General features: G+C 40.4%; 3 protein-coding genes across 7 annotated transcripts; 2 read left to right on the top strand and 1 right to left on the bottom strand.

Annotated features, from left to right (window-relative positions):
• The first annotated feature begins 11,523 nt into the window (after positions 1-11,523).
• Positions 11,524-24,294, top strand: lhfpl2a (LHFPL tetraspan subfamily member 2a). The gene is made up of 2 exons (XM_085169278.1): positions 11,524-11,941; positions 17,743-24,294. The coding sequence occupies exons 1-2, from the start codon at positions 11,524-11,526 to the stop codon at positions 17,997-17,999; spliced, it is 675 nt and encodes a 224-aa protein (XP_085025404.1). The 3' UTR covers positions 18,000-24,294.
• LOC146513949 (secretory carrier-associated membrane protein 1-like) lies at positions 23,884-35,832 on the bottom strand. 3 transcript variants are annotated; one of them, XM_085169275.1, is made up of 9 exons: positions 35,593-35,831; positions 32,171-32,248; positions 30,284-30,391; positions 29,557-29,668; positions 29,132-29,260; positions 27,634-27,793; positions 27,430-27,531; positions 26,601-26,718; positions 23,884-26,500 (listed from the first exon to the last, which is right to left on the bottom strand). In XM_085169275.1, exons 1-9 carry the CDS (start codon positions 35,647-35,649, stop codon positions 26,351-26,353), a joined length of 1,014 nt encoding a protein of 337 aa, XP_085025401.1. In that variant the 5' UTR covers positions 35,650-35,831; the 3' UTR covers positions 23,884-26,350. The 3 variants fall into 3 exon arrangements, with proteins under 3 accessions (XP_085025401.1, XP_085025402.1, XP_085025403.1); XM_085169276.1 differs by lacking the exon at positions 35,593-35,831 and adding an exon at positions 32,788-33,130; XM_085169277.1 differs by lacking the exon at positions 32,171-32,248 and having other exon boundaries at positions 35,593-35,832.
• A 554-nt stretch (positions 35,833-36,386) lies between these two features.
• On the top strand, positions 36,387-96,807 carry ap3b1a (adaptor related protein complex 3 subunit beta 1a). 3 transcript variants are annotated; one of them, XM_085169267.1, is made up of 27 exons: positions 36,387-36,711; positions 45,563-45,638; positions 45,749-45,823; positions 49,483-49,578; positions 49,731-49,891; positions 51,252-51,318; positions 56,624-56,806; positions 59,827-59,976; positions 61,638-61,735; positions 61,843-61,897; positions 61,980-62,051; positions 62,233-62,295; positions 62,392-62,524; positions 62,634-62,743; positions 62,855-63,031; positions 63,871-64,057; positions 64,738-64,868; positions 66,076-66,220; positions 66,946-67,120; positions 69,255-69,405; positions 70,872-70,920; positions 72,671-72,774; positions 82,581-82,809; positions 85,317-85,401; positions 86,070-86,167; positions 87,552-87,690; positions 95,903-96,807. In XM_085169267.1, the coding sequence occupies exons 1-27, from the start codon at positions 36,584-36,586 to the stop codon at positions 96,054-96,056; spliced, it is 3,291 nt and encodes a 1,096-aa protein (XP_085025393.1). In that variant the 5' UTR covers positions 36,387-36,583; the 3' UTR covers positions 96,057-96,807. The 3 variants fall into 3 exon arrangements, with proteins under 3 accessions (XP_085025393.1, XP_085025392.1, XP_085025391.1); XM_085169266.1 differs by lacking the exon at positions 36,387-36,711 and adding an exon at positions 39,025-42,401 and having other exon boundaries at positions 66,076-66,214; XM_085169265.1 differs by lacking the exon at positions 36,387-36,711 and adding an exon at positions 39,025-42,401.
• The last annotated feature ends 25,089 nt before the right edge of the window (positions 96,808-121,896 follow it).

Raw genomic sequence — 121,896 nt, 5'->3', positions numbered from 1 at the left:
TGGGGGACATGTTATAGCGCCACACCTCTCACAGGTGTGCCCCCTGCTGACCACTAGCTGTGGCTTCTGTAAACCGTACCACCATTATTCCTTTTCCCTCCTTGTTTCTTTCCCACACTCCCATCTTACTTCCTCTCGAGCTCAGTGTTGTGATTTCCTCACCTCCAACACACATGTGTGTTTTTGCTCCAGCGGTACTCCCGAGAAAGTTGATAAAATAGCAAATATGCTGCAGAGATAACACTCCCACGCTAAGATGCGGGGAAGTAAAAGCACCGCTGACTAGAGCGGAATGGATAAAAACGAGTGGTGTGATCTCGGTGGGGAGATTTATCTGTCTCCTGACCTCAGCTGTCGCATTAGATAAATGGATCGCTGTCAAATGTGTGAACAAGACGCTGAGGTTGTGAGTGACGATGAGCCAGTGTCAGTGAAAACACACTCCTTTCATTGCTTCCGTCATGTTTGGCATAGCGTAGCATGAAATGAGATGGCACAGGCTACACATACCCAAATATTGTGATCAAAGTGTATCTATAGCATAGAATAAAGTAGCACTAAGATCTTAATTTTTTTTTAAAATTGAGACGAACTCAGTCAGTGTGCTGCTTGATATTTGCTGACCTGTTAATAAAGTTAATGCCTGCTTGTTTTTTTAGCTAAAGAATCAGTATTCTTCAGCTGACACCATACAGCCCTGCCCAGAATGTTATTTCAGTAGATGTGGACCTCGTCCCCTGTGTGTGCGTGTCGAACATCTGTCTCCATGTGCCTGCTGATGGGCCTCAAGCAGCCGTGGCCTTGAAGTGGCAGATGGTCATAGCGGCTCCCTCTGTGGGATTCAAACTCAGCTCAGGCTTCTCCGATTGCGCAGAAGCAAATGTTCATCACTGCAGTCTCCATACATACATTTGTCACCCCTGAGCTGCTTTTAGAGTGCACTGATGATCCTGAGGTGCTTTTTTTTGGATAACTAAGGAAGGTTATAAAAACAAGGATAACATTTTCTTCCATGTGCTACCATCATGTGCAAGATGCTCTGTTTTGTCTGGGTGTTTGTTTAGTGCTCTAGAGATTTTTGTCTAGCAAACTGCATCTGATTTCAGCACTCAATAAGCTGTTTTTCCCCCCCAAGTGGAAACTCCATAGGCTCTCATCAGAGCCAAATATTCCATCTGTCCATCCGTTACCTCCAACTCTTTCCATATTTCTCTCCTAATGCCATCTCTTTCCACCGCAGTTCTTAAAAGCGAACTCGGGGCAGCCTCTTAAGGGTGGCTGGACGCTGGAGTGACATAACATGTGCAGGCAGAGCTCAGATTGAAAACATGTGGAGATAAAGCCTCAATGAGATATCTGTGGCATGTCTGGGAAGCATGCATTGACACGAGCCCAAATAAAGCATTTGGTTTCTCTACTATGAAATCAGTTCCTTCCTGACTCAAACTGGGGCTTGGGCACACCTGAGTATTCAGGTCACAAGTGCATGCACAGTCATGTTAATAAGTTGTTTGTTTGTTTTTTATCATTATTAATGTAAGTGCATAAAATCAGAACATGCTTCGGGTGGATAAACAATAGAGTTCTCCATAAGTACACCCGGCACCTTTACAGTGGCGCCTGCCATAGTAGCTCTTTCAGGGACCACATTTTGCCATGACTCGCAAGATAGAAGAAACACCATTCAATCTGTCACAGTCAGCTGGGATATATAAAGCACTCCCAAACTTGGTTTCAAATCCAAAAGCTTGCAGATTTTTACACATTTATTTTGTTTATTGGGCTACTTGGGGTCAGCAGAAGAAGCACTGACACGTTATAACACTACACAGCTGCTTCATGTTCAGTGTTGTGTTTCTGTCACTGAATGGATGTAAGAAGAGTGTATATTTCTTTTTGCTCTTTGTTCACTTTCCACCGGCTCTAGAATGAAACATGTGGCTCTAAATGCTTCATTAGCTACTATTATTCACTTTGTGAGTCCAAGCAGACAGAACACATTTGGATTTGAGACTTTTCTCATAGTGAGTGTGAGTTAAAACTGTAAAGTGATGAGATGTCCCGGCCCATCAGATTTTACTTATTTTCTTATCTTATCTTATCTTTCTTATCTTCCATGTTTCAGAGTTAGTTTTTTTGTCTTTTGGTTACTTTGTTACTTTGGAGTTCACTTTTCCCATGTACCTTGTGATTTTCCCTGTTTGCTTGTTTCCTCCTGTGTCACATTTGCTCCCATGTCTAATTGCCAGTCATCTGTGGATGTATTCCTGTCTCATTATTAACTCACTGAACTTTACATTGCCTAGATGAGCCTAACAAAGACTTGACATTTGCTGTTCCGTCCTGCATTGATATTCCAGTTGGAGAACCAAAACAATAACCTGCAAGCCTGAAAAAGGCTGTCGACCTCATTTTAAAAAGAATAAGGGCTCAGGTGATAGCTTTTTGTGGATGTGTAACTATATACATCATGAATCCATATATATGTAAATGTTTTTATGAGTATATGAAGAATTAGGGCTGTTTAGACACATTCATTTCTAATTTTAATGATTATTACAATTTAAATATATGTCATTTTTTTCTTTTGATCAAAACAAATGTATTTAAATACTTTTTATATTTATTGTGGGAGGCTAATGAGAGCATTTTTTGTAACTGGGGGGAAAAAAATCTTGTTTAGGTTTTCCCCAAAAAACAGACAATCTTGCTGCACTGTCCGTTGGATTTCTTTTATCTTTTTATTCTCTTCCTTTAAGTCTTCATGATTCCACAGACAAAAGTCTGTCAAGGAAAGATGAATGACTAGCGGCTCAAAGCAAGACACCTTATGTTCTGTTTGGATCTGTATGAATGATGTTTTAGCCTGGCAGGCGTCTGGTGTGTACATGTAGATGGTTACTCCCTGCTGATCCACTGGTCTTTGATGTGAGCATCTGTGCTTTGTCTGAGTTCCTGAGGCTGCCAGGAGAAATCTCTCGGAGATGTTGGTAGCTTTATCTTTGTCTGTGAGAATCAATTGAAGTCTCTGGGTGTTCTGAGTTTGTATCTCTACATAACAAATATCATATCTGAGAACTAGGCCCACTCACAGTCAGGATAATGAGTAAAAATATTAACTGAAAGTGGAACTGATTGGTGTCTTTTCGGGGGACTTTTCGCCCCAACACAGCGATTATCTGGATAAAAGCTTAAGCAACAGCCAGTGTGCAGTGACGTTTTTCTCTGTGTGCAGTACACGGAGGTCTGATAACAAAACCAAACTACAGGAGAATATTTTTCTGATGTAAACCGCCAACCTAAGTGTATCCAGCTACTTCTACTACATTAGTATTCGAAAGAGTAAATGGCAAGAAGCACATAACCAATTAATATTAGTTAAAATAATTAAAGATTATAAAAATAATATAATAATAATAAATAGCACATATAATGATTATTATTATTAAGTAATTTCTGCTTAAGATTCTTGAACCATCTATATTGTGATTACACTGCCCCTTAAGTTTGTTTTTCATTCATGTACCTGTGCATATTTTGTGACATAAAACACCTAAGTATTGAGTAAAATGAGGAGTACCATAGTATCTGACCTTTGACCTGGGGGTGGAGCAATCCTTTCTAGTGCCAAATCTGGATGTGGCACAGTGCTAGCTGCTGCTAAGACTACTAACATTTTTATGTATGTTTGAGTTGAAATGAGTACATTTAAGAAAATATGTGCATGTGCAAGAATATCTGAAGAATTACTTTCAGTTGATTAGAGACAGACTCTGATTTATGAATCAGAATCTGTTTTATTTTTTTAGGGGTTTCTCCACTCCAAAACACCTGGTTCAAATGATCAGTCAGGCAGTTGCAGCCCAGCAGGACATTTGAAGGAGGTATGTTGGAGCAGGGATTGAGATCACTTTTTGAGAGCATTGATTGATGGGATGTGTAAGCAATCAAATCATGCACTAAAATAATAATGTACAAAGCTGCAGGAAATGAGCACAAGCAGCTTTCATAGGAGGATAAAATTTGATTGGACAGTTAGGGTCATAAGTACACTCCCTCGGTGAGGACAGCGAACTGGATGAGAGTGACAGCAAGTACAAGAGGGTCCCAGAATCAGGTCTGAGGTACAGTTAGGAGATCAGGGGTCATATTGATTTAAAAAAAAATGCACGCTGTGTAGTTTTCTTTTCTTCATTGTTGTAGTTTTTTGTATTATTTTTATTCATTTATAGATTCTAACAATTACTGCTTACTATAGTAGCAGCTAGTAGTTAGTTAGCTAGTTGTTACAGTGTTACATTTAATTTTAGTCTTGTCTTTACTTTTGTCTTGTAATTCTAAAAATAAAGAAAACTGTAAATTACTTTTTAATATAAAGAATAATGAAAGCTTATATTAAACAAACAAGGTTAACCTGTTAATTAGCTAGCTACAGCTTTTCACTTCTGCTGGATGCTGCGATCACACTGTTGGACACATATGAGTGCTCTGGTTTCTAAAATCATTTGACATAAAACTCCACTGTATCAAGAAATAATAAGAATTTTGAATTGTATCCCTGCTATTACAGAAAACTTTATGTTCACAGTATAAAAAAATAAAAAGCCTGGAGCCTTCGTAGCTGTTTTGTTGAGTGTTACTGGGTTGAATTAAAATGGCTCATTTAACTTCTTCCCATACAACTCTACCGTACGAGGAGGATGAGTCACCAGGGTTTATTAGAAAATAGGTTAAAGTTGAAGTTTTATTAGGTCTAGCATGTATACATCTGCATTCACAGGCTGCGTTTTTGAACTGTTCTGGCCTGACTTTAATTGAAAGTGATAAGAAAGGCCTCTTCCTCATGCTTTGCAGGTTGCATTCAAGTGTCTAACTGACCTATTGGCTTCTCTTCCTGTTTGCCTCCTGCCCCCCCCCCCCCCCCCATTTTATTATTTTTTTGTCTTCATATGGATCTCATTTGCGAGTGAACACAAAAGTCAGAGAAACACTGTGGCTGAGTGCACTGTTGGCTGAATGCACACAGTGCTGCTGTAAGCAATCCCAGGGCACTTTTCTCCCATCAGCCAGAAAGGTTAATCCATTAGTCAGACATCAAACCATCTGCTCAATCAGTCAGTTAACAAGCATCGAGGCAGCTATCTTTTACAGCAGTCTGATGTAACAGGATCTGTGTGTGTCATCGTTCATGGAGCCCTTTTTAATAGAAACAAGCCTGATTACAAATGTAGAGTTTTACAAACTAAATAGCAAAACCTATTTATATTCAGTGTGCCATTTTATAAATTAGTGAACAAATCCTGCACTTCAAAGGTTACGTATATATAAGCTATATAAGTAATTGTTTTCTTTAGGTATACTTGCATACATACTTATTCCTTCCCTCTCACCCGGATACTGAAACATTCCGAAATCAGCCAATAGATGTAATCTGGATGTAATCTTCTCAGCTGGATGTACCCCAAGCACCTCACCTGTGACAGACACCCAAACCATTCCAGCTGTGCTCCCACCAAATAATCAAGCTCCATATCTATACGACTGAGCTCAGCTGTCAGTTCCTTGCTCCGTTCATCCTCGACTCATACATAATGAGCTTCTCCACCTGAGGCAGCCACTCGTCCCCACACAGGAGCAGGCAATCCACCCTTTTCCTGCTGAGAACCATCATTTCAGACTTGGAGATGCTTATTTGCATCCCAGCTGCTTTGCACTTTGTGGCAAGTGGTCAATCAGGTCAGCATGACCACCCACATTCAGTCCCAAGCTCAGCGAGCTTGGCACTGCAGCTAACTCCACCTAGAATTTCTATCCATAAATGTTCCCAACACATCCAGTAAAAATGGATGCAACCAAAATATGTAATTTACAAACAAAATTATAGAAATGCCATATTGTAGTTTATTATTAACATGGATAAATAAGTGTTAAACCAGTCTATTTTGAAGTGATGCTCACACAGCTGTATGTTAACCAAATGCTTAAAATGATATATTTCAGATTTAAGAAAGTGAAAATGCAAATCTTATTGAAGCTGATAGTGAAATGTTGGGCTTGGATGATTGAGAAGGTGCAGTGAGCCATGAAAACAGAGCGAGTAGGTGAGAGAAACTGAAACCAAGAGAGAAAGAGGAGAGAAACCCTGGGCAGCTCCAGATCTTGTTATTTTAACCCAGATTCAGCACTGAAATATGGCCACCATGTGGACCCTTTCAGAAAGTTTGGACCTGCTGTCAGTCTAGCCAATCAGAGCAGATGCATTGGTCCAAGAGGAGGGACGGTGGGAGGAGTCTCGAGCGTGAGGGAGGTTATTAAAGTGTGTGAGCAGAGGAGAGCAGGGGCACAGAGGCCGCATTTACAGGAGAGCTGGACTATCCACAAGCCAATGGAGACAGGTTGGACTATTGTCTCATTTCTCTTAATTTTCCTGATTTCATTTCCTGTTTAAACAACTGTGTTGACTCCTGGGGTAAACTAAATCTAAAGAACTGCCTTGCTGATGCAGTAAAATAGGATACCTTGTATTTGGTCTTAATCACAGACTATTTATAGTGTTTCGGAGCTCCGGGATTCTGAGCAGATGTGCAGAAGTGATGAGAAACAAACTCCTTTGTTAGTGACAGAAACTGTAATTTTCCTTAAATAAACAAAGGAAAGTCTTGAAATACAAAGAAAGACAGGTGCTGTGCTTTCATTGCAACTTATTTACAGAGTTGACGTTGACCCAAATATTATATTTGTATTGTCTCGCTTGTCATCTTTTCACCATGTGGTTTATCTTGAATGGTTATTAGTTATTTAAGACCAATCACAGCCTGCATCCCCCCTCCATAGCTGCAGGGGCTTCTCATTCAAACAGATCCTCACAGATAATAAGCACACGAGAGGTGTGGCTAGGAATGCAGGGAACCCAAAAAATAAACAGGATTTGTGATTTGTCACTATGGTGGTATTACCAGAATGACACCAGAGGGTTAGAAGTGCTTTGTATTAATTGTATCTGATCTTTTTGGCTCTTTCTTAATGAATAAACTCTTTTAAATTTCTTTAGGCAGGTTGAAGCAGTGGTGGGATGGGATTTTAGTTGCAACAAGTCCATATAGTAGATATGTAGATTGCTTCCTGTCAGGGGCAGTGTGGAAAGGCGTTTCCTTCTGTTTTGCTGTTGTGATAAGGGAAAAGCTGAATGGATGCTCTCACCAGGGGCCATAGTGTTAAGCTTTTCAGGCCTATAAACAGCTTAGTTTTTTGGTTTACAATGAATGTCTCAACAACTACTGGGTAGATAGAGTTGTTTTCAGAGCCATTCATGACCCCATGACTTAGGTGAACATCTAAGTGAACAAGTCCCATTATGAGTGGAATTATAATCTTGTCATGAAATTGGTGTCCACGAAATCCAGAGGATAAAGGTACTCCACAGAGTCAGCTAAATGTAATTGTAGTGGGAGACTGTTTCAAAGGGTTGGAAAGGAAGCCACACTGCTAAAGCTCAGTCCACCCCTAGTCTTCAGGCTTGTACGTAGAATGACCAGCAGATTCTGAGATTCTCATAGAAGACTATGAGTAGCAGTGTGTTTGATATAAAGATGGACTAAATAGTTTAGTTCTTTGTAATGTGAACGTATTAATAGTCTGGCCGCAGCTTTCTGTGTCGTTTGGATGCATGAAAGAGATCAATTGTTCAAGTTAGTAATCTTAATTGTGATGACAAATGTATGAATATGTTCCTCTAGTTCCACCAAAGATCAATTTAGAAATGTTCCTTAAATGAGAAAAACAGGAACAAGAAAGGTTTTTACATGAGAGTCAAACCCAGAGAGGAATCAGATATTTCTCCAAGTTTTCAAACAAAGGATTTACTGGTTAAACAAAATGAAGTTTTGTTGGTGTCTAAAACGAAGTAATTGATAGAGAGCCAATCATTAATCCTGGGTAAACGCTGGACTAGGGTGGACAACATATCCAACTGGTGAGGCGTAAAAGACATACACAGCTGAATGTCATCAGCATAGAAATGATAAGAAAAGACTTAATGATGCGAGCTGAAGGGAAGAAATGTAGAAATAAAATAGTATTGGTATTAATGGTTTCAAGAGGATGATGCTCAGTGACTTAAACAATCCATTAACCTTTTCTTCTAGCTACACCATGAGTTTTTTTTGTGTTTTTTAGTGAAGTGTCTCCATAGCTTGCTATGGAATTTAGTAGAGATAATCGAGTTAAAATTTGGTTTGCGTCCAAGTGTAGTTTGGTCTAAATGTCATATGTAAGTATGCTGATGTGATTGTGTGTAGATTTGAAGGGTATTGGCATCGGCATCAGGAGCATTTTAGCATTAGCTTAGGAGTGTACCCTGAGCTAATGCAGCTGAGGCGTGTTCCTCTTTATTTGTTAATTTGTTTCAACAAGCACAATATTTAATGGCTGCAGGAGAACTGAGATGCAACTCTGGAGAAGTTCCTTTTCTTTCTAACAGCTGGTTACTTGCTCACACTTTATGGGAGTATGTGTCAGATGCAGGGAGTCTTGTAGATGGGGATTAGTGTTGGGTGTCACTATCGTGGCGGGTGCAGTCTGAGGGCTGTTAACTCTTTTGTGTATGTAAACTGATCCTCAAATAATTCTCTATCTCCTGCCTGGTTACTCTGGGAGCATAAAAGACATCATAAATCCACCTCAAGCCTCACATTTATGGACTACCATGCTCCACTCTAGCTTGGGAAACCTGCGTTCTTCATACCTGCTCAAATCTGTCTGTCTGGGAACAGGAAGCAGACGTCTGGGTATATATTGTCACAAATACCAGGTGCATTAATTGAACCAGACTTGTTTAAGTACCCAAATTCAAAGAAACTTCACAGACATAGAAACCTGCTAGTTGCCTTTGTGCAACTGAGAGGCATGTGGTGCAGACACACTATGGCTGAGCAAGGTCAAAGTTTAAGGCTCAAGGTCTTCAAATACTTTCCAGCTGGTTTACATTTATTTATTTTTTGGCTCCAGTGTGTTTTCAACAATATTTCTGTCAGGGAAGAAATAGTCTTTGCAACTAGCTAGGAAATGTTTGACTAAATACTTTAGAGTCAAACATTAAATCTTAAATCTTTATGTCAGACATTACTCAAAACACCCCTGAGACATCATCAGTTTAAGGCCTGGGAAGAGTTCTCCAAAAAAGTGAACTGTATGAGTGTGCATATGTTCTCGCAATTGTTCACGGTGAAGCAACGAAAATGCTTGTGATTCATAAAACTAACTCTGGTCCAACTCCACTGAAGCAGCTCTCTGTGCCTGTTCTTATGATCTCATCTGCTTTACACAGTCCAAACATATTGTACGTCAGCTCACACACATACACAAGGACCACATATCTGGCTCATTTTCTCCACTGGAAAAGACAGGGGGGTGGAGGAAGGCGAACCACTGTTGATATCTCAACAGGGTGACAAAGATCAAAGTTTGTGATGTGCTCTTACACACACACACACACACACACACACACACACACACACTGCGTGTTACACAACGGGATGTAACCACAAGGGGACGAACGTCTGTCCCGACCCTCTCTGTAAGGGCACTCCAAGGGCTGGGCAATGGAAACCTCACAGTGCGGGCGGCACACGTGTCAACAGTGGCCCCCGGCTCCCTTTGCTGCTCTGCCAAACATTGGTTGGAGAATGACTAACAGACTCCCCAGAGGCAGCAGGGAAACCATGGCACAAAAAACCCTCAAAGAAAAGAAACAACTCTCAGCTTTAACCTAGAGCTGTATTTAGAACATGAGCACAAATACTTAAAAGCTCCTATATAAGCTCCTTTTAATCTTTTCTGGCATTCCTGCTTACATTTGTTAGACAAAAACTCTCTGTAGGTTATCTACAGGTTGACATTTTATCCATCTAGTCTTGAGACAGCCTCGGGTAGGGAAACCATTTTTTCTGTGTAGTAAAATGAATGATATCTCTCACCCGAAAAGGGTTTTATTGCAGTGTAATTATGATATGTAAAAGGTTTGCAATAAAATAAAACTTGGCGATAGCAGGAAGGAAGAACTTCTTTTTAACAGGAAGAAAGTTTACAGCTCATCTAAAAACGCTTTCGGAAATTGATAAATGGAGAATTCAATAGGAAAGTTCAACTAGTGGAAGAACAATCAGATTAATCCACTTAGTAGTAAGACCACATCATAAAGAATGACTATGAGTCTTGAATTCAAAATTATGAAGTGTATATAAGTTTTTTCAAGAGAACATATGCCATTTATAATAATCTATTAAGGTGCATTAAACTTTAGGCTTTTATGTGCCAATTAGTTATAGCTTGTGATAAAGTATAGAGGATTTCAAATGGAAACACCCATGCATGAGGTTTGGAGCTTGAGTAGCAGCGTATATTTCATCCGTGTGCTGTGCCAGATGTGCATTTGGGACCACCTGCTGCTTCCTGTTTGTATCATCTTTAAATCCGCAGAATTGCTGCCACTGAGGTTATCAGTGGTTGTGTGACAGCCGGACGGCCGTTACGCTATCAGCCGTTGACTGACCCCAGGTCAGCTGTGTGGGCTGCTTGATGAGAGGCCTCGGGCTTGTTTTTCTCTTCGTCTGCATCCGCTCCTCGTTCCTCTTTTTTCCAAGTCTATTTTAACCTTTCCCCTCTTCCCCCACAGCACACACACACATATGCACAAACGAGCACAGGCATAGATAGAAATGTTCTGTTTTTCAACACTTTAAAATTTTACTGCCTCAATCACAAAGCTTTACAGGGAGTGCAGAGCCTGATCTGCGGCCTGATCACAAATCATTCAACATAAACACAGCGAATGAGGCCCACTTCAAACGAGCATGTCTCTTCACAACTCATTAGACCCCCCTCTTAAAGATCTACTCCAGGAGCCTCCCTGCCTCTTTTCTCTGTTCCTTCTGCACACTCTTTTCATCCTCCACACTCCTGCTTTTGTAAAATATGATGGGAAACCGGGAGGCGTAACTCTGACCTGCACTTCCTCAAGCACAGCAGAAATGACTGATCATCTTCGAGCCTTTATATGTGCAATTAAAGCACTAACCCTGTTCTTGTCCCTCCCTGTTTTATCTTTTAGGTGTGTTTGATGTGACGCCAGCGGGCTGGCTCAGGGAACACAACTTCAATACAATGTAGACACCAAAAACCAAGCACAATAAGAGTCTGAAGACCGCACCGACAGGAGGGTGAGCTCAAGGAGGAGGAACCTGCTGTACTGAGACAACACCAGGTTAAGATAAGGAGTGAGAGAAGTGGAGAGAAAAACAGAGAAGGAGCAGGCTGTGAATCATTGACGTGAACCTTTTGTGTACAGCGGTGTCACCTTCTTCTTCCTCTGAAGGGTTTTCACTCGCTCTCACGTCTTCGTTGCAGAAGGATCACAACCTTTGCTCTCTGTCTTTTGAGGACTTTCTATCCACAATCCAGCTTTTCATCTCTCAGCAAGTAAAGGTCTTAAATTGCAACAGAGGGAGCCATCCAGCCACCGTCAGCATGTGCCATGTTATTGTCACCTGTCGCTCCATGCTGTGGACTCTGCTGAGTATTGTTGCCGCGTTCGGAGAGCTCATCGCCTTCATGAGCACCGACTGGCTCGTTGGATTCCCCCGTGCATCCGATGCAGTTTTCGGCCCCCATGGGGCCACCACAGCCGGAGAGGCTTACAGGCCCACTTTAGGCATCTATGGTCGCTGTATAAAACTGCCTCAACTGCGGGGAATACTGTGCGGACCGTACGCAGTCCACTTTGGAGAGATTGCCAGCGGGTTCTGGCAGGCTACTTCTATCTTCCTGGCTGCAGGGATCCTGTTGCTGTGTGCCGTGGCATTCATTTCCGTCTTCACCATGTGCTTTCAAAGCATCATGAAGAAGAGCATCTTTAATGTGTGCGGACTGCTGCAGGGAATTGCAGGTGAGATTCTCACACAATTTATATAAAACAGTTTTGATATTTAACACTGCTTTGAAAGGTTTGGAGCCCATACTGGTTTATGGTCAGATGCTCAAATTTGTCTGATGGATGGAGAGCTTTAGAAAAGCACACGCCTTTATGGGCAGTAGCTTTCCGAAAGCAACAATCTGACATCCACACTTTGGCAATGATTGACCAGATCTGGAGGTGAGAAAGTAAACGAGGTCTTAAACTGCCTTACTTTTCACATCAGTGATACAAAGAACATATAAGCCGGATTTAACAAATATTTGTCTGCTTTCTGTAATGCCTGGCTTTCAGTTTACCTTCAAAACACTGTGATTGAACGACTTTAATCTTCCTCGTGCTTGTTTTTCTCGTACATAATGAGGAGTCAGTTTAGACTGAGGACATGGAGTTGAGAAATACGTGTTCAAGTTTTGTAATCTGAAAGAAAGTTTGTTCATCTGAACCGTATTGTTTCTGTTCGTTCCTGCGGCGTCCACCGTTCATCAAGGTAAATGAAACGCTGTGCTCTCAGTTAAACACATTCATTATGAGCACCACAACTCCCACTGCTGGAATTATGTGTTTTATTCTTGTGGAGCCCTCAGTGAGCCTTAACCCAAGCAGAAGTTTAAAGGGCATGGTAACTCTTTGTCATCAACTGGAGCAACTACCGCCCAAATATTTATTCTTCACGCAGTCAGCTGGAGCTTTCTGACACTCCTCTGGTCTCCAAAGGGGTCGAGTACGCATGCGTATCTCTCTTTATGTGTGACGGCCGTGCATTCTGTGTCTGTGCCTGTGCACATGAGGTCAGATCCCGGGCCACTTTGACTCGCTGTGGTGAATTATGGAAGGGAGGAGGCCATGAGATCATGCTCGCTGAACCTCATCTTTTTTTCACAGAGTGTAGCCTTCAGCTCTCCGGTGATTATGGCTGTCCTCCCCCACAGTTGTTTATTTGTGGGAGGCCCAAACAGAAACGGTGGGTGTGTAGACAAGGATAAGCCAAGCTGTACCCTCAGATCTATGCAGGCCTGCTGACCTGAGAGAGGAAAATCCATTCAACCAGTGGGTGGCTCCTTTGAATGCATTTCTTTTCATTAAGATTAAGTTGCTCAATGTTTATTTAGGACAAAACATTAATTTACCAATGCCTCTATTCAGCGGCATAACCTTCACCCATGATCAGTGAGTTAATGTATAGGAGACAGATGACTCTTTGTCAGCTATCTTAAATTTATTATGCTGCTGATACTGAGGAACTAAACATTGATTTCTCTGGCTATTATAGGCCATATTGAACAAGCAGAAATCCTTCAAAATACTATTTGTATTGCCAGTCATTCTTTCTATAGCTTTCTACATATGAGGAGGTGGCGGTGTGGCAGAACTACTTGATTTTATAATATACATAAAAGTCAGTCCTATACTATTTTCAGCTTGAAAATAAATGAACATTTCGAAGTCATCTTGAAAGCCTACAGAAATTAAAAAACAAAACAGAACTCCCTACTCCCAAGTACCTATTTGACCCATCACTAAGTCCTACAGTGACTTGATCAGTTTAAATGAGTTTACCAATAAAATTTGTTGCAATTTGAAGTGATCAGGTGACAAGTAAGTTTGCTTCCCATTTTGGTAAAACAGCATTTGCTAGCAGGATTCAGGATTTAGCATTAAATATTGTTTCCTGAGATCCTTGCATGTTGCTTTCCAGCTGATGTTCAGTTCAAACAGTTTTCAGTAACAGATTGAGGTTAGAGTAAATGCAAAATGAATGTCTGTTTCCATCTGCTGCCATTATGAGAAAGCCACATGTGTTTATAACTAGACTAGTTGTTGCAAGGAAACTCCAACTAAAGAGCCACTTTGGAAGTCTACAAGGAAGTGGTAATTAATAGACTCAAAAGAATTTTGGTGGGGTACACATTTAAGTAAGCAGTTGAACATTTGCTAAGCCGTACAGCGTCTCAGACTTCTTCTTTGGACATGTTCATATACACTTCAGAATAAGTTGGTCATATATCATTCGAAGTTAGTTGCAATTTTTTTTAAAGTAGATACTTCATTTTGCACAGAGGTAAATAAATGTTTCCTAACAGATGCCTCAATCACACAGGACTAGAGATCAACTAGTTTCGTGCAAATTACTGTCAACTGTGGCAGCCTAATAGCCACCAAAGTAATGACAAGAGGTTTTTGGGTGCAGCGCTGTAAACCTGTTTGTGGCCAATTTCACGCTAGCAACTGCCAGGAAACACTCGCCAGCTTATCAGGGCATACACATTTTTACCTAGGGAATGCTAGTTACCAGGGAGTCGCTCAATTTGTTCCCCATAACACACATTACTGACTAGCATGATAAACTACAGTTTACACTGAGAAGTATATTAATGATTGGATTGAATCCATTCATTTTACCTCTGTTTATGTTCCAAAGAGTGATGAAAAACAAACCAACCTCCACACTGAGCCCAGATTGACGGTCATATGTCAGGTGAGCTATAAAAGTGGATTCATGGCCCCACAAAGCACAGTGTTACATAACCGTAAAGTCCTCTATTTACATATTAAGACATTGGATTGCGGGAGACATGGTTGAGATAAAGAAAAAGGGAGAAATGCACCCCTGAGTTTCCTCTTTGTTGAGAGGATGAGGATGTGAAAGAGGAAAGCATCAAACAGTTGAGGAGGCGGGAGAGTTTATTTTGTGCTTCCAAAGCACTGTTTTTAGCCACAGGATGAGAAAGGAGATGGTCAACTGCATCGATATCTTAACAGTGTCACTACTTCCTACATTAGTCAGCCATTGTGCTCTACAGCCTTCTACTCCACTTTTCACGAGGCCAGTGAATGATATCACAATCACTTGATATCCATCACCAAGGCTACCACACCGACTTTTCTACTATCATTATTTCCACAATGCGTGCCGACCCTCCGGTAATGAGAAAACTGGAGCCAGACGGCAGATGTTTGGGGAAATGATTGACCTCAGATAGGAAGACTGCGACTCTCTTGCCAGAGACTGTCACGTCATTTCACTGGAGTGACTCCCAAACCTATTAACCTCGTCTTCACATTCGTTGATGTCACTTGGACTTTGTACTTCAGCCTCTGCAGTCTTTTTTTATACGACGCCTTTCTGATGGCTGCAGTGTCCCAGATGCAATTTAAACTGACAAATAGTTTAAGCTCAGATGGTTTTGAGATTTCAGGAGAAGTTCAAGTCATTCCTTTCACCTTATGCAATCAGATAGCTAAAACAGACAGACTTCTGTTGAAGGTCAGCCAGGTTAAACTTTGCATCCTGCAGGCGCACACTTTAGGGGCCCTAAAGACTTGTTATACCCCAGTTAAACTTGCTGTACATTTACTAAAGTGACTTACTCACTCATCGTCACTCAAGCTGAAAGGGATTACAGATAGAGCGGCAAACAAACAGGGCCATAAAACTGTCTCAGATTCTTGCACGTTCTGTGTCAAATACTTTTATTACCTTCCATAAACTTAAACAGGTTTAATCGGTGACTGTGACTAAGCTCCAGGCTGGAGGAGAAACAAAATAAAGCAGCGTCTTGCGGGAATTTAAGCTGTGCTGTTGAGTAATGATGACTCTCACACAAGATATCACGTTACATAAAAGAAGGAAGCAGACTTGTCAGCTCTGAATGATAAGAGATGCGATTCCCATGCACTGATTCGCTTTTCCTGTGGTTACAGCGGAGGTGTGGATGTTTCATAATGACGGTAAACAACTTTTAAAACCAAACTAACAACCTCTCTTACTGAAGACAGAACTGACAGTTTGGAAGTGAACAGAGACGCAAGCCAGTGCAGAGAGAGTAGGGTGGAGCACACTGGGATATTAGGTTAGAAGGTCCAGCTTGAAGGTGGAATGGGAATGAGCATGTGTGTGTGTGGAGTGGGGGTCTTTGGAGGGGTGGGGTTGTGAATTAAAACCATGCCTTCAATCCATCAGCAGAGCCGGTCTGGCCGTTAGGGCAAGGCAGCAACATGTGGAAAGAATTTATGACCTAGTTTTCATTTCCCTGTTTAATACGATATTGGGTGCTTTAGCGAATGGGAGGAGGAAGAAAGAGGAAGAGAGATTAGAAGAGAAAAGGCATGTTCTCCTCCAGACTTGAAGCAGGCTACACGTGAGGTTTTTATGGAGCAAAGCTAACAGGACCTGCTTGTTGAAAGAGAGCTAAATCCTCGTTCCCTGTCTGGCTGTTTTATTGTCAGTAATTGTATTACTGTAAATGCTTCCTCCTGAGCTTTGATTGAAGGCAGACTCCTCGTCCGACCATCTGACCTCGTCCGCTGTCATGGCAGAGCAGAGCAGAAGAAACAACGCAAACGCATCTAGAACGAAGGTTGCCTTTCCATCTATGAGACAAGCCGTGCGTGCCGAGGGGCTGAAGCCAAGCTGAAGAGGCAGAGTGGTAGAAGTGGGTCATGGTAACACAGGAAGCGACCCCCCTCCTTCTACAAAGACTCAGGACGCCGGAGGGTCGGCCAGTGACCGGGCCAGGCGGGAAAGTCCATCGGCTACTTTTATCCTGTTGATCTAGTCTCTGCTTTGTGCACAGGATTGAGAGGTCTTTCTGTCATACATCAGACAGGAAATCATTTCTGCCAGTTTAAACGTTTTCTTCTTCTTTGTGTCCCGATAGGATGCTTGAACTGCCAGCACGCCGCTGCGGCCGGAAATGTTTTTTATTTTCAAAAAAAAAATCGGCCCGAGTCTCTTGCAACAGTGACACTTTCACCCTCACCTACTTAGCACCTATGTGGCAAGCACTACTTAATACATGTTTAGAACACAGGAGGCCTTCTCGATGCACTGGTGAATCCACATTCAGTTTATGGAGTCACTGCTTTATCATGTCCTCTTTGATGGATTTTCTTGATGCCGTCCCCTAGATTTCATTTAAAAAGTCTTGACAAGAATGTGTCCAAACCTGCAGACGTCCCTCCTATCGTTGAAGCAACCCTGGCCGCTGCATAAACAGACGCAGTAAAACAAAGCTGCAATCATATTTAACCATATGTGATTAGAATCACGGGCAAATACTGACAATGTGTTTATATATGTGCACGGATTTATAAACATGCAGACGAGATGACGTGGCGCTCCTCGGTTAATTGTTCACATTGAAAACAACGTTTCACTCAAAAGCCACTCGGTAGATTTTCCATGTGCGTTCAGCTGCTTCTCGTGGATGAAGTTCAGCTGGCACAGAAATATTTCTGATGCTTTTTTCCTCTTTATTTATGTGTGTAGACATTTTTAAGATTGCAGCTGTTCTATATTGTAAAAGTCATCTGAGCAAGAGGCCTGAATGTTGGCCAAGATAAGGAGCTGTGCTGACGCTGTGTTTTGGGTAATAAAAGCAGCCTTTCTTTGTAAAGAAAACTCATCTTTCTTGACACCGCTGTCACAGAGTGTTGTGCAGGCTAACTGCTATTCCTTCTCCTTGATACAAGCATGCCGTGAAAGCTAGTCTGTCTCTGAAATGAATCCACTCCTAAACTGTTGATATGATGTGTTCGCTTACTGACGTACATCATGACGTTACTGCTTGCTTAGGAAATTTGGGATTTCCATCTGTAGCATGCAGGATTAAAATTAAAAAGCTGGTGAAAGCCTGCTTTGAGTTAAAAGCTCTTCTGCTGTTGAAGCGCACCGTATTTCAAGGTGTAATAAGCACAGGGCTGCTACGTATGCTGGATTTAATTACAAACACTTGAGTTATGATGTCTTTTATTTGTTTCCCTTCTTGCAGGTCTGTTCCTGATCCTAGGTCTGATGCTGTACCCTGCTGGCTGGGGTTCAGACAAGGTCCAGCTGTACTGCGGACCAGACGCGGCGCCGTACCGCGCTGGTCTCTGCTCCATGGGCTGGGCCTTTTACACCGCCATGGGTGGCACTGTGCTCACCTTTGTCTGCGCTGTTTTCTCTGCTCAGGCTGAGATTGCCACCTCCAGCGATAAGGTCCAGGAGGAGATCGAGGAGGGCAAGAGCCTGATCTGCCTCCTGTGAAGCTCAGATAACACTTATTGTGCAGGTGGGGGGAGAGAAGAAGGATGAGTCAGAGATGTGCCACTTATGATCTGGCCCTCTTCTGCCTATTCAAAAAGAAAAAAGCTGGCCTGTGAAATTGAGGGCCCATTCATTGTTTACCACTAATACTGACTCTTATTTTGTCTCAGTTTTCTGTTTGAAGTGGGAGAAACTTATAAGTGCCAAGTTTGTTTGTTTTATTTCTAAGTTTCTGTCTTTGTCTTTCTGCCACTAGAGGTGCTGTGTCTGTTATTGTATTCATTTTAAGCATGTGGATGCCCTGCGAGGCATTGTCTGTTACCACATGTTCTGTAAATAAGCGTGATTATATATATTTTGTACATAGTTATGATCGCAGAATGATGGTCAGCTGGATCCAGGCTGGGCTGATGATGTCACTCTTGCCTTAAAAAAAAAAACTATGAAAAAAAACTTTAAAAAAATAAACCTGGATCTGTTAACTGTCAACAAGGGAACCACTAGTCAGTCAGAATAAACTGCTCATAAAAATAAATGGCCTTTAGCTCAGAGTGGATGTTCTTTAGAGCTTACAGAATGTACTATTTGATTAATTAATGTGTTTGTAGACGCTTGAAATGTATCGGTGGAAACGATTCTTCACATGGACTGCACAAGGACGAGCAAAGGAGGCTCTTCGGTGCATTTTGTTTGTCAAATCCTAACATGAAGTGAGCTTAATCCTAACCAGTTGGCCTGTGAAGTGTCTGGTCCTCCTCAGCAGACATCCTGTAATCTGTGCACATGGACTGAATGATGAGGACACATAAATAAATGAAGTATTGCTGTTGTTAAGTAACGTCTGGTTCAGGGAGTGTGTCGAGTCATACAGAGTGTCCTATCTATTCCCATTTGTTTCTGCCAAACAAATAAAAAGAAGGAGGGGGAAAAAATAAGTTTGGTTTCAGTTCTTATCCAGGGAGAGCCTTGCTGTGGGGAAGGGGGGGGGAGAAGGAGGCCCAGCAAGTGGAGCAGCCAGCTTGAGACCTCGGTTTGGCCCTTGAGGTGGGGGTGGGTGCATTTTCCAGCCAGTGGGTGATCAGTTTTTCCACTGATGCAGAACTCGGCTCTCCATGTGTGTACCTCATTTTCAGTGGTGTAATGTAACTAAGTATATTTAGCGAAGTATAGCTTTGAAATACATGTTCTTTAGAACTCTGAGCTACTGAACTGCAGAAGAAAACAATATATTTTATACAGTTAAATAATAAACCAGTTTGATTTGTGTCTAGCTAGGATTCATTATCATGTACAGATCTATCATCTAAATTAATATTGTTGTGGTAATATATGGTATATTGGGTATTTTGTTGACAACTTGATTTTGTAAAACTATAGACTATATGTAAAGGATGAATGTTGCCACCTTTGCATTACTTAGCCTTTTGTGAGCTCCAGTTTGGAAGCCTTTAAATTAAGCATCTCCAGAAGTGGATATATTAGGTCAAGAGAGCAGATAATGAAATTAAAAGCTAATATTAGCCACCTTGTTTATCAACAAGATTTCTTGAACAAGTTCTTAGCGCAAACTAATGCACAGTAAGCCATATTATTTGTGAGACGAGTGCATTAAAATGCTCCTAAAGGTAAAACACACAATAAAACATGTTCAAAAGGCCCAATTCAATGACTGGATTTAGCAAAAGTGACTACTAGCATTCAGTTAGCGACCTAGTCTGTACTTACCGTGTGCTTAATGCAAAAACCTTCAACCTTAATACAATTTAACTGTTTTCAAATTTCGAAAAGAACTGTTCAAGAGGCCTGAACTGTTCCTATAATGTGACACTTACACAGGAAACAGTTTAAGTAAAATAATTGTACATTAGCAAAACTAGCTCTACTTTAAGCATCTTCAGTCGCAGAATGCTAAGTATCCAGTCCAACAAGCTAAGAAGTTGTTATACTTGGAGTCAGTAAAGTAAACTACATTTTCATAATTATTTTATCTATTTTTTTGCTTTTATACTCGTTTAGCACTTCATTTTTTCATTTAAATAAAAGGATTTCACTGCCTAAATGGACAACAACACATTTCTCACCTCTAGTGTCTGTTTGGCCCTTTTCCTCCCCCAGCACTCAATGCCAATACTTGCACTCAACCTGAGTGTATTTGGAGTTCCTTCCACAGATGTCCCGGCCTCCATGTGGACTACAGAGAAGCTTCTAGCTCAACCCTGTGGCTCCCTTCCTCCACTTCAGACTTAGCTCAAACTAAACACAGTGCTTGATGACTTCCAGATTAGGCACGTGACAAATAGTGCAATCTGAAGAGCGCAGCTGAAAGTCAGGCCTGCTTTGCTGACACAGGCTTTTACTTTTTGCTTCTCATTTTCCTTTCGAGTCAGGAAAAAAAAAAAACTTAAAGAAAAGAGCCAGAACTTGTGAGCTTTGTTTCCTTTCAAACCAGGAAGAGGAAAATTTCAGTCTCACATGTTGATAAGTCATGTTAGAGAGGGACTTACACATGATTGTATGAGAATCTGGTTCAAATTTAAAACTGAAAAAGCCTGGACTGATGTCAGATTCTACCTTAACACACATAAAAAACTGTTTTTATTGTTCCTGTCCCTATATGTAATGTTAACAAGGGTGGTTTGTAATGAGAAACCTCCCTCACTGCTGCTTTACTCAGCTCCAAGAAGCTAATTAGTGACGTTCTGCTCATTGTTTTAATTTTTTGGAAATAATAACGCAACTGTAATCATCCAGGGGCAGCTGACAGTCAGAGGAAGCCCATGTGACAGCATGGACAGAGCAGCCAACAGCACATTGGGTTTTCACACACTCCTAGAAAATGTTTCAAATGCATTAAAGAATGGCTGTTATTTCTCCTCTGTGCCCCTTCCTGTTGGCAGTGAGTCTGGTCTGCTAAAAGTTTCCTCCTTTGCAAGAGTGTCATCCTGCTTTATTTCACACAGATCTGTTTCAGACTCAGCAACTTGTCGCTGATGTTGGAGGACATCTTCAGCTTCATAAAAGCGTTCAAGGGACTGGCTGGAGATGATTTCAGCTAGTTTTTCTTTGAAAATTGTTGTTTAAAATCATCATCTATAAGACTTACAGGTGGGTATATTTTTTAATTAAAGTGGTCAGCAACAATATTCAGGTAGGCTGTGGTTTACAGCAGGTCATCTTAACCAGGTCTAAATGCCTATATGCACTGAGTTGTTGCCATGTGGTCTAATGAAGTGGCCACTTGAGCAGCTAGCTGTCAGTCAGACCTATGTCAGTGCGAATTAGCATCTCAGTCTTTAGCGAAGCTGAAGCAGAGGCGCAAATGTTACTTACATTTTTACACGTAGCAAAGGGACTTATTTTGTAAATCACATAACAATGAACTGGTTTCCAGCAAACATTTAAAGACTCACAGATGAGCTATGTACACACAAAACCCAATTATTCTGAATCACTTTCTGTTGGGTCCAATTCTTTTATAAAGGTCAGAATTGTTTCAAATCTCTTTGTTCAGGAGACATATTTCTGCCCGTCTTTCAGTATATGTCGTTCATTCTAGTAAACATTTGACATGATTTGTCATGCATTTAAAGCATTTAAAAAGTTGAAACTCTGATCTCTATCCGAAATGTTTCATTAATCCTAAATTGTTAAACAAAGTAAAACATTGTTCCTTTAGCCCACAGGTGTCAAACTCCAGGCCTCGAGGGCCGGTGTCCTGCAGGTTTTAGACGTGTCCTTGATCCAACACAGCTGATTTAAATGGCTAAATTGCCTCCTCAACATATCTTGCAGTTCTCCAGAGGTCTGGTAATAAACTATTCATTTGATTCAGTTGTTTTGACCCAGGGTGAGATCTAAAACCTGCAGGACACCGGCCCTCGAGGCCTGGAGTTCGACACCCCTGCTTTAGCCTCTTCATATTTAGTACTACACTGAGTGTTGTTATTTTATTGATAATCTTACAGTCTTTCTCAGATGTGGCCCCTTTCTTCTGCCTACCTACAGTTTGAACCTCTTAAATGAACTCAGATTAATCTTCTTGTAAAACAAAATCTGATGCTGTTGGCTGGAAGTCACTCTAGCCATATTTACTCTGAGGTGACTCTGATCTTTACATCCTTTGATAAATACTGACCTCATCTGGTTTTGGACAGATAGTGCAAGCTCATTTTCCCCCCTGCTTTTTCCCCAGCTTCAAGTCTTATTCTTGGACTCTGCTGAATAGTTTTGCTTGACTGAGGGTTAAAAATATCTAAACTTATTACGGGTTTTTGTGCAACTTTAATGCAATGTTGTTGTTGTTTTTTAATCCAAAAAACATTTAAAGCTGTTGTTAGCTGGAGTGGATTTCAGTGGGGATGAATCCATCACTTGTCTTTTTGTGAGATAGATTTTTTTTTTTTTGTGAAATTCACAAACAGCTGACAAAAACAGGAAAAATTTTGAATTTTTGGAAGGCTTGTAATGCACAATCTGCGTACTTGTGGTTCGCCATAAGCAGCAAGGTGGTGAAATGTTAACCTGCAGTAACAAAAGGTTTGTGGGTGGGTGGGGATTCTGTACTCATAGCCAGTGCTCATGCTGTGCTTGAGTTGACCATGTACTTAATGACATCATGCTAAGTTTTTAAGGAAGTTTGGTACTTTTGGCTCACAGCTAATACTTTTAGCCAGTAGTTAATACACATTATTTGAAAATTTGGTCATGCTTAATATATTAAGACATACTCTTCTTAGATGAGACCACATTTTTAGCACCTATGAAATTTGAAGTTTTTCATAATTTTTCCCAAGTGCTTTTTTAACAGCGCAAAGGATTTTCAACATAGCTTTTCTAAATTCGTTTTCATTACAGACTACGAGAATTAAATTACTAGGGTCGATATTATTAGCCTCCTGAGAAACGGCCCTTTTATTGAGCCACAGCACAAACCACTGCTGTGCAGTGATGAATTTTAACTTTGCTCAAAGCTGGTAAAACCAAGTTAAAACTGAGGGTTATCTTCCAATTTACACACAGTATAAAAACTTCAGCGAGGGTGTGAGCTGTCACTTGTCATCATGCCAAAAACAAAAGAAATGACTTTAGACTTCAGTTTAGAGAAAAAGATTCGTTGATGCTCACAAAGCAAGAGATGGATGTACAAAGCTATCACAGCATTTCAAAGTGTCAAGAACTGAAGGGAGAAGTTTCATCAAGAATCAAGAAAGAGTCGTACAGCACAGAACAAGTCTCGCAGAAGTAGGAAGCCAAAGATTTGAAAGACTTGGGAAAGAAAACACATGAGAGATGAGTCTAAAGACCCCAGAACAACTGCTAAGACACGAGCGAATGACTTAGCCAAGTTGGGAATTACAGCCTCAAAAAAGATAGTCACTTAAACCCTGCACAGTAATGAGCTGTGAGCTTACAGACCAAGAAACACTCCACTTCTGAAGAAGAAACAATGGAGAGGTGTAGAACCCAAAGTCACCATCATCATAGGGGTGAGAGTGTCATGCTGTCAGGAAGGACTCATGAAGAAATAAAAGCCATGTGAAGACCTAAAACATACGTTGGCCCTTGTGAGGAACTACCTCCAGAAGACCATTAAATCTGGAGAAGCTTGAGAGATTTACCAAAGAATGGACTGGGATTGACAAGACAATATAAGAAGGCAATAAAAAAAAATCCAAAATAAATTTAGGATGTTTGGAAAGGCTGTTTAAAAAAAAAAAAAAAAAAATTCCTTGCTCTGTTTAACAGCATGGAAATACTTACATTTTCATCTATATGCCTGTGTGTGACACAGAAGATAAGTATAATAGGTACCTTTTAACGTTTTTCTCTACAATGCAAATATGAGCATAATTTCATACAAAGAGAAGCCATAAAACACATATAGAAGAAGAATTTTATTCAGTGTTAATACAATAAATATACAAAACTCAAACTACTGGTCATGCGATTGTAGGTGAAACCTTAAAATTGCACAAACATTTAGAGCAGATAGTCTACCATTTGTAAACCATACAAAACATACACACATCCCTTCATATTTCATCTCAAAAACATATATTAATATATATAAAATTTAAGAGATGCGGATCAGCATTTTAATTTTCATTGTTTCTCTACCACAATTCATGACTCTAAAGCACAGCTCGAAGCCACAGTCGGTCTACAGTACAACGCACAGTTCACATTGCATTGCAGCTTCATGTTTATATTAAAACTAACAGCAAAAACTGGAAGTGTAATTCAGCCTGATGCTCCTTAACTGTACTGGACCAAATTAAGCCAGTGTGTAGGGAGAGGCAAGAAGGAACCCACAGCCAGACTGTCCTGCACACACATTAAAATTTAAAGACCCAACTCCCTCCATCTACTCAGCACGCACGCACGCACGCACGCACACGCACACACGCACACACACAGCAAAATCAAGGAAAGTGCTTTGCAGTTTGAATAACACATAGAAAGACAGATTCAAAGACATTTTAGCAGGTGGAATTGTATTGTTAAATCTGATCACAAAAACGAGAGAGTAAAAGAACAGATGTGGTTGTAGTTTTACTGGACTTCCATAAAATTAAGAATACGCAAGTGTCACAACACAACATCAACGTACTGGCCCCTTTTGTCAAATTTAAGTCACTTTTATTGTGATTACAACATACCGATACTGATTTACAAGACATACTTAAAACCAGAGGCCTGTCAAATTTTGTACAATCTTGTATAATATTTAACCTCGTCATGCAAGCGGAGAGCATCCTGAGTAAAGCTGAGGTAAATCTCCAGCACTGAAGGGAAGCTAGAGACGAATTACACTTTCCTTGCTGATAAATCGTGCAGCTGTATGTATGGAGTAGTGGCTCTCTTTAGGAAAGGACACAAAATGGTAGGCTTCAGGTGAAAATCAAGCTGACTCAGCTAATGCAATAAAAAAAAGCAAGTTAAGCATCTAGACTACTGAGCAGGAAGGCCTGAGGGCACTGTTAGAAGTATCTGTACCGACTGCCAACGTCAGAGAAAGAACCCCAAGTCCAGATTTAAAATGCGACTTGCTGAGATATGCAGATCAATAGAAGCAGATTTCAGTCAAATAAATACTTGACAATTACCTTTAAAGTGATACTCAAATATCAGACACTGTTTGTGGATTGTAGCTTTTGCAGAATGACAACTGTTGTCTGCTTAGATGGCAAAACAGTGCCATCAATCTGTGAGCACAATCTACTTCTGTCCATCCCTGTACTAACGACGCAGACTATAAACGATGGCGTAGCCACTGTGATGTTGCCCACTGCTTTGTGAACTCTGAGTTTTGAAACTTGATTGTTAGCACTTCCACAGCGCCAAAGCTGGATTTGGAGCCAGAAGTCACCATATTTGGATGAAAGGGTGGACTGGCTGATGTTAGCGAGCAAGTAAAGTTGTCGAGGCTCAACCCGTTTCTTGTTTAAAGCTACAAACACGTTAATCTAATGGCTACACTTGGAGATTTTACATTGGGAATCTATGGGGGCTGACTCGCGTTTGGAGCGTTTTTGGCACTTCGGTTTGCCTAAAATTGAAGGGTTAATTTTTTTTTTTTATTATTTCTTGCTTCATTCTAATTGTAATATTTCATTAATGACAGAAATATCTTCCTTCTGTTATTCTACAGTCTCCACCGGTGAGTGTTGATACTTGGGTAGGTAAGATTTCAGATGAGATATCATGGAGCGGAGTAGAATGCACAGCATTCATCTTCAGCAGTATACAGTTACTCCATTGGGGGTCAGCAGTGTTAAGCCATGCACTCATGAAAGAAGAAAGCACCGAAACAGATCAAATAATGCTGCTTTAACTCAAAGATAACTTCTGTTTGCCAGATAAATAAATAAATTCAGAAACAGAAAGTGGTGATTAGGTTGATAAACACACAGAAAGCAAGCATCTGTTCATGGTGAGAAATGCCCAGGTAACTTCAGACAGTCGGTTCAGCTACATTAGAATCTGCCTGAAGACGAGCAGGCCTCGAGGACAGCAACAACATTTAAAAAAGGCACACAAACCTTCATTTAATTGGCCATACATCCACACAAACCCTGAAATCCACACAGAGACAATAAAGTTGAGCACTCTGGTTAAAGGACTCCTAGAGTGCACGATGTTGCAGGAGCAGGTAGACTGGGACAAGAGAGCCTGTTTGAAGGTTGAGAGGCTACAGATTGTAGATGAGTGGATGTTCAGCTGTAGCACCCCCACAAAAACCCCTTCAGTAGTGTCAGAAAGATGGGGAGGGGGGCTGTAACTTGTTCAAACAAGGCAGGTATAAGTGGAAGCTGGATACAGAGGAGGGTCAGATGAGCGAGCTCTCTGCTTCAGACTTGCTCCTTGAAGGCTCCTTGTGCAGCCCTGGAAGCAGCATTAGCAGTGGCCGTTTGTACCGTTTTGTTAGACATGACGCCCGTGGCAAATTCCTGCTGTGCCTTCTCAAAACTGGCACCGGTGGTACGGTACATCCCATGGACCTGAGGGGAGAAGGAAAGGGGGACAAGAGGGCAAAATTAGGGCCTGAAGAGTCTGTAACAGACATTACTCAGATATCTTATAGGCTGACTGTACATTTACCTTTTTGAACATGATGAGAGACAGGACAGCCAGAGCGGTAAAGAGAGCAGCAACGAGGATCATTATAATGCCCACTGGAATGCTTTTATTCAGGCCAGTCAAAGCTGAGATCCACCCGCTAGGTATAAGAAAATCATTAACACACAACAACAACGTGACAACTAACCAGTCTCACTACCATCTCAATCCTCTGAGAGAACTACTTGTTTAAAATGCTGTAGTTTACTTGGGTGAAGTCAAACACCCGGAGCACTCAAACTACAGGGGGTAAAGCAAAGACCCGGCCTCCACACTACCTAGACCTAAAGGATGTGCCACCATAGACACTTACAGTGGCACAACAGGGACCTAGACAGTATTATCCATGTGGCATGCTGTAGCTGTTCACTGTAAATACTCACTAGACTAAATGTGTATTCAAATAAATTCTTTTTAAAATGGTTCTTAACTAATGCAGGATTTCCTCCTGCTTTCCTCCTAAAAGCAAAACAAAAACTGCACTGCAAGAAAAAAAAGAAAAAAAAAAAAAAGAAAAAGATCTGTTCACTTTATTTAAAAAAAAAAAAAAGACAAGAAGTTCAATATTAATTAACACAAATATAGAAATATTTTAGACTTGGTCTTAATCATCGCATTAACTGATCAGTTCATGAGCTCTACGATATAGAGTACAGATATTTTTCTCAGTATAAGACCAAAATCTAGACTAAATGCAAAGCCAACCACCTCACTAAGTAACCCCAGATGTGTCTTTGTAACATCCATCTTACCTAAAAATGTCATAAAAATACAGTGCTATGGAAATTTATTTTAAGTCGTGTTATCTTACCTGGCTCCCCAGCCAGCAATGCCAATAGACTGGATGACATAGATGCCAATCTGACAGACGTAAATGAAGAAGAAAATAAAGAACCTGAATGAGCTGTCGATCCTGTAGAAAGATGAAAATGGAGGATATGAAGATCACAGTGGGCACTGGAGGGTCATCGTGATTGTTGTACTTGTGAACACAATTTTGGATCATGTCGTTTACCTGAATGCAGCATAAAGCGGTCTGTACCAACAGACAAAAGAACACGGTGTGAAAAGCAGAAGCCAGAGGATTGACAAGCCAAAGTCCACACCTCGGTTTCCATCCACGGCAAACCAGGACAGGCAGGCGATCAGGTTTGCAAGCAGAGTCCCAGTGTGCACTGAAAGGTCAAGAGAGAGGAAAAAAAATACAGTAAATATGTGGAGGGAGACTTTGGCTTAAGTGTGACAGTGTGCCAGCCCTGCTGTTTAAGTGTACATGCCAAAACATGGAAAATAGGCTGAAGGAGAAGTGTCCAATCGAGTCCTACCAAATCAAGCCTTGGATGGAAGAGGAGGAAACACTGAAACTTAATATTTAAACATGTAACACAGTGCAGGACTGGAAACAACATATGCACACACACACGCACGCACACAGTTAATAATTCATTACCATTTGCTCTCGAGGGTCTAACAGTGTCTGCAAAGTTAAAGGTATTACACATTCACTGAGTCAGTTTGACTGCAGGGATTTTACAGCACAGTGTGAAATATGACAATAGCCCACTAGCTGACATACCAGTGGTACCGAGACCCTTCGCCTGAGCTTGAAAAAGATACAGCCTGTTGATTTAAAAATCAAAGTCTTTGTACTTATTAGTAAAAACGACTGAATTCTGTAAACCAGCCTTATAGCAAATCATATGTCCAAGCTGCTTCATCAGGTCGCAAGACTGCGGCACGTGCATTTGTCATGTGGCTACTGAATTCTACTTGAAGTCTTGATTCCACCCCCACATACACCAACAGACAGTATTTTTCACCATCAGGAGCTGTGAAGTTTTGACTCGGGGAGTTGGTGGATTAAACTACTTAGGACGGCTTTAAAGGAGTCATCTGAAACAGCAGATTATCAGCTCATTAACAATTGCATTATTTCAGCAGATGTGGTTCTAGGTGTTTGCACGTATGAACGTAGTTTAGAATGCAGTTTGCTAAAAAAGCTTGCTAGTACTAGCTGATAATTTAGCACAAATGTTTAATGCAAACATGGCCACTTCATTGGCAAGTGCAGAATCAATGGGTGATCTCACAGTGGCTATGTCCATCTTTTAGATACAGTCTGTGGGGAACATGCATAAAACTATGTATGCAAGCAGGAATAAAAATGCAGATGCTATCTTTTTATCAGATACGTATGTTTAGAGTCATTTCGACTCCTTTCTTTAGTTGTAAATGGATATACACACCCTCTCTTGTCATTTTGCACAAAAAAAAAAAAAAAAAAAAAAAAAAAAAAAAAAAAAAAAGGAACTAAAGAGCATGAGTAATCTGAGCTGCAGTGGCCGTCCCTGTAAGTACAAGTAGGCCACAGATGATGCACTACTTATAGCCTAGCTCTGAAATCCAGAGGATGAAAAACTCCAGACTTGGTATAAGACAGCAAATTTCTTCTGTCAATTTTAAGCCAGACACCTTAAACTGAAGGAGTCAACATAAAGAAAAAGTTTACTTACACATCCAGAGGTAGTACATGATTTTGACTGTCTTCTGAAACTCTACGGGAATGTCTACAGTAATATCGTGGTAGAAACACGGAGCCACAGGAAACCTCTCTGGGAGAGGAGGCCAGTTGTTTTTCCTGCCTACAATAGCAGAAAAAAAAATCAAAGTCAAGCTTGTGAGTTACTTCAACATCTTTTTGAAAGTGTCGCTCAGGTTTTACGTGCTGCTCTTCTGTCAGATGACAGTTAGCAGTTACTGAGTGCAAATACTGATTCCCGCTTATTTTTTGTGTGCATGACAATTAACATTTAAATTAACGTGTAGTCATTGCTTGGAATATAATGAGCCATTGTGTGCATTTACAAGCGTCATCATTATCTGTAATGCTTTGCTATGACAGCACTGATCTGTGGCTGTGTTGTGATGACATACTAACCCCCAGATACGTTGATTGACTGCATCTCTCGCTCCCGGCGGTCCAGCTCTGCAGCCTTATTTTCCAGCTCTTCCTGTCTCCTTAGCAGCTCAGCAGCTGCCTGCGACTGCTCCTGCAAACACACACAAACAAATGTCAACACATTGGAAAAAGTACACAAACTTTTTGGCCAATTACTTTCCCCCTCCCTGCTCACTAGAAATGCTCTATTTCTACTTTTGGAATAAGTCCAATTCTCTGCAGAGACAGCACCAGCAGGAGAACAGACATCATAACAACACATTCCCCAGAGTCTGCTTCACAAACGAGATGCTCAATCTCAAGTTATTTCCTCCACCAACCATGATTTCCCTCTGACTCTGTGTCTACTTCTGCTACAAAGGCCAATCACAGATAGAGGCGGTCTCCCGCAGAGCCACTTTTCTGTTCACAAACTCAGTGTGAAATCAGCCGTGGTGTTAATACATTTTCTCTCAGTCTCTGCTGGTGTTGCTGGACTAAAACAATAGATGCACCACAGTCTGCTTACTCATGGTGACACGTAACGCTCTCACCTCAGTTCCAATAGCTTTGGTAACTCAATCAGCATTTCTTTGTGTAAAAATAAGAATGCCTTTGTATAATCTGAAAAGAAAGTGGCAGAAACTACAGCAGCAGCTGTAACCATAGCCAAAAGTTCTACTGAAATAACTGCTGTTATTTGGCTGTATACCATCAACACATATACCTGTGGTTGAGCTTGTGAGTAGGCTGGGGGCTCCTCTGTGGGTTTCATGATGGCTGGCTGAGTGCTGACAGCAGGGCCCGTAGTCTTGGGGGCCGTACTTGCAGGTGTCTATAAAGTACACATGGTTAGAGCAAAACTACATGATTCCGATAACTGCTAATGATGTGACCTCACAGTTAATCAGAGGTTTGTATTGCAATACTCAAAACACAAGCCAAAGAAAATGTCATATATGGTACAACTAAATCTCATATTTTATTAGAGCATTAATAAAGATGCACAGCAAAAAACAAAAAATAAATAAATGAAAGCAACAAATGGTGAAGAGCACATGTATGAAAAAAAAAGTACAATACAAATTTGTGAAATTGATGAGGTTGTACTGTAGAGAGAGAGAAGCCTGTGTAAGCTCTAAGAGAAACAAATGTTTGAGCCAAGCTACGCAGTGATACAATATCCATGCTCAAAGATCTAGTGCCCAACCTTTTGCAGCCCTATAACAACATCTTTTCAAGGCCATTTCTTCTCAAAGCTTCAAAAAGCTAAACTGACCACAATACTCTAGTCTCTTGGCTTCCAAACTTTTTATTGAAACAGTCTTCTTACAGCCCTTTGTCACTGATAAAGTTGCTTCTCAGATGGATTCAGTCAAATAACATTTAGATGGCTGAAAATGATTACACTGACGCAGTCACATATCTTGCGACTGCTGAAAGCAATCTTGAATTCCAAGGTGGGAACCGCTGCTCAATGTTAGGATTTAGTCTTATGTAACTGCATCTGTGTATGTGCTAAGATATGTGCAGTTAGAAGGCACAAAACAACGATGGCTCCTCCTGTAGGCAGTGAAGCTATCGAAGAATGGCTGAGCCTGTTGGGCTGCACGGGTAAAGGCTTAATAATTGGGGTCTTGCCAATGGACCCTAACCCAAGGTCTGAAGGATTCCTAGTATTCCTCTCCTGGGGAAGATAACAGAGGTCCCAACTTTCTTACCCATCACCATCTTTTGAATACTTTGCTACTGGAGACCCTACCAGGGGCAAGTCAAAACTCCACCTCAATAAGGTGGCAATTCTTAGAGTGGAAGCTTTCAGGACACATGTCTTGGTGGCTTTAGGTGCTGAGCATGTGAACCATGTGATCACTTTATGTTCTAGCAGTTGCCTATATATACAGACGGTGGGCAGCGACTCATAACAAGACTACAGCTACAGACAAGAAAAAAAACAAAAAACAAAAAACTTATTACGAAGGATTTCTGGACTCATCGCTAGAGACGGGGTGAGATTAGTCATTTGGAAGAGGCTCAGAGTCGAACCAATACTGGGATGGATATTTCTCAGCATTTAGATAAGGTGTTCTGGCCATGTCTAGCTGAAACAACAGGGCAGTGACATCAGCAACAAAGAGAGGTCCGGTTTGCCCGGTCTATACCCACGACCAATAACATAGCTAAGTGCATAGAATACATGTCTGAACTATACAAAACTGTAATTGTATATTCCATTATTAGCTTGGGATCCATTAAAATGATGAAATATTTTATTTAACCCCCCCCCCAAAAAACAAAAAACAAAACAAAAACTAAAGCATAAACTGAGACTGAATAATCATCAGCTGCTCTTCTCTGACTGAAGAGTGTGGCATTTTACAGATAAATCACAACTCTTTGTTGTCACACTTGTCTGCCTTGGCGGACAGATGTGGGATTTATTGGTCTTTTATTCTGCTGAATATAATTTTAAAGGAATGTGATTTTCACATGATGTATTACAAAGCTGGAAAAATAAGTAAAACTTTAGGCTCAAATACCTACTGAGTAATTCTGGTGGACCTACCTGATCTTTAACCTCACTGCTACTAAATGCAAATATCCAAGTACTCACTGATTTGCCATCTGCAAAAGGATTGTACTCCTCTAACCCTGGAGGAGACATCTGTCTCACTTGTGTCACTGATGGATCCTAAAAAAAAAAAGGAAGAAAAAAGGATTCAAAGGGAATGCTTTACATGAGATAAATGTAATTGAGTAATACTATTTTGTTTGATGTGTCTTGTCTTTGTGTTTCAACCAGGGATAGCAGTAGAAATCCCTACAGAGTAAAACCCTCCATTATTCTGCTGAGATCCAGGCCAAAGCTCTCTGTATTCAAAATGCAACAGGCCTATAATTCAATACTGGCAAAGACAAGATGATTCCAATAATTTTCACGAGAACGTCGTTATAAATAGCCAAGACCACGAGTTTCTTGAGCTGCTCTGGCAGCCAAAGACCGAAATAAAAAGACATACTTTGGTTATGCTTTGTGCTCCTAAACTGCTAAAGCACTCCATGCTTCTTTTAACTACAGTCCTAATTTGCCAGACTGACATATCAAAACTACTTTCAAAATAAAGCAAGCCACTACTTTATATTCTACCTCCATTTGCATGCAAAACTCCTTTTTCCTGTTGGTGTCAGCTAAGTTACATTGTCATACATCACTTTTGATAATAAGCTCACCATCAGCTGCCGTCAGTAACGCACGAATTTCAAATTGTTGCTCAAGATTAACATCTAATCCGTATAGTCCGAAGTGCTGTCCTTATCCCGTCTCAGTGCAGTCCTCTCCGTCTCTCTGACTCTTAAATTTCTACGAAATTTCTACTGCGCCAACACACACACACGCGCACACACACACCTTGTCACCAGACCAGGAGCATAAATATTTCAGGGCCTGTCGTGTTTAAAATTTAACGCTGCACTAGTGCATGGCTGGAGAAACACATATTGCAGATTCACCGAAGTCTTCATTTTGAAACCTCCAGCTCTGGAGTTCCTGCTCCAGAACCTTTAAAAAACCAACAAAAAAACCAACACCCCCCCCCCCCCCCCCCAAAAAAAAAACCACAAGGAGAATCAGCAAACGTGTGTTCACCATGATCTTGATTAAAGTGCAGGATTCAAAAAAGGTGCACAGTTCAACCACCTGACGACACCATATCTAAGACTTCAACTCTCTGTGGTTTCTACTCATTTCACATTTGATTAAGCTACAAACCTTACAAAGTGAGCTCTTAGCTGCCTTACAAAGTTTTTTTATTCGCTAACATAGAACCTAATGTCTGAGCCCACATCCAGAGAAATAGGCCAAAACAGCCTCAACAATCTGATGCATGACTGCGAGTGATGAAGCTTAGTAGGAAAGGAGCCAACGAGTACCCTGGAACCACATGTCACCATATGATTTCATGAACTATTGAACATAGCTCAGAGAAGGGAAAAAGCTCCCATTATCCTGAGGCAAGGCAGCCAGAGCCAACGCATGACAGAGAAGTGGGAGGACAGCAGGGCTTCAGCACTCGTGTTAGTATGTTAATGAACCCAATTAATTATTCACTCTCCTTGTGTCTGTGTGGTCAGCCTGTACCATCTTCCCATCAACGCTGGGTTCTTTTAAGTCTGTGCAATGAATCAAATCAACTAAAATAGATTTTTTTTAATGTGGTATTCTCTGACAAAAACAAACAAAAAACACACATGCTTTCCTTGTACTGTGTAGAACCGAGCAGGCACAGATATATCACAATTAACAAATGCATTGTCTGAGGTTAAAGAACCACAGGTCTAATTATGGATTAGTCTGATTCTGACTCAGAAAATTAGATCTGTTATTTATGACAAAAGGCTGATCTATTTAGTTCAGCTGTATGCTCTGTTTTATACTGCTAAATATCAGCAGCAGTGTACTGGTGGCTACCGAGAGGAAGTTAACAGCAAACTACCAACAAATGAGATGACTCGTATAAAAAACTGTGGCTTTGGCTTCTCTTTTTGTTGTTATAACACTTGCAGGGAAGTATTTATTACATTTACAGTAGAACAAGGTGTTGTCATCTATCAATTACTGCTATTTTACTTCCTGCTTCTTACCAGCAACATAACACACGTTGTGTGTATGTGGATGTGCACAATATTGACTCTTAGACTGAGCTTAAATTAAGCTTACTGTAAATAAATTACAGGATTACTACAAATACGTGGGTTCAACCACTAGTTTAACATCAAACAGAAGACACCATAATGTGCATTTCGTAAATTATCCTCATTTAAAGAACATAATTTATAATGTTCTTTGAATGAGCAATGATATTTGAGGGCTTCTAGTTTCCAAATATGAAGATTTGCTCATGTTATTTGTTGTGTATGACAAAAAAAGTTGATTTTAAGCTTTTGATAGACATAACAAGCACACTGAAGATGTTACTGCTGATTCCAAGAAACTCAAAATGACGTCCAGATGAACAGAATCAACTTTTGGAGATCTAAATGACAGTCCATTTATTTATCTTTTAAGCATTTCATAGAAAATACTAAAACAGCATTAAATGTTTAGATTCTCAATCAGCTGCTAAAGAAATAAACCCAGTTTGGCTGGTTGATGTTAAACAAACAAACACTTCTTTAGCTTATTCTTGGCATGCTCCAATCAAACAATCAATGTTAAAACAATCAATGTGGTTTTAATGAAACTGAGGGAAGCACCTCGTGATTATTTTAATTAATAAATAGTCTTATGTTTTTGGTCCATTAATGTTAGAAATTTCAGAAAATAGCAAAACTTGATTGTTTTGTTGAGTACACCTGATATGAGCGGAGGAGGATAGGCCTGGAAATACCAAGGAGCACATGATCACATGAATGCTTTCATTATGACACAACACTGTGTGAGCGTAAACACAAGACGTCTTCAGTCAGACGCCTAAATAAAGACAACAGCACAATAAAAGCAAGGGAAAGGATGTTTGTCTCTGTTTTTACGTTCCTACACAGCATTACATGATCAGGTGACCAGTTTTTAACATTATCGTCTCCAGGTTGGCAAGTTAAGTCAATCACTCTAACGTAATGTCAAACATAAAAGAAACAATACCCAACATCTGAGCATAAGTTGTTTAACCAGGTCGTAAATGTGAGGAAAAATGTCGAACAGGTGGGAATTTAAAGGGATGGGGGATAATTATAACAGAACCCAGCGACCCAACCTGCTTCAGTTTGAATCAGAGCCAACACCTGGAAGCCTAGCCTCATATCTTTTAATGTTATGTCACTTCTGCCAGTCAGAGTGCCGCAACGTTAAGTGACAGTTCAACTGAAACCGAGCAGCAGGAGGACGAGAGGGTTTTGGCAGCAGCTAATTTAAAGTCTCCTTATCAGAGCAGGTTTATTCAAACCAACCCCATGCCAGTCTTTCCTAGCCACGCAGTCTTAATGTAAAATGATACGGCAGCTAAAGTTAAAGTGGCTAACGTAGGCTGTTAAGGTTACCTGAAACGGGTTGCTGAAGTCCGGGTCCGCGAAAGGGTTGCTGTCGAAATCTGACATTGTCCAAATAGGACGACTTATTCCGCTAAATGTGTCTTAAGGCTAATATTTATAGCCAAAGTCGGCGCAGACAGTTAAAAAAAGACCAACTGTTTCGAACAAATTGTAATAGAAAAGACAAGGGCTGAAGTCAAACGTCAGACTGTCCAGGTGGGGGATTGGTCACCAGCAGCGGAACACACGTGACATAACGAGACGTCAGGCGGAAGTAGGGAAACGTAAAAAAAAAACCAAAAAAAAAACCCCCCAAAAAGTATTTTTTTTTAAAAATAATGTTTTATTTAGAAATAATTTAACGCTTTACTCACACTCATTTTTACATTTTGTCATAGAATTGTGACATTTTATCTCAGATTAAATGTCAGGTCGTACATCGACTTATCTACGTAAAATGAAAGAATTAAAAATATCCCAAAGTTATTTAAAAAAATAATATTATTACTTGGAAAATATTTTATTTTTCTTTTTTTATACCCGCACTCATTTAGACTTTTTGTCGTAAAGTTGTCATACTTTATTACACTTAAAGTGTAAAAATAAAGTACGACAACAATAGCACAAACTTCAGGAAAACCCACTTTTCTTGAAAATATCCTGGTCTTGACAAAAATGTTGCTGTTTTGACCTTGTGGACTTTATCGTGATGCTTTGGCTATTCAACGTTGTGGCTACATCTATTTTTTGGCCGGGTCTCTTCTAGTTGCGATAGATCTATGAGCTCTCTGCCTCTGAATCCCTGTCATGTGACGCTCACTTGTCCAACTCACACTTCCGCTACTGCGTGTAAAAAGTTGGGTGATACATTAAATAAGTTTTTGCAGGAACTTTAGCGTCAACATTAAGTTAACATTATCACCAACTTTATGAACATTTCATAGCTCGTAAGAAAAGGCGAGTAAGTTTTCTTTGTCGGCCGTTTGTCTTAAAGCTCAGCATGTCGACAGGAGTCTCATACAACGACCAAGGAGGAGCGGAGGCTGCGGTGGAAGCGGGTCAAGAGAGCACCCCGACCTCCTCGAGCACCGGAGCTGCCTTCGGACTGTTCAGCGCCGACTTTAAAAAGTAAGCTAGCTCAGCATGTGTTCCGTTTCTCGTCACGGTGGTTGTTTTTTGGCACAGTTGGGTTGTTTTTGTTGAACTTCATATGGCTAACTTCCAGTGTCGTAGTCTTGAAAAGAGGCCAGTAGCATCCACAGGCAGGGCAATGGTGGCAAATGACAGCCCCCCTGTCCCTTCTGCAGTAAGCAAAGTTGAGCGATAAAATGGCAAGACGTGGCTTGGACGTGTTTTGTATTTGTGATCACTGAGTTTTCCTTTTTCTGGTTGGTTTTTCGAGTTGCTTTGCACCTTTCTGTGTGCTCAGGGTGTACTTGTATTGCCTGTTTTTTTGCTGTTGGTTTTTTTTCCATCTCGTGGTTGTTTTTCATATTGTAGTGTACACTTTTTGTCACGTTTTGTCATTTTTGCGATCATTTTTTTGTACTATCTCCACCTGATTACTTTGTATTTTACTGTGATTATGAATTTTGGTGGCTCTTTTGTGTATTCATCTCTGTCCGCTTTGTGATTGTTTGGGTTAGTTAGTTCAGTAAGGCTCCAGTCATTGCAATCACTGCACAGGGAGAGCTTGATAAAATATCAACTGCAGTGGCTTCATCACAGAATCTTCAGATACCGGTATTTATTGTGAAACAGCAGATAGTGCTTGCATGTTTTTAAGCGGATGCTACACACTTCACTGTTAAAAGGGACGCAATCCTCCCCACTGTCGCAAAGTGGGGGGTTATAGTGGAACACCTGATAGTTGGAGTTCTCTTCCAAATCTTTCAAAAGTTTTTACCAGTTTAAAGCACTTTAAGATGAGAGCTGCTGTGAATTTGCTGGCTATAAATGAGCAAGCGCTGGGACACACGTGTAGTCCTGTTCCTGCAGGTGGATTGCGCTGACCCTATTACACAGTGGTCAAAAGGCTTAAAGAAAATGTCGAAAACTTCATTTTTTTTAATGCTCATTAAAGCTGCTGTTATCCAGCTCTAAGCAAGTAGAATCATTGGAAAGATAAGTTTGCTGTATTTCTTGTCTGTACTTTATTCACCTCTTTCTGTCTCAACCGGTTTTCCAAATGTCATACTGGGCCTATTGACTTGTCAACAAGTAAGATGGTCTTTTACTTATATCATTGATCTTTTTTGGATCAGATTTGTGCTGCATAACGCTTAGTTTATACTTCTGCTGTAAATCTATCTAGAGCCTATGATGTAGCCCACATAAGTGCCACATACATTTGCAAGCATTTATACCTGTGCTGAGAGTAAATGATCAAATATTGAATGATGATAAAATGAAAAGTTTCCAAATGTATTTTTATCATGAGAATTTTTTTTGTTTTCTTGGCAGAAAAAAGCACAATAACTAGCAAAACGTAATATACCACCAAAAAAAGGAAATAAATACTGGACCCAGAATTTGACAGTCAGTACATTTCTTTCTAAGACCAGCAAATGGAGATATGCTAATAAGTTGCCTTCATAAGCTTGTGTTGCTCATGTATTTTAAGTTCCATGTCTGCATTCTACCACTAGAGGGCAGCCAATAACCAGTTTAATCATCTTTTGACTTTGGAAATTTCTTGCAAATTCTGTGACTATGCATCTCAGTTGTTCTAGTGTAACAATCTGTGTTTGAAGGTACATACACAGGGTACCAGATTCTCTGGTCTAGACTTGACTGCAGTACTTAAAATCTGAAGAGCTCTAACTTGATTTAGACTTATGCGTTAAGCCTATGTCCCTGCGACGTAACCGGAAACCCCTCTTAACCATACACTGCATCTACTGTGCTTTAGTAAATTTCCTACTAAAGCATAATTCAGGCCTCAGTCTGTTAGTAAGTTTTATACATTCATAAAAGTTTTGGGTCACAGTTCAGCTTCTGATTTGATTTTAAGCTTTTCCTGCAGGAACCGTCCTCATGTATCCTTTTGCTTTTCATCACTGATGTAATCTTAATAAGAAACATTTCCGAAATGTTTCTTATTAAGTTGAAATAAACCTTAACACTGTCTCACATGATCATCTACCCAGTTGGGGGAGGTTTGGTCATGTGTTTGGCCACCTCAGGGCCAAGCTGAGGGACCAGAAGAATATGCAAGGGCTTGAATGATCCTTCTGTTTGTATGTCTGTCAGACACAATTCACAATGACCAAGTCTGTGAATCCAAAATGCATTTCGTGCTAGTGCCAATATCTGTGTCTCATATTAGTGCTGCACGCAAGGCTTGTCAACTTCACCATGTCCATGCTTGGAGAATACATTGCATATTTGTTCATTAATGTTTTAATAGCTGAGGATATATTTAGAGTCAGTTCTCAGTCAGTTAAAATTGCTGAATGTGTGTTGCACGTGATGAGAGATGCAACTTTGCTCTAATATGTTCTAGTGTTTAAAGGGCGCTTGTTTCTGTTTGAGAGCTCTGTGCTAGGGTTCAACAAATCATAGAAACATAAGGCTAATTTATTATCTGAGACCAAAGAGATGTCTCACTGTGGCCGAGCGGTTTGGTTGTATAGACTTTTTGTATTTCTCTGTGTTGAAAGCAGTCACAAAAAAATAAAAGGAATGATGGATTTAAATGGAATTATACTATTTTCACTTCCCTAAGCTTGGGAAGTGCTGGAAGATTGAATTTTGTATTTGAGGCTGGTTGTGCATGTTAAATGGTTATTTGGTATTTCCAGACTACTGGCATTAGTCAGGAGTCATGCAAATTTAGGCTTGCTACTCTTTTTTTTTTTTTGTATTGTTGCTGCCAGTTTATCCCTGAATCAGCTGATAATTCCCACTTGCAAAATAATTTTTTTACAGTTCTTCTTTTATTACTGCTGTTCCAGTATTGTAGACTAGTCTTGCTTTTCCCAACCTGTGGATCATAATATTTTAACAACCTTGCATCGTACATTTAACTTCAGGGTGATTCCACGTAAAATAACCAAATGTGAAAAAAGTTCACATCTGATCTCCTCAGGGTCAGCTGTTTATTCTTCCCAGTAACTTCAGCTCACAGTAGAAAACGGTACCATCATATTATGAATATTTTCCGAGTTGCCGGCGCTTAAAGGACATAGAGGTGCAATGAAATTTAGTGCTTTTAAATTTTGCCAGCATTTTTCAGCCCCTTTGACATAAACTATGTTATGTCACATGATATTGATGCTAAAGTTTAGCAAAAACAAAACAAAATCATGATTTTGCTTTTAGATTGGGACCATTGGTGTGGGTGTGTAATTAAACTGGTTACAACTGCTGACGACAGATTAAATGTGCTTTACAGGTTTGAAAATTTCACCGGAAGAACTCCTGTTCTTACGAAGTTATTATGGCTCAAAAATGCTGCAAATGCTGCAAAATTTGGCACCCATTTAGTAACCACCTTTTTTTTTTTAGATCTGGCACTTCAGACTCTTTTCCGTGTTAGTTTAAATTGATGATGATTGAGTGCCAAGAAATATTTTCCCCATGAAAATATTTTATTTTCTAATTTTATACAAGTTATTTTCTATACACATCATAAGGTCTGTGATCAGATTTCTGCAAAAAGGCGAGACTACATAATAAAATGTGTTTGCGTTCACATATTACAACACAGCATTAAATGAGATGGATACACATGTGGCCTGTTTGTGATAAATATTCATTAGGAGACTGCCATGGGTGTATTATATTCTAATCAATCTCACCAGTGATGGGGAAAAAAGATTTGAAAAGCTAATAATCAGCCACACGTGATGCAGCTCTTCCTCTTTCTTTTTTTAACCTATTTGAGTTGTTTAGGTTTTCAGTGTAAACAGAAAAAAATTGGATGCTATCGTTTTTTTTGTTTGTTTTTTTAAAAAAGGAAAGAAAATTTGATATTTCTGTCGCTACCAAACACAGATTTGTTCCGCTCATGTGCAAATATGTGCTCACTGAAGCCTGGATTATACTCTGTTGTGGACACATACAGCTGGTGACCCGACAGCCAAGTAGTGATTGCTGTTTTATACTTTTCATGTTCACGGGTCCACTTGGGTCCCTGTGTTGTGAATTTCGTCCACAGAGAATTTATATTACAATGCATCAACCAAGCATGTGCCCAGGCGGCGGATTACAAAGAACTATAAAGGGAATAACTTTTTGGCCGTTAGGTCTCCTGCTGTCTGTGTTCTGCAACAGAGTATATTTAAATGATTACTATAGATGGTGTAAAGGATCAATTTAGCTTAAAGTGTAGCAAGCACACACTTTAATTGTGCATTCTTTTTGTGACCATCGTGTGGTCGCGATACCTGTGTTTCCAAAAAGATGTCTGGTCCCATAAAAGTGTAGGAAGGTTGACTTTGTAAACATTTGTCGATGGGCTCAGTTACTCATTGTAGTTTCTACTAAATTCAGCAGTAAGTTGACTGTGGAAATTATCCACATTATGCTCACTGGCTAACAACCTGTCAATCAGAAGTACCTAGCCAATGAGAGCGTGATTTCAGTCAGATTCATCCATGGCTTGTTTCAAAACACAGAAGATGGCAACAGTGAAAATGCTCACCTTGAGACTTTAGAACAGGACCTCAACATGGTAGCTATGTCCTTGTCCTTTTTACTTTCTATCATGTTACTCAAGAAAATCTTTTGGAGGAGGGAACTTTGGATATACCTGCCAAAATAATCCTCTGTCATATTGCGTGTGATGAATGTGATACTGTGTAGAGCAAAAACTTTTCCCAATTTGCGCCAATGTTGCTTACAAAACATTTCAAAATCGAGTCATTACTCAGTCAGGCCCTCATGTTACTCATCTACTCCGGAATAAAGTCCACATTTATCCCTCTTCAAAACCCTTTTGTACTATTCACATCTTCAGGAGTATTTCCTGACATTCAGCTCGGTGCTGTTATCTTTGATGTCGGCCTGTCCTGTTGGCATTGTCAGTAAAACTTGGCAGACGCATGTGCTCTAAGTGGTGCCAATTTAAAGTAGATTATTGTGCAGTGGTGGTGATGAAAAGTAGCTCAGTGTTTACCCACCAGAGATAAGGCCCTCCTTTTTCCTCTAGAGGGAAGTGACCATAGTCACACAGAGGCAGAGTCACATACACAACCAGGAGCCAGGTGAGACAGCTTTCCATATGAAAGTCAGCATTTTTCAGAATAGAGGAGTAACAGTTTAATATAGTAATGGCTAATTAGCCAAGTAAGCGGTCATTACTCTCAGGCATAAGGATGACTTGCCATTAGTGAGCTGACGGGGCATCTTGTGACTTTTTTTTTCCCCCTTTGCCCAACAGAAGAGGAAGGGAGTACCGGTGAATGACAGTGACAAAGCAGTGGAGCCTGTGCTGTTTTTCCACAGTTCCTAGCTTTGACAGTTATGAACTGGACAAGAAGACAGCTGTAAATAAAGCCAAGAGAACTTGGGAGTACACCCTGAAGGAAAGTAATTACCACAGCTCTCTTTGGTCCGTGGAAATTCAGTCAGCCGTGGTTTTGTGGACTCTGTTCTTTAGACAGCTAACACACACACACGCACAGACACCACTGAATGGACTGCAGCGGTATGGACGCTGGTTTCTCTTCTTTGCGCTCGGAGGCAGCAGGAGCCATGAGGACAGTGTTGGTGTCTGCTGAGAACTTACAGCTTACTCTGAAGCCTGAGCTCAGTCAGGAAGAACAGTCACTCACACACACCAACAGTAGCCCTAAGGACTCACACAAAGCCGGGTACTGTAGTAAGACAACACAGGTTATTGTTTTCTTGTAACATCTGACAGCGAAATATATGCGTTTTCCTTTAAATAACACTGAAATCTTTAGATGTAACTAATAGAGGTAACAAATTTTTAGAATGATGTCTATTTGTGGATGGAAACTGAATTTTCAGATTACCATTACAAATTATTCCTTTAGAATTAAAATTATCATATGAAAAAAAGTATGAACAACAGTCATTGACTTGAGTGCAGTCTTTTTAACTTGGGAATGTTTAAAGTGGATTTAAATAAAATATTGAAAAGCTATAATGAATTAAAAGTAAAGCTGTTTTCACTCCTGAATGCTAAAAAACGTCACAGGATCAGGTCTAGTTGTGACCAAAGTTGTAGAAGTGTAGATGCTGTTTTCTTTCCCGTCACCTCTGAACTAGGCCGATGGCTTCCCCTCCCTGAGCTTGGTGCTGTCAGAGGTTTCTTTCTGTTAAAAGGGAGTTCTTCCTTTCCAAAGTTGCACATTCTCACCTTTGGAAAGACTGCTAGGCGTTGGTGAGTTTGATGCCTGGGTGTTACACAGACGAGTTCAGCATCTCATGGACTTTGTACAAGGGAGCAGTTAAAGACAGATTAAAGTTTGATCTAAATGTTTGGACAAGTTCACATATCATGGTAGCACATCTGACATGTCAGTGTTTTTAACGAAATGCTTGTTAACAGCGTAAATTGACAGTTTTTATATCATTTAACAGTGTCACCATTTGTCTATTACAGTAAGATATAAAGTAAAGTCAAGGTTGTTGGGAATTTCATTAGTTACGTTTGCTTCTCAGTGGTGTAAACTGACTGAAGTGATACTGAAGTCATACCAAACAATATCAGATATTACAGATTCACATGCAGTGGAGCTTTTTTCAAATTAGGGCTGTGCGATATGACCAAAATCTCATATCCCAAATTCTATCGTCGATAACGATATAAATCACAAAAATGTAACATTTTCTGTAAATTCTGTGAATCTCGGGCAGTTCGTCTTGCGGGAAGTGTTTCCAGTTGCGCGTCATGTAGCTGGAGTCGAGTGTTTTAACTGATGCATGAAACTATACATTTTTAGACATAAGTTGTAAAGGCCGCCGTTTTCTTTGTGAGTATTTATTAAACGGCGTGCTGCGGGGAAAAGCCTGTTCTAACGTTTGAGTCTAAGGTTTAATTTTTAGCACCTGGCGGCTCTTTTTTACTTCTCATCCGTAAATAATCTGCTCTTTCACGTGATTCAGTTTATTTTGAAAAGTCTCAACAGGATCTTGAGCTTTATTGTGAAAGGTTTATGTGGAACATAAACAAGCGGACACGCGATGGTTTTACCGTCATTGTTGCTAACCACAACGCATAAAAACAGGCGCTTGTCCGTCCGTAGTGTGGTTATATTAAATAAAAGAGAAAGAGAGAACTTTAAGAAATTAATATAGCCACTACAGTGACCATCAAAATGATGAAAAAATATTGCCATAAACAGCTTATTTTGTGACACCACGAAACAAACGATAGCGTAAAATGAAACGATAGGCGTTTTTATATCGTCATCCGATATATATCGTTATATCGAACAGCCCTATTTCAAATTTAGTTCAATCATTTTGAGGCTCTATATAAAATATTGTAAAGGTTTCAAAGATTTAGTTGCTGTCCTACAAAAACTATTTTTGTTTGTTTACAGATTAAGAAACTAAAGTTTGACCTTTTGAGCTTTAGGATATAAAATATAATTGCTCATTTTATCCTATGAGACATCCCATATGGAAAAGAAATAGTAAAACCTTATAAAAGACTTGCATAAGATGTGGCCCACTTCATATAGTGATTCATATAAGGCTTATATGATTTACTCATGAAAGTGGCCACTTTCTCATTACTTTCATATATTGTTTTAGTAAGTATCCAAAACATACAAGTTTCATTTATATAATTTTTCAAGGGATCTTATATCTGTTTTCAAACTTCTATGCTTTTCATACAAGTTTCACACAAGACAGATACAAACTTTATAAGATTTATATATATCTTTTCCATATGGGATTTGTGTGAAATATTTAGCATGTAAATTCCTAATTTCTAGATAAAGTCTTGACCCTTGACCTTAGACCACCAAATTGTAATAGGTTTTTACCTAAATTCAATTTGGAGGTTTGTGCTTTTTAAATTCACTTAATGTTTTTAAGACATAGCTTCCTCACAATGGGCAGACCCAAAGCTCATAAACACAATGCATCTGTGTCAGTGATAAATAATGTCATGCGTCTGGATTGCAGCTCAAGCGCCATGTTGTTGAGTCACTACTGCTAAATATTGGCAGATTTGATCTTGTCATTAATTTTGACCATTTTGGATAAGCACCAGGTTATTATATACCTAAAATAAAACAGAACATATCTGCACTCTTTATTTTTGTCTGCAGCTTGCTTTCCATCCTGCACAGCATCTCTGTGGAACAAGCATCCTGTTGTGTGGGTTGTTTTTGAGCAACATTGTCTGTTTGAATTAGTCAAGGAATTAATGTGGTGATCATGTGATTGCTGAGTAGCATCATTGTTATGATGCTGTTGTGTTGTTGTTGTTTAGGACACCATTGTTGCTGCATTGTGAGCATACACCTCATCCATTTACATACCCATGTATGGCTCTTGTATTTGTGCCCATGTTATGTACAAGCATGAGTTACGCTTGAAATCTAAAAACTTATAACCCGAAACCCCAGGGGTGTTCCTCCTCTAGCTCAGTAGGTAGAGCAGCTCATCTATTAATTGGAGGGTTGGTGGTTCAATCCCTGGCTGCTCCAGTGTCATCCACAGTCTGAATGTGTGTGAATGTTGGATAAAAGCATGAAAAATCAAACTGCTTGTCTGCTGTCTTAATAGTGAATCTGTAAAGCACTTTGAGTGCTCAGGTAGAGTAGAAAAGTGCTATATAAGAACCAGTCCATTTACCATTTACGATCTTAACCCGAGGCTGTAACCTTCCAGTCTGCGTCGATCCAACATGTAGTTCCGTTTTTCTAGAGGTGCACAAACTGTTACTGCTTAAGTTGCAACCTAGATTTCCCGCTGAATCATAATTCGGGCATAAGTAAAGCAACTAACCACTGACTACAATAACAGCCAGGATGTCTTCTGTCCTCAGGAATGAAGACCTTAAAGAGATGTTGGAGAGCAACAAGGAGTCGCTCAAACTGGAGGCCATGAAGAGAATTGTCGGGGTGAGTGCATCACGGGAATCCACTAAAGCATTTCTTTTAAGTAACTGAGCTGTTTTGTGCTGGTAATAAAATGTTTTACTATTTCTTTCTTTCTTCTTTTTTTTCTCCAGCTCATTGCCAAGGGCAAAAGTGCCTCTGAGTTGTTTCCTGCTGTGGTGAAGAATGTTGCGAGTAAAAATATTGAGGTATGACACGATTGAGAAATAACGCGCACTACTTCATTTATTTTAATGCAGTTCACTGTTATGATTCATTTCATTCTCACGCAACGCAGCACGGGGCTTCCCAAAGCATGACGCCCAAAGGGGGAACTTGCAGAACAATAGTTAGATCCACTGAGAATCTTTTTCTTGCTTTAGACGCATGCATGTGCTTGAACATTTAAAGTTAGTGTTTCTACAGAAAGCAAAGCAAGGAAACAGGAAATGGTCGCAGCAGATTGAGATAATATTGTTAAATAGACTCGGTGTAAGAATACAGTCTGTGTTATGGAAATAAATACCTAATACATCTCTTCACTTGTAAGAAAATGCACCTCTTTGTTAGGTGTATTACATTTCAAGCAAGTTCACAAAGTTGCACTGACTTCTGTGTCTTAGACTGCAAAGTATGATAAAACAGCAGCATTATTATGCAGAGCTAATTAAAATTAGATTATTTCTCAGCCCTACTTGGAGCCATAAATTGGTACAGCAGTAGCAACAGCATAAATATTCTGTAAAGCTGCTGTGAGCTTGCGCCAACATGCCACTGAATCCTGCGAGCCTTGGAAAAACTCAACCACCGCCTATTCCAGTGAATGACCGAACATTAAGCAGCAGCTCAAGAGGCGCTCCCATGCCCAGAGCCTGTGAATATTGATTAGCAGCAGCAGAATAATCAGGTAGCATGAGAGGCAGCATGTAAGCCGGGGCGGTGGGGTGTGGAGGGGGGTCCAGCCAGGCCAGGCGCTGTGTGCGAGGCATGCAGCCGAACCAGCTCGTGGCAGGGGTATGGGAGCAGGTGGGTGGATGTAATTGGGGAAAGAGAGCTCCGAGTCACATCTTCTCTCTCCTGCCTCATACACACCAGCTGCTAAGGTAGTGTGAGGTCTTGGTCTGTGCTTTCTCTCTCTTCTCAGTTTCTGCTCAGCTACAGTATGTCGTGCTAAAAATGGCCTCTTATTTCGCTCCCGCCGTCATCCCTTCTACTTCGCGTCATCTCGAGCTGCCCATGAGCCCCAACAATTAGAGCGTGAGCGTAACTGCACAAGAACATGCAGTTTTTTGATAGCGTTTCGTGGCTTAATGTTGGTGCTCTTTGTTTTATTTACTGAATTTTACACTGAAATTCAGGGAAAAAATAAAATAACACCAGATGGAGCAAGTTTCACCTGTAGTGCACGTAATTGCCTATTTAGCAGTTCAAAACGAAGTCCGTTGCATGCTCTGTGGTCACACAAACCCGATCCTTGAGGGCAGATGGGTTTTGTCTCCTTTTTTTATAGTGAGTAATGCCATTACTTCCAGCAGTAATGGCCTCAATGATGATTGAGAACTGTGCTGTGAAACCACAGGTCAATACTCGTTGCATTAGAAAGCATGGTGCTGATTATTAGCTAAAGTGCTTGGTGATTTGTACCTAAAATGTAACCTTAGTCCTGACCTCCAGCTTAAATCAGGTTATAAATTAAAAATAGTTCCTTAGGTACAGTGGGGCAAAAAAGTATTTAGTCAGCCACCGATTGTGCAAGTTCCCCCACTTAAAATGATGACAGAGGTCAGTAATTTGCACCAGAGGTACACTTCAACTGTGAGAGACAGAATGTGAAAAAAAAAAATCCATGAATTCACATGGTAGGATTTGTAAAGAATTTATTCGTAAATCAGGGTGGAAAATAAGTATTTGGTCAATAACAAAAATACAACTCAATACTTTGTAACATAACCTTTGTTGGCAATAACAGAGGTCAAACGTTTACTATAGGTCTTTACCAGGTTTGCACACACAGTAGCTGGTATTTTGGCCCATTCCTCCATGCAGATCTTCTCAAGAGCAGTGGTGTTTTGGGGCTGTCGCCGAGCAACACGGACTTTCAACTCCCGCCACAGATTTTCTATGGGGTTGAGGTCTGGAGACTGGCTAGGCCACTCCAGGACTTTCAAATGCTTCTTACGGAGCCACTCCTTTGTTGCCCGGGCGGTGTGTTTTGGATCATTGTCATGTTGGAAGACCCAGCCTCGTTTCATCTTCAAAGTTCTCACTGATGGAAGGAGGTTTTGGCTCAAAATCTCACGATACTTGGCCCCATTCATTCTGTCCTTAACACGGATCAGTCGTCCTGTCCCCTTGGCAGAAAAACAGCCCCATAGCATGATGTTTCCACCCCCATGCTTCACAGTAGGTATGGTGTTCTTGGGATGCAACTCAGTATTCTTCTTCCTCCAAACACGGCGAGTTGAGTTTATACCAAAAAGTTCTACTTTGGTTTCATCTGACCACATGACATTCTCCCAATCCTCTGCTGTATCATCCATGTGCTCTCTGGCAAACTTCAGACGGGCCTGGACATGCACTGGCTTCAGCAGCGGAACACGTCTGGCACTGCGGGATTTGATTCCCTGCCGTTGTAGTGTGTTACTGATGGTGACCTTTGTTACTTTGGTCCCAGCTCTCTGCAGGTCATTCACCAGGTCCCCCCGTGTGGTTCTGGGATCTTTGCTCACCGTTCTCATGATCATTTTGACCCCACGGGATGAGATCTTGTGTGGAGCCCCAGATTGAGGGAGATTATCAGTGGTCTTGTATGTCTTCCATTTTCTGATGATTGCTCCCACAGTTGATTTTTTCACACCAAGCTGCTTGCCTATTGTAGATTCACTCTTCCCAGTCTGGTGCAGGTCTACAATTCTTTTCCTGGTGTCCTTCGAAAGCTCTTTGGTCTTGGCCATGGCGGAGTTTGGAGTCTGACTGGTTGAGGCTGTGGACAGGTGTCTTTTATACAGATGATGAGGTCAAACAGGTGCCATTCATACAGGTAACGAGTGGGGGACAGAAAAGCTTCTTACAGAAGACGTTACAGGTCTGTGAGAGCCAGGGATTTTCCTTGTTTGAGGTGACCAAATACTTATTTTCCACCCTGATTTACGAATAAATTCTTTACAAATCCTACCATGTGAATTCATGGATTTTTTTTTCACATTCTGTCTCTCACAGTTGAAGTGTACCTCTGGTGCAAATTACTGACCTCTGTCATCATTTTAAGTGGGGGAACTTGCACAATCGGTGGCTGACTAAATACTTTTTTGCCCCACTGTAAATCATTTTTCATAACCCTTTCCTCCCAGTTTCATGGTCTCCAACTCAACAGGCTCATAGGAAGAAAATTAGCTCCGTCTATTCTCTCTCGGAATAGCTGATGTGAATCAGCTGGCAAAGCACCTTTGACCTCTAGTTAAACTTGTCAGAATCCAGGACAAATATTATCTCAGGCTTTCCGGTGAGCAAAGAATAGGTGAGGGAGCCAAAGCACAAGACTCGGGAGGGAAATATAAACACATAATACAGCTCCTCTGTCTGAAACCGTTCTCTATTGAGAGTGCAGGTTTTGAAATTAAAACAGGAAAGCTTTCCACCTCCATCGACCCGCCCCCAACCGCCAACGTAAAGGAAGCAGATTTTTGTATTGTGCTATATTTTGTACTCTTCTTTTCTGTAAAAAAACAAAACAGTGTGTCCTCACACAAACCTGCTTAAATTTTCCAACACAGCTGGTTTGCTCGATTAGTTTCATGTCTGCTGCAGTGGTTTTTCTTTTATAGCCGTTTCGTTTTATTGCTGTTTTTGATGTCATTGTTCTTCGCAGCTCAAGAAGCTTGTGTACGTGTACCTGGTGAGGTATGCAGAGAAGCAGCAGGACTTGGCATTGCTGTCTATTAGCACATTCCAGCGGGCCCTTAAGGTAACATTCAGTCTCTCTGGATGCGGATAGATGAATGTGTTGATGATCGGAGGATGATAAATGTCTCACTTCTCCCTGCTTTTCTCTTGGTGCTGGGAGGCACTGTTTTTGTTGTAGCACACTGTCTCGCTGACAATTTGTTTCTGTGCCAGGACCCAAACCAGTTCATCCGGGCTAGTGCTCTGAGGGTTTTGTCCAGTATCCGTGTCCCCATTATTGTCCCCATTATGATGCTGGCCATCAAGGAGGCTGCAGCTGACCTGTCCCCATATGTGAGGAAGACTTCAGCACATGCGATCCAAAAGCTGTACAGGTAAAGGCATCAATGGATAAAGCCGCTGCACTTGTAAGTTTTACTGGCTCGTCTTACTGCCTCAACAGTGAACTGAGCAGTTAATTTAGTGAAGGTTGGGCAATGTTGGCATAAGGGGCTTTGCCCTGCTTTTATCGCTCTCTTATCTTAGTAGTAGGTGCACGTTTGATGATCAGTGATGGTTCTTTAGAAAACCTGGCACAGTTTTGCTATTTATCTGCACTGCTTCTATCAGATTCTTGAAATTCCTTCATGCTCTATATACCGTAGACCTCTTATGCTTTTCTTATGTTCTGTTCTATATTGTAGAGAAAAAGGCTTTGTGAGTTTATTCCAGTGTACACATAGAAAACAGAAACCGCCCTTACAAAGTGATACGTTTGGGGTAATAAGTTTACTGTGAGCTGTAGAAGTCCATACATTTGGAACAAGCTTCAACACATTTTTAAAATGCCTGTCTTCAAACAAAAAACACCTCTAAAATAATTGTTGCTACTTGATTTTGAAGCCTGTATGGCATGGATCTGTCAAAACTTTGCTCTACATGAGGCTTATCCTGTCGTTTTCATGTGCCACTGTCTAGATGTATTGGATTTTTAAAAATGTTTTTATTTTATGATTCCTACGGCAATCTTAGGATATTTAGTGATTCTTTTTGGTATGATAATGTACATTTGGAATTGTATATATATTTGCTGTTTGTTACCTGATTTTATGCAACTTAAAAGCTTTGGGGAAGCCTGTTTCACAAAGAACTATCTTATGTTCAGTTTGGAATTTGTATTTTAATTGATTTTTTTAAATAAAATGAATGAAAACTGAATATAGGGTTATATACTACTACTCATATTAAACATGGCATGCAACCTGTTTGTGTGAGCACAGCAACTTGTGAAGAGCTGCCAATCACAGGTAAGCGGTTTTAGGAGGTAGGGTTGCCTTAAAAGGGGAGGAGCTAAAACAGCTTGTTTCAGACAGAGGATAAACTGAGGGGCTGTATCGAGCTCTGGATTAGTAGTAGTTTCGGGCTACTGGATTTAATTGGTTATGAAAATGTTTCGTGCTGATCTAACTGGTCTCTGTTAATCAAGAGCAGCTAATCTCCTGTCTGCTAACATACCAGCAGTGTAACCTAGGGTGTTTTACAGGTTAAAAATATGTGCAATGATGATGTTTTACAGTAGTCTAAAGTGAAGCAGTGACGGATTGATGCAGGGAGTGGCTTTGGTTAAACACGCACAGACATCTTTGTATTCTGAACGCACAGCAGGGACATGATTTAATTTGTTAGTCTGTATGTGAATAATTGCCATTCTGTAGTTGACAATTAGTTTCCAACCTCTTTGTCTTTTGTCCTCAGCCTGGACCCAGATCAGAAGGAGCAGCTGATCGAAGTGATCGAGAAACTATTGAAAGACAAAAGCACGGTAAGCAGACACAGAGTACCGTAGTGGTTCACAGTACACCTCCCATGTTTGAGAACGAAGACCACTGGAGGGCGCCCCAGTCAAGTGATTCTTCTCTTAGCTCTCCATCCCACAGCTCATTCGGCAATGCCACGGTTTGTTAACACCCACTTAAACCCACACATCTTCAGATGCTCCTTGTTAAGTGTCCATTTGGAAGGAATTTTCACACTGATGCTAGTGTCAGCTTAATTTTCTCAAAGGCCAGCTTCTTCTTTTTTTCAAATTTTCTCCCAAAATGGACCGTAAATGAGTTGGATTCTCAAATTCTGCAATTTGGCCAATCACAGACACAATGCAGAAGGCGCATTAGAAGTCAGCAGGCAGCGCATTAATTTGACGAGGTCACAGTGAATACTAAGGGTGCTGAAATGCCAATTTCAAATATGTAGACACTGGCTGGAGGATGCAGTGCGTTGTGTTTGCATGTGCAAATCATGCACAGTTTGTTATAATTATGTATTCATAGAGTATGCCTACCATTATATAAACAAAGCAAAGCAGCTTAGGCCAAACGGGAATGGGGGGGGAGTGGAAGCCCAGTACCAGATGCATAGCATATTTAGCCCCAGACGCTAACGAAGACAGATGACTTCTCCCTGTTGGAGCCCACATTGTGAGGCAGGGGACAGAGAGAGAGGGCACTATCATCACACAGACGCACAAGCACATCAGTCGGTGATGAATGGTGAAAAACCTAAATGCAGTGGATACTGAATAGCTTTCAAGTGAGGCGATGCATTCGACGATGCCATGTAGAATTTACAAGTCCCACAATAATGTCCCAGAGCTGAATCGGTGCCATCAGAGGTTCTTGTTATGTTATATGTAATGGAAAGGATTACTCCTGCTACTACATTCAAGTGTTAGTGTACTAGCTGGATGGCTGTTTTGTGCTGCCTTCAAAAACTTTCTAGGATCCTTGTAAGTGTGAAATAAAAACCCTGATGATGACATCAGTTGTTATATATCAGCTGGATTGATTGTGAATATTTGTTATGTCGGTTCTATTATGAACTCAGCGGTCGTACTTACTTTGGGGTGGCAAAGTATTTTTTAATCCTTGTCTCATATTAAGAAAATATCTCACATTATGACTGCCTTAAGTTTACAAAGGTGAATCTCTCACAAAATACGTGTGGTCCAAACAAACAAATGTGCCGATCTATGATCTTCATCCCTGCTGAAATCTAAAAATGAAAAAAAGACTGCAGTTTAAATAAAAGGGAACAGTTTTAACTGGTATGTTAACAGGTGAACACTATTTTCATACAGTTTTGCCAAAAATTAACTGGATATGTCCAAATTTCAAATTACAGACAGCATTAGCTCTCAGCATTAGAAATCTGGACTATTTTGCTTGTCTACTAGAGACTGAGTTGATATATCTCAGCTTTTGCTGGTTTGATTTTCTTCATTAAAATCTCATCTGTTGATGTTTGCAGACGTGAAATGCTAATTTTCCAGGCTAGCCTGTCGATAATGTTGCTTATAATATTGGAGAAAAAGACGAGGCATTTGGAGCAGTTGTAAATGACTAAAGATTACATATCTAATTCGTAAAAATAACACAGGCCAGATCGCCATCCTCTGTATGTAATTTTTGCATTTTGTATCATTTTTTTATTTTAATAAAAATATCAGCATTTTCAGGAATGTCATTGCTTATGACTAGTCATAACTAGTTCTGGCTTGGATATATGAACATTGGTTGAATATCACATGAATTTGTCAAAACTCCACCTTCTCCTGCTATGAAAAAATGTCATAGTTAAGTTACAAATTGCAGTTTAGAAAAGAGGCCAATTCCCCTTGTGTTTGTCACAAGGTGACTGGAAAGGTCACTAATACCTCCTTTAATTTCGCACGTTCCCACGAGATCATGGAAGTTTGCTAAGGAGATGTCCTTGGGTTATTTGTCTTGTTGTCCAGGGTGAAACATAGAGGAGACTGAGCCTTTCGAATAGCTGTTCCTAACCCCCGGTAAACCCCATTCCCCAACAAAGACTGTTTTTAAAGACCTTTAAAACTGGTTTTAAAACTCATTTTAATTCCTTTGCCTGTAAATCAGATCGAGTTTTGATGAGAGTTTTTGCGGATGTTTTTTAACGCTGTATAGCACTTTGATCAATGCCAGTTGTTATTAGATGTGCTTATAAATAATTTGATGAGACTTGACTATAAAGGGTATCCATATGCATTCATGCCTAGGCATTTAGGTGTGCTAATGTTTAATGTAGACGAGTCAGCATGTGCAGCAGGGCTACGGATCTGGTTTTACATAACGAAAAACATATTTTGTATTTATAAAGCTATGAAAATTTCAGTTTTTAACAACAACTCTATTGGAACCTTATGTTTTTCTGGCAGCTTTTCAGTCAGATTTCAATTTGTTGCATAGTTTTTCTTCATGTGTCACTACTAAGTTAGCTGTGTGGCTTAAAGCTGTTGAACTGGTATCACAATGGCGTTAGTGGGAGATGGAAGCATTTGGTTATCATTCAGGCTATGGCGTTGTCCAGGCCTGCTGACATTTACCTTTACAGATGTGCCTCTTTGGTTAAATGGCTGTGACACATGTGGTGGTGGGTGGGGGGGCTGCTTATAGGCAGGATGGTTTAAAGAGAAAATGGGAAGGCCTGATGACAGAGACAACACAGGAGTTTGTGCAGCTGTTTTACCGTGATGGATCTATTATCCAGCCATTACAAGATAAATGATCGATCTCTCCCGTCCTCTCCCCCATGCACCTTCTGCAAAATTGAAATGAGAAGAGAAAGGAGGAGCAGTTGGGGGGAGTGGCAGTGGGGGTACTATGATTAGGGGCTAGGTGAGATGCCCATTAATTTAAGAGAAAAAGGAGAGAGGGAGGGAGGGAGAAAGAAGAGAGTAAGCAGAGGGAGGATAGGCCGACCCCACACCGGGCCATCAATCAAAAAGGCGCGCGTTGTCTCTGACGTGATGACCCAGCACTCTGCCTTCCTGGCACCCTAATTAGAATTCATAGCAAAATAGATGCAAGGAAACGGTTTGAGCCCTTCATAATTTTATAGGAAATTTATTGTTATTAGAAGAACCATTTGCTTAGTGTGATTTTTCCATTACCGGCTTGTCATGCAGGGTAGATAATATGGCCGAGGTAGGGGACGGGGAGGAGGTGTATGAACTCCATAGATTGGGGTGTCAGTTTTGTTGATGGTGCATGTAGTTTACCTTGGAGCTGTGTCTAATGGGGGAAGTTGGTAGAGAATGCACAAAGCCTTGCTGCAGGATGCACGTGCTAAGGAGTGTTGCTTTTAATAGCCTCAGAGACAGGAGAGGGTCAGAAGAAGACAAAAATACACACAGACATACTTAAAAATCCATGTTTTACTAAATGCTTTGATTATGTTAGTCTGCTGTAAAATGTTATTGACACTGATGCTTAAATGAAGGTTGCTGGAAAGATTTATGCTACCGGTCAGACTCTATGAATAGTTTTCATTGGAACGTCTTTCTATATATTACAGTGGTTGTACAAGTGCTTTAAATCTTTTTAAATTCTGAAATGATTGGATAGAGGTGTGATGATTTAATTTTTGTGGCTTTAACTAATTATTTTTTCTTAAAGTTCCATTTAGACTCATGATGATAATGATGATGATGATGATAGGATATAGTGAAACATGGTTTAGGGTTATACTTTCAAACAGATTTTTGTGTGAACTACAATTAAGTAATGGGTGAAACATTAGGTAAAAGCTAAAGTATAATAATTAGTTTTCAGCAGTTGTTGAAGACCAGATTCAGTTAACCCAGAGGGCTGATGACGGCAGAAAGTTTAAGCGGTACAACCTCAAAGGTGTGGTTGCCTCTGTATTTAAAACAGAGTGTGGACCTGATGATTGAACAGGCTGACTACTGGAAAGAGTTGTCAACAGTTTTGCTATATATACAGGAGCCTGGCATTATAGAACTTTGTACAGTGTATCCGCAAAGTATTAGAAGTGCGTCACCTATTCCACATTTGATCATGTTTCAGCCTTTTTTCCAAAATGGATTAAATTCATTTTTCACCTTAAAATTTTACACAGTGCTGCGAATACTCTCCGGATACACTGATGTAAGTAATAACATTTTAAAATTCTGAATTTCACTGAAGCGTGTGAAGCAGTAGGGGTGACAGGAGTATCTGTTGTTTTTTGTTGGCAGCCTAACTGCTGCATTCTGGGTTATTTGAAGACATGCAAAGAAGGACTGAGAATTGCACATGAAAAATGAGTTGGAATAATCAAGACAGGAAAAATGAAAGTTAGAATTATGCATGTGTCTGTGTGTGTTCCTATTGGCCTTAGTGCATTAATCACTGTCCGGAGCGCCATGTCATTCCTTGAATATACATAAAATTTCTGTGCATATCATGAAATATAACTATATATATACAGCACTGCAGTATAGTAAAACATACTGGTTTGTGTGTGATTTCTCTGGGAATCTACAGACGGCAGCTATGCACATGCACATCTCTCACACTCACACAATCAATGCATGCTCATGACAGTGCTGATGGGTAAATGCTCTGGGTTCCCACAGGGCCACCAGGGGCCAGAAGGCTTTAATTGGGAAGACTGAATTCTGCTCCCTTTCTCTTCATCTTCACCTGCCTGCGATAATGCTGTTTGCATATTAATACACTGCCGTGTCACTCACTCAGCCTTGCAGTCAGTCAGCGAGGCAGCAGGCAGTTGGGTGATGGTGTGGGTGGGAGTGGGAGGTGAGCAACAGTCAAATGGGTTTTTTCCCTTTACCAATAAAGCATAGTTGATTATTGGATCTCTCAGCTGCTGCTTCCTCCTTGGCTTGCTTTCTGCATGAACTGAACACTTATGCTTGAGAAAAACACTCTTACTGATGGCTTCTCTCAAACACAGAGCAGTAGAAAACTTATGTTTTTAAGTGCAAACAATTTACTTTCAATTATCAACTAACTGCTTACAGGATGAACTGTGTATTTTAATCAAAGCTGTAAATTGCCATTGCTTTTTGAAAGTGCAATTATAATACTTTGCAACCAGGGTCACGTCTGTTAACCAGTGTTTTATTTCTCTAGAGTTTGTGTATATTGCAGCTTGGCCAATTTGCTTAACAAAACAATTTGCTTAACTAATCTATACAACCCTCATTAACTCACATGTTAACAGTGGAGGGAAATAAATGGGGGGGGAAACATTTTCCTCATGAGTTTGCTTCTCTTTGTTCTTTGTTTTAATTTTGATCCTTTCTATAGCTGGTGGCTGGGAGTGTGGTCATGGCTTTTGAGGAGGTGTGCCCAGATCGCATCGATCTGATCCACAAGAACTACAGAAAACTGTGTAATCTGCTGGTGGATGTGGAGGAGTGGGGCCAGGTGGTCATCATCTCTATGCTGACCCGCTATGCCAGGACACAGTTCACCAGTCCCTGGACAGAGGTAAGGGTTTCATGGACCTAAAAGCAATAGTGATTCACATTTGTAAAGTATCAGTTACATAGACTGTATGTAAAAGATGTGCAAAGCCAGTGTGATGCCACCTGTTGTTTTTTTTTGGACTGCACATTTGTGAAACAGTTGACTGCTGTTATGTTTTTGGAGACAGAAGTTACCATATTAAGACAACAGGGTTGGATTATGCTAAGAAGCTTGGTTAGCACACTGCATCTATAAACTGCATGGGTGCATCACACGGGCACAGGCTATTTAGTGCTATCAAACAGACTAATAACTCTCCTTGTACTTCACACCAAACCACATTACTTGATAGCTATTGCCTTTTAAACATTCTCCAAAGTGAACCATGAGCTTAAATGCACTCGAGATCACCAGTTCAGTGACTTAAATTAGAGGAAGTGAGGCCTAGCAGACAGTTGGCCACAGCTGCCTGTGTCAGCACATCTGTCAAAGTGGTCCGTGCCAAAAATGGCAGTTCCTGGAATAGCCACTTAACACCAGCTCCAAAAGAGAGTCAGTCCCTATAAACATCCAGGTTAAAAAGCTGGAAAACATTAAATACCATCATTAAAAATGGTTCTAGGCAGTCAAATTATCCTTCGTATTTCGTTAATAATGATAGAAATATTAGTAACATGAGTGATGTGGTTAGTGAGTTCAATAAATTCTTTGTAAGTGTTGAGCCAGATTTGGCTGATACAATTCCTGATATAACAGATTCTGCAGAGAAAGAAACTAAACTCATTGACTGTAATCCTCATTCAATGTTTTTAACGGTGGTAGAAGAAAAGGAAATTATTGATATTGTTGGGAAATCACAAACAAAAAATTCTACAGGCTCTGATGACATTGACATGGAAATCGTTAAGAAAGTGATCAATGGCATCTCCAAACCCTTAACACACATTTGCAATTTGTCTCTACAAACTGGTGCATTCCCAACACAAATGAAAACAGCTAAAGTAATACCACTGTTTAAAAATGGAGATAGACACCAATTCACAAATTACAGGCCTGTTTCTCTACTTTCACAATTTTCAAAAATACTGGAAAAAGTTTTCATTAATAGACTTGACAAATTTATAGATAAACACAAAATAATAATGGACAGTCAGTATGGTTTCAGACCAAATAGATCAACATCTATGGCATTAATGGAACTAATTGAAAATATCACCAACAATATAGATCAAAGACAATGCACAGTTAGTGTTTTCATTGACCTAAAAAAAGCTTTTGACACAATTAACCATGAAATATTACTTGATAAACTGGAGTACTATGGTATTAGAGGAGTGGTGCTAGAGTGCATCAGAAGTTATTTGAGAGACAGGCAACAATTTGTGAAGATTGGTGAATATCAATCAGAGTGCCTGGACATTGTTTGCAGAGTTCCACAGGGGTCAGTATTGGGACCAAAGCTGTTTATCCTCTATATCAATGATATATGTAAAACATCTGATATATTACAGTTTATTTTATTTGCAGATGATACAAATATTTTTTGTGCTGGAGAGAATTCACAGCAGCTTTTGGAAATTGTCACACAAGAAATGATTAAACTGAAAACATGGTTTTACAGAAACAAGTTATCACTAAATTTGAAAAAAACTACATTTATGTTATTTGGAAATTGTAAAAAAAGATGCCGGAGCAAAATTGTTAATAAACAATGTTGAAGTAGAGCAAGTTTCTGAAACAAAATTTCTGGGTGTGATAATAGATAACAAAATCTGCTGGAAACCTCACATAAAGCATATACAAGCTAAACTGTCAAGAAGCATCTCTGTACTGAGTAAAGTTAAACATTTTTTGCCTTCCAAATCACTCCGGGTACTTTACTGTTCACTTATATTGCCATATTTAAAATACTGTGTGGAAATCTGGGGAAATACATACAAAACTTCACTTCAACCACTATGTAAAACTCAGAAAAAAGCAATCAGGATTATTACTAAAGCAGGATTTGGAGACCACACTAACATCATGTTCTTGAATAATTATAAAATATAAAACTGCAAAAATTATGTACAAAGCCAGATACAATATGTTACCAGGAAATGTACAGAGGATGTTTTTTGACAGAGAAGGGGACTATGAATTGAGGGGAAAATTAAATCTGAAGACTCTTAAAGCACGGACACAGGTTAAAACCTTTTGTGTTACTATTTATGGGGTAAAACTGTGGACCTACAGCAATGTTCAAGCATTAGTCAGTTTATAAAGATGTTTCGAAAACTGATTTTGGAAGAATATGAAACTGATAAAGTTGATCACCCATTGTATATATAACTATGCTAAATTGTATCTAAATTATATCTATCACTGTAGCTATGTTTATACATGTTCTCCTTGTTTATTGTGTGGGGTAAGTGATGATGGGAATTAGGTGAATAGTGGGATTCAATAGAATGTTGAGCATGGGGTAGGGATTAATAAGTATGTTATACTTCTTCCTACTCCATTTCAGACCTAATAATTGTCATTTCATGTAATTTAGACTCTGTTTTATTTTATTTATTTTCTTTTTTTTTTGTTTTATCTGAGCACATACGTGTGTGTATTTACATATATATTCATATTTGTAAATGCAAGTATGTGTACTTGTGTATATATTGTTTTTTTTTCTGTATATGTCTGAAATAAATAAAGATACAATACAAAAAAAAAGCATACATTTAGAGCATTAAAACACATGGTTTAATGGATCTGACAAATAGTACAGTCAACATGTTTGTGCTTCATTTTTTTTATGACAGTCTTACTTATGAATTAATTGGACATATCTGAGGACATGTACAGTTTATAGATGCATCTCACCAACCAAGCCTGACAACTTAGCACTCCAACAAGACTTAAAAGGCAGTGTTCCTTCAGCTTGAGGGCTGGGCATTTTTAGTTCACAAGAATCCAATAAAATCATTAATTTTAATTTTGTTAGAGGGTTATTTTTATTAAAATAGTTTTTTGCATTAGTTTGATGTACTATGCTTGTGTTTCAGGGTGCTGAGTTTGATGAGAATAAAGCCTTCTATGACTCTGACTCTGAGGAGAAAAAAGATCAGACAGAAGCAAAGCCTTACGTAATGGATCCAGATCACAGGCTGCTGCTCAGGAACACCAAACCTCTACTGCAGAGCAGGAACACCGCTGTGAGTCACTCAAACGCTGACATGTAGACACAAGTTCAGGTTTAACCCTGGGTTTTCATGGTTACTAAGGTGGTTCACATTGCCATGGTAACTCATGCTCCATCAATAAGAATCTGTATTGCTGATTGATTAGCATCAGTGTGAGATGCAGAGATACAGACTGGTGCAGTTGGGCGTTATCTGCAGAAAGATAGGAGGTAAATTTACTGTTTTAGTTTTTGTTAAAACAGTGTCACTGGTCTATAGTTATATGCCAAGTCTCTATGAAATGAGTTGCGAAAGTTTTATTCATGCAGGCCTAGAGAACAGTCGGTAACAGCTGGTCATTGGGGAAAAGAGTATATTCTGCAACCATTTGATGGGTGGATGCTGAAGGTTGCTGGAAGCATGAAATTGGTGGCAAAGAGGTATACAGTACTGCACCAAAAACCTCTTTGTGATTGCTGTAGTTGTTAAAATATTGCCACAGCACATATTTTAATTTTATTTAAACAGCGTCAAATTACAATAACAGTCTCCTGAAGGCGTTTTGACTGTAGTTTGCATGGAAAATGCTGATTTGTCTTCAAAAACTTACAGCTACTCGCCACACAGTGAAACTTTAAAGTGTGATGCAGACAGAAACAGGCAACGTCAAGTCAAAGTTTGAACCTTTACTTTTACTTTGAAGGAGAACATTCTTCGTTTCAAGTTTCAGTATAGCTTGGAGAGAATATAGCGAGTGTTTGCAGTGTGTAGGAATTATAGGTAACTGCAGCAGCCTTCTAGCAGCCAAAATGATCATGCAGTGTTTTTCATCTGGAGACAGTGGGCAACATTCAGCAACAATCATCCCTGATCAGTTGGGAAGTGAGAGACCAGAGGTTGCCTGTCACAGACAGACCTCTAGACCTGTGTGATTCAGACGTCAGGCTAACAAACTGTAACACCATCTGTAGAAGCAGTCCCCTCATAAACAAGTTACAGGCTACATTCACACATTATTATGGCACTTTTTTAATGGTATGCAAACATGCATAGACTAATAAGACTGTTTTTAGTCGAATAAACACACATCCAAAGTTGATGGAAATAGTAGGAAACGCAGCGTCTCTTTGTGTCTGTTGCCTACTGAACACATCAGCTAATGCTGTTGTAACCCTGGAAGGACACATTTATGTGCAATAACACATTCACTCAAAGTACTACATACAAAGGACACGCCACACACACAAAGACACGAGAATACCTGTCTTAATGCGCCACACAAGCCTGAATAAAAGCGATAAAAACCGGAGTGAGTGCGGGTCTCCATCATCCAGGAGCCTCAAGGTCTCTGTCGCTATGTAGCAGCGGGAAGGAAAAATGCTCCCAAATGAAAGTGTTGATTAAAATGTGACATGCTGTGTCTTTACTCACGACAACACGGTGACATCCTCAATCTTCATAGACGCCCGAAGCCTCTCATTGTGCCTGCAACGACGGACACACGTCCTCCTGCTATTTAAAGCGCTTCTGAAAAATGACTTTTAGAGTCTCTTTGAGAGTGCCGGTGTAGAGCCTGTGCAAATGCATGTGAAGGAAGATGATTTTAGTGTGAGCAGACAGAAAGTAACAAGTTTTTTTTTAATAAGATGCTGTAAGATAATCTACTTATTATCTTATTGGGTTGATATTTTTAGGTAGTGATGGCTGTTGCTCAGCTTTACTGGCATCTGGCTCCTAAACACGAAGTCAGTATTGTCACCAAGTCACTGGTCCGACTCCTGAGAAGCCACAGGTAAAAAACAAACAAAAACATATATATATGTGTGTATATTTATACAGCATTTGCGTATTTGCTGCTAGTGTCTATGTCCATGTCTGTCTTCTTGCTGTTGTGTGCAGAGAAGTGCAGTACATTGTGCTTCAGAACATCGCCACGATGTCTATACAGAGAAAGGTGAGTGCTCATGGAGAGCAGAGGGATGAGAGTGTGTTGGGTTGATGCAGCCTGTGTAGTAACACGAGTTCTCTTCAAACAGGGGATGTTTGAGCCCTTCATTAAGAGTTTCTATGTGAGATCGACAGATGCCACGCATATCAAAACACTAAAGGTAGCCCCTGTTTTATTTTCTGCATTATGTACATATAAGCTCAAATAAGAATACTGAGCTTAGTATTATGTGTAATAGTATAATATTATGTACATTTAAATACTGCCATATTGGCTTTTGAGCCCCTTTGACCTTTTCATGAACCTAACAGCAGTCACCTTTCTGTTTATGATTTTTCCAGTTGGAGATCCTGACCAATCTAGCTAATGAAGCTAACATCTCCACAATTCTGAGAGAATTCCAGGTTTGTTGTTTTCTTTGTGTGATAAGATGTGTTACCTACTTTCCAATTGGGGTATTACACTGAGTACATCTGATCTTTCTTTCTTTTTTTTCCAAGACCTACGTGAAGAGTCAGGACAAGGCGTTCGCAGCAGCTACCATCCAGGCCATCGGCAGGTGCGCCACCAACATCTCTGAGGTGACGGACACATGCCTCAACGGTCTGGTGTTGCTGCTTTCTAATAGAGACGGTAAAAAGCCCCCAATGAATAGTTACCTGAGTCCATATTTGCACTTTGAGCTCGTCATTAGAGATGTCGGCTCTGTCCAGTTTTGTGAAGACTTGTTTCGGTTCTCCAGAGACCGTGGTGGCCGAGAGCATCGTGGTCATCAAGAAGCTGCTTCAGACTCAACCCACTCAGCACGGTGACATCATCAAACACATGGCCAAGCTCTTCGATAACATCACTGTACGGTTCATGATTGTGCTGCTTGTGAAAGTTATCACTGGAGCATTGTGTCTGAAATAACACTGTGACAGGTGCTGCTCTTTGTCTCTGATATGTCACCCTCACCTGCAGGTTCCCATGGCCCGTGCCAGCATCCTGTGGCTGATGGGAGAGTACTGCGAGAAGGTGCCAAAGATTGCGCCCGATGTACTGCGCAAGATGGCAAAGACGTTCACAGCAGAGAAGGACATCGTCAAGCTGCAGACTGTCAATCTAGCTGCAAAGCTCTACCTGACCAACTCTAAGCAGGTGCAAAATAAGACATGCAGAGAAAAATCAAGGCTCTGTGTGTGTGTGTGTGTGTGTATGCGTTTACAGAGCTTTATGTGCGAATAGTTGCAACTCATTGCTAAATACCCATTTCAAATACAGAGCTGTGAAGCAGTTTTAATGTAATGCATCTTCTAGAGCCACTTGGTGTCTGCAGACCCATTGAGTCAGGTGAGGTAAAATTGGTGTGTGAGGTGATTTTATGAGCCCAGACGCTGCCTTCTCAAAGCACATTATCACACCTCTTGCTCCTTGTAATGACAATTCAGTAAAAGATTGGGGCGATAATGCTGCTGTCATGACAGGAGCAGATTTTGTTTTTATGTCTACCTAAATCATTTATGTTGGTGCAAGTGCTCTGTCTCCCTGTGCTTGGGTGAGACGGGGTTTTGAAGTAAGGATCCTAGCCTTGTGGAGAAGGAGATGCCTGTTGATGAGCGACACTCACATTTGCTCCTGGCTCAGTTCAGCTGGTTGTACACCAGGTTTGCAGGCATCACTGAAAGGGTTCATTGATTTCTAAAGTGTTAGTTGGATGATATGGAAACGTGTCTGCTTTATGCTTCCACAGCTCTGTCCAAAACAGCACCTCTAATGATATTTTTTTTAAATTATTTTATTTATTTATTTTTAACTGGTTTCATCTTCCTCTTAAATACTTGAATTGTTTCCTTGACATTTTTTGTTGTGCTTGACTTTTTCAAATATTCACAACCTAATGGTCTGTCTTGGGTTGGTCTCCCTTCAAGTTTCTAATCTCGGGGGGACCTGCTGGTTAAGTACATAAAGCATTGAAACACCCACACTTTTGTCCCCAGACCAAGCTGCTGACCCAGTACATCCTGAACCTTGGCAAATACGACCAGAACTACGACATCAGAGACCGAACACGATTCATACGGCAGCTGATAGTGCCCAACGAGAAGAGCGGTGCACTCAGCAAGTACGCTCGACGCATCTTACTGGCCCCCAAACCGGCTCCAATGCTTGAGTCTGCCTTCAAAGGTACTTTTAAATACCTTTTCCATTTTGAGATTAAATTTCATTCCTCTCCCGCATCACTGAATACATATTAGCTGCTCATCTATTTCAAACCTAGTGGCTCTATTTCCTGCAGTATGCAAAGTTGATTCAGGCTGAGGTTTTATTATTCTGCTGTGTGTGTCTCTCTGAAGGGCAGTTAGGTCAGAAACCTTTACCTCACACTAATGAGATGGGTAAATTATTGAGCTCATGCTAACCTTTTTTCCGGCTTTCTCATTTAGCTGTCTTTTCTTTCTCTCCCCCCGCTTGACACCAGAGAAAAGCTGCCTTCTACAACATTAAAATTCCAGCTCAGTTTGCACTTACTGGATGTTTATGAATGTGTTAATGGCCTCTGTCATTCTTAATATTCAGAAGTAGTCCTTTTTTGTGGTGGGCAAATCACACCTCCCAGAGCACACGCACTGATTGTCTTCTTGTGCCGCCCTTTGGGAAGGCAGAGCAGGGAGTGTGATCACGTGTTATCATAGACAGAGAGGTGACGGTGCTTGGTGGAGAAGATGCCACTATAAGCTGTTTCCTTCATTTAGAACACAGTGAGGTCATTGCTGCCCCGTCCCATTTCTCCATCACTTATTAAACTTTTTTTTAAAAAAACTTTTTTATTTTTTCCCCATAATTTTCCTTCTTGATACTTTCAGATCGAGACCGTTACCAGCTCGGCACTCTCTCCCACAGTCTTAACCTTAAAGCCACTGGGTACCAGGAGCTCCCAGACTGGCCTGCTGTTGCTCCCGACCAGTCTGTGAGAAACGTGGAGATTGTTGAACCAGTAAGAAATCCACCTTCCTAAATGTCTTTACACACCAGATGTGTAAAATTCAGGAGACTATTTTACGCATTAAAAATGTTTTTTTGGACTCACTTATATTTAATGCTGTCATTTTTTGTTGTGTTTTTCACAGCGGGTTTTTTTTTAATACAAATTTTCTGCAAAAACACAACACACCGAGTGTGTGTATATGTTGCATGACAAGTTTAGATGTGAAAAACTTGGAGTTTCGTGTTGCTTTTTTGCCTTTTACACACTCCTCATCATATTTGCAGTATTCAAGATGTGTAAAGAAAAACGTGAGCCAAATCAGACATTCAAAACTAGCTCAAATGTGAGGAAACTCATGCCCTTAGGGGAGGAAAGTGAATGCACCACATCTCAGTCCTGATTCTAGAAGTTATAGGCTCTCTGTTAACATTATGAAGCATTTGTCAGGAAAAAATGAAAAGATCATTGGTTTTACCTCCAACTATTACTTGGCTGACTGGAGTGGAACTCCAAACTGACTGTTTTTAAAGGTGACAAGTTTTGCTAATTTCCAGCTGCAAATCTTTATTCTTGTTTTCAAATTACACTTCAAAGTAATTCTCATTTGCTGCATACTTGGCCTTTGTGCAGCACCTTAGTTTATTCTGTGAGGCTTTATGAAGTGGTGCATTTTTCTCATTTTTCTCACATTTCATCAGTCAACCAATGACTGAGCAACACAGAAAATATAGAAAAGAAAACGTAGAAAAGATTTATTTATATTTTAAGCATGATCTTTTACAACCTTTATAGAATTAAAGATCCTTGTGTTTAGTTTAGTTTTTTATTTTGTGAGGGACATTATTGCTTTAGCATTTTCTCTCAGGTTTATCACTGTTACTTTGTGTGTCTCCTGATAAAACAATAAGCAGCGATAAATCGGTGGTGTCAACAAACTTAAGTCTGAGCTTTAGCAGAAACATATTTGGGGATTTGGTGGTGACGACATACTGCTAAAAACTCCTTTAATTGAAAAAGCCACTGCTGGTTTTGCTTAATTGAGTACATTTAGGAAGCCTGTGTAGAGTGACCAGCAGCTACACAACGTGCATAATGTGAACACGCCTCTGTTACGTGTTAGGAATCTGATTTTTATAGATTCTAACTCATCCTTAAATTGCAAGGCTTGGATTCTGTAGTTTAACCGGTCCATCTTCCCTCTGCTGTGTCCATTTAGCTGAGAGAGTCTGCACCAATAGTTGGGAAGACCAAACAGCCTAAATCTGATGACAAGTTCTACTCAGATGATGAAGACGAGAAAGAGGAGGAAGGATCCGACAGCAGCGGCAGTGGAAGTGAAGACAGCAGCAGCAGCAGTGAAGGTTTGTTTCTGTCTGTCCGATTTAAAGTTTCTGGGGCTTTCTCCTTAACCAACATTAGCATGACTGGTTGATTTAGTGACACACTCATTATTTGAGGCCATGATCTGACTATCCTGCACGGGGCAAAGCATATCAAAGTTTGGTATCTTGTTTAGAACCTGAATTTTCACTGCATTAAAACTTTCTGTGTGTATGGTTCTGGATCCATCCATCCATTTTTACATTTATTTATTTTATTTTTTTTACCATTTATCAAGTCAAATCTGAGATGCAGGTTCAGCAGTGTTGTAGACACAAGCAAAACAGAACACACAACATTTTACTAAGCATAATAACATTAAACTATACAGATTTGTTAATGTATTTTTCATTTTGATGTGTTTTCAAAAGTGTTTGATTTTAGAAATGTGTCTCTAATTTTATCCTTCCGTCTATTTTTCTGATGTTTATCCAGGTCTGGTTAACTGATCATTTTGAGAATTTACAAATTTGAGCTGAACAACATTTGATGTTGTTGTGCTTTTGGTTTGGAATATGTTAGTGTTGAGCAACAGTCATTTCAGAGTCATGATGATTGACAAGCTGTTAGCCAGTGAAGTTTTAGATCCATCCCTCATTCATCCCGTGCAGTTGCAAAACAAAGAAGAAATTAAGACCACAAGTAATATGAAAGGAAATTTCAGCAAAGAATAAAGTCTGATTTGTTTTGGGTTTAATATGTACAGAATCGGGCAGTGAGAGCGAGGAGGAAAGCAGTGAGGATTCAGAGAAGATCTCCAGTGATTCTGGAAAAAGCTCCAGTGGATCTGAAAAGAGCTCCAGTGAGTCTGAATCAGATCAAAAAAAGAAGAAAAAGACCAAGAAAGCACCACAGAAGAAAAGCAAGCCTGCTGGTGACAGGTACACTGAAATCCCTGCTGTCTGTCACAGTCTGAAAGCATAATTTTTCTTCCCTGCAAAGGTGGCGTGTCCAGATGTTACCTGCGTCTTTCTCTTCTTCTCTTTCTGGCTTTGCTAATTAAGCAGGTGTGTGTTTGCCAGAAACACGTAGTCAGCAACAAATGTGCCCACGATTCTGCTGCATCCGAGCAAACTCCATCTGTTGAAAGATTCAGCAGTTTATATTATTCATCACAGCCCACTCACAGTTACAGTTCTTAATGCTCAGTTGTAGCTTTCCTCCACTAAACCCCTCAGACTTGATATGTCAGGATTTACATTTGCACCTATAGCGTGGATAGAGGATGCAAAATTTGCTCAATCACGTTTAAAAAAGGACAATGAAAACAAAATGTGACAATCAGAAAATGTTGTAAAATCTCAACTTAAAAAAAGGTATAGCTGTATTCAAACTGGCATGTTTATGGATTTATGGATGGGGTCTTTGTCTCATCTACTTCTAAGATATGCGAGGGGCATGGAAACTAAATCCAGTGGATCTCTTAGAAGGAAAAAACCAAACATTATAATGGTCTGTAGCTACGCAGCCCCATACACAACCAACTGTACTGCACGGTGTATTTTGACATCTTTCTGTCAAAACCAGCGTGAACTTTTTCTGCAGTTTGAGCTGCAGTAGCTCCTCGTCTGTTGGATCGGACAACACGGGCCAGCGACCTTGGCCACCCATGACTGTATTTTGTGGGGTTTTTTTTTAGCACATTTCCTTGGATCAGTTTTCATAGATACTGACCACTGCAGACCAGGAACACCTGACGAGAGCTTTGGAGAAGCTCTGATCCAGTTGTCCAGCCATCACAATTTGGCTCTTGTCAAACTCTGAGATCTTTATGCTTGCCAATTATTTTCTGCTTCTAACACATCAACTTTGATAACAAAATGTCCACCTACTCCCTAATGTGTCCCACCCATTAGCAGGTGCTAGATGAAGAGATGATCAGTGTTACTCACGTCACCTGTCAGTGGTCAGAATCCTTTACCTGATCGTTTATGTTTCTAGTTAAAGTCTTCTGGGAGATTCACATGGAGGGAAAAAAACATCATACACACCTGTTACACTCTATATGCACCATTTCTCTCACACACACACACATGATGGCAGCACTGCTGGAATATTGTTAGCGCGAGTTCCATTAACAAGCTAATCAATGAGAATTTTCCTCCAGTAGCGTAACCCACATTTACATGGCTAATGGATAATGACTTTTGATTGGTCATTTAACAGCCCGGTGTTACCAGTGAATGAGATTTGAGTCATTACTACTGAGTATGCTCACGTACACTCTCTTACACACTAGCAAATTTAGTTTCTTATGCACTCTACTTCATTTGCTCATGGACACACAAACTCACACCGAATGTACCTGATTTCACTGTGTGACAGGCCGGCGGCTGACCCTGTTCTCTCCATTAGAGAGTATAATTAGAGCAACTCACCCCAGTGCTCAAACACACACAGACACGCGCACACACACATACACACGGTAATTAGAGCAGCTCACCCCAGTGCTTCCACAACAAACACAGCATAATGCCCTCATTATGGCCCAGTCATTTCAGGCAGGGCCTAATCAGGCCCACAGTGATTTATATCACTTTTTCCTGTTCGCAGCAAATGAAATCTGTAGGCCAAATTAATACTGGCTTTTCATCATCGCCCAAGTTAAAAAGCCAGTTACCGTCACAATTCCCCTCATTAATTTAACGGCTGAAAATCCCAGGCAGGCGGAGTAAACACTCATTATCGGGACAAATTGAAGAGGGACAGCAAGACTGAAAGAGAGAGGAGAAAGATGGAAAAAATCTTTTTGAGTAAATGCAACATTGAATTAACTTCACAAACAAAAACAGATTGATCTTTGTTGTTCTAATCGGGGCTGAAGCTTTCAAGTTGGATGGAAAATAGGAAAACAATAGCACCAAGTTTGTTTTATTTGTTGGTTTCCAGACTGTTTTATATTATGGAATAAATTAATATTTTACTTTTAAGAAATAATGGAGAGTTTTTTTCTTTTCTTTTTTTTTTTTACTGTGTATTCTCTGACTACTAAGCTCATTTTGTTTTCTTCTTCAGTGACTCTGATGAAAATGGCAATGGACCTGTAGGCCAAGCTAGCAGCTCATCCTCTGAAAGCTCCTCAGACTCTGAGTCGGACTCTGAGTCGGACTCTGGGTCAGACTCGCCCGCACCCAAGAAGAAGACTGAAGAAAAGGGCAAGCCCAAGGTGACGATATAATGCATGGATGAAGTGGGCGTATTTGGATTTAACTGCGAGTGAGAATTTCTAACTTTGAGAACAGAGGCTGCCAACAGCATCAGTGCAGTTCCACCAAAAATAAAATGCATTTGCTTTTTCCAAAGATGGTGGGGTCGTGGGTTGTTTGCAGTTCGTTGATCTGTCGTTTCAGGCTGGATCAGATGACCCTCAACTACTGCTTTGTTGTACAAGGTTGAGGCTGATTCTGCCCACACCACTTATCTTCTGTTGGACAGTAGCGCATGCCAAAAATCATGTCGCATCCACTGGCACGCACCACTGTTTTCTCTTGGCTTTTTATTACGTGATTATAGGATTACTGGGGATCTCTCTGTCATTGCAATATCTCTAAATTGAATGCATTTAAATTGAACTTCAACTTATTGATCGCTGTAGTTGCACACGTTTGCAATAATGGCCTTGAATCAGTGTCTTTGTAGAACTTCTTAGACTATTAAAAATACACATTATAAATGAAATTTAAGGGGAGAAAGATGCATTATGCAGTGCTAAAGAGAAGATAATGGTATAAAACAATACAGGAAAACACACCTTTGTCACATTATAATGTATGATATTGTACTATATTTACAATGCATAATGTCTAAATCAGTATAGAGTATGATATTAGGATAATGGCCCTGCTCTGCTTAGCCTTCTAAATATTAATGTGCAGTTCTCGCAGCGAGTTTTTGTTCTGTAGGTGCACAAGAGCTTCTAAATCAGGATTTATACCTTGGGATATGATTTGGCTCCACTATACCACCTTTTGTTTTTTCCCTTCCAGCCTTTCATTTGGCCCCTTTCAGCCCTTACAATCTTTTTCTTATCTGTTTTGCTCATCACATTATTTCTCGCCCTCCGTTTGCTTTTCTGCGCTATGAAATTCTCATTTCATACACTTTGTCATTTGGGCATGGCTTATGAATTATGCATCTCTACCTTTCTTTCTACACCTCTCTCTCTCTGTCTTGCTCTATCACAACACCCTTTAGTAACAAGGTTTCCGTCTCTATTACCACCACCGAGCGTCAATCAGAGAAAATCTGATAAGATACGGCCTCTAACTTTATGGTTTGTTTTCACTCACATCACATTGGTTTTTTTTCCCCCCTCCCTATCTGCTCAGCTTGGGCTATGCAGAGTGGAATTTTATGGCTCTTTATGCAATGTGAGTGGTGCCAGGTTGGTTAGTAGGGTATGGAGAAGGAGCGATAAAAGCCCTCTTACGTTTAAGCACTGTTTTATTGTCAACACCGTACAAGCCTGACTCAGTTGCAGAGGGTGGTGAGTAGCAGTTGTGACTCAAAATGACATGTGACCGGTCACTGAAAATTCCAGACATGTTACCGTGAACGTGGGATGAATGTGTTCAGAGACACTGTTGGTGAAATTGAAATTGAAACCATCATGTTGTTGTGCTTTCTTTTCAGGTGGCAGTGAACTCCAAGAAGGAAGTCTCTTTACTGGATCTAGATGACTGTGAGTTTTCCTACAGTTTCCACTTGCATAAACTCACATTAACAAGGGCAGCAGGCTTCACAAAAAAAGCTCTGATGTGTATTCTATTTCCCCACCGCCCAAAGTAGCAAGCAGACATAGATGATCAAGTCCTGGTGAGGAGAACTAAATTGTATCAGTTAGAGGTAGAGAAAATATTGGACTTGCATTAATCGCTTGGCTAAAAATAAAGTCCAGTTCATTGGAGAACTGTAGTGTAGGCATTGCCGACATCACGTTAGAATTTGTAGTAGAGTTTAAATATTTAGAACGTGTGGACCAAGAGGCGGAGACCTCCTCTGAAAAAATGAAGTCAGAGTGCCAAAAACTGCAGTTTAGTTCACACACTCCCAACTTTGCAGCATGGAAAAGATTTTTTAACTGTATAGATAGTTTCCCACCTCATAACAGCTCTGAGTGAGGTAAATTTATGTATAACTCGTCCATCTGGAGGATTATGTCCAGATGTCCTGACACAGGCAGCTGCAGCTGGTCGCTATCATCTCACCTACTGAGTCACTGACCTGCAGCCCTCTATTTTGCGCCTTTGAAGCATCTTAATGGATTGTCTTGCTAATATTGTATCTTGCTGTGAGGTAAAGACCGCCCAAGAAGTTTTAGCTTCAAGTCTGTTGAATGAAATTCGAGTGTTTTATTGGTCTATTACTTTGCACTAATTAGCTGATATGTGTATATGTCTGATGCATCTGCACAGTTTATGGAGACAGCTTGCTAACCAATTTTCCTGGAGTTATTTGATAAATCGCTTCTCCTCCAAATGAGATCATCTCTGGCTCCAAAAGCTAACAAAGCATTGAGGTTTCAAAATGTGGTCCATCTTTTATACTCTCTATGGTGTGGGACTGTATTTAACCATATAGATGTCAGTTCATGTATCGGCTTACAATTTGTAGGTAATCATCCTGTAGAAAACCTTTGCTGACACTCATCTCACAAGTCCGTGCACACATTTGCTGCACATTTATCTGTGACTGATGCAAACTATCAAATATAGAAAGCAAAAATGTCATTAACTTCTGTCTTGGACATAACTCAGTATCTGTGGAACTCAAGGGAGGCATAAAAGACGAATGCTTACAGGGATTTGTAGGATGATGATGGAAAAGAGCTCTAAACTTCTTGTTCATTTCTTCAGTGGCAAAAAAAATTCAGAGTGTTTACAGTTCCAGCTTCCAAAATCAATGCAAAGTAAAACACCACAGTTTTTATGTGATATTAAAAAGTGCCGTTCAGCCTGTGTGGAACAGGAGAATCACAGTGTGAGTAGTTTATGTTAAATCCCGTCGAACTCCAACAATGGCCTTTCAAATGCAAAATGCCTTTAGTTCAAAACCGGCTTGTAACCTGCAGATTGTGTGTCTAACTCTGCATCCAGATAATCTTTATGTTTTGGGGTTTGAATCAGGTTTTCCTAAATTACTTTTTGACACAAGATCCCATGACCCTGTTGACATTTATATCAGTATGACTGCTCACGTTCAATGCTGAAATATTTTTCTACGTCAGTTTGTTCTGACATGTTGTGACGTGACTTAATAATAACACTGGAGTAAAAGTTAAACAGCCTTCAGTTGCTTTCTTTTGTCATAAAGTATTATTATTATTATTATTAATATTGTAATTATATTTTTAAAAAGTAACTTTGTGTGCGACATCGCTGTAGTAGCTTTAATAATCTTTACGTTGTTGTTGTTTTCTCTGCGCTCTTTAGTTTCTCCTGCACCCACCAACGCACCAAAGCCTTCTATGCTCTCTCAAAGTCTGCTGTCCGACCTCGAAGGCCTTTCTCTTTCCAACATCTCCTCCACTGTGCAGGTTAGTGTGTGTGTTTGTGTGTGCGTGTGTGCATGCATGCGTGTATTAGATGCACACAGGCTGACATTTCCTCCATCAATGTGCGTTGAGAGTCAGTCGTTCCTTTCTGTCTGACACTGACAGTACAGCAGAGCAGCATATGAGATGGTGAAATGAGCCTCACTCCCTTGTGGAACATTTCTGCTCCAGACGCCAACTATTGACCTTTTCTGCCTTGTTATATTTATAGCCAGTCAGGATGGTCCAACAGCTCTCGCTGTTTCCTGTATCTCTTATAGTCTGTCTTTCTCACCGTCACTGTCTTTTGCACTTCCACACCCTTGATCTCTATTTCTCTCTCGTCTCTGAGTCCATCCCCTCGGTCTCTCTCTCTCTCTCTCTCACTACCTTATTTCTCTCCTCCTCCTGTGTCACCTTCCATCTCTCTCTGTCAGATGTTGTGTCCCCTGTGTCCTCATGTTGTGTATATTTGATGGTTGACCTTTCCCAGTGTGACGGCTCCTTCCTCTCCTCAGTATATGAGCGACTCTGCATGTCTGTGTATTTTGTATCTTGTCTCCCTCCTGGGAGGGAAATGTCCAGACTATTCTTTGTGCTGTTGCTGTGTCTTATTTTGTGTCACAGCTGTATGGAAACTCTGTTCTTTGACAATGTCACATCAGAAGGTTAGAATCTAATTGAGTAGTTTTGTTGTTTGTGGGCTGTGAGTAATGATTATTGTTCTAACACAAAGCTATTTATTGATTTCAACCTTGTAAGCATGGCATAGATATATTTTCCCAAAGATATTAGTTGGTGAAATAAATAACAGATAATCTATTAATGGTTTTTTTTTTTTCAGTGAATGAATTCCTTAAACCGCTTAGTTGTTATATTTTATTACTTCAGTGTCTAGTTCCACTTGTTTTTGGGGGGTTTTCTCAAGCAGAAATAAAATCTCAGGAACATTAACAGAGGAGATGTGTGCTGACAGCAGGATCTGTATCTGTGGGATGGACTGAATTGGAGGTATAAGTGTGAGGGTGAAAACGCATCAGGAGAGAAGAGATAGGAATGCAATCAAGTCAAAAACAGTTTATTTTAGAGTCATGTTCATGGCAGTCTTTTTCCCCCTGTATAGCTTCTTTGTACATGCAAAGGGTAATTTACTACTTCAAAAAAAAGCTGAAGCTGAATTACCTGAAATTTTTAGTCTAGGTGTTTTCCCCCATTACTTCTTTGCCACTATAATCTATTACTAGAAGCTCTTCTATTAACTAACAATTGCTTTTTGCTCACTTTTGTCACCCTCACCAAAAGTGACATCAAAACTGCTCAATGTGCTTTAGTGTCATTTCAACTTGTCATTCACAGTTTTTGTCCCAGCTCAAAGACGTGAGCATGATTTTTGTTGCACTTTACTGCGATTTCAATGACAGGTGCTCAGAGATTCTCACGTTACACAGAAGCAGAACAACAGTAAAAAAAGAGGAGACAGTCTGGTGAAGTCTTTGAAAAACAAAAAACAGTTGCTGTGCTTCCTGTTTTGGCTTCTTCTTGCATACAGTGCTGATACAGTGGTTTTTATGTGAGTGGTGAAACCTATTGTTCATGAGAAGACTGCAGTGGACCCTCTGGCACCACAGTTGGCACGCAACACAATGAATACAGTGACCGTAATCGAGGCATAAAATAACTGTATAAATGTAATTTGTTGACTATAAACGTGAACCCTGACTCTTCCTGAACTACTGGCATCCAAGGAACTGAAGACTCAAGTGGATTGCTATAATAAAGAAGGGCTGAACGTGGGTTACTATGTTTTTATGTTGCATTTTATTTTTTTTGCTTTTTGCTCTGTAAACTCCGCTGACTTTTTGTTGTCATCACAGGCGTGTAAATGAGCTTCCTTTGGTCTCTTTAAAAGTGACTTTAGGCTGTCTCTAACTTTTTGTACACCCAGATTTAACTGTGTGTGTCTGTGTGCGCACTCCCAGCTTATGTGAATGGCCTCTGCTGCTGTGCGTAGCCCTGCGGTGCGTTGGTCTGTGTTCTAAGTTTGCCCGTCAGTCCTGCTCGCCTGTCAGTCAGTATGATTGACAGCTGCTCTCAGGCCAGCATTTATGCAGCACAAGTCTTGTTAGCCAATCTCTCCTCAGGTGAAGGCCAGGGAGTAATAGAGAATAGAAATGCAGATTAGAACAGGGAACTTTTTGCACATCAACATCTGATTTAGAGTCAATTCTATGCATAAATACATGATGGGCAACGGGATTCATAGACAAGGGTAAATAACCTCACCTTTATTCACGCACGCCCCTCCCCATGCATGCTTTTCAACAACAGCTCTTTCCCACACCCACACACACACACGTTGGCCCCAGTGTCATTTCTATTTCTCAGCAATCTGCCCACAGAGGCAGCGAGTCTGTCTCAGCTGAGCGCTCGGGCCTTTTTAGAGAATTACTGCATGGTTATCAAAGGCATTTAGATTAACCCTGGCCACTGTCTTTGACCCACCTCCTCCTCTGTCTCCTCCTCCTCTCCTCAGCTTCTTCATGCTACCGCTCTCTCTAATAACATTTTGACATTAGGATCTCTCACAAATGCCTCTTAAATCCTCTCCACCATCGCACCTCACCCCCAAACCTCTTCCGACCGCTGTCCGTGTGTGCGGCGGGGTGGCTGAGGCTGATAACTTTTCATTCATAATTAGCAGTCAGCGAATGGGGCTGCGCTGGGGGGAAATTGAACTGTCAGCGGCGGGGCGCGGGGCGTTTGACCCCATCACACCCAGAGGGGGCCATCATAATTTGTTCATTTGGTGTCCATCAGGCGGACGCCAGCTCGCCCCCTCCTCCTCCCTCGCCTCCCTCCTCACCCTTCTGACCTCCCCCGTAGTGGGCGCTCTGGGTTCACATCTAATTATGAATCAGCAAAAGGACCTCGAGCGCCACGAATATAGAAGCTCCTGCCCTCCAAATCTCCTGCTGCCACTCAAACTGCGGAGATTGCGGCTTAAGTAGGAATAAATGCCCACACGGAAGCAGCAAGTCAGTGTAGCCAGCAGGTAGTTTGGGAAATGTTTGTATTTTAATGGCGACTGCCTTAGCCACTTCTTGCTTATTAATAAGTTTGTTTCAGGCGCAATTCATTTTTCTATGTCTATTTTTATATATAAGCATTTTATCTTTTTCATAAAGTTTTTTTTGACGGCATTGGTCTGGTGTGATTAAGGTTATGACCGTGTTCTCTCAAACCTCTAATGATCATATGTGTGTTTTCATTAACAGTTGACACCTAAACTTGTCTTAGCAAAAACACTTTGCCATTTAATTAATGCGGGCCACTGCTGTAAGCTCTTAAATCTTTATTTTTACAGTTATTAACATAATTGCTAGGCTATTTTTCTGCCTTTTACTTTGAGTCTATTTCTCGCAATACATCATGTTTTCTGATCCTCAAGTTAAGGTTACAATAGCATTAAAATGCTTGTGAAGATTTGACCTCCATAAATGATTGGACTTTAATAAAATATGTGATTATAAGTGTATTTTCTGAATTGTACTACAGTACGTTTTTCCTATTGTGTTTCTCAAATTAATGTGCCACTGACACCTACATAGCTAACTGTCAACTGCTTTCCCTTGACCAGATGTTAAAATATTAATTAAAATGACAGTAAAGCATAACATCTAAATCAGTTGTAATGGTCTTGCAATTGCTTCAGACTACAAGTCACATTTTTCATATACTTAAAGCTGTTTAGCCATGGATGTGAGACAGACAGCTGAATTACCAATTAACCTAGTATGCACGGCAGTGGGACTTTGGAGAAAGCTGGAGTACCCACAGTGGCAAAGAAAAGCCCCACCCGGGGTTTGAACCAGGAACTTTCTTGCTGTGAGGCAACACAGTTAATCCCTACATCACGGTGCCATGCACAAGTAGTAGTGGGTTACTATTTGTGGGTGACCCACAATACCATGTGGGACAGTGTGACAAAGACAGACATAAAGCAAATGAGAGTAGGCAAGGCAGATGTGCTGTAACTTGATATGATGTCAAGTTTTAATGGCTTTTTGCTTTTAACATAACAAACCTAAGGATGCAAGAATTGTGTTCCCCCAGTAGTGGCCAATAAAGAAAAAACACAGACAATATTTGGGTCAACAGTGCTTTGTAGGAGTTGAGTGCTTGAATGGCTGACAAGTTTGTTTGAAGAAGTGAATAAAGTAACCGTGTTTATTTCCACTACAAAAATGTCATTAGTATACTCTGTCTTCTCTGCAGCAGTGGCTATGTTAGAGGAGCAGCAACTAGATAAAGAAGTATAGTCCACATTGCCCGTTCTTGCCATAAGCGGTATAAAAGCTTGCATTCTTATTAATGGTTACCAACCTGTGGTTCCAACTTAAGACCTTAAGTTCCAACTTAAGAAGCTCTTATTATGAAAGCTTTGTGACCAAATCACGAATTCTTCCTGTGAATAACAATGTGTAGTGTTGGGAAAATATCCAAGTATATGCGAGTTGCTTCCTTCTTCTTATGCCAGAGTAAATGTATACTCTTATCATCCACTAGTATTTTTAGTGCTGCACATTGATAGTGAATAGTGAATGATCTGTGATTTATAAACACGTGCATACATCTGTTAGTATTCTTTAATCCTGATCTAAGTGTCTGTGAAAGTTGTGTCTAGTTAAAATTCATGTTTTTGTATTTGGCTCTGAGTAGAGCTGAAATGATTATCTGATTAGAATCAGTCATCAAAAAAGGTTTCAGCACACAATTTTAATAGTCAAATGGTTCAAATTTGACGGCTGCAGCTATTAAATCTGAACACTTGCTTTCGTAGTCTTCAGTTCTAGTGTTTTGATTCGATTATTGTCCAAGTTATTAAGTGTTAATGCAGAAAATAATCAGTTGCAGTTGAAGATCTTTTGACTATGATGCTAATTCAAAGAAAGTGTTGACAGGCTGTTAACAGCACTTGCAAAACTCGATGAAGGACACCTCTGTTTCTGAATAACAGTCCTCTATTATTGCTAATAGTCTTTAATGGAAAATTTCAAAATTAATCATTTTAGAATACCTAATTTACAGACAAATTGGCATAAATGAACTAACCTCTGTCTATATGCGCCAGAGAGACTTCTTGTTACATTAAAGTAGTTTTAGGAGGCTGTAGTAACATTTGTTTAATTCAATTTGCAGTCAAGGTCCTTGTGACGGCCCTCAATTAATTGTCATCTCCTGACTGAAGGGAACAATTAGGCCCTAAAGTCAAACACATGTCCCTCACCTTAATCCTCACAACTCTTGTAGAGCATAATGGAATCCGGTGTCTGAAAAACAGAAATGGATTTTCAATATATGCCCATACATCTCTGTACGCCTCACCCTGCTTTCTTTGAAATTGGCCTTCTAATACACACAGCACAAGGCTGCCCGGCTCTGGTTAGCCCTTTTGAATATGTCAGCGGGATTTTCAGGTCATTTGCCAGAGAGGATGCTGGGAACGTGTCGTCCGGGTTCTGAAGGTGACTGGTGTCTGTGTCATCCATCACGGGAGCTTCCTTTAAGTTGATGCATAATAGAGCCTCTCAATCAACTTCCTCGCTCATTGTCACCTCCCTCCTTCCTGTCCAAGGTGGAGACTGAGAACCAAGCTCAGAGAGGCAGGGAGGGAAAAAAGGCAGACTGACAGAGAAGTCAAGGTTACATTCCTCTTCCCTTCTTATTTACACTTGAGGTGTTATGGGCTTGCACCGCATAACAGGACAACAATGGATGGAAGGGTGAAGCGGCTTGCGTGGGCACTTGTGTCAGGCTTTAACTGTCCGCTGTGTCAAATTGGTGATAATAAGCAGTTTGAAACCCTGTCCTATCGCTGTCCGTCCCTCCTGCCGCCTGCTTGGGGCGAGGCGACAGATAAGACCTTGAAACAGGATGTGTCTGTCAGGGAGGTAAATCTCTGCTGTGATGGGGTGGCAAACATTACGACGAGCTTTATCGACACCGACTGCTCTGACACATCCAAAAGTGGCCCAATAAATTTGCGGGCCGGCGGTGGCGTGACGGGCGCTTGTGGGGGCAGAGCAGCGTTACAGCACAGCAACAAATGTTTGTTTGACCTCCTTTAGAGACGGCGGTTTGGGCACAAGAGACGCTGCGAGCATGTCACGAGGCCGAGGGGAGATGATGGTGTTGTTGTTAGAAGAGTTTATTCTGTATGTGTTCGTGGTTATGAATTTGTTGATACTGGTGGCAATAAAATACATAAGTGGCCAAAAGTCTTTTGTTACTATTGAAGACTTAAATAATTGAAAATAAGCCACAGATGTCATACTTAGTAAAAGTAATACTTGATATAATATTTATTGAATCCTACTATTAGCAGCAGTTGAATGCTAAAGCTCTGTTTACTTGTAAACTTGCAAAGGCACTTACCTATTTAAAGGTGACTGTTTTAGCTTTGATTTGTTTCTGAAATGCCAGAGTTGAATCCAGTTGAATTCATTTTTATTTATATTGCGCCAAATCACAGCAACATTCGCCTTAAGGCACTCTGTAAGGTAAAGGCCCTAAAACAATAGAAAGAAAACACGTGACTTTCTATGAGCAAGCTCTTGGCGACAGTCGGAAGAAAAAACTCCCTTTTAACAGGAAGAAACCTCCAAGAGAACCAGGCTCAGGGAGGGGCAGCTATCTGCCATGTCCGGTTAGGGGTGGGGGGAGGCAAAAGACACACTGTGGACGAGAGCCAGAGATGAACAGTAACTAATGGTTCAATGCAGAGTGGTATATAAACACAGAGTGAAAAAAGAAAAGAAGTGAGTGAAGAACAAACACAGTGCATTATGGGAAGCCCCAGCAGCCTAGGCCTATTGCAGTGTAGCTAATGGAAGGGTCAGGGTTACCTGATCCTTTTTGATAAAGCTTAAAGTTAGGACTGGAAGGTTTTAAGTGTAGGACATAAGCCTGTACATAGACCTAATATTGAAAGTAGAGAAGATGTCTGTTTCCTAAATCCAAACTGGGAGCTTGGTCCACTGAAATATGAAGGCTCTGCCTCCTATTTTACTTTTAAATATCCTAGGAAACATAACTAAGCCAGCAGTCTCAGCAAAGGTCTATAATGAGGTGATTATAAAAGCAAAAGAATGAATTCAGTGTTTTACCATTTATCTGACTCAGCCAACAGCGCAGGCTTCAGACTGCTCTTTGGTTTCTCCTCTTGTACCAAGGCGACATCAGCTTGGAAGGGATTTACGTGCATCTGAGGCTGAGCTGAGTTTACCTGAGTCCACAAGCACTGGGTTCTCTTTCTGGGCATCCTGGACTTTATTTGAAGTTGCAGAATGTCATGGTCTCGGTGTGGTTGACATGCTGCTAGTAATCTGTGGATGTCCCTTTAAAGCAGGGGTGGGCAACTCCAGGCCTCAAGGGCTGGTGTCCTGCAGATTTTAGATCTCACCCTGGGTAAACACACCTGAATCACATGATTAGTCCTTTACCGAGCCGCTGGTGAACTTCAGGGCACGTTAAGGAGGTCATTTAGCCATTTGAATTAGCTGTGTTGGATCAAGGACACATCTAAAACCTGCAGGAAACCAGCCCTAGAAGCCTGGATTTGCCCACCCCTACTTTAAAGAGATGAGAGCTACTAGCTAACCTTTAAGGCCTGGGAAAAGAAACTTATGTCCCATGGGTTAATGTTAATCTAGGGTCAATCCACTGCGTACATCAGATTTTAGGCTCAATCTGCCGTACTCGTTAGCTGAATAAAGCTGTTACATTTTGTTTGTATAGTATTTGTTGAAACATATAGAATTTTCTGTCATATATACACTAAAGTGATGAGTGGCCACATTGAACAAGTTTCATATGATGGTCAGTGTATAAGTAATCCCTGTGAGCAAAACGTTTTTTTGTATTGTTTTGTCTTTCAATCTTTGGTTTGTATGATGTCACTAAGAGGAGATATCCTTAATGTGGTCATCTCAGGCACACAGCTCTGGATGTTAAAAGGAGAGGTACTGAGAAAGTTATTCTGAGCCTTCAGTCTCATAAAGCTACTCTGATAGTCCCGAGATGGAGAGTATGCAGTAGGAAATAAGCAAAGAAGACTATGATGCTGTCTAATTTACATTTGTATCTTTGTTTTTTCATCAAATTTATCCAAACTGTCAGACTTTTTGCTTTTCAGCACGTTGCTCCAAGAGTACAGTGATAGTGTCTGATTTCGTCTGATCGCTTCCTCGAAAGCGAGCACATTCAGACTCGTCTCGGCAGCTCTCGTCGTATGTCAAAGCGATTCTTCATCCTCACGCAGCACATGACAAGGCGAAGGATGCCTTTTACATTTCCCACCCAACTGAGAGCGCTCTGGCAGCGCGTTCAACTTTAATAAAACAATGCACGCTGACACTACTCAACACGCTGAGATATACCATCAAGCCCGCCCGTTTCCACAGTTTCCTCGCATTATATTCTTAGTCATATTCAATTAACTCGGTTAGTTGAAACACCTCGCTCAATCATTTATTTACAGGATCTGTTTTTCTTCCACCGCTTGTTTTGTTTTTTTTTCTTTTGCCATTCATTTTGTTACTCTAGTGACTTATTTGAGGTATTTTTTTTTTTATCTCTTTCAGGTGATAAATAGATTTTTTTTGTTTTGTTAAGTCTCTGTACTCATTATTATTTTCACCAGAATGACATGCATCTGTTTAGGCTCTGTGCTGGTGTGTGAGTGCATTCAGGTGCTAATTGTTTCAGAGGGTGTGAAAAGGCTATATCTGTCTCATGTTTTTAACTAATTAGTGCTGTCATTCCAGACAGAAGAGCCTTTGACTTCTATTGACTGTTAAACTACTGAAAGCTGTCATACTTTGGAGATATTTTTTTCAAACTTAGTGGGTTTTGTTTTCCTCCTACAGCAGAGGTGTGTCTGGTGCACATGAGGATTTTCCCCCCCACTTTGCACTGTGTAGTGTACCACTGCTGGCTGACCTATCTTCTCTTTCGAGAGCATCAGATAAAAATCTCAGCCGCACCGGTTGTTAACAATTTTTATTCTAGTAATGAGATGTTTAATTTTTACATTAAAAAAAAAACAAACATTCAACCACACTCTTCCCCCTCATTTCATGTCTGTATGTTTTTTAAGTTAATGCTGTTTTCTGCCTCTGAAAAGGTAAAAGCCCCTTTAAAAGGCCAGCGAATGACAGTTTTGGCCCATGCAGGCACTTGTGTTTCTTTTCATTAGAGGTTGTTTTTATTCAGCCTGGGTTGACTGAGCATCCAGCCCATTTCCATCTAACTAGGCTGATTGGAGGGCATTTCTTAAATGCGCTCCTCTTTATCCTACAGAGTTAATAAAGGGAGCTTTGGGGTAGGAGAGCGGGTAGCCAACACTTCGTCCCACATTGCTAAAAATGCAGCCTTTTGGCCGCTGATTGGATGAAATAAATTGCGTGAATATAGGTGATGGGCAAACCGAGGATTCTTGTATTAATTTGACTTTTTGTGTTGATGCATTTGCGCTGTAATGTACAAAGCAGTCTCTGGTTTTGTGTTGATTCAGGAAGCTTTACACTGTTGGATAATGTGCTGCATTTGCGGTTTTGTTCGGTGTTTGTTTTTGTTTTTTAATCATCAGCAGGCTTTGGTTCATTCCTGCTCAAACTGCAGTTTCTATAATGATCAGTTTTTTATGATTTTTTTTTTTTTTTTGTGTCAGCATTGTTTGTTTCCTCAAAATAACTCCAAAAAACCCACATTTAGAACCAGTGGTATATCCCCGTTTTATGTCCTTCCAGGTCACCACTTCATCCTTTGGCCCTTTGAAAACCTATGAGCTGCTTCACCATATGACAGGAAAAGGTCTGTCTGCCAAGTACCATTTCCCCAGGCAGCCATGTTTGTACCAGCCCAGTATGGTTGCAGTACAGGTCATACTGACCAACAGCTCAGACCACGCCCTGGAGGAGATCCATATAGGAGACCGGAGCCCTGCAAGCCTGAACATCCACTGCTTTAACACCATTGGTGAGTTTGATTTCAGTAAATACTCCACAGTGGGTCATCACAAACCCAGTAAATAGTAAGCACACTACTTATTTTTAATCAGGATGGCACATGTTCAGCATTGTCTTATAATTAAAGTAGGTCATGGATTTACATCGGTGCTAACAAAAGAAATATGTGAACTGGATGATGTTCTGTAATTCTTCTACACTGAGGATTACAGTTTTAAATCTGTGCTAATGATGTATCGTCTCCTGATGTGTTCTTCCTTAGCATGCTTTGTTGTGCTTCTGCAAGCTGTTTTTAGTTGCTTATAAGCAAAACTTTTACTACTTTTAGTAATTTAGTTACAATGCATGTGTCGAGGGGTTTCACTGGAAGAAGCTTTTTTTCTCACAAGCAAAAAAGATCAGTGACCCAAAGTGTGTGAGTGGCAGCGATAATAAGAGCTGTTAGAATTCTGCAAATACTAACAAAAATACAATCACTGTTTTCTTTATTACTTCCTTTAGCGTATAATACACTGGGCTAGCTTTTATTACAAGAAAGGAGATAATTCTATCCCTTGTACTTTTAATCTGGCAGATATCCTGACACCTTGTCAGGGAGCAGTGCAAGTTTACTCAGATTCTCTGCTCTTCTCTTTTGCTCAGTCCTGATAAATCTTTCTTCACACCTTGTTTGAGCTTGTTTGAGTCAGCAGCCACTTCAGTCTGAGTTTAGGCCTCCTAGAGTCTGCCTATAGGACAAGCAATGACCATACTACAAAGCTGACTTTTAAACCAGAACAACACTCTAAGCTTTAGATGTTTTTGATGTTGTGTAAACTCATTTAAATGTTTATTTTTTTTCTTGCCATTTTATGTCATTCTGCATTAGTAAAAATGCTTGAGGCAGTATTACTGTCACTGAGTCCTTGATGTTCTGGCAGCAGTGGTGGTGAGGTCTTTGTTTTTCAGTCAGTGGATTAACCGTTGGTCTGGATAGTGACTTAAAAGAATTCCTTGATCTGACCAGTACACTCACAATCAGGTCATTCCTGATTGTGCACAATCATCTTGTGCAGTTGTTTGTTTTTGTTAAATGGATATTAATGAATGTAATAAAAAAACACTGTAACCTCTCTTCAGCAAATGACACCATCTCATTCCCTGAGCCTGAAAACAGCCAACGGTACTTCAGCTAATCCTTTTCTAATCATTACAAACAAACATACACTCACACTTATTGCCCTTACACACTCTTGTATGATGACTACACTTGGTATATTCCATTTGTGTAGACACACACACACACAAAGAGAACTGCTGTGCGTCAGAGCATGTTAAAACTGTCAGTTTCGGGGAGATTGATTGGGCATTGAAGGAACTCGAGCAGCCAAACAGTTTCTAATTTGGATCGACTGAGCCCAGCGAGTGGGCGGCTGAACTTTATTTGGATAATTTGCAGAGGACAAATACAGACAAACCTTAATGTGTGGTGAGGAGAAATACATGACACAGTTTGTATTTAATATGAAATCTTGCCCTTTGATTACTTGATTTGTTTACCGACATGTTCCTAAACCAATTAACAGCTTTTCTGTTAACTCATTTGGAACAAGTACTTTACATGTAGCTTATCTCTATATGGCCAAAACAATTATTGTAGATTTAGATGAGAGGATATGTACATTACATGTGTAGGTGTAATGCAGATTATCTTCTTCCCCAGTCCGTGTTAGATTATCTCCAATTTTTACCCTGTGTTAGAATAAAAATTTTAAATACTAAAACAAGAATAAACTGTTCCTTTGCTATTTGTTTAGAGGTCCTTACACCCAGCTGAGTGTTCACAACCCAGTCGATATTCTTCTTAAAATAAAATAAATACCTAATAGTGCACATTGCTTATTTATTTGTGTACAGACTCAAAGACCCTAAAGACAAAGCAAACCCTTTACTTGATTTAGAGCCCAACACAGAAGGCTGGATTGGAGGGCGTCCATGACGGCTCTGTTTTTCACTGGGTTTCCACTTCCTCCTCCTCTTCTATCCGTGGAAAGAGTTGTACAGTAAACGGGCCTGCTCCACAGAGAGAGAAACGCAGGCCGAGTAGGGAGGCATGCAGGATGTTTCTGTCTCTCTGTGTTCTTCTCATCGTTAACCTCCCGCTCCTCCTCCTCTTCCTCCATCACCTCTAGCATTCAGCTGTCCAGATTCACTCTTCAGCATTTTTGGCTTTGCTTCACTTCTGTCTCTCTCCCTTTGACAAGCCTGTTGTTTTGGAAATATGCTAGTCCTTCATGTTTTTTGTTTTTTGTAGCTGAGGCTGAGGTGTGTGGAATGAGATTGAAGGATAGATTTCTCACACACGGTGGCCTTGTTTTGTGAAGTAGAAAACACAAGTGGTGTGGATGCCTGTCTGTTCCACTCTGCTGCTGCCCCCACCTCCCTTCTCTCCACCTTCCCCACACTGCACACTGTGCCCTTGTCACTCACTGATTCCTTTTCTCCTCTTGTCTTCCCTCCCCTCTTTTCCACTCTCAGAGCGGTTGGAGCCAGGGGCCTCGGTGACGGTATCCATGGGCATTGACTTCAACGACTCGACACAAGCAGCCAACTTCCAGTTGTGGTAAGACAGCCTGACATCCACTCATATTCAGTCAGGTGTGGTTTCCCCCCCCACCCCAAAGACCTTCAGTTGTACATCTTCCTCACCACCTTTTTTCTGCTCCTGTTCATCATCGCGGCACCCTTACATGTCATTTTCTCTTATGTTCCTTTTTCCTCTCTTCATGTTCTTTGTTAATTCTCCTTTTCCTACCTTTCTCTGTGCCAGCACTCCCAGGTGAGACATCAGGCACAATTGATCCTGGTTCACTGGAATAACAATTATTCCTCCAGTAATCAGCCCTAGCCCAATCAACCTGCTGAATGCCATTGGCACCGCTGTGCAGCCGATCAATAACCTTATCAGAAAATCAGTTTGAGATTGGGCGGACGGGGGGATCAATGTGGCCCAAAATGCCATTCACCCAGCATGGTTTGCAAGATGATCAGAGAAACATTTCATACACAAACCGAGTACACATACACAAAAGTGCACAGATGTCTTAAATTATGCAGCAAAAAAGCAGTAAAGTGTTTTTGTTTGTTTGTTTTTTGTTTGTTTGTTTGTTTTTTGTTTGTTTTGGGGGGGGGGGCATTTTTGTGTATTTCTTTGTAAGAATCTGTTTTTGTTTTTTCCTCTGTAAATAAATCATTTGCTACTGTGGTACGTGCGTGTTTATCCTTCCTCAGCACCAAGGAGGACCAGTTCAGTGTGTCCATCCAGCCTGCTGTAGGAGAGTTGTTAATGGCCAGCACCATGACAGAACAAGACTTCTGCAAGGAGCAAGGTGAATTACTGTGTGACTCAAAGATTATTGTCAAATGAAGTAAAAGTGTATTTTGTTTTTCTGTTCTGTTAGCCGAAATGAAACAAGCTGTTTAACACACAGAAGCAAACAAATTGAACCAAATTGAATCAAATCACCATATTTTGAGATGGAATGGCAAGTCATGATATGTACTGAAATTATTATAATCTCACAAGCACTTTAGCAAAACTGGCTGATGAATTTGAGAGAAGCAAATAAATTTAATAGATCATATTTAAGATTCTGCTGTGCTTATCAGCGAATTTCACTTTGTATGTTACCTTCAAATGAAACCATTTAAACTGTTTTTCCTCTACTGAGGATAGTTGAGTTCTTCAGATGTTGTACTGTCAGGGTGTTAAAGTATTTGGCATCAGGCACTGCTCGAAGCAGTCAGGAGCTCTGAACGGCTCAGAAACTGAGCAGACACGGTCAGAACAGCAAAAGAGATTTTAGCCACCTGAAGGAAGCCGTAGGTTTTCGCTGTATTTAGAAGATTTTTGCTGCTGCAACTGCCGTCAGACCACGCTATGGCAAGATGCTTTTGACAAATCGGTAATGAAGCTTCACAGAAAATGAGAAATATGAATGACTTGATTGGTTAGTTTGCAATATTGTGACTTTGTTGTTCTGATTGTGATTGATAGATAGATACAAAATACACACACACACACACACACACACACACACACACAGGCAAATGTTAAATTTAGTCATTCACTAATCAGCATTTCCTTACCTTTGTCATTAAAACACTGCTTGCTTTTTTGAGGCACTTAACAGTATTTCCAGCACATACAAACACCTGTAGAAGTGCATGCTGTTATCGCTATTGAGACTGGAGAGTGTATTCATATCTGAGCCATCGGTGTGATCTTAAGTGCCTCCTAAATGCTGCTCCTGCATTAATTAAGTTTCATTCAATGTGCTTTTTTTTTTTTTTTTCTTTGAGTGCCTCTGAAACGCAGACAGAAGAATTTAAAAAGAACAACTTGCTTTTCAGGACTATTTTCTCTCTAGCAGATTTATCATTCTTAAAACCAAATGAGTGGAGTTTAATTCTTATGGTAATAGGTTTTTAATATATTTGTCTCTTTTATTTTTACCTAACCAGTGATTTTCTTTTAAACTGCTTGCTCATTGCTGAGTGTTCATGAACCAACCAGGGAGTCTGTTTTTGCTTTATTGATAAAGGCATCTTTTCATTGGGAGGTTTTAATCTTGAAACCTGATTCCACAGTACTGCACAGTTAGGGTTGTGTTTTTTTTCTTTACTTGACTGTGGACTTGTAATTTTGCACTTACTGATTTAAAAATGCCGAACTATATTTTTATTGGTGGCTAAACATTTTGATCTTCTCAGGTAAGCTCCAGGGCATGAATGAAACATCTGCGACCATCACCATGGCAACAGCTAATGCATCCAGGCAAGCCATCAACAAGCAGGTCCTGTCTGTAGCCAACGTAGGAGAAGTGCCTTCCAGTCAAAACAACTTCAGCAGGTAAAGGGACACACTTGTCATTCACCTCTCCATTATTATCAAGCTCTTTTTCTTGCTATAGATTGGACCTGCAAATAGATTTAAGATTTTCTTATATCAGCACTATGATTTTTATTTTTTTTTCCAGATGTGTGTTTTTTGGGTTGTCTACCACCAACAGTTGGTTAGCTTAGCAAAAAGACGTGAAATAACGTTTGTGTGCCAAGTCAGTACAGACTCGGATGGCTTTAGCGTTTGGCTTAAGGGTCACTGTTAATTGTCCTTTACCAAAGTTAACTTAAACTGTGGTTATTCCTTCAAATACAAGGTGATTTTATTTCATCAATTAAGTCTTGTTGAGGTCTTATTTTCAAGGGAGAATACTAGTTACATAAAAGATTAAAAGAACCACGTGACGACACCCACTGGATTGTGGAATATCAGTTTGAAGCCTTGAGGTTACACATGGCACACAGCAGCAACTCAATTCATTTAGGCATGTAGACATAGTCAGGATGTTCTGCTGAACTTCAAACTGAGCATTAGAATGAGAAAGAGGTGATTTAAGTTACTTTGAATGTGGGATGGTGGTTGGTGTCAGATTTATCCATGTCAAGCAGCTCTAGAGTTTAGAGAAATGCTACATCCAGTGAGCAGCAGTTCTCTGGGCGATAATGCCTTGTTGGTGCTAGAAGTCAGAGGAGATTGAGCTTATAGAAAGGTGCCAAACTTGTTAACAACGTTTTGCAGAACAGCATCTTTGAATGTGCAACAGATCAAGCCTTGAAGCAAGATGGGCCACAGCATCAGAAGACATTCCTGTCACCTAAAAACAAGAAACTCAAGCTACAGTTTGCATTGGCTCACCAAAATTGGATAGAAGATTGCAAAAACATCGCCTAGTCTGATGAGTCTTGATTTCTGCTGCGATACTTGGATGGCAAGTTCAGAATTGGGTCTAAACAGCATGATGGTGTTGGTTTATTCTGTCTGATCAGATCAGGCTGATGATGGTGGTCTTATAATTCTACTTTTTTCAGACACTTTGGGATCCTTAGAAGGAAGTGTTGTTGCTGTCTCCATCCTTTTCTGGATACTTTGTACTCAAATAGCTCCAGAGCCACCAGATCTCAATCCAATAACACCTTTGAGATTTTGGTCCATGTTACCATTCTGTTGTTCCACCACATCTCAGAGGAGTGTTTCCTGCAGCTTGTTGAATCTTTGAAGAATGTTGTAAATGTCAAGGCAGATGGTGAAAGGAGTAAAGTGTACCTAATAGTAAAAGAGTTATCACGTTAAAGTACATTATAATGAACCTTTTCCCCCTAATTTTAGTATTACATTTTGACTGGAGTGCTTCATTTTAAAAAAAACAAACCAACACTTGCGAGCAAATCTTTCCTCACCAAAAAAAAGATGTTTGTGCAGCTAACACCAACGATAAGGACTCATATCAGACATTTAGTAGTCTTACACTACTGTCTGCGAGTTGTTCCCGGGCGCCCGGTGCATTTTAGGCCGAGTTTGGTTAAGCAGCGTGCATGTGGGTGTCACTGAGTGGAAGTGCCTGTTTCTCCCCAGCAGCCTCACATAGACATGCCAGGGGAATGCCCTGAGAAGCCTGGCTGTGTAATTGGTGTACACAGAGTGTGCTAATGAGCTTCCTCCTCTGTCACGCACACCCGAACACCTGATAGATAATTACACCTCCCTCTCTCCCTCTGTTTCCTGCTCTGTCTCTCTTTCAGTTCATCTCTGCACCCCCATCTGTCTCTCCCTCTGCGCTGCTGTCTCTCTTTCACTTCCTCTTTGTCTTTCACTCCATCCCTCTGCACCGTGCTCCGACCTCCTCACGGTCTCTGTGTCTGTCTGTTAATACCGGCCCGTGTCTCTTTCTGCTCATCTCTGAGTGATCTTGTGATAATTTCTTTATGGATTAAGGCCACAATAGAGGAGAAATGTTGGAGAAGCTGGCTAAATAAGGGACAAGCGAAGAAGAGGGACACATTTGCACAAGGGTACAGGGAGCTGAAAGAGTGAGTGGAAATCAATGTTAGCCAGCGGGAAAGACGTGCATCCAATAAGCCCATACTTCATTCAGAATAACCGATAGCTCAAATGACTCCACGCTATCAATCTCCCTGCTGCATTTGTGACTGCTGAAGAAGAGGACAGCATCCCAGCATTACCCCGTACCCTTCTAGTGATAAAGACGCTCTTCCATATGGTCCGCTGCTGTCCATACGGTGACCACCTCTTCCGCACTTGCTTCCCATGGAAGTCTGTCTGATGGAGAAGGTGGTGTTCCTCCCTGACAGTCTCCTCAAACATAACTGACAGCGAGATCTGTAAGAGGTGGTTATATGTGGTAACCTAATAAAATGGAAAACATATAATAATTATAAAGTGATTTGGCAAGAGTAATGCTAAATGTGCATGTCTAGTCTAATCACACACGCGCACGCACGCACGCACACACACACACACATATAGAAATGGACTGGTTCTGTAGTGCTTTTCGACTCTACTTGAGCATTCTAAGGGTTTTATACAACATGCCTCTTTCCAATGAACGCTCAGGGTTCAGGATACTTTTTCATGCAGACTGGAGCAGCCAGGAATTGAACCACCAACCTTTCAATTAGCAGATGACCTGCTCTACCTGCTGACCCCACTGATGAATGCGTTGGGACAGTTTATGGTTCAGTATCACACAGGATGGAGGAGCTCAGGAAGTGGACTGCTGAACTTCTCTTTACCTCCTGAGCTGCTCCTGAGCTGCAAAAGTGATTTTTTTCAATACAGACTTAACATACAGTAATAAGGTTAATTATGAAAATAGTTTTGAAAAGCACAAAAGTGCTGCTTTTGGCTATTCAGATGTAGATATTTTGTTTGGTCGGCCAGACAATGAGCAGTCTGAAGTTTGCAGATGTGTCGTTCTTTAACAATGTCAGCAGACTGCTTTTAATCATCATTTCCCAACCCTGTGGTTTCGGAGGTAGAGCAGGTTGTCTGCTAAAGAGAAGGTCTGTAGTTTGATCCCCAACTATTTCTGGGCAAGATACTGAACCCTAAGCTAATTAATCTGTTGAAACAGTTTGTATAAAGTAGTGAAACTCGCCCATCAGAAGACCAGCATTTCTTCTGAATCCCCGAAACAGTCAAATATATCTAGGGCTGGGTATCATCACTGAATTCTAGAATCGATTCGATCCACGATTCGATTTGAATCGGGGAAAATTTTGCCTCAGACAGTCAAAAATATTATAATTCAGATCATGCATCAGCACATCTCCATATTTTTGTATCTATAAAAAGAAAGCTGACACTTGTGAGACTTTATCAAAGATGTGAACATCACAGCAGATGCCTTTGTATCAAAGTAGCTGAGGATAAAACACCTGGGATTTTATAAAAATATTCTGCAGTAGATCAAAAACAAAAGAAAACCATTAATCAACACATGAACAGTACCTGATGCTGCTGAAGTGAAGTAGAGCAAAGTTACAGAGGTTTTATTTGAGACGCAGCTAAGCGTTTTGCAATTTTGCATAATTTTTTTTTTTTAAGTTTAAATTTGTTCAGTAGCCTATTGAACAACAGAAATGAGGCTTTCTTTTCAGAAGTAAGTAAAAGGAAAAAAACAGCGGCCGACAGCGTTGTAAACAACGGTAGACTTGTGCGTAATAAGCAAGCGAATAATGCAGAAAATAGACTTTTAGACGGGAAACTGTTCTTGAAGTACACTGAGAGAGAGAGAGCTGTGCATGAAGTGCGATTTTTATAGTGGCAGAAACAAAACAGCAAAAGTAAGAAAGAATTCATGACGATGTTTATGTGAAGCGCAGTTTGGATCTTCTTTTGCTGCTGGTTCAGTCAATATTGTTTGGAGAGAGATAAAACTAACAGCTTTTAGAATCAGCGCAAAAAGGGGCGTGAACACAAAGCGCGGATCCGCCGAAACATCAGAATCGGTGAGCTGTCGGCTTTCAGCCCCGTGCCGTCGGGTGAGAAAGGCGACATCTCACTGATTCTGATCCGTCGGCGGGTCCGTGCTTTGTGTTTACGTCTTTGTGCAGAATCAGTGTTCCTGCTCTCATTCACTGTTTCAGCTGTTTGGTGGTTGTTGAAATTTTGTGAGTTTTAACCTGAGATTCTGGCATCTCAGGCAAAATAAATTTATATTAAAAAAATTGATTCAGGATTTTAATGAATCGATTTTAATCGATAAATCGATAATCAAAACCCACCCCTAAATATATCATGGAGCCTGGTAAAGTGAAAAGCATTTGCAGTCTTGTTACAGTCCAGTGTCCTGCTGGGAAACCATGTGGATGTGACTTACTCAACATTAGACGGTGGTTTTAATGTTGTGACAGATCAGTGCATGAAGCAGTGTAAAGCAATAAATCTTTATACTTCAGAATCTGCAGTGAAAAAAAAGATTAGCATAATATTAGCACCGTGTTTGAGCACTGGTGATAATTTTACTTGTGGTATTTGTGTGTTACTTTTCCCTCCTGAATAACACCCCAACCCACACACACAAAGCCAAGTGATCGATCAGATCGGATACACCCACTGAGAGCTTATTGTAGAGGTCACTCTGCATTAAATGTGGTATGTGAGGTGACCTCCAATCCAGGCCCTGTTTTTCTGCTCTGATATCCCTGGAGAAAGGCCTCTCTAATCTTGGTAAGATCACACAGGAATCTCCCCTTTGCAGAGTGAGACTTGGACTTTAATGTAGAAATAATGGATGGGATTTCAATATGAAGCCCAAGAATGATACAGTTCACAACACACACTTCTTGCTCATGAGGCTTTGTGTTATAGATCACAGCGTTCTAGTCGGCACAGGTGCTTTTTAACAAAGTAACAGCCTGCCTCCTCCCAACCCCCCCGCCTCCCATCTACATCCCTGCATTCCCCTTGTTTATCAGCAGGGTGCAGCACTGCTTTTCCCAAACAGGCGTGAAGGCTAAGCGGAGGTGGAGGGGTGGGGATGCCACTGAAACACAAAAATTGATTGCTGGAAAGGAGGATGGCAATAAATCAAGCAGGAAAGCAAATGTAGAAAACGCTGTTCTTGTTTATGTCTAAACAGGCGGAATAGAATAAATGTGCTCTATTTTTCAGTCCGTTTGAAAGCAAATTTGATCGAATTTTGCATGCATTGCCAATCCCTCCTGTTAGAGGCTAATTTTGAAAGGCGATAAATAAATAAATAAATAAAAAACTCAGGCGCTTGATTTATAAGCTGTTTATTCTCTTTACTTTACAATTTGATATTATCTTTTTTTTTTGTCTAAACACTGGATTTTCCTCTTTTTCACTGAAGTTGTGTCTGTTTAAAACCGGACTAATTACACAAATGTCCTCTGTGGCAGGTTTATTTTATCTTTTATCTTCTTGTTCTGGTCTGTGTTTGTCCTCTGCTGTCTGTCTGTCCCTCTGCCCTTTGAGTGCAGTGCTGCAGTTTGTCTGTATGGCTTAGCTCTGGAGATGCGCGGAGGGTTCCTGGTTCTAACCGGGGCTAATAGCTTTGGCCATCTGCCTGGCCGCGGTTGAGTCTGCTCGCTTGTGTTCAGCTCTGGTCTGGCCTCACTGACCACTCAGTTGAAGGACACTTGTCCACCTGGCCAAGAACCAGCATGGCTCTAGCATCCAGCTGTAGTCTTCACACAGTCAGCTTCAGCCTTTCTGATTTTGGTGAAAACATACATGATGGTTTTTGGGGTTTTTTTGTTTTTTCTTTAATCAAACATGGTTGCATGTTTAGTTGAGATGCGGTTGAGGAGTGTGTACTTAATCCATTCTTGCGTGCCGAGCCGTATCCTCTGGGTCTTCGCTGTCTTCTCCGCGTGAGGCTGAATGTAAAGGTGAAGCCGACGTTGTGTTTCCAGTGACGGGGTGGAGGGGAGGCAGATGGCACACACAGGCTCTCTGCACTGAGGAGAATCACAGATAATTGGAGAGTGATGCTTAGCCGCAGCCCTGCCGATCGATGCCAATCCACCTGCTCTAAGTCCAGGGGTTATGCTTTGCTTTTCTTTCCATACACTGCAATTAATCCAGTGTTTAGCCCGATGTGAAGAGTGCAGGAGAATACCAATGACCCATTTAAGGCGCGCTTGACCTTAATCTTTCCCCCTTTTAGTCCTTAAAAACACGCAGAAATTGTCTGATGTTTATGGGGTTTTTTTTGTTGTTTGTTTTGTTTTGTTTTTTACACCTGCACACAGCTACAGACGGCAAAGTGAGAGTATTCAAAGCAAATACGCTCAGAAATCAAACCCAATCATGTTTCTTTCAGTCGCTCTTATTACCACACGTGAACAAAAGCCCATGGCAGCGTCTCCTGAGACGAAATAAAAGCAGCCTCGGGGTAGTGTTAACTGTCTGAGTAAATAAAAGATTTATATCCTAAATCTATTAGCAAAGCCACAGGGACCACATAGACACCTTAGGCTGTTTGACAGTGGGGGGAGGGAGGGTTAGGGAACAGGGCAAGGGACAAGCGTTTATGTTTAGATTTGTTCGTGATTCTGCGGTGAAAAAAGAAGAAAACATTTCCTTAGCACAAGTAGGATTTTGTTGTTTTGATTGGAATGCAGTGCAGCTGAAGACACATCCTGCACACAGCTGGAAACCTAGATGAATACACATGCCCGGAATTATTTAAAGAAATAAGAGCGGGGCAAAAGAGGTTGGTACTTTTGCAAGAGAGAAATTCATCCTCTTCATGAATGGCTGCTGTTTCCTGCTGAAGTGGCTAATATTTTAATTAAGCCTGAGGAGGACTCTCTCTCTCCTCCCTGAGAGCTCCCTGATAAACTCCCTCTTCTCTGTTTATGGTAATTTAGCAGCATCCCCAGAGACACGCCACAGACACACTGGGCTTCATTGTGTACGCATGTGCCCCCCACCCTCCTTCCCATCTTTAACGTGTGCGCGCTAATTGGTGGATGTGCTAGTCGCTCCCACCACGCAGCCTCTGTGACGGCGCCTGTTCACGGGCCATCCTGTGGGGGCTCTTCACAGGCTTTAGTCAGGCCTAAGTGGAGCTCTTTGTGGGCTGTTTGTCAGGCCTAAGCGGGCTGCCACGGGGGGTCTTTGTTGCGCGATGTAGTGCTAAATGGAGGCAGATGGCTGAGAGTTAGCCACGTGAGGCTCAGAGATGCAGAGGGCCAAAAGGGGGCAGGAGAGGGAGCCCGGCACCCTCAAAGAGGGTCACACTGGGTCATAGCCCCTGTCTGCCTCTTGTTAGCACTCTCAATGGGGACCATGTGTGCACAGATATGCCCCCAGTCTACAGGGGATGGTATCCAAGGAAACGGGAGGCTGAGAATTCTCCTCACTGCCCACAGGGAGTTGGTTGGACGGAGCGTCCCCCATACTGGTCTCGGGGCTCCCACACACTCACAGACACTCGGAGTCCATAAAAACAGGAGAAATTGAGTTTGACTGACTGCAGGGCGTGTCTCCTCCCTAATGAACTGTCTGTTGCATTGCTCTCTGTATTTCCTGTCACATCGTTTTCCTCTTTTGTCTCATTGCCTAATTTAGGGTAATTACAAGGTGTGAGATGTTAGAGAAGCTTCCATTGCAAAGATTTATGAGTTTGGGGAAACAATGCAATTATCATTTATCAGTGTTTATGTGGATCTGAAGTGGTAAAATTTTAGTAAAGTTGTTATTTTTTTGTGCGTACAGCAGAGATTAATAGATATATGAGCTGATATCACAATAACATTTTTAAAAAGATACTTGCCGACATTTGTGCTAATGTTTCTGTTTCAGTTTTTTGCAGACAAATGTTCAGATGGTGTGATGAATGTTTGAAAGACTTTAAAGTTATTGGGTATGAAATAACACAAACTAATCAAGCAGACAAAAATGCTGGGGTCAGCTATCAGCTGAATCTGCATTTTAAATTGCAGTATTGGCTTAATATCTTTGTTTACTTATAGGGGGCAATGTCATTCGCCTGGTTTATCTGTTGTTATCAGCTCTACACTGGACAGGTTCAAAGATAGTCATCAAATAAGATCAGTAATCATACAAATTATATAAATTTGTATTTATCGGTGGTATAGAATTAAACAGTCCCTCATAGTATGACCCATATGTGCCTTTTAAGGTCCCACTCTCAGCCTTGCACTTCAGTTCCTGGTTTCTTCTTTGGTTGTTTGAAACTGATCCAAGTGTTCCTCCTGTCCTGCAGGTTTGCTGGGCAGACAGTCAGCAGCAGAGCTCTGGTCTTGGTGTCTCTAGAACTGAGCGGGTCCTCGGGAGCGCTGCTCACCATCAACACAGAAAAGAGCGTCATGGCCTCCATGCTGCTCCGAGACCTCAAACAAGCCCTCACCCAGGCGTAGGATCCTCCCCTCTTTTCATCTCGCTGTAATAAAAAATAAATGGGGGCGACGCTTAATTGAAGATTTCACCAAAATGCAGAAGAACCATAGCGAGAAGTGTTCACAAAGAATGAAGTGTAAACAACTGAGAAATGCTATTCAGTGTTTATTTCTGTGGCCTATGTGTTTGGAAACAGAATATCTTCAAACACGGGAATAATTGAAATCTTAAATCTTTAGGAGCCTCACGGAAGTTAGAATAAATTAGAATTAAACTGAACTTGCTGTCGTTGTGTTTAAGTATTTCCAGACACAACTCCATGGTAAAAATATCCGACTAACTGGCCATTTTCCTCGGCAGTAATTACTTAAATCTCATGCTGTTTATGGTTTGATGAAGCATGATAATGTACCAACATCTGTACATACATTTGGGGGGAAGAACTGCATCACCGCTCCACTCACAGTGCCAACATGTCTGTGCCTCTGCGATGTTTCGTTCGACTTCTTTGCTGCCAATAACAGGAGAGGGGGGGGATGCTCTGTAGCATTTTGACCCACAAACACAATGTCAAATCATAAAACTGTATGAATACCGTGACACCAAACACTGATTCAGTTTTACATTCTAGTCTTGAAACGTTACCAAATCACATTTGTTACAGTGCCTGATATTATCAAGAAAACCAAACATCAGACTCGGATCTCCAAGAGTGTTTTTTATCTGTACTGCTACATCTCAACAATAAAAATGTGACTTTACTAAAACTAAGTTGTGTCATGCAGTCTAGTCATTTAACAGAATGTGGCTGAAACAAAAATTGAGCTCTAATTGGCAGACTGAGGCTGGTAACGTTTGCACAAGCCCCTACTTGTTTGCACTTGTTTTAAACTAAAGAGGTTGATTCCTCTTGAATCACTGCCCTCTTACAAGCTAAGCTCATTCACTTTTAAAAGAGAGTGCATTATATGTGGAAGCAGAGTCGGTATAAACATGAGAAGAACACCAAATTTAGTCGTAGCTTAGTTGCAAACTGAGAAAAGTAAAAGTAAGGTGCAAGATTAGGTGCACCATAAAAAATGTTTTATGGTAATTTTTGCAGTGCAAGATGCATGAGGACTTTGTGTATGTACAGCCATGAAAAGGCTTCAACTTGACTGTTGAGCAAAGCTGCTTCTTGCAAACTAAAACCTCTGTGCCGTCTGAAGGCAGTTCTGCCGTGTCGCTCATTGTTGAGTAAAGTTGTGCAGATGTACGTGATGTGTTTGAGCACTGAGGAGGCCGGTGGCGGAGTGTGCTTTTGTGTCTGGCTGTCTTTTCCGGCTCATAAATAGCGTCTCTCTGAGGGCTGTGGTGAACACCTGTTAGCTCATCTGTCACAGGAGCTCCACTCGCATCCATCACCTCTCCCTCTGTACTCATTCCCTCAGCCAGCTGTTCCCATTATACACACACACACACACTGTGTCAGGCCTGCCAGACACACACACCTTGCATTTCATCATACAAATCCACACAGAGAAGGTTTCCAAAAATACTTGCATGCTTTACAAGTTTTCACACAAAAAGAAAGACTTTCTTTCACATGAGGCCCACAGGAAGAAGTGGGTTGGGCAACTTGTTGGTGATTATATGATTGTGTCTATGTGACTGGCTCTGACACAATCAGCCCAGATTTCTGCCTAAAAGAAGACTCATTTAAGTTACAATTTCATTGTGTGTGTGTGTATAGAAAATCGGATTTGTCAGAGGCTGAATGAGGATATCTATATCTGAGATAGTGAGTGACTTAGCTGGTAAACTAGAGGTGTTAAATGAGGACAGAATCATCCACTCATTCAGTAAGTCAAGCACCTAACCCTTTAAACGTGTACCTGCCCTTGCTAATGACTAGCCTCAATTGGCAAGATATTCACAACCATATGGACCATTTAAATAAACAATCATCATAACACACAGGTGATGCTCAAATTACAATTTTCTTCTCAAAGTAACAAAGTGAGCAGATTTCAGAACCAGAAGCAACCATATTTGGATGAGAGAGTGGTGTGCAAACAAACAAGCTAGCACTAGCAAGCTTAGCAAGTCGTTTTACCAGATAGAGATACCTGATAATTAGTGCATATAGGATGAAATATGTGGAACATATGGAACATGTGAATAAAATAGAACGTAACCAAACAATTATCAGATAACTGTGTTTTTTTTAAGCTTCAGAAATCATTAACACCATCAACATGACCGAGAGGGTCAGATTAGCTGATGTTGAAGCCCAGAAAGCAGCTAGCGGTGGCTACAGACTAAGCAGCCAAGCCTGTAATAAAGGGTTTAATAGAGTTTAAATGACTGGGATCTTAACATGTTAGATGCTCCACATGTTAGAGCAGAATTTTAGCGGCATGACTGCATGCAGGTTAACAGTCCATGTGGAGAGCAAAAGAGATATTGCTCTTAATTCGCTATTATCTGACAATGAAGTAACTTTCTTTATTTTTTTATGATCTAATTATATTCTTAAACAACACTGATGGATAGAACTTGAGGATACCTGCTGGCTCCCCCAGAACCACAGAAAATTTTCCAGTTGGCCCCCATACGCTCAGACAGCAGATTACCTTACTCACTGAGATATTTCCCAAAAAAGAGATATGTGTTGGTTTTCACTAAACAATATTGAATATTAAAGAATATTATTATAATTTTGTGATTTAGGTTCAGTCTGAAAACACTGAAGTACAAATCCTGAGGTTATTTTAAGTAAATAGCCCATGTCCATGTCACAGTATTGTGACTGTAGTCAGAAGCCACGAATACGTGGTTGGTAACATGATGATGTCATAATGTGTGATAGAAAAGAACCTTCAGCGGCCTAAAATATAAACGGGTGTCAAATCTAGTTGCTGAACTCCTGATCGTGTAGGAGACATTGGCGTTAATATGTTGGTGTACGATGATGAGCATAAACGGAAGAAGAGAGCAGCAAATGGTGGAAAGGTTTGAATAAACATTAGAGCCTTACTTCAGCGCTTGCTGACTGATTGTTTAGGGTTAAATAATCCCTTAGAAAGAGACTAATTCATCTTTCATTTATTAATTTAATTTTTAAAATTATTTCCAGCTACAGAAATAACTCGTTTAACATCCTGGTGATGAATAGATGCTTTTTGTCTGACTTCAGCTTCATAATGTGCATTTAATTAACGGAAGCTTAGCTGGCTCTGGTTTATCGTCTTTTTATAGCTGTGCAAACAGAATCACTTTGGAAACCTCAGCATAACAATATAAGACTCACAGATACTAGAGCAGAGCCGAAGGCCCCTACATACAGGCCAGGTGCAGGATAACTGATGTTGTGAAGAAAAATGGCATTATACTGTCAATAGGTTGTATATGGACATATTTTTAAGTAACTGGACCGATCACGTCAAATCATCAGAGGTTAATGTAAACACAAGGATGATTGATATCGGATAAATAGCTATGAAATCTATCACAGACACATTAACTGTGGTGATCATCTTACTTTCAATAAGCAACTTTATTTTCCTTAGCATGTGGTCATAAAGCAAATACTAAGGAAAAGAGCACCACTGCACTGGATTTTCTATCAATCAATATGCGACTGAAGTAGAGACTAGTGATCATGTTACACCTCCCAGCAACCTCAAAATCCAAAGCTCATCTAATGGCCAACTGAGGCTGGCTCCTAAAGCGAGTTGATCCCAACAGATTCAGATGTTCAAATGCTCAACTTCAAGCATCATTAAAGATTTTCTTTAGCATTTTTAATTCATATTCTGGAACATAAAAACAAAACAAAACAAAGCATATGTATAGTAATTGTGTGGGAACATGACTTGCTGTGAATTGCAGACATTTAAAAAGTTTGTGCTTCAGCTTTAGTAAGTAAAGCTTTAGTATGTCATCACTTTGTTACTTAGCACTAATTATCAGATATCTGTGTGTGTAACTTTGAAGAAAGAATGCTAACAAGCTAAACTAAAGCAGACATGGTAACATAGCAGAATAGAATTACCTTTATTTTCATTGTACAACCTCACTTGGGCTGACAAAATCAAGTCGTCATAACATAAAACATTACATTTTCAGGGTGAAGACTTGGTTTAAGGTTGGATAAGTTTCTAGAAGATGAATGTAAGTCAGTGCCATGTGCTCTGAAGTAATGGAAACAACACTGTGTGTGTGTGAGTGTGAGAGTGTGTGTGCATGCGAGATCTGTCTCCCAGTGTTGGCACCTGCTATAATGGGCTCTGTGGAGGGAATGGGAGAACAGGCGGCTACCTCTCTTCCCCTTCACCTCTCCCTCAACACTCCTGCACGGTGACAGCTTGATTCGGTTCCCCTCACTGGGCTGCAGCACAGTGACATGATGGGCCTGTTCACTTGGTCTTATCACAGCCTCTGTTTGAACAGAGCAGAGCGAGATGAAGGGAACGATGGCTCAGAGAGAAAGAAGAGCCCGGCTCGGGAAACGCCTGTCTGACCTTACCACCGAGAGCGACTTCTCATTAGCCTGTGCAGTCTGATCAACCCCTCGTTCATCTGACAAGGAGCCACGGATAGTGCAGACAAAGATACAGCACGCGTAAGCAAAGACGGCAGTGGCAGTCCAAATTATTCCTTCGCTACATTTCGAGTTTTACTTCTGTCATAACAATAAAATTACATTTACATTTGTTTAATCAACATGTCAGCTTCTCTTACAGACTCAAACAAAGCAAATAGTACTCTTAGCAGCTCTTTCTTTATCATCGTCTCCCACTTATTTGATTTATCAGTATCTAAAAAGCCATTCACAGACAACACATGAGCTCTCTCTCTTTATAACCCTTTGGAAGTCTTTACTGTTCAGTTATCTTTTAGGGTGTGCTCTTCCACTCTTACAAAAACCAATAAAGGTCATGTTGTGAATTATAATTATCCAACACTTTTCATATCCCCTCTCGTCCACGGGTGAAGACTGAGCTAACAGCACGGATGTATTATAAAGTGATGGTAACATATTCATACTGTATACTAGCCGTAACCTGGACTATGACCCACTGGTTTTTAATGGGTTTTTAATGACATCATTAGAACCCCAATGATTCTCACTATTGCCATCCCGTTCACCATTATTGTCACCACCACAATCATTATCACCAACATCACCTATTGCCATAATCTTTGCTATCATCATCAGTGCTGTCTTCATTACCATCATAGTCACTATTATCACCATTATCATCATCATCATAAACACCATGACCAGTACTATGAGTAGTAGTGTAAGTGGTTTGGAAGAACTATCCCTTATGCAACATTTTAAGCGCTTGGTCAGGCATTGGAGTTAAATGTGCACACACACATAATAATATATAAATATTATCCAAGTCATTAGCTTTCTCGCTAATGGCTTGCGATTGATAAGTTAATAGCTAGTAAGTGTGGGTTTCATAATAAGATCTGCCTGTTGCTAATCACTTCCTGTCTCTAGAAACACTCATCTTGAGGTTTTAAAATAGCAGTTGCCTCCATCTCTTTAACTGTCTGTGGTTTGCACACATGAGCCCCGGACAGTGTCAGGAGAATCCGATTAGAGACTGTTGGCCTTCTTCATGTGATGCACACAACAGGTGTGCTTCAGCTGTGTTCTTACTACTGAAAATTCTTTGGTTTAAGTGGGGGAGTTGTCCGGGCACAGCATGGAGGCTACAAAACACATGGCGACCCCTCACTTTCTGTGAATTAACCGGACTACTACCTGTGCTCATCTCACATGGGTGATCAGACTTCACACAGACTTTGTACCAAGGTAATGGCAGATTAGAGACTATTTAATGTCCAGGCCAAGTCCCTAGGACATTTCTGGTGTCACGTTTACCCTTGTTGAGTAATCTATACGGGGGAAAAAAATCAGGGTTGCACAACAGCTTCATGTTTCCGAGGGTTCAGTTGTTTTTATAGCAGGTTAACGTTATCAACGCAATACATTATCAATGGTTAGAAAAAGAATAGGGGAATGCCTACAGTCAGATTTGAGATATTTATTAAGATATTTTCCCCCAATATTTATTTATCTTTTTCCTTTTAAGAAGCTGATTGAGATCGCCCACTGGCTGATTCAAGCCCTCAGGCCATGTTTGGCTCACGTGTGGCCTACAACAAATAATATCACATAAGACTTAAAGTTATGAAAGTAAAAAATGTTTCAGGAAAGTACATTATGTCAAAAATAAAGGTGACACTTCTTGGAAAGAACCTCACATTTTGTTTCGATTTTTCAGTTATTGCCGTTATTATGCTTAAAGGCACAGTGTGCAAAATCTCACCACTAGATGTCAGTCGGCTAAGTTCTGTTTTCTGACCCATCCCAATTTAAGTGCATAATCCTAGCTATGGTGGCTGCTGTAGGACAAACAACTCGTTCATCTATTCAATTTTTTTTATACATGGTAAATGGCCTGCATTTGTATAGCGCTTCACTAGTCCCTAAGGACCCCAAAGCGCTTTACACACTCAGTCATCCACCCATTCACACACACACTCACACACTGGTGATGGCAAGCTACATTGTAGCCACAGCCACCCTGGGGCGCACTGACAGAGGCGAGGCTGCCGGACACTGGTGCCACTGGGCCCACCAGTAGGCAACGGGTGGAGTGTCTTGCCCAAGGACACAACAACTGAGACTGTCCAAGCTGGGGCTCGAACCGGCAACCTTCCGATTACAAGGCGAACTCCCAACTCTTAAGCCATGATCGCCCATCACAACAACAGTCGTCTCAAGGTGCTTTATGTTGTAAGGTAGACCCTATACTGTACTGTAGTGAGTCTGAGCTCCGTTTAAGTCCTCTGTTTACCTCAGCTGGTGTCCACGTCTATTCGCTGTGGAGGAGGCTATAAAACTTTGTGAAAGGAGTTGGATATGAGGCGATGAGTCAGTAAGTGACTCATTGTCATGATCATTGACAATGATCATCATCGACAGTGATACTGAGGTGAGTTGTTTAGGTTATCCTGAATTTTTCAAACATAAAACGTAGCAATTTTTGCTGCTGTTAGCTACTATTAGTGAAACTTTCTTTGAAATGGATCCACTTCAAAGACAGTTAGCAAATAAACTCATACAATGTGAGAATGTAATCAAAATGTTTATCAGAGGGAAAGAAACTCAAGCCTAAAATTAGATGATATAATGTTAGCTCATAACCAGCTGTTGTTGTTTAAGACAGGAGGATAGCGTGCCTGATCTGCTGTCAATAAATAACTGTGACAATATCGTGACCTGACTTTAAATCAGGAGATGAGGCCTGAGGTGTGGAGGAAGAGGATGAAGTGGAAATGAGGGAGGAGGCAGAATGAGAAAGACATGATAAAAATATACACGTACAAATGTTAAATGGTCATATATAGTTTAAAGAGGTATTTTTATACTTTGAATTAAAAGGAACTTATAAGGCATACGTAACCGATCTGTAACCACAAACCTTAAAACACAATTAAGTGGGATGATGATGTTGATCTTGCCCACGTTTCTATTGTATAACCTCAAAAAAAAAAAAAAAATCACCTACTGTGCCTTTAATGCTGTTAGCCCATGAGTTTAGCTTTAATAATTCTGCTTTCTGACACAAAGAATGGCCAGACGTTCCTAAGCTTTATAACCACAATTATTACCCAAGCTTCGTGAAAGAGAGCTGACTTAAAAGAAGAGGCGAGGAAGTGAACTGGGGGGCTGGACCAAGACCTAGTCTCAGATTTAGATGACATAAATGTGGTTTGATCGCTAAGGCCATATTTTATAGATTGACTTACCACAAGCTGTTGTTAGATGTGTAAAAACAATTAATGGTGACAGAAGACTGATAGGATACAAACAAAACAAAGCTTAAAAATATGCTCAGGCCTGGCAGATTAATTTATGCCCAGTGGGCTAGACTGCTGTGGAAGTGAAAAAATATTCTGGGTGGTTAAATTGATGCCTGGATATGTTAAAGGTTTCCAACTCAGGGCAATGGGAGATCATTTAGGACGATGATGATAGAAAATCTCCTTAAACTCAGTCAAAATTTTTACTACGCTGGTCACTTTGAAAGTGTTATTTTCCAGACAGCATATATTTTCACTTTTCACATGTATTTACAACACAATTCTTTCCTTAGATTTCATTTAAGTTGCCATAAAAAGTTAATTTAAACAAAAAGATGTCTGTAATTTCCTTGAACTGACCCTTTAAACTATCTCATGAAACACACACATATGCACGCGTATTTGATTTGTTTCTCAGGCTGATTGGTAAAAGTCTGCAGTGCATAAACAGCAACTGATCATTTCACAACACGCTAATGCAGTTAATCCTCTGGAAACACAAAATTATGCTCCCTTGATGAGCTGAACGCACTTAAAACACAGACCCGTGCGGCAACGAGAAGATGTGTGACATCTGAGGAATAGGTGTCATATCTTCGCAAAGACGTTTTCTTTCTTCTTCTTCCCTGAAAACAATCACAGTGTAACTTCAGTGGACCCATGGGAGCAGTAATTGTGGTGATTATGCTTAAATTGATGCTTCACAGCTATTCCTGTGACTCCTGTATTGTAATTTGATTTTTTTTCTCCTACTGAAGTTTCTTTTAAATGCTTCCTTGGAGCACAGAGACTAATGACTACATGTTTGCCCAGTGAAATGTTCAATCAGAGGCTCATTAGGAGGACAGACACATTCAGCTCCGCTGATTTGATTTTTCACTTTCTTTTTTGGTTTCCCACATTTATCGATCTACAGTCCAGAGGAGATGAGGAGCGAAGGGTTTCTGATAGGTTACTTGCTGAAATATGCTTTTAAAGGTGTCACTGATGTAGTCTGTACTTACATGGTATTTCATAAGTGACACTATAAATGAAATGTGTGATAACAGTTAACAGGTATTTTCTATACTAATATATTTTTACTTTTTTAGTGAAAATAAAATACAAAGTAGAATACATATATCGGTTTGTGCTTGACTTTTAGATGTTTCAAAAATAAAAAAGTGCCTTAATCTTAGTAAAAAGAGTATTCGCTGCCCGCGTGACCACAGTTTGGTCTGCCGTCTCCTGTTCTACCTTATCCCAAAGCTGCTCTGTTGGATTGAGATCTGGTGACTGTGGAAGCCGTTTGTGTACATTATCATGTCTGAGATGATCTGAGCTTTGTTACATGGTGTTGGAAGATTCCTACCCATCAGAGGATGGGCACACTGTTTTGACAAGGACTGGGAGTAGTCAACAACAATTCTCAGGAAGGCTTGGGTGTTTTAGCAATGCTCAGTTGGTACTAAGGGGCTCAAAGTGCACCAAGACAATATCCCCCACACAGTCATACTACCACCAGCCTGACCCTTTGATATAAGACACGATGGATGCAAGCTTTCATGCTGTTTATATCAAATTCTGATCCTACACTCCAAACGTTGCAGCAGAAATTAGCACTCATCATACCAGGCACTGTTTTGACAATCTTCTATCATCCAATTTTGATGAGGCTGTGCAAATTGTAGTTTCAGTTTCATGCTCTTAGCTTACCATCTAACTCAGCGGTCCCCAATCTTTTCTGCGTCATGGACCAGTTTATGTCCAACAATATGTTCACAGACCAGCCTTTGAGGTGTTGCGGATAAATACAACAAAATAAAACCAGTAGCGGTACCCAAAAAAAGAAGATTTATTCATAACACACGGTAAAAGACCTGGGGAAACTGAGTTAACAATAAAAATGATAAAAATGTAATGATAAAAACCCTTAAAACCATACATTTCACACCGGAGCCTCAACTCTCGTGGCCTGGCACCAAACAACTCACGGACTGGTACTGGTCCATGGCCCGGGGATTGGGGACCGCTGGTCTAACTTGCACTCAGTGCTTCTCATGCTGTAGCTCTTCTGCTTCAGTTGCTATGTGTTCAGGTTGTAACGAGTGGCTGTTTAAGCTACTGTTGCTTTCCCATCAGGTTGATGCAGTCTGTATATTCTTTTCTGACCTCTTACATCAACAAGGGTCTTTCTCCCAGAGAACTGGTGCGCAATTGGGAAAATCCCAGTAGATCAGCAATTCAACACATGTTCAACGTTACTTAAATCACTTTTCTTCCTCATTCTGAAGCTCGGTTTGAAGATCAGCACCTCGTCTTGATCATACCTAAATACCTAACTGCACTGGGTTTCTTTCATATGTTCGGCTGAGTAAATGTTTGCATTCACAAGCAGTTGAACAGATGTATCTAAAGAAGTGGACAAATAAGAGTACGTTCCAATGTTTTTTGAAAAAAGAAAAAAGAAATCACAATGAATCACATTTTTCACAATGAGTTTTTTTTTCTCTCAAAATCTCCAGAAATCTCCACGTGACCATCCAGTTTGATTTCTATCAATATTGTGAACATTTCAACAGGTGATGTTTGCTCAGATATTATTCAGGCTGCAATTTGCCGAACATTTAATTCTTAAAAACATGATGATTTTTTTTTCTGGCTGTTAAATTTCGTTCCAACAAAATGAAACAAGAATTGAATATGGCTTCAGATTTTGTTCTGAATTTTGTATTCAAATTGGCTCATATGTAGGTACATAATCGCTTGTTTTCATCATTTATAATTGTTATACAACAGAATTTGTTTTAACTGGGTAAGAAAACTGAATAAGATTCATTGTGAAATCTAAAAATAGTTGCAGTTTCTCATCTGAACTGAACATTTTAACATGATTTTCTTAAAAGAAAATGTGGAACATACTTGAGGTTTAAAGGTCTGTGCTCTAGTTTACCCACCCTTCAAATGAAAAAGAAAGCCCGGCCACTTGCTAATTCTTTCAAAGGCAACGTTCTTCACCTTCTATTTTCTTATTCTTTCAAAAGAAGCACAGCTCACCGAGGGCCGTCTTGCAGGTGCTTTTAACAATTGACTCATGCTTGTAGTTCCCCCTTGTTACAGTGAAAGCGTGCACAAAAAGAAAACACATTTATGGTCAGGCTTTAAGAAAAAAAAACCCGCCACTAGCCTTTAATTAGCATTTTATTGCACTTTAAAAACCACTCAAGTGCATTAAAAAGTGATCACGCAGTCAAAATGGAGATTGGCTTCTTTAGTAGTGACTAGGGGGTGGTGGGGGAGGTGTGTGTGTGTGTGTGTGTGTGTGGGGGGGGTGTTTTTAAAAAAGGCTTGATTGTGTGTGTCTTCACACAGGGGTAAACACATTTTGCACTGAGACACACTCTTTTGCACGCGCCGCTGTGATTTATTTGGGGATACACACGCAGCGCAGTTGACAAGTTAAAATGAGTTAATATAAGTTAATAAGTTAAAAGGGGTGAGAAGAAGGTGAGTGCTGTTAAAGTGCTCCGCTGTCCTATTCGCCACCAATTTGCCCCCATAAAGGCTTGCACTAAAGCAGACTCCATCTGACATAGTGGCATATTAGTGGTGCAAAAAGACACATAAACCTCAGTGATTCACGCGCACAAAAGCCCCCTCGCCAAGTCTCTCGACGCTCCTAATGAAGACCTGTATGTGACAGCGAACGCACAATAAAGCACGGCGAGCAGAGTGCCAGGGCTCTCTGCCTGCAAACACTTTGCATCTGCATCAGCCTTCCGTTCCTCTCAATGATTATAAAAGCCGGAGCGGAGCCTGGAAATCAGAGAAGAAGCGCCTCTGTGTGTGTGTTTGTTTCTGCTTTCAGTGAATGGGATGTTCATTCGAGGAATTTAGTTGCATTTAGAAAATTGACTGTGCCCTTCCTCATGATTTGGTTACTGACAGCGGTCGTATCTGCTGTTTTTCTTCTTGTTACACAGTGCATTATGTTTGCATGAGTTTATTTCCCCTTAGAACACAGTGTATTTCTGCAGTTATTGCTAATAATCGGAGCTTCAACCACGCAGATGAGAACAGTGAGGATTTGTACCTTTTGTTTGTTGGTCTTAATGTGCATTCTGGACTGTCTGCCTCTAACACCTCTGGGAAGTAGAGAGTTTACACTTAATTCACTGATTAACTGAGAAAATAAACAGCATCAAATTATTTTTCTTGGCATTAGCATCCTTTAAATCTTACTGAACCTACCTGCATTTATCGTGAGGTTTACCAAATGCGCTCTTTCATATTAAAAAACAAATCGATTTTGCCAATACTTAACTACTTTATGAATACACCATGATAAAACCTGCCAAATTTGTGATCTCTGACTATCTTCTGACTTAAAATCATAAATTTATAACTAATGAGCGCCAAGGTAAAAAAAGAAAAAAATATATATTGTAAATATAATAATGAAATAAAACATTAAGAAACACTATCCATACCTTCTGATGGTGGGCAATATTTAACCTCTGATAAAGTTTGTGAACCATTTGAAATTGCAAAGTTTTCTGGGGTGATTGGTCTTCAGCTAAATTACAGCTGTAGGCAAACTCAGTTTTTAGTGAACATGTTTCAGTCATGTTTCAGTCTGGAAAAAGTAGGTAAGTCAAAGTCAACCCCCCGCTCATGAATCATCATAAATATCCATGAACAGTATCTGTTTTGTGGGAACAATGATAGCAGTTTCTTTTCATTGTACAAGCTTTGCAAGTAAATACAGGAAACGTCTAATGGAGATGCTGCTTGCATGGATCCAAACATTTGAATCACTCCACATAATGGAGTGACTTCTAGGCCGAAGACTGTGTATACTGAGTGCTACAGGGGGCTGATGGTCAGCTAATCACCGCCATGCTTGGCACTGACACTGTGGAGCTGCTGTGAAGCATTTTTAAGTGTTGTGGCCCGCAGATTCGCGCTCACTTGTTTGTGATGCATTCACGCATGACTACTGCGCAAATATGGAAAAAAAACCTCTGCTCAACTGTTTCACTGTGCACCGCTGAATTCTTAAACCCCGGCATGCTGACATTGCTGTGCATCAGTGTTAACTTTAGATGATGTGAGGCTGAAGAAGATGTATTGACCTCTAGTCATTAGATGGAGAAAATGAACGCCTCCCCTCCCCGTGGAAACAAGATAGTGAAGGCAATTTCAGACTGAAGATGGAAATGGAAAGGGTAATCAGCTGATAATTCTTTCTCGAGGAAGTTACTAAATTCACTACATTACTTTTTTCAGAGCTGCACTGTGAATGAATACGGAGTGTGTTTGATAAATGCATGAAAAGAACAGCTGCTCTTATCAGATAACTGTAACTATCACTTTTTTTTAAATATTTTTTTTTCTGCTCTACCTGAGCATTCAAGCTGCTCATTGACACCCATTCATACAAGCGCTTTATTTTCCCTATGCATGCTTTCTATATAACATTCACACTCTAATGGATGAATCAGAGAACAGCTTGTCAGAGGTTTCTTCCTGTTAAAAGGGAGTTTTTCCTTCCTCCTGATGCTCGCTCACACTGAAAAAAAGGGATTGCCCATCTCTTGGATTTATGTAAGCATTTATGTGTTTAACACAATTGCCTCATGCTTTAACGTTAAGCGTAACTATATAGTGTAGATACTACAGAGAGGGTATATTAAATTGTTCATATCATGTTCAAGTGAAGTAAGTCAATAATAAAGCAATGTTAAATCTTGCAACACTGCGCGTGATTTTGGCTCGCGCACTTTGGATCATGGTTTGAGGAAGGCATCCATCTCATTCAAGTTGAGCAGCCGCCTCTACTTTTTTTTGGAATACTGAAAAAAAGGAAAATGGGTGGTTGTTTTAATTACAAAAGTCTAACTTGTAATTTGTACAAAATAATTTTGTGTTTCTATCTTGAACGTAATTAAATCATGTAGGATCTGTATGAAATTGAACAACTTAATTTGATCTCATTGAGATGACATGATACAGTCTAGTAAGAGTGGTTAGTTGCTAGTTATTATAATTAAGTTAACTGGTGAATGTAAGTGGAAATGGTTGTTTGTCTCTATGTGATAGACTGTTGAGCTGTCCAGGGTGTACCCTGCCTCTTAACCTATCACTTCGGGGTTATTTCCCTGCAACCCAGATAAAGTCTAGAGTCTGGTTATGTTAACCAGACTCTAGACTTTGTTGAACAATATGTTAATATGAAGACAACATGTAGTATTTAAGTAACCAAGTAGTATTGGGGTAAAAGTTATTGAATAGTGCTGGAATAAAATGACAAATTTGTGAAGGATTAAAATATTCCAAGAGCTCAACTTACTTCATCTAAACATGTTTCAATCATGTTTTATAAACACAAAATGCACAGGTTTATTAAATATGAATAAGTTGTGTTGCTTTAACTTAAACACGTTTCTGCCAAAGCAAAACATCTGTGTGCAACTAATGTCCACTATTGAATAAAGTAAATCTAACATGCTCTTTTTTTCAGTGCAGGGTGGGTCACCTGATTGTTGAGGTTTTCTCTGTATTATAGCAGGTTCTTCACCTGACAATATAAAACACCTGGAGGTGACTGTTGTTGTGATTTGATGGGTTATAAAAAAAACCTGAACTGAATTAAATACAGTGTCTTCCTGTCCATCTTGGGCCCACACACGTTGCAGCTCTTCTTTTTGTTGTTACTGGATCTGGAACATCCCAGTATCAGGGATAGCAAAGTTCAAAATCAGATTTGATGGCACACGAGTAACCATCATTTATTTTGGCTCTGGTTGTACCATGCTGGCAGTCATGCAGGGTGGCCCAGAGTGTACCCTGCCCCTTAACCTATCACTAACCTATAACCAATCTTTGAGCAAGAGGGCCAATCAATTTCATAATTTCACAATTTTTTGGCATTTCTCTCCTTAATGGTTGCTGATGAGCTTGTTTTGTAGTTGACAGACTCTGAACTGACAATGCTGCTATAGCTCACCTGTTAAGCTGATGAAACATGTCCTGAAGGTGAGTGACCTCACTGCAGGGCCTGGATTTGAGTCTACCCCAGACCATTTCCTGTGTGTCATCCCTCCTCACTCCCCACTCTCCTGTCTAAAGTCTGCATTATCCTGTCCAAGAAAGGCGAAAAAAGCCTCTTGCTCTGAAAACTCTTCCTCTTTATCATGTTCCAGATCTTTTCTCTCTTCTAAAATCACTCCTGTCTGAGCAGGGACTCTTTTTGGCATCTTGATCGATTAAGAGCCACCCTAGCAAAGCTATTTGTTGTTTCCCAACTTGAAATTTGCAGCTGGGATAGAGTATGAGAAAACAAAGGCTGGGTCCGGCAAACACAAAGTGTAAAACGTGTGGCATTGTAGGAGGAAAAGGTGTAGGTGCTTGAAATGTGACAATGTTCGAACATTGTGCAGGAATAGCAGCAGCACAAAGAAAACATACACATGGTAAGAGCAGGGTGCGAAGGAAGACAAGAGAGTGGAGGGACACCGCGTTTCCACACCTTTCTAACCCGAATGCAACGTATGTAATGTTAACGTGTGCATGTGTGGCAGAAAATAAGCCAAAGGAAAGGAACCTGAAGATGAAATAGTGATCAATCACATCAATTTTTCTTTTAGTTAAATACTGAAAAGAAAAACCACAAGAGGGTTAAGAAAGAAAAAGACAAAAACTTTGCCTCGTGAATGCAGGCTGTGTCACAAGCACTCATCAGTATCTTCCCCTGGACATAAAAATGTATCATCTTTAACTCTTCCTCTGTCCCGCTCTGCAGCCCAGAGCTGTAATGCACCTCATCTGAATGCTAATTTACTATTTAAAAATCCTCCCTTTATACGCAATGGGGGGGCAGGCGGATGAATTTGCTAGGAATCACAGATGTAGAGAGAATCAAACCTGAACTCTCCTTCTCTTGCAGCTCTGAAGGCCGCTTAATTAACCCCCAGGCGGGGCAGGTTTCCTGGCAGCGCATGGCCACAGGCGGCGGACACTGCTCTCAGATTTAAATGTGCATCTCATTTCCACGGTGCTGATCACGCACAGGCAGGGCCTCTTTAGCGCAAAGAGAAAAGAAATAGTTGGGGGGAAAGAGAGTGTTGCAACCTCAATTCTCCTCCTAAATCCAGCATCTAATCCCCTGAGATGGCCTTTGAGTGGGCGGATCTAGGTCGACCGGAGTCACTTTTTTGGGGGGTGGGCGGGGAGGCTAAACGCTTTGGAAAGATCCTTTTGTTTGCGCCACGCACACAGCGGAGATCCTTTGAGGCGGCTTAAATAGAAAGCAACTGGCCTTTAATTGGAGTGGTCTGTGAGCAGTTGTCATATGGAAATATTTGAATAGAGATCGTGTGCAGCACTTGAGCCCAAATCCACTGGCGGTTTGGAGAGTTTGAGGACAGCGAGGAAACTGAGGGATTAGATAAATGGACTCGTTCAGCCAATTAACAATTTAAGCGGCTTCAAGAACATGCTGGTTAACATTTGAAAGGAGTTTAAAGGCCCGGCCCCCTCAGACCGACACCTTTGTCACATGTGCTAATAACAGATGTGTCATAATACTGCGGGGGGATTACACGAGAGGGCGGCGGTAATCTTGTTAGGTTAAGATTACAACTGTGATCTGGACGCGATCGTGTGGATTTCGGTTTCGTGCCGCTATTTGAAGTTCACAGAGAGGGACCCAGTGTTTGGTTTAAGTGTCAACTTGTTCCATTTAGTTTCATTTCTCATTGAAGATGATTTCATATCAGCTCGCCGGGCTGACAAGGTTACACGCTGCATTTGTTTGAGTTTGGCATCTCTAATCATGGCGTTTCCAATTGTGTGATTTATGTTCGCCGTCCAAATGCGGGCTATGATTACGAGGCCTGGTGGCGAGCGCAGTTTGGATGTCTGTGGTGGGCGAATGCAGGGGGTGGGGGGGAGTAAATGGGCGTTTTATTTATCACCGGTGCCACAGCCCCCCTGGAGCGGAAGAGCGCCCTCCCAAATTGAAATATAGCGGAGTTTACTCTCCTGATTAGGGCTCTCTCCGCCGTGCGCAACCCAAGGCTATCATCAAACTGCGAACAGCGGCGCTCTGACACCTAATTGCGTGTGGATTAATGTGGCCCAGAATGACAGCCAAGACACCCCTTCCCCTCCCCAAACCAGTCAGTGCACCTTCTCTGTGGGGACAATGAATTCAAGAAAATCACTGGATTTACGAGCTTCTTCGAGAAATAAAGTACACATTAATGCGTCTATGTGTTGCCTCATTTGAGATCATTGATCTAAGTGTTATCCACTTCTTAAAATTATTATTATAAAAATAATAATAATAATAAAACAAGTGTGGACCTGTGCAGCAAGCAAACACAAATCTGACTAATATCAGTCCTGAAAACATCTTCTGTGATCCTTGAGATCAAGTTGCCACCAAGACACAAATCTACAAAACTATTTCAGCATGAAAGCAATACAGTAACCTATATTACAACAGCAGTCTGGATCTGGTTCTGGTACCTGTTGGGTGTCTAGGTATTTGATCGATAGGCTTTAAAAATGTGTAATTAGCAATAAAAATAGACATGATAAAAAGTTTTGTTATTAAGCTTTCTAAACAAAGGATGCAAGCGATAATAAATATAATTGACAGTGTAGTACTTGCTCAGATGTTGGACATCACAGATTTCCTTACTCGGCTTCATCTATTTGACTTCTCAGACCTGAACTTCACCAAAGCTCTGAAGGTTCCCTGGTGCACATTTTATATGGCATTGTTAATATAGATGTTATAATACCCAGATATTGTAATTTTAAAAAATGTAAACCCCCAAATCAAGAAAGAACAGAGCCAAACTGGACTACAGACTGAACATCTTTAATCACCACTGACAGTTGTTTTCTTTTAATAAATGTATTGTACTCATGTATTGTCAGCAAGTAAATTACTTAGGAAAGAGTTCTGCGTTGGGTAGTTTGACAATATTATATTACACAATTAAAATAAAGATTGTTATTTTAACAATCTTTATTTTAAAATTTTATTTTAAATGTGAATATAAACAATAGGTTGGTTTTTTTTTTTTTTTACAGTAATTACATAAACAAACACAATTGTGTCTGAGAGTCAAATTGAGTCACTTAAAATCCAGTGAACTGTTCAAGTTTGTCAGAAAACTGCTTACTGACTTTATTTAAGGGATAATTTTAAGGCAATATAAAGGCTTATTTTGTAAACTGACAGAAATCACTTTAATAAAGAACAGTGGTCCCTAAATCTAAAAAAAAATCTGTAATGGATGTATTTTTTTTTTTTATATAAATACATATAAATTGTTATTATAACCACGTAACCCCAGAGTAAGTCTGCAGAGGTTTGAGTGACGAGCATCTGAAGTTTATTATTATAAGTGCTTCCTCCTCCTCACACTCACCGATATTCTTCTACAACTTGTTGCCAGAACAACAAACACCATACAGTTACTGTCGGTACACTGCTGGTAATGTGGTAATTGCAATTACAGTAACTGTGTGTTTGCTTTTTTTTAAGTACAGTTGAGTACCACTGTGTACATTATGTGTATACATCATGTTCCTGTTGAAATTAAATTTTATTCTTATGAATTTATAAGAATATGGAATATATAAGCATATATAAGAATGACAATAAAAAACTCATTGAACTTGAGTTTGTTAAAGGCTGATGAACTTGGATGATGATGTGACTGTGATGTCTAAAAAGCAGATGATTTTAAGATAAAGTCTGGGTAAAATGAGATCCACAGGGGGAACAAACATGTTCACACATGAATTAACTACTTCTTTAGTAATGTTCATATTTAAAAAGATATAACAAATTATTATCATCTTATAAGTTACAAACATTTAAATTAAAGGTTTATACGTGCAATGAATACGTTTATTACAATTACAGGTACATTAAAAATGTTTGCACATCCTGATTTACTGTCATAATAAGAAAAAATCAATGCTGTGTTTGTTAAGTCTTAAATAGAACTTTATATATATCAACCAACCAGCTATAGCCAAGGAACATGTCTATATTACCATTACAAATAAATACATAAAAAAGTCAACTGTAAATGTGCAGGAAAAAAAAAGGTTGATAACTATAGCACTGTTTTTTTTTTTTGGTCTTTCATTTTTATAGCACATGAAAGACTAACACCAATAACAAGAGAAATACTGATGTACTATCAATAATCACATAAAATTATAATTCCTCTTCTTGTACACTTACAGAATTAAAAATCTGATATCTAAACCAACAATGTGAGCTTCCATTGGTTCATTGGAAAGTCATGCATAATGAAGAATTCCAGTACAACAATTTTCACTGAACTCCGTGATTTATAGCACAGAGGGATTGGAAATGTATAGATATATATTTTCTAATAAACAAAACTTCCTGTTTATTTCTTTTACTTTCAAAACTGAGGGCTGTTTATCTCACTTGTTTTCTGACGGCCATATGCTCCTGGGAAGCTGAACTTAAATGTAAATAGGAAAGGTAAAGTTGTGTTATCAAAACAGTGATCCCACCTCCACTTTTTTTTCTCTTGAGATCAAAAACCTCCAACCTGATCGTTTATGTGTGAGTGTGTGAGGTACCTGCCTGGCTGGCCAGCCGACCCTGGAGGCACTCACCTGAGCGTTAACATACAAGCCCTCCATAAAGCACCAGCAGGCTATGACCTTTACTATAATTCATCACACGGCGCGAAGACAGAGGGGCCCTTCACAGGCCAGTAATTTGATTACTATAACATCTGTAACATCAATAATGTCCGATGAGATTGTTTTGCGCAACCAAACATGCAGAGGCTATAAAGGATTGCTGTGGCGGAAAGGGGGGGGGGGGGGGGGGGGGAGAGAAAATGAAGGTTTGTGACATTTAACCGCGTGCAGCCAGTGTATAGCCTTATGAGTGGAGGATGATGGTCGTGCTGATAGTAATGACGATGGTGATGCAGGGCCATAGCATGATTTGGCATCACCTTTTACGCACAAGTGTCAGTGCGGGTCAGGGATGCAGACTCAGCAGGAGTAGGAGCTTTAAATTGAGCTGGACTCCAATGAGCCAATCATCCAACCATCTAAGCCCTTAGCCACGAAGTCGTGAATGAATTCGGATCACCCGAAAACAAGCAAAGCCAAATTATTGCGCATGGCCCAGAGAAGGGTGAGCAATTAAGCACGCGCTTCCGCAGAGCTGTTTGTGACGTAACAGCGACAGTATGAGAGAGAGGAAGAGAGAGGGAGAGATTGTGGGATATAAATGTTTTGCTTAACCAGAGGAAACACTGTGCCCGCTAACCGATCGTCGAATCCATTAAGCTAATTTATTAAATGCAATTTGCCGTGTGTCATTGAGCTGAGTAATGCCGGGGAGAGCTGAAAACGGGGCGACAAAGGGGCCATTGGGCGGGACAGCGGGGATGCAAAGCCCTGACACACGGAATTAGAGAGGAATTAAGAGACTCATTGAAGAGCTGCTTCCAGGATAAACAGCACAGCCATCAGACAGACAGACAGATAGACAGACAGACTCAGGGAAAAAAATCCAGCGGCCTCTGAGCCCCTCAGTGGATTTCTGCTCTCTTTTCCAAGGTAGTTTGATTATTGAATTTCCATGTCCAATAAAGCCTATATTTAGCCAAGCATACAGCTTTGATTTGCAGGCGCTTATTCCCACTGGTGACCATGCATGATTAGCACTTCTCTCTAGAAGCTAATATGCTCGAGGTTGTTTTCCTCCACGCACCTTGCATTAAATCATCTTCCAGTGTGTTTTGCAATCCTCTTTGTTCTGCTCTGCAGATTCCTTTATTCCGCAGGTACCCCCGGTGTCACCAGGAGGCATTCAAGGCCCCTATTTAACCCACAAATGCAAGCTTGACATTTTTCCCCCAACTAAATAGTTTTTTTCTCTCTTCGAATTCCTCTCTCAAATCCTCAGCAGGCTTTCACTCTCACCAGTCACAAAAGCGTCTTATGTTTCATCGTTTTGACTAGTGCAAAAAAAAACAAATGTGTTCCAATTCCCACACTGGAGAAATAAAAAGAAAAAAAATCTAATGCGCCCGGTTATTAGCTCAGGCAATCTATGTGTGTGTCAGAAAACAAGAAGAGCAGAAAAAAAAGAATATATAGGCTTTCTTTTTCATTACCAGACATTACAACCTTATTTCCATCACTGCACCGTTAAGTAATTTGCGGGGGAAAAAAGCCAACACAGCCTGGCGGCATTTTCGCTGCGTGTGTTTAAACCCATTACTTTGCCTTTTAATCAAACGGCGCGCTGGTGTCAAAAAGCACTATTTTCTCCATGCATCTACCCCCGTTCCAGTTCACTTGGTGACCTTGAAAATGTTTGCTCTTCTAAACGTCTCCCTTCGCCATCCCCTGCAGCCCCTCTGGGCTCTGAACCTCTCATCAATCCCGAAAAAAAAAAAAAAAAAAAAAAAAAAAAATATATATATATATATATATATATATATATATATATATATCCACGGATTCATGGCTGGACATCAAATTTAAGATGATGACGGTGTCGACGATGGTGTGGGGCTTTGAGGTGGAGCCATGATTAGGTGAGCAAATGACCTCGTGGGATTATGAAGATACTAATATCAACCAAAAATCTATTACAGTTCCAGAAAGGCGCGAGTTAAATCCCCCCCATGATTGATCGCATTCATTTATGTCATTTAGATTTATACGAGTTTCAAAAGGGCCCGGATTACCATGAGAATTTGAGGAAACGACGACGACAGGAGACTTCACCTGTGCTCATGCTAAGACATATCTATCTATCTATCTATCTATCTATCTATCTATCTATCTATCTATCTATCTATCTATCTATCTATCTATCTATCTATCTATATTCAAAGGAGCTTGCAAAGAAAAGCGTCTGAAAGAAGTCCAGCTTTTCTTTGCAAGCTCCTTTGACTACGATGACCTGGATGACTGAGAACCTTCACAGACATATCTATATGTATATATATCTATATCTATATATATATACAAATGTGTGTGTGTGTGTGTCGATTAGCCCAAAGAATCAAATCTAAATCAGATCTAAATTAATAAAAGGGAATAACTGTTTTGCTGTCACCGTATCAGATGATGGACTAGTGCTTCAATTACACTGCTGATCGGTTGATTTAACCCTGCGAGTGCAAAGGTGAGAGAGAAGCGCGTGGCCAGGCAGCACGTGATACTCTACTACTAGTGAGCGTGCGCGTGCCAAAGCGAGACTGATGTTGGGAGGGAGGGGTAAAAAGAGGGAGGGCATGATGTGAGTGTGAGTGGAACAACATTGGGCCGTATGATTTATCGCAATGGGAACGCGGCTCCCGTTTTTTGGTGCCCGGCCTGTCCTAACGCATTTCGCTCCAGCCATCAGCTATGATTAAACACCTGCTTTTGCGGGGGAACAAAGCGCACTAATCCAATATGTATTTCTGACATCTTAAATATCACCCAATCCCCTGACATCACGGGCTGGGCTTTTTCCGCGGGATGGAATTCTAAAACATATTTTTCTAATTTATGGACGGACTATAAATCAAAATTAAGGCCGGCGCACAGCGAAATATACATCAGTGCAAAAAAAAAAAAAAAAAAAAGACTGGAAAAAGAAAACTGACGATGAAGGAGGCTTTCACAGCTATCGCACACACAACACGGAATGCCCTTGTATGCTCTCTCTATCTCACAAACACACTGTGGTGCCTCTAGATAGATTCCTTGATGTGTCACATTGTTCGTAGTGAAATACTGATCCAGTTTTTTGTGATGATGATGTGTAACATATATATTTATTTGGTCAGAACCTAATGGCAGCACACAACCTGCTTTGTGCTAAGAGCCCATTCAGCCATTTGAAACCCTTCAAATGTTCATTTAGCTCCACAAATCGAATCAGGACTAGTGATAAGTCACTCATTCGCGCCTTTTAAACGTGCTCGCAGTCGATTAGACACAATTTAAAAGCTAAACTGGACAGGGACCTGTGGGCTCTTCCTTAATTAGTCTGCGATTTACATCCCTCTCTGTTGCCTATACACACCATGCACCATGGGGAGCTTTCATCGATGGTATCGGAGGCACATTTGGTATTGTGTTGCACTTTTTATCAAGTAGCTGAGTACTTTTACTTGGTTGTGAAGTACTTGTAATCCACCCAAGGGGATCAATGCATCAACACATGCAAAACCTAAATGGAACATAAAACGATGCCAACACGATGGCCGTGACATTAAATAAATACTTTATTTCTATTTCCTGACAATTTTCTATTGGAAATGTCAAGATATTTTGAAGATAAGCCCATCTTAGAAACCTAGGCACCACAAATGTTGCATTTTTCTATTGTAAATGTTAGCAGGACACTGATCATAGTCAGATTTCAGAAACATGGAGCAAAAAATTAAGGTGTGTTTGTTAGTGGTTGACAGTTGTAGTAAGATGACACTCATCAACAATCCTGTCATTTCTTGTACTGCATTGGTTTCAACCCCAAGTCGGCCTTTTACATTGTTTCAATAAATATCAGCTTTACTTCTTTAATTTAAGAAAAACCAATTTTTCTGTCATTGCTGCAAAGTTGCAGCAGTGTTTCCAAAGGTAATGCTGAATTTGCCCCCCGGGCTCCCCCACCCTCCCACCCGCGGTCACTGTCCCCCACCCCACCGCTAAGGTGACGCTTATTGTATGTGACTCTTCAATTTCGCTGCTTCCCTGCATTTACAGCACATTTCTGCCGCTGTATTACCGCACTATGAACTATCTCGACAACCGCTGTTTGCACCAGGTAATGGATTGTTTTTTTCCTTATCCTCTGGACCCCACTGCTATTGTGCTGAGAAGCCATTTCTGCCACAAAAAGAAGAAGACGAAGAAAAAAAAACACCCATAAAGCACAAACATTATTCCATTTGTTCTTTTACTTGCTGCTGGAATTCATGCCCTTTGTGCTGTCCTAAGTAGCTCTGTGTAGAAATTAGTCTCACCGTGGTGCTGATTCCATCGCAACAATGACCCATTCAAGGAATACTGAGAAACTAACCCAGATAATTGTTTATAGTGGCCTTAATTAATGCACTAATGACTGCATTTCATGCCTCCTAATGAAAATAAAGTATATTTTCAAGCATATAAAGTTTGTGGCCAATAGGGCGGATAATTGTCATAATGTCTTCTTATTGATATTTATGTAAATAAGCGAGTTTCTTTAATCCAACAATTTGAATCTAGTGAAAATGTTCATTACAATGCACACACGGTGAATCAATGCAGCATTAAATTTTAGCACCACAGACAGCGCACTTTAAGCTGAGGACGTATTGGCCAATTTGCATCTAAAACGACTCTGTCAAACATGTTTTGGTAATGCGTTTATGAATGTTATTCAAGCATTAGTGTTGTGGATAAAGAGTGATATTAAGGTGGGTTATTTTCCCTCATAAACACACGCTTCAGTTAAATAGTCTGGACTGGGAGAATGTTAAGTCCTTTAAAGTGGGCTGAAGTTACAGACTTTAGTGCTGACAAACTGGATAATATCCCTACTTGGCACACAAATAACAAAGTCAGATAAAGACTTTGGAACATAATAGTCCCGTTGGATCTCTTCTGGGCTTTTGGGCTTTTTTGTAGGGAAGCCAGTAACACAGCAGGTGATCCGTTTCTCTCCTTCAGAAATTATTCTAAAAGGTTTTGGGGAAACAGGTGGCATTAATTAAGAGAAGAGTGAAAAATGTTGACGTTCCCATCCATTCAGCGACTTTTATGTCAGACAGCACAATTTAATGGTGATGTCGATGTACACAAAATGAATGCTTTAACTATGATTTTCATCTCCCTGACAAATTGGGTTTCTTTTGCCTAACATGCGTCCCAGTGAAGCTGTTTTTCATTTTTCACCCTTGCGGCTCCCATCATCCACCTTTCTCCTTCCTAAAACTCCTAGTACTGAATTACTGCAAGTGTCCTTTTCTGTCTCATCTCAAGGCTTTATCACAAATATGCAATGTTCAAAAGCAGTGCATTTGATTTAGTATTGCAGTTAATCAATTAATATACTTTCATGTTACATTAATACCAACTTCACTTATTTCACACCTACCTATCTAGTTACTTAAAAAACTCTTACATTAATAATTAGCTAAATTTACCCTTTTTAAGCAGGAATTGGCATTAATTATAGCTCATTACTTTATATAGTGCCGTATTGGTGCTTTCAATTGAAGACCAGTGTATTCACATATGTGTGCCAACCAAAGACATTTTACATATACAATTTACAAGGTTATAGTTTACTTGTACTTCTTTTCATTCTTTGAAAAAATTAATTCTACAGCACATAATTTGTGAATGAGTGGTTGGTGAATATTCAAGGTTTTCCTAAACCTACGATGAACTCATCACATAGTTATATGTTAGCATAACTTGTAAATCACTAAAAACCAGCAATCAGTGACTGGAACTTAAGATAATTATAGATGAATAATAATATAATCAGAGGCATAAGTAGCTTTTATAAATTATTGAGGTCCAGAATTTTTTTCTCTTTATGCACCATAATAAAAATGCTCCAATGAACAGTAGAAAAAGCTACACTTTAGAAGAGGCTGGGTCCTGGAGTTGCAATACAACCAAAACGTAAACTCAAAATTAAAACCAGAGACAATTGTATACAAAGAAATATACAAGATGACTGTTGTGTTTATAAAACAATGAAAAAAAATGAGTTATTTCATCGCTTGAAATGAAAATAGCACGATGGAAAAAGTTCCTTACTTCCCTGTGGGGTTTGTATAATTTGTAGAATTCCCAAAGAGTCTTTCACATTAAAAGTCACGTTGAAAATCAGACATTGATTCATAGCATTTTTTTACTGTCTTTGTTTAAAAAAACATACTGAAGTTCAGACCTTGATGACATCGTAGGTGGTTACAACCA

Source organism: Neolamprologus multifasciatus, chromosome 7, assembly GCF_963576455.1.
Source record: "Neolamprologus multifasciatus chromosome 7, fNeoMul1.2, whole genome shotgun sequence".
NCBI lineage: Eukaryota > Metazoa > Chordata > Actinopteri > Cichliformes > Cichlidae > Neolamprologus > Neolamprologus multifasciatus.
Note: the sequence above shows the minus strand (reverse complement) of the source record. Positions and strands in the feature narration are given on the sequence as shown.

Coding starts and splice junctions, on each gene's coding strand:
- lhfpl2a (XM_085169278.1), top strand. CDS start 11,524: ATGTGCCATGTTATTGTCACCTGTCGCTCCATGCTGTGGACTCTGCTG. Junction 11,942..17,742: donor ACTGCTGCAGGGAATTGCAG/GTGAGATTCTCA, acceptor CCCTTCTTGCAG/GTCTGTTCCTGATCCTAGGT.
- LOC146513949 (XM_085169275.1), bottom strand. CDS start 35,649: ATGTCAGATTTCGACAGCAACCCTTTCGCGGACCCGGACTTCAGCAAC. Junction 30,392..32,170: donor CTTTTGCAGATGGCAAATCA/GTGAGTACTTGG, acceptor TGTACTTTATAG/ACACCTGCAAGTACGGCCCC. Junction 26,719..27,429: donor ATTGCTGGCTGGGGAGCCAG/GTAAGATAACAC, acceptor TCTTATACCTAG/CGGGTGGATCTCAGCTTTGA.
- ap3b1a (XM_085169265.1), top strand. CDS start 42,223: ATGGACTGCAGCGGTATGGACGCTGGTTTCTCTTCTTTGCGCTCGGAG. Junction 51,319..56,623: donor TATTGAAAGACAAAAGCACG/GTAAGCAGACAC, acceptor TCCTTTCTATAG/CTGGTGGCTGGGAGTGTGGT. Junction 62,296..62,391: donor CAATTCTGAGAGAATTCCAG/GTTTGTTGTTTT, acceptor TTTTTTTCCAAG/ACCTACGTGAAGAGTCAGGA.